This window comes from Puma concolor, chromosome E1, assembly GCF_028749965.1.
Source record: "Puma concolor isolate L17-30 chromosome E1, mPumCon1.1.hap2, whole genome shotgun sequence".
Classification (NCBI taxonomy): domain Eukaryota; kingdom Metazoa; phylum Chordata; class Mammalia; order Carnivora; family Felidae; genus Puma; species Puma concolor.
The window spans coordinates 37,004,608-37,142,080 of NC_141680.1; the positions used below are offsets into that span (position 1 = coordinate 37,004,608).

The window sequence follows — 137,473 nt, forward strand, 5'->3', positions numbered from 1 at the left end:
GCGTCGGGCTCTGTGCTGACAGCTCAAAGCCTGGAGCCTGTTTCAGATTCTGTGTCTCCCTCTCTCTGACCCTCCCTTGTTCATGCTCTGTCTCTCCCTGTCTCAAAAATAAATAAAACGTTAAAAAAAAAAAAAAAAAGACCCGCACGGAGATGCCAACGTGGACGCCCAATTTTGGCCACACCTGCTCACACATGTGCACACACCTCCATACATGTTCAGATGCACATGCAGGCAACAACAGGAGACTTACCAAGTTCCTACTTTGTGCCAGGAGCTGTTCTAAATGCATAAAGCACTCACAGAACTCATTTAATCGTTAACACTCTGAGGTTGCTATGTTTTCTCCAGTTTACAGATAAAGAAAGTTGCTAAAATCCCTTAACTGGCAAGTGGCAGGTTGGGAACAAAGACAGTCTGGCTTCAGAGCCCCTGTTCTGCCTGGCTCCACAGAGAGTGGGGGAGCCCCAGGGTCCCCTGTGCTCAGGAGACTCACTCAGACATACAAATTGAGCTTTCTGAGGAAATTAGGCTTAGGGAGGGAAAATGACTAACCCCAGGTCACCCAGCAAATGCACGAAGCTATGATTCAGTTCAGACCTTTTGAACCACAGCCTAGTCTTTCCTCTAAAACCGGGTAAGTCACTTCCCTCTGCCTGTGTCTCAGTCCTTCTCACTCCCCTGGGAAGCGGTCAACCAAGGGCCAATAAAGCCCCCCCCCCCCCCCCCCCCCCCGCAGCAGCACCGACATCCTGGATTTATGTTATGTGAGAACACACACGCCTTTCCCAGCAGCTTCCTATCTGCTGAAGCCCCTGGCAGAGGAGGACAAATGAACGGGAGTGATTGGGGCGGGGACCACTGGCTCCCCACAAAATGGTTGAAGGGCAGGGTCTAGGTCGGCCTCTGCTCAGATGACTGTGGCCACAGAAACACAACGTTCACAGGCTGAGTCTCAAGGCCCCAGGGCTGGGAAGAGAAGTCAGCCTTGGCGCCCAGCCCAGGCCTGAGCCCAGGGCACTGAGGGCTTGGGACTTATCACAGATCTCCCTGCCTTCATCACCCGTGACACCTGGTGTTTAAAACTGGCCAGCCTCGAGGAACAGTCTCAGGGGGCCCTCATCAGATCTGGGGCTAGGTGGAAAATGGGGAGGGGCTCTCTCAGAAGGGTCAAGGGCAGATGATCTCTCCCTGTAGAAGCCCCCAGCCTTTTGATCAGGAACCCGGAAAGGCATCTCCTTCCCCACATACCCTACTTTCTGTGTTCCAGCTACTTCTGTTTATCTTCTCAGAGCAGAGACACCGAGTGACTTTCCCAAGGTCACACAGCTAGCAAGTGGAAGAGCCCCGATTTGATCTCTGACAGCCTAGCTCCTGGGTCAACTTTGGGAACCGCCTCACCCTCTCTTCCAGTGCAAGGTGAAGAAGGAACTTCCATTTATAAACATTTTTTTGTAATGTTTATTTATTTATTTTTAAAAAAAATTTTTTTTTCAACGTTTTATTTTATTTTATTTTTGGGACAGAGAGAGACAGAGCATGAACGGGGGAGGGGCAGAGAGAGAGGGAGACACAGAATCGGAAACAGGCTCCAGGCTCTGAGCCATCAGCCCAGAGCCTGACGCGGGGCTCGAACTCCCGGACCGCGAGATCGTGACCTGGCTGAAGTCGGACGCTTAACCGACTGCGCCACCCAGGCGCCCCAAATGTTTATTTATTTTTGAGGGGGGGGGGCAGAGGCAGAGAGTGGGAGACACAGACAACGAAGCAGGCTCCAGGCTCTGAGCTGTCAGCACAGAGCCCGACGTGGGGCTCGAGCTCATGAACTGCGAGATCATGACCTGAGCCGAACTTCCACTTAAAGACCACCAGACAACTTGGCCATCAAGGCCTTCTCCACACAGGACTACAGAAAGAATGATTAAATTACCATGGGGTGTGCGGTGCTGATCCAAAGGAGAGAGGTGAGGATTCACGGTGACAGGATGGAAATTAGGTTTAAATCTTTCCATTTGGATGGTAACCCTTCCAAAAGTACCCTCACTGCAGGGGGGATTACTGCTCCAGACAGGCAGGGAGGGGGATGGAAGAGATTACACCCCATTCCCCACCCGTCTAGCCTAATCTCACAGGCCAGCCGGCTTGGTGCCTGACCCCAGGGAAGGAGTGATGGTAAAGCATTTACTGCTCCTTAAAAGCTTCTTCGGGAATTCTGGCTGGGGGGTGTCGCTGAGCTAACCAGGAGCCCATGAAATAATAATCCCGCTCATTAGCCTCAGACTTCCAAGCTCTGGGCTGACTCCACCCTCCTACATCCCAAAGCACTTAAAAGGGTTTCACCCTTGGAAGTCTTAGGACGAGGGAGATCCAAGCACCTCGGTAATCCAGTTTGCCCCCATGCTGCTGCTGCTGGAGGTGTTGGGGGTCCCAGGGTCACTGGTCCTGACTGCTGGTTCTCAGCTCCTCCTCCCACCCTTAGAAGCCAACTTCCCCACCTGGCCAGAAGCGTGGGCCCAGACCCCTTGGGCTGGGACCAGTTAAGATGACTCACCAAAGGGTGTGGGAGATTCTGGGCAGAACACCCAGGGGCCTGCGCCCTCCTCCAGTCCACACAAGAGTTTCTGGGGACACTGTCCAAACTTCCATCCCTCAGCTAGGTGAGATTTCTGTCTCACCCAACTTCTACAGAGGGGTCGGGGGACCTTCGAGGGGAGGCAGGATTCCAGCTCCAGACTGGAACTTGGAAACCCAAGTCCCAAAGCTTGTTCTTTAAAGTCCCAAAGCTTGTTCTTTAAAGAGGTCTTCTAAAAAGGGCTAGGAGGGAGGGGAGATTGAGGATGGTTTCTTCAGCCTGTCCCATCCCAAAGTGTAAAATTGCCGGCGGCGGGGGGGCGGGGGCAGGGGAGGGGGAGGAGGGGGGGGAAAGGGCAGAAAGCAACCCCGGGCAGCTGGGCAAAGGAGGCAGGTGTCACTGGAAAGCCTGAGGTCTGGGTTCATTTCCGGTTCCTGCTTGGAGCCCAAATCTTCCCTCTCCCTTAGCCTCTGGATCCAGTCCTGTGGTTCCTGGCCCCTCCCTGTCCCAATATTCAGGATTCCCAGGCAGCTTCCCACACCCCATCCCCCATGCTCCTTTGCACGTGTTAACCGGCTTATATCCCCGCAAAACCCACACACACCCCTACAGTGGAGGGGTGGGAGGATCCCCTACAACAGCCCTTCTAGGCGAGCTGGAGAGAGAGTGGGAGATTGGGAAGAAGAGGAAGAGGATGGAAGAGAAGAGGGCGGGGGAGGAGGCAGAGACCGCAGGAAGGCCTTAGATGCAGGAAGGCAGCTGGGAGTGGGGGGGAGGCTTTGTGCCTGAGTCGTTCCCTGGGTCCTAGGGTCCACACTGTTCAGCATTTTCTGGGATCTGTGGAGTGAGGCAGCGCATCTGGACCTGTCATGGTCTATTGGGTGGACATTTACTCCCAGCCCTGGCAGCTGGGGATGGGTAGAGGGCAACCCAGGCTCCTTGTTGTATATGTGGGGTTGGGGAGAGAATCAGAACAACTTTCTGGGTTGCCGGGACAGGGGATGTGCAGATCACTACCATATTTCTCCCTGCCTCCCTAACACACACTTGCACACAGTGGCCAGGATCCTTTAGATCAGAGATCCAAGCTAGACCTCTCACTGCTGAAACTTTGGCCCCAGGCCTCCAGAATTCCTCCTCCCAAACTCCTTCTTGTTTGAGAGGCAAGAGTGCCCTAGCAGGGGCTTGAAGACAGGGATTCCGCCCCCTCTCTTGCAGCCTGGGTGCTGGGCAGGCTGACACCCCTTTCAGACTTCCAAAGGGCAAAGGCCAGCTTTGGGCTCCCACCTGGGCCATGAGGACCATTTCCTTTCTCCTTTCCTCTTCCACCACAAAGCCAGCAACACTGGACCCAGCTTTCACACCTGAGAGAGCGCAAACGGTTCTAACACGAGAATTTGTGAAAATGCAGATTCCTGCGCCGGCCTCTGAGATTCTGTTTCACAAAGTTTGGAGGAGGGCCTAGAAATCTGAATTAAAAAAAAAAAAAATTAAGTGCCCATAGATTTTGATGCTGATGGTCTTGAACCCTACTGGGGAACTCCAAGGACCATGAAGGATCCTTTGCCCCGCCCCACTAATCTCCCCTCACGTTTGGAATGGAGAGGGGACCGCACAGAGACCACTGGGGCTGGATTGCCTCCCCGCACCCAATATTTGTTGGGGGTGTGCTTCTGAGCGTCGGGATAAGCCGCAGGCAGGGGTTGGGATGGAAGGGCCGAAGAGGACAGGCCGGGAACTGGGGTCAGCGTCAGGCGGTCGGCGAGGGACCGGCAGGGGAGGGGATACGTTCGGGAGGAGGGGAAGGGGAGGGCTCACAGACTCCGGCCCCGGAAATCCGATCCCTTTAGGACCCAGAGGTGCCAGTCCCCCAGCGGCGGCGGCGAGAAGGGCAGCCGCTCGGTCTCGGGCAGCCGCCGCTCGGGCAGAGCCAGAGAAAGACCGAGGCTCGGGGCGCGGGGGGGAGGGAGGGAGGGAGGGTGGCGCGGCGGCGGAGCGGCCCGGGCCGGCCGAGCAGCCATGGGCGCCGGGGTGCCGGGCCCCCCGAGAGCCGAGGCCCCCGGCCGGGGTGGGGGACGCCCGGGCTGCCAGCCCCCGCTGACACCCGCCTCGGACGATGTGAGCCGGCGCCTCCGCCGCTGCTTCGCGGGCAGGGCGCGCGGTCCCACCGGCCCCGGCCGCCGCTTTTCTAATTTGGGTGGGGGCGACCGTAGCAGGCCGCTCTCTCGGGCTTTGAAAGAGGGGCTGGCTGTCTGTGGCAGCTGGGTTGGGGGAGGCGACCCACACAGGGCGCTCGGAGATTTTTTTTTTTTCCTTTTTTTTTTTTTTTTTTCTTCAAGCGGGGTTAACTGTTTTTGGCAGCTTGGTTTGGGGGGAGCCTAAAAAAGGCCTTCCGGGGTTTCTTTTCTCGGGGGGGAGGGGGGCGGTGGTCCCGACTTGGCCAGCCGCCTGTTGGAGGGGGGGGAGCGGGAAGCGAGGGGATGCGCCCCCGTCTCCCCCCACCATGATGAAGACGGAGCCGCGGGGGCCCGGGGGTCCCCTCCGGAGCGCCTCCCCGCACCGCAGCGCCTACGAGGCGGGCATCCAGGCGCTGAAGCCGCCGGACGCGCCCGGGCCCGACGAGGCACCCCAAGGCGGCCCACCACAAGAAATATGGCTCCAACGTCCACCGCATCAAAAGTATGTTCCTGCAGATGGGCACGACGGCGGGGCCGCCGGGCGAGGCGGGCGGCGGCGCGGGCCCCACCGAGGCCCCGCGGGCGCCCGAGCGCGGCGTGCGCCCTGTCGCTGCCGCGGGCCAGCAGCCTGAACGAGAACGTGGACCACAGCGCCCTGCTCAAGCTGGGCACCAGCGTGTCGGAGCGCGTGAGCCGCTTCGACTCCAAGCCCGCGCCCTCGGCGCAGCCCGCGCCGCCGCCGCACCCGCCGTCCCGGCTGCAGGAGACGCGGAAGCTGTTCGAACGGAGCGTCCCGGCGGCCGCGGGCGGCGACAAGGAGGCCGTGGCGCGGCGGCTGCTGAGGCAGGAGCGCGCCGGCCTGCAGGACCGGAAGCTGGACGTCGTGGTGCGCTTCAACGGCAGCACCGAGGCGCTGGACAAGCTGGACGCCGACGCCGTGTCGCCGACGGTCAGCCAGCTCAGCGCCGTTTTCGAGAAGGCCGACTCGAGGACCGGCCTCCACCGTGGGCCCGGGCTCCCCCAGGGCCGCGGCCGCCGGGGTTCCCCAGGTCAACTCGAAGCTGGTCAGTAAGCGGTCCCGGGTGTTCCAGCAGCCGCCGCCGCCGCCGCCGCCCGCCCCGTCGGGGGATGCACCGGCCGAGAAGGAACGCGGCCCTGGAGGGCAGCAGCCTCCGCAGCACCGAGTGGCCCCTGCCCGGCCGCCCCCCCAAGCCCCGGGAGGTGCGCAAGATTAAGCCCGTGGAGGTGGAGGAGAGCGGGGAGTCGGAGGCCGAGGCGGCGCCCGGGGAGGTGATTCAGGCGGAGGTGACGGTCCACGCGGCCCTGGAGAATGGCAGCACCTTGGCAACCACAGCCAGCCCCGCGCCCGAGGAGCAGAAGAAGGCCCAGGCGGCCCCGGAGGAGGCCACGGCGACCGTGGCTGCGCCTGAAAGAGGGGTGGGCAACGGCCGGGCCCCGGACGTGGCCCCCGAGGAGGCGGATGAGTCCAAGAAGGAGGACTTCTCGGAGGCAGACTTGGTGGACGTGAGCGCCTACAGTGGGCTGGGGGAGGACTCTGGGGGCAGTGCCCTGGAGGAGGACGACGAAGAAGACGAGGAGGATGGGGAGCCCCCTTACGAGCCCGAGTCGGGGTGCGTGGAGATCCCGGGCCTCTCGGAAGAAGAGGACCCGGCCCCGAGCCGGAAGATCCATTTCAGCACGGCGCCCATCCAAGTAAGTGAGCCCCCCTCCCGCCCCCGCGCCGCCCCTGCCACGTGCACGCCGTCGCCCCCGCCTCGCCAAGCCGGGTTTGGCAGGCTGAGTCAGCCCCTGCCACCCAGCCCCCTTCCCAGAAGTTACCACCCTGAGGGGGGCGTGGGGGAGTTCCAGCTGTTTGTCAGAGGGGCACGATTTTCAGGCCTGAGACAGGGCGGCCTGCCCCGACCTGCCCTCGGGTTCCTCTGCCTGCTACCTCGCCCAGGCTCCGCCGCACCCGCATCCTGGGACACCTGCTTTCCCTTCCTCTCTCCCAGACGCGCTTCCTCCGGAGGCTGCCTGAGGCTGGGACTTGGGTGGTGGGGAGGTGTGCGTCTGTGTGTGTGTCCTCAGGAGACCCTCCCCACATCGGTCCTTACTCCACTCTGGGCGGGAGAGGTGGGGGGAGCTTAGAAACACTCCCCCACCCCCACTTTTCCCCTATAGAGGAGGGAGGAGCCAAGAACTTCCTAAAACGAAGGTGTAGGGGACCGCAGCCCTTCATCCTGTCTGTAGCCCCCACCCCAAGTTTGCAGAAGTGAAAGAGGGAAGCAGGTCTATGAGGGTGAGCTGGGCCGGGCCCATGTGACTGGGGGTGGGGGAAAGGCCTGGCGCTGGGGCCCTGTTTCCTGGGGTCGGTGCTGGGCCATCTGGGGAGGTGGAGGTGTTGGGTTCCACAGGGAGCAGGCACCTTGCCTGGCCCATGAGGGGGCTGGGCCTTGGACTGGGCACGAAGAGAGGGGGTGGGGCTGGGAAAGCCCCCAGGATGCCTGGCAGCTGCCCACATGCCTTTGCTCTTGGCTGCTCAGTAGGACAGACTCTCATGGCCTTGGCAAACTCCCAGTGCTCTTGCCACATTCTCTGGGTGCCCTAAAAGAGGGATGGGGGCTGCCCTTTTTGGGGGTCTCAGTCCCCCCCCCCCCCCACTTCCCCACCATCGCTCTTGGTGATTGGTTTGTGGCTTGTGCCAGTGCCCTGAGCTCCTCAGAACAGTGCTGACGGGGTCTGGGTAGGGGGACATCCCTGGGAAGAATTAAGAGTCCCAGGTCACCACCCCCTCTTCCTGCCAGCCTCCAATCTTGGCTAGCACATCCAGTCTAGATGGCCCTTTCTCACCACCCCAGGCTCAGCTGTGCCCAGCACCAGGTCTGCTGCAGGGGGGTGTCCGGGGCCCTGGACTCTCCTAGGCCTGGACCCTGCCTTTACCCCTCCCCTGCCAAACCCTCATCTGTTTGTTTGAAGTTTCCATAACTGCTCTTGGACACTGAAGCTGCCCAGGTTTCCTCCCACCCCTCCTATCGACGGCTGCCCCTCTCCCACCTCCCCGCTCCCACCCCAGCGGAGGCCTGAAAGGTGCCACTCCAGCCACGCCATCCCTCCCCCATCTGGGGCTGCGACCTTACGTGTCCTTTCCCAGCCCTCCCCCTCCTGAGGGCGACAGGATCCTGGATGGTCTGGAAGGAAGATTATGGTGTTTCTTGGGACCCGAGGAGGAGGTGGGGACCACGGAGGGAGTCAGGACCCTCCCATCCCCAACCAGTTCTCTGAGTGGCCTGATCCCTTCAGAGGTGGAGTTTGGTTTTTCAGTCCTGGGCCTCTGACTGTCTATATTTGACACCTTACCCTGATTTTTGGGTAAAAAATAGCGCATGATTTGGAGCAGTGTTTCCCGACTCCCTGGTGACCGTCGCTCGCAGGAGTGTGGGAGCCAGTGGTCTGTGGTGCCGCCGTGGTATGTGTGACTTTTGACCTTGCTGGGGATTTCCTCCTCCCCACCCTGGGCAGTGGGTCCCTGTTTTTCCCCTTTCCCTGCCCCCATTCTGCATTGACACTGATTGGAGGGTCTTGTGTCCTACCGATGACCCGGTTGTTGCCTCTACGGAGGCTTCTGCTGAGGACAGAGAGCCCGATTCCACATGGTCAGTTGGGGGCGGGGGACTGGGCCTTCTGATAGGCTCGGCACATCGTGGTGGGCAATGTGAGGGGTGGCCTGGGGCCTGGGGTGAGGGTCAAGGGACTCGTGCAAAAGTGGGCCAAAGCCGATTTGCGAGGCCCGGGGGCATGAGTGCAACGGGGACGAAGTCACAGGTGACCCACCTGCCAGGGCCCACCGGGTGGAGTCTCATCCTGCCCGGCCACTGGCCAACCCGAGTGACCTTAGCGGCAGACCTGGCATCTTATTCTGTCTGCAGACTGGGTGGCCCCTCCCTCCAGGGGGCTTGGAGGCCAGCGGCCAGATGTCAGGGGGCCACTGCACAACTGACGATGAGCTTTAAGGGCCTAAGCTCGAGTTTCTCTGATGCAGCGAAATCGAGGGGAGTGAGTTAAGTGACCACATAGGCCCCTCCCAGCTGCACTTCTAATCCTATGAAACCCCACCGTGGGAGCGAGGCTCCGGTGGGGAGTGGAGGATGACACCGAGCGAGCCCGAACAAAGGCTGGGACACAAGTCTACTGCCCGCCAGGGTGCCCCTGGGCCTGCTCCTGGAGGAGAGAGGGCCCCGGCAGGGGCCTCGGGGGACACGGTGCTCCACTCCAGCCGCTCAGGCCTCAGGCCCAGCCGTCGGATAGAGCTGCTCCCACCCTTCCTCGCCCCCGCTTAGCTCCAAGTGGTGCCAACCTGTCGCTGCAGGCAACGAAGCATGAACGCGTCATGGTACCCCAAATGGTGCTCATTAACCTCCCACTGGGGGTACCCCCGCCTGGACCCAGAATTAGGCACTCCCACAGAGCCCCTGCCCTAGCTTCTCTGTTCTCTGGGGGAGGGTCGGAATTCTCCTTCTCACAGAGAGCCACAGGAAGGAGACAGCAGAGGGTACAGGGGCCGACAAGGTAGGGCTGGCCTTGGGGCCTCCCTGTAGGCTGGGCTCACTGTGGACCACATCAGAGAGGCTGCTGCCTGCCCGGGCTCCTTGCTGTCACCAGAGCCCCGAGCCTCTGGCCTGGGCCTCCTAGTGCACTGGGGATAAGGGGCACGCCTCCAGAGCTGCTTCTCTGGAGGGAAACTGAGGCCTGGCCATGCAGGCGAGGCCACATGGGCCTGGCGTTCTTCCCCCCACCCTTCCCACCTCCCGTCACCTGAGGGGCACCTCAAGTAGAGTGCTGCCCTTTCTCCATGGGGCTGGGGTGATCCTGCCTGCCTCCCTCCCCCACCCCAGCCTCAACTTCAAGTTCAGGTCAGCTGGGGCCTGGGGTCCTGGGTGCCTCTCTGTCCCATTCTCTCCTCCTCCCTCCCCTCTCCCTGCGTCTCACACCCGCTCCCCCCTCTCTCCCCATCTGGCAGCCTCCCGGATCTTCTCCATTCTTACTCCCCTCCTCCGCTTCCCCTCTGCTCCTGCTCAGCCTGTTCTTTCGACTCTCCCGGACTCTCCTGCCGGCCGTCTGTGTCTGCCCTTGTCTGGCTCTCTGGGTCCTCCTGTGTCTCTTTCTGCCCCAGTCTGTTGGTCTGCCTCTGACCTGGACACCTGGCCTCCTGAGTCTGACGGTTTCTCCAGGGTTGCCCTTCCTTTCCTTCCACAGCAGCCATGCTCATGCCCAGCTGGGGCTGCAGGAGAGAGGGACGGTGTGGATGGGGCGACGACGTCCCTTTGTCTCTCACCCCGTGGACTCAAGCGCTAGCAGGCCCTTCCCTCCGAGCTGGGGTCATCTTGGGGCTGGGGGAGGCCTGGAGCAGGCCAACGGGTGGCCTCAGCCGGCCCTGGCGGCCTCTCCGCACCAGCTCTGCCCTTGCCCTCTGACGAGCGGCCCCTCTGCAGGTGTTCAGTACCTACTCCAACGAGGACTACGACCGGCGCAACGAGGACGTGGATCCCATGGCCGCCTCCGCTGAGTACGAGCTAGAGAAGCGGGTAGAGAGGCTGGAGCTGTTCCCTGTGGAGCTGGAGAAGGGTGAGACACGGCTGCGGAGTGGGGGTGGGGGGGTCTCTCCTCTGGCGCCAGCTCTGCCCTGGGCCCTGGCGTGGGGTGGGGGTGGGGGGGCCTCCTCGGGGACTTTGGTGTCGCCCCTGCCAGCGCCCCCAGCCACACGGACTCCATTGCGGCCGGAGCTCCCGCCACCGACCCTGTCCTGCCCCACTCTGTGCTCACTCAGCCCAGCTGCCAGGTCCCCGGGGGGGGCACTGGGGGCTGGGCTCTGGGTTCTGTGTGGGCCTCGCGCTGAAGGGAGGCCAGCACTGATGGGACACTCCCAGCCAACTGTGTCCTCACAGGCTGTCATGGGTGCCGGGCAGGGATGGGAGGGGCCGCCGTAACAGCATGTAGACTCAGGTCAGTGGGGTCCCCGAAGAAGGAATGCTTGCATTGAGCTCTGAAGGTGGAGGTGGGGGGGGGCGGTGGGTGGAACTCAGGAGAGCTTGCGGGAAAGAGAAAAGAGAGACTCGGCTAGATTTTGATCACGAGGGCAAGGGGGGTATGTGGGGCCTCGTAGACCACGTGGAGGACGGGTGGTCCCCGTGGATGGACCGGGAAACCGTGGCAGGGCATGGGAAAGGTATTTTAGAAAGACCACCGCAGGCTGTGCTGTGGGGAGAAGGGTCGTAAGTGGATGGGGAGAGACCACAGTGGTGTGGACCAGACGATGGCTGTGTGGGAAGTGAGTGAACTGGAGAGATCCTTGCGAGGCAGAATCTGCAGGATCTGGAGGTTATTTGGCTCGGGCTGAGGCCGTGAGGGGGGAGGGAGGAATCCAGGTGACTCCCAGGCCCCAGGAGGGAGTGGCAGACGGGAAGAGCCTGTTTGTGGGGGAAGATAAGAGTTTGGATGTCAGAGGCCCGTGAGACAGGAGGGGGGGCAGCTGCGGAGAGCAAAGCGGGAAATCCCCAGTCATTGAGGCTGTGAGTATGGGTGAGTCTGTGTAGAGGAGACCAACACCATCGTGGCCACCCCCACGCCATCCCATCCCTCTGCACCCCTCATCTGCGTGCAGAATTGTCTCTGGCCAACCCCCCCGGGCCACCCTCGGCCTGCCCTGCTGCCCAGTGGTTCTTGGGGGTGGAGAGCACAGAGCAGGAGTGACCCACGAGCCTCCTGGTTGGCTTGACAAAGAGAGGGGAGAGAACGGTGTCCCTTCCCCAGTTGCGGACATCCCCTGAGTGCGGGGCCTGCTGCTCGAGGTCGGGCCGTGCCCTGGGGTGAGGTTGGAGATTGGGGTGGGGGGGGACGTCTCTCTCTCTCTGTCCCCCTGCAAGCCCTGGCTGGAACGCCTCACCCCACCCCCACCTCCCAACACCAGCCTCTCACGACTTTTTGCTCCACAGACTCTGAGGGCCTGGGCATCAGCATCATCGGTATGGGGGCCGGGGCGGACATGGGCCTGGAGAAGCTGGGCATCTTCGTGAAGACCGTGACCGAGGGTGGTGCAGCCCATCGGGACGGCAGGTACCGCCTCCCCCTCCCCCACTGGCTGCCAGCCGCGGGGCGGGCCACTGTTTGTGTGGGGCTCAGGTATTCCTGGAGCCTTACTGTGCTAGCTGCTGGTCCAGGGGGTACAGCGCCGAACACAGCTGATGGGACCCCTGCCCTCAAGGCACTTACATTCTTTGGAGGGGGGCTGCACGGAGGCATCGTACGTCCTGGCTTTCGGTGTGTGTTGGGCTGCGGTAGGGAGAGCACAGGCGTGGAGATTGTGTTCCTGGCGGAGACCTCTGAGCTTTTTGATTTTCACTTAGCAAATACCGAGTCTCTGGCTCTGCGGGCGGGGCTGGAGCCAGCCCTGGGGAGTCAGCGATGAGGGCCTTGCCCTCAAGAAGCATGTGGTATGTTGAGGCAGACGGGCATCCAAGTGGACGCACAGAAACCACGGGAAAAGTAGCACAGGGGTGCCACGAAGGCATCAAAAGGAGGACTTGTTCTCTCTGGCTCGCAGGGAAGGCTTCCTGGAGGAAGTGACGTTGGAGCTGAGACCTGAAGGATGAGCAGGAGTTAGCCAGGCTGAGGGAGTAGAATGTGCAGCAGGTTCCAGGAAGGGGACTGAAAGCAGGCGGGTGTGGCGGGAGCATAGCAAGCAAGGGGGATCCAGGTGCGTGGTGTGGCTAGAAAGACTGGTGGGCCGTGCCTGGAGGGGAGACGCTCCTTGTGTGGGTGCGTGTGCATGTATGCGCACGGGTGCTCTGCTTGGCGTCTGAGGCTGGAGGGGTCAGAAGGTTCAGGGAGGGCCTCCTGGAGCCCCAGGCAGCCCAGTGACCCCACTGTGGGCCCCTCCACTGTGTGTGTGTATCGCAGGGGGGAAGTGGGACGGGCTTTAGGGCGTCCCTGGGGTTGTCAGAAGTTGGAGGTTGATAATCAGGGGTGCCTTGTGGTGGTACCTCCCAACCCAGACCCCCTCAGTGTGACAGAGGTGAATGGGTGTCCCTGTGAGGGCCGGGTGACTTGGGGTCGTGTTGCTGGAGCTTGGGTTGCCTCATTCAGGGTGCTGCTGCCTGCTGTGGCCCTGGGGGCTCGGGGGGCAGACAAAAGGAAGGTGACGGCCTCCGCCCTTTCCCTTACCCCCTCATTTGAATTTCCAGAGCCTTCCCTGTGGTCCTCCGTTGGTGGTGTGGGAAGTGTGTGCCCATGTTGAGTGTGGCCACACGTGGGGCATGCGGGGGTGAGCTCTTCACAATAGGCCATTTCCTCCATTTCCGCATAGGAGGCCGGGGAGAAGGCCTGGAGCTTGCAGGGAGGTGGGAGTGGAGGAAGGAGGTGGCCAAGGGTCCCGCCAGTCCCTTCGTCCCCCTCGGCAGGCTGGGCCGGAGACCCCCGTCTCTCTCCTTGTCCCGAGAAGCAGGGCCCCTCGTGCCACACCGAGAACGTGGTGGGGGCTGTGTCCCCGTATGAGGGTGCCGTGAGCCTACGGGCCAGCACATGAGCACTGCAGTTTGCTCCGCTACATGGGTCTCGGGCATTTAGGAGCCACTCGGCAGACCCGGGTCTGTAGACGTGGACTTAGAAGCGGACCGTGTGTCACCTTTGCTTCGGGCCCCCGCCGGCGTCCGTGGTGGTAATGAACTCTAGATGCTCTATACCTGCTCTGTCGGGTGTGACGGAGGAGGGACAGGGGTGTGATTGTCGCAGGACGTGTGCCTGCCACCACTCCTGGTCCTGCGTGCCCGTGTCTGCTTTGCCTGCCCGGGTCTCCCTGCCCGCTGGTGAGTCTGGGCGATACGGGATGCTCTGGCCTCATGCGTTTTATGCAAGTAGACAAAGTACCAGGGCCCAGCGGGGACTGAGCCTCGAGTTTCGGATGGGAGGGGGACCACCTCTACCTCAGCTCCGGTTCCCCGGTGACCCCCGCTGACCAGTGTGGCCTCTCCCAGGATCCAAGTGAATGATCTCCTTGTGGAGGTGGATGGCACGAGTCTGGTGGGAGTGACCCAGAGCTTTGCAGCCTCCGTGCTCCGGAACACCAAGGGTCGAGTGCGGTAAGGGCCCGGAGCAGGGGGGTGCTGGGTGGGAGGGGTGGGAGCGGACGGGAGGTTTGGCCCTCATCCCGGCACTCAGCCCACCTGGCCGTACCCAGGTAAGGTTCTGGGCAGCCCGCCTTATTTTTTTTTTTTTTTAATTAAAGTTTATTTTTATTTATTTTGAGAGCGAGAGAGCAAGCGGGGGAGGGACAGAGAGAAAGAATCCCAAGCAGGCTCTGCCCTGTCCGTGCAGAGCCCGACGTAGGGCTCGAACTCACGGACCCTGAGATCGTGACCTGAGCCGACTCCAAGAGTCAGATGATTAACCGACCGACCGAACCACTGGGCGGCTCACCACACAGAGGAGCTTTCATGGCCTCCCTCCCCAAAGGAATTGCTGTGCCCGTATCCCTACCCTACGTCTGCCGTCCTCTCCCAAGCCCCTGAGTACTGCTGGCCACCAGCACAGGCTTCAAGGCCCATGGCCCGCTGCACCTCCAAACTGGCCTCTTGGACTTATTCTTCCCCTGCGTGTCCGTGACTAACTCACCAAAGAACCAAGATGTGCAGGGAGAATGCCATCCAAATTGGAGTCTCCCCCACCGGGCACCTACCCCATCCTTCTCTCTCACCCACTGTGTAATCCTGGCCGACTCTCCTCCCCGGGCCTGTCGGTGAAGGGAGCTGGGCTAGGAGCTCCTTACGTCCCTCTCTGGCATAACATTCGGGGACCACTCCCTGCCCCCTCCAAGAGGGGCACTGCCCCCAGGAAAGGGTGGTGGACAGAAACAGGATGTGGGTGGCCACGGAGAGGAGGGGCTGGTGCCTGGAAGTTCCACTACTTCCTCTCCATCCCAATCTCCACTCACCATCGTCCCGCCCCTTCCTGAAGCTGGGGGCTTGGAGCTCACACAAGGCACACCCCCACAGCCCCAGGGCAGGGGAGTGGGGAAGCCGGCTGCTGGGATGGGTCAGGGCCCCGGTTTCTCCCCCGGTGGTGGAGGAAGAGCCCCCTGCCCAGGCGGCTTCTGAACTCCTGTCCCCTGCAGCCCAGCAGGGGGTTTGGCTGACATCACCCCTCCCCCAAAACTGGCCGCGAGGGTTAGCGGGCCTTCTGCCTCTCTGGGGAAGGAAACCCAAGAAGGGCCCCCAGCTCCCCCATTCATTATTAACACTCCACGGCCTCTGGACTCAACCCTCTCATTTCACCTCCCTTGGGAGGGTCCGGGGGGGGCGGAGGTGGTGCCCCAGCGGGGAGGATGGTGGCATCACCCAGTCGAAGACAGAGGCGAAGGCATGACGCTAGTGCCCCTGCAGATTTATGATTGGCCGGGAGCGGCCAGGCGAGCAGAGTGAGGTGGCCCAGCTAATTCAGCAGACCCTGGAACAGGAGCGATGGCAGCGGGAGATGATGGAGCAGAGATACGCCCAGTACGGGGAGGACGACGAGGAGGTAGGGACTGCTGGCCCGGCCGGTGGCATCATCGCCCCCTGGTGGCTGGATGGAGCATTACAACCATCCTCTGACCCTGCTTTCCCAGGCCTTGTGAAGAAGGCGGGCGCACACCAGTCCCTATCCTATCCTGGGGGAGTCCCCAGACTGAGGGAGGACATGCAGACCCTTCCTTCAAAGAACACTTAGTCTTCTGGAAGGGGTCACACTTTCTGTCTTCAGAGACCCTTCCTGCTCCTACAAGGAAAACACAGTTCCTTCAAAGAGTCCCTACTCTGAGGGGAAGGCATACATAGCCTCTACCCTCAGGGGACCTAATCTAAGGAAGGAGATGGGGCTCCAGACCTCAGGGGACCCGTGGAGTGAAGGGAAAAGCACAGGCTGTTTCTTCAGGGGTCCCAGTCTTACAGGGGAACTACCTGGGCCTTCAGGGGACTCCCCAGGCTGCCGGGGGCAGACGCAAACCACACCCACTGGCGTAGCCCCAGTCTGATGGGGGAGGCATGAACCACACCCCTGGGTAGCCCCCCAGTCTGACTTGGGCAGACCGTTGCCAGTCTAAGCCCCGCTCATCAGGGCTGAGGGAGGCCGGGGTGGACAGGATGTGCAGTCGTCTCTCTCCCTTCTCAGACAGGAGAATATGCCACCGATGAGGATGAGGAGCTCAGCCCCACGTTCCCAGGGGGCGAGATGGCCATCGAGGTGTTCGAGCTGGCGGAAAACGAGGACGCCTTGTCCCCCGTGGACATGGAGCCCGAGAAGCTGGTGCACAAGTTTAAGGAGGTGGGAAGAGGAGGGGAGGGGCGGTCCCTGGGCTGGTGGCGGGCAAAGGCAGGCCATTATCCCTCTCAACAGCACGGCCAACTCCAGCCGGAGCTGAGCGTCTGCCTCTCTGCCCCCACAGCTCCAGATCAAGCACGCTGTGACTGAGGCAGAGATCCAGCAACTAAAAAGGAAGGTAAGAGCATGGCAGGGGGAGTGGGGTCACTCACCGAGATCTCTAGGGACGCCCACTCAGTGTGGACATCGAGACACTGGACTCGGGCTTCACGTGACCGTATACGCAGGTGCGTCAGCCTGCATAGGTACACCCTCGGCATCCGTCTGCCGAGACACAGAGGCACGACCCTCCCTCGGGAAGAGGGTCACAGGACGCGTGCATTCTCGCACAGGGGCTGATGTTGGAGGCTGGCAAGCCAATTAGAGGCCCTGGTGGTGTCCTTGGGGGCGTGGTGACCAGGGCTGCCCAGAGTGCCGGCAGAGGGTATGGATCGGAAGGACGGGTTGGAGCCGCATCTCTGAGGTGGAGATGATGGGCCACACCCCATGCAGAGCATGAAAGCGAGTCAAAGGTCTGTTCGTGCTTTCAATCTGTAAAAGCCTATAAGGCACCTTCTAAGTGCCCAGCACTCTTCCGGTCCCCGTGGTGCGCAGAAGCAGATTTGATGCCGTCCCTGGTGCACAGTGACGTCTGTGTCCTTACCAACTGACACGGGGCTCTGTAGGAGAAGAGTACAGGGATGCCGAGCACCTAGAGCAGGGGAACCTGATCCAGCCCGAGTGTGTGTGGGGGGGGGGTGGGTGCGGGGGGCAGAGCTGTTGGAGGGAATCACAGGAGACTTCTCTGGGGAAGTGACACACTGAGCAGAGAGCCAACGAGTAAGCTAGGGGGAGATAATGGGGCAAGAGGGAGAGGAGGTGGGGGGGAGGCATTCTAGGCAGAGGGAACGGCACGGGCAAGGGCCTTGTGGCACGAGGGAACGTGGCAAGTCTGAGGATCTCCAAGAAGGCCCATGCGGCTGGGGTACAGACAGCAGGTGGCGTTTGCCACCAGCAAGGCTGGAGGGGGAGGCAGGGGCTTGAGGCTGAGCACTGGCGTGGCAGTGAGACCGCGGAAAGGAGGACTAGATTTGTGCGGGTGGGGTGACCGTGAGAAGCGGGAGACAAGGTGGCAGAGGAGCGGGGATTGTTCAGGAAGCCACTGAAGCAGGGACTGGTCAGCAGGGCCAGAGCTGCGGAGGGGACACAGGGCGATGGCGACCCTCACCGGCCCTGCTCTTTTACACCTACCCTCTTCCTGTGGCCCTGTGAGCTTGGCAAGGCAGGAAGCAGTCCCATTTCACAGATGGGAGGCCGGAGGCTTAAGACAGAAGTTGCCTATCCGCAGGTCACAGAGCTGGTCAGTGACTGACCCGGGCCTCTGGCCCGCGAGGCGCGTGCACGGCGCAGGGGCCCTGGTTGGGGGCTCTGAGGCTGAGCTCCCGCCTCTCCCCACTCCAGGCTCTGGTTCTCAGGCTCGGCCAAGGAGAGTTAGTACTTGGGGGGCAGCGGGCTTCACACCTGCAGGCGTCCTCCAGAGACTGGCCCTGGGGCCAGGATGGGGGCACTCCTCGGCTGCCTCTGGCCCGCACCAATCCATGGCTGCTCCTTCCTCAGCTACAGAGCCTGGAGCAGGAGAAGGGGCGGTGGCGGGTGGAGAAGGCCCAGCTGGAGCAGAGCGTGGAGGAGAACAAGGAGCGCATGGAGAAGCTGGAGGGCTACTGGGGGGAGGCCCAGAGCCTGTGCCAGGCTGTGGACGAGCACCTGCGGGAGACCCAGGCCCAGTACCAGGCCCTGGAGCGCAAGTACAGCAAGGCCAAACGCCTCATCAAAGACTACCAGCAGAAGTACGCGGCCGGGGCACTAGGAGCAGGGGGTGGGGGTGGGGGGCGGGTCCTGGCCCAGGGTGGACTGAGAGAGGCCTCTGGTGGTAGAACCTCCCCACCGCCACCTGAGTAGAGAGGCAAAGAGCACAGAAGTTGGAGGGCGCCCTGGTGAGGGTGCCTGAGCCCAGGATGACTGGCCACCGGGGCCAGCACAGGCCCCAGAAGCTTTGGAAAGACCTGGGGCCTCCCCACCTAAGAACGGGGGGGGGGGGAGAGAGAGAGAGAGAGAGAGCTGCTCAGGTGGGGCTAAGGACAGGGCTGAGGGCCCTGAGACTCCTTGGATGGCAGTCAGACCACACACCCTCACCCATGGGCTGCCCCCCTGCTGACCCCTAGGGAGATCGAGTTCCTGAAAAAGGAGACCGCACAGCGCCGGGTTCTGGAAGAGTCAGAGCTGGCTAGGAAGGAGGAAATGGACAAGCTCCTGGACAAGGTAGGCCCAGGGGTGCGCTGGGGGAGGGGACAGCAGGTAGACCCCTCCTCTCAGGCTCCCTGTGGATCCTGGAGGGAGACAGAGAGAGTCGTGTTGCTGGCTTGGGGTCCTGCCACCACCAGGGTGGGCAGAGGGGCAGGGCCTGTGCCTGGTCTCAGGCCTGACCCCTCTCCCTTTTGTTTGCCAGATCTCAGAACTGGAAGGGAACCTGCAATCACTGAGGAATTCCAACTCTACTTAACAGGAATCACTCCTTGATGGGACAATAATTAATCCCCTCCCATTGTCCTCCCTCCCCTGTCCTCAATACTTCACCCCGCCCCCTACCAGCCTGGGGACAGGTGCCCCGACTCCCCCACCCTCCGCCCCACCTCCCCCAGCTTCAGGGACCAGAGGGCCTGGGCAGACAGAGGTGGCTGGAAGAACGGCCTCTCGCTCGCCCTGCGGGGCTGAGGCACGGAGGCCCAGGGATGCCGAGGGTTTGGCCTGGGTGGTGGATGGACACAAGGACCTGCAGACCATACTGCCAGACTTTACAACCTCCAGCCTTTGTCTCTGGACTGGAATGGGGCTGGGGGCTCTCCCAGCATCTCACCACCTGGAGGCTGCTCCCTGCCCACGGGGCTCCTATGTGGCCCCTGGGCCTCTTGACTTGAGATTCTACCTTCTTGGCCCCTTTCCCCATCCCCCATCATTGTGCTGTCTCTGTTGCATTCTGACCCTCCTGCTGGGAGGGGTTGCCTCCACGCCTCCTCCTCCCATCCTGGTCCCTCATCCCAGGAGGGACAGAGTCCACCCTGGAGCCTGGAGGCTGGGACTGGCCCTGCACTGATTTCTCATGCATCCTTCGGGAAAAGGGGAGAGTCCAGGACACCTGGTCCCCAGCTCCCCCTTCCCTGGGGCAGCAGCCCTCAATTTTTCCTTGTGCCTCCCGACCCCCAGGTGCCAAATAGCCATAACCTCCTCCTGGAACTGTTCTGTGGCCTCTCTGGGCTCCTGGCCGAGCCTGGGAATACCAGGGAGGAGAGGTCAGCTTAGGGGGCCTGGCTGCAGCTTAGGCAAGGCGAACATTTCCCACCCACCCACCGGAGAGCCAGGCCCTGCCCTGCCCAGGGCCACACCTGGAAGCCTTGTACTAACATCGCAAATTCCGCCTCGCTCCACCCACGCCCACAGTTTTCCAATGTTTTGACCGGAGGGCAAAATTTTACTACTACTCATCTTTTTGGAGACCAGGGCTGCCCTGCTGGCAGCCTGCTTTCTAAGTGAAATCCACTCCGTTTCCCCACTCTAACCCCAAATTGGGGATTGGACCAAGGGAGGTGAGACCCGCCCCCACCCCCACCCCCAGGTCCCCTCCTCTTTTCAGGATCCACCTCTCATTCTGCCTCTTCCTCATGCCCCTGCCCCAGACTGGATTTTTGTTCATTTTTTAAAAACAGACAACCCCCATCACATCCGTTTGGGCTTCTCGACCCCTGTAAATAGACCACGCCATCGATCAGTATTTCTCGCCCCCCACCCCCACCCCTTGCCCCCAAGACGTGCCCCTACCCCCTGAAAGAGCTGGCTGTCTCAGTGCCCAGACCTACGCACTTCTCCTTCGCCCCGGCAGATGGAGTGGGCGGGGCCGCGGGGCGCTTCCGGTTTCTCCAACCGGCACCGCCCCCGCCCCGCCCCCCCCGCAGGACTGCGTCTCTGTATATAATATATATATGTATGTATTGTTCCCGGTTTTGTACGGACCATGCCCTCTGTCAAGTCGCCCCCATAAAAGCAGCCCCCAGAGCCTCGCTGACTGGTATCTTGTTTCGTGGGGGAGGGACAGGGTTGTCGGTCTGTGCCCCGTGGTCCCCTCCTACCCGTGCTGCCTCTGACCGTGAGGCTCCTTCTACAGAGATCCCATATATTCCCGCTTCCAGCAAATTCCTTGTCACCATTTCCTCCATCAGCACCCATACATTTTTGCCCATTTCTCCTGGTCAGGCCTGGGCTTTCCAGAGAGTTCCTTAGGCCTATTGCATTTCCTCTTTTTAGGAGCCTTCTGAGTTCAGAGAATGGGTTAGATATGATATGGTCAGGCGAGGCGCAGGTCCCTCCCCTGAGAAGTCTAACCTGCTGGGGATACCCAGTCTCTACTCTCACAAGGCACCTTACCTGAGGTACCTGAAGGATCAAGGGTTTCCTAGAGGTGGGAGGGGACACGGCAGAGCAGTTTTGTCCCCCGGGTGCTAGAAAATTTAAGTCGTTCTAGCCCCCAGCTCTGTGCCAGCATGTCTGATTGCTATAGAATGGGTCTGGCAGTCCAGATACCAGGGTTCCAGGACGAGATTTGGTGAAGTCCCAGAGAGTGGAGAGAGCAGGGGGGAGTAGGGCCAAGGCTGGGGCAGTCCCCAACACCAGCCTTAGCCTTCCTGTGGGCGCTGGTGCGTGTATATGTGAGAGAACAGAAGCACGAGGCACTTGTGCTCAGTGGCCTGGCCCCCAAGGGGATTCTCATGTTCCCCTTTGCCTGAAGGAATGAAGTCCCAACATCAGGGCCCTTTAAGGTCACTTTGATGGGTCCCTGACAACACCCAAGATGACTGACCTCTACCAGAACCCCTGGTGGCAGTCAGCACCTGAGGCAGGCACTCCCTTGCGGAGGGTTTTGTCACACAAGTCTCATGTCAAGCCAAATTCTGGCTTCCCACTCCTTCCTCTCAAAAATCCTAGTTCTACACTTCAGGACCATAGAGCACCCATCCAGCCTGCCACCCACCTGGAGGGTACTTAGAAACCTAGGGATGGTGACCATGCCTCTCAAGTCGTCTTCTCCAGGTGGATCATCCTTGAAGGATCCTTAGAATACTTCTGGGAAGAAAGATCCAGGTGCCCAACCAAATCCCAAGATCAGAGACCACCAGACCACAAGGCCACAGGTCATGGCTCCAGAGATAGAGGTCACTGAGGCCCTGCTCAGGGAACCTAGCCAAGAAATCCCAAGAAGTGAAGTGGCCGGACCAACACGGGTGGGAAGGCAGACATGGGGTTGTGACACCTTCTGCTGGTCTGACTGGGGCTACGTGTATATGGTGGGCTGCCGGTGCCCCCATCTGTCCTGTGCATTGTGTGAGGGTCCTGCACACTGCATGTTCCAAAAGGTGGGCCAAGTGGTTCCCCATGTCTAAGCCTTGAGTGTGTCGTATGGCTGGGGGTGTTATGTGTGGCTTTGCTTTGAGTCTCCCAGCCCTAAGGTGTGACATGACCATGACGTCTGTCCATGTTTGGGGCTATGTCAAGTGGCTATGGGCAGGCCTATGTGAGGCTTGTTACCACGGCCCTGCTCTATCGCCTGCTTGAGCCGGATGCCACAACCCCAGCACTTGCCATAGTAGAGGGAAATCAAACGAAGGGCGTTTTCTGAACTCCCAGAAGCTTAGGCATCACTAGAAACAGGGCTCCTTCCAGGTCCTATGGCCTAGCAGACACCCTCTCCCACACGACCCGCACCCCTCAACACTGGTGTTCCACACCCATGATGTCCCCACTCCCTACAGGGCCTATGTCATCAGCCCCTTGCTCCACCCTATCACCCAGACCTCACCAGATGCCTGCAAATCGTGTCCTCTTGAAAGATCCCAGACTCCGCCCTGTAGGGTGTCACCCAGAGTCCCCGGCCCCCTCCTCCGCTCCCCACAGTCTAGCCAGCACTCCATGTCTGCCAGCAGATTCCAAAGACAGACCCAGAGATCCCTAAAATGCCCACAGATTTCCTAGGACAACTTCAGCCTTAAGGCTTATTAATTCTGTCCTCACCCACAACCCTCGGGCTCAACATGCCATTTCCCACAGCCCCTCAGAGACCTGTGACTACAGATACTCCAGCCGGCCATTGGAGAACTCTATCCCTACAGGCTGCACAGTTCCCCCTTGAGCTCCGGACCCCCTATTTGCTCTGGAAGAAGCCACTTTCATTCTTCAAAGTCTCTGTTTCCCCCCCTCTTAAAACGGGGGTAATAGAAACAACTACCTCATGGGTTTATTGCAAGGGTGACATTAACTATCAGGGAAAAACGTGCTTAGTACAGCGCCCGGCTCCTACGCCATCACAGTATGGTAGCTAGTTGTTGACTATTACACTATTCCCCCCAACCCCCGCCCCCCGGGGCTGGCCTGCCACCAACTCCAGCTCACTGCTCCAAGTGTGATCTCATCCCTGCCCCCACCCCCGACTCCAGGACTCCAACCTCAAGCCAGGCCTCCTTCTCCTTCAGTGGCCAGTGGTCCCCCAAATCTGGCCAATTGCTTTCATTCTCTATCCCGAACAGTTCTCAGCTTGACCTGTGATCTTCAGGCCTCCTGCCCTGCCCTCTCGGCCTCACCAGGGCTCTCCCTGCCTCCAGCTGGCTTCTCCAATCCACTCTGCACAGGGGAACCAAAGAGTGCTTCCTAAAAGGCAAATCTGAGCCCCTCATTCCTCTGCTACTGCCCCCCCCCCATGGCTCCCCGTTTAAACTGCAAGCACTCCCTCTGCACCTTTGCAGCCTCACTCCTCTTCCTTTTTTAGCCTGCCACCCCCTAGCCCCACTAGCACTCCTACCCTGTGCTGCCCGGCAGGGGTAGCCAACACAACACCTCCACCTGGAAGCCTGCTGGATCGCCACCACCTCCACCCTCACCCACCCCCAGGCCTGGCCTGCGTCCTCCAGTGCGCACTCGTGGCGCTGAAGTGTCCTCTATGAACCGAGGCTCACGGCACCCGGGCTCGTCTGTCCCCCTGACAACGCCGCGAGCCCCGACGGGCCGGGGCCCTGGTGGTTCCGTTCCCCTCGGTGCCCTCAGGCCTTGGCGCCCAAAGTTGCTCGGTGGACGTCGGTTGAATGGATGAATCGGGAGCCCTCACAGACCTCGCCGAGGAGGCGGAAGCCCCGTGGGTCTAGAGGCGGGGCCGCTCTCCCACACGCCCCCCCCTCCCCGCCGGACTTCCGAGGCCCCACGAGTAGCTGCAACTCGGAATCCCCTCGCCCGACCACCGCGCGGGGCCTCCGCCTCCCTCCCGTCCTGCCGCCTCCGCCCCCTCTCGCTCCCTCCCTCCCTCCCTCCCTCCTGCTCTTTGTCTCCGGGCGCCCGCCTCCCCGCCACGCGCCCCCCGCACCGCCCCTTCCCGGGAGACCCCCGCGGACCCCAGCGGACGCGACGCGACGCGTGTCGGCCTGCCCGGCTGGGGGCCTGCATCCGGCGGGGCCCGGCGGGCGGCGGGGCGGGGAGGTGGTTCCCTCCGTCCCTCCCTTCTCTCTCTCTCTCTCTCTCTCTCTCTCTCTCTCTCTCTCTCACTCACACACACACACACACACACGCACACACACACACTCGCGCGCACACACGCGCACACGCATACACGCGCGCGCGCACGGAGCATCCTCCCGTCAGGGCTCTGGTCCAGCCCCGCCCGCGCCTCCCGCTCCCCGCAAACCCTCTCCTCGTCTCCCGCTCCCCCCATCGCCTCCGGCTCCGGGACTCTCCGCGCCCGCCCCTCTCCCGGGATGGAGCGGCTCGAGCCCGCCCGCAGCCCCCCGCGGCCGGGGTGACGGTCCCCCGCCCCTCCCCGCCTGGCCCGCGCCCGGAGGACCATGGGCCCGAGGGGCTCCCGCGGCGCCGGACGCTGAAGATGACTGATGCTGGAGGTGAGGACCCCGACGCGGACCGGGAAGCAGAGCGGGGGTCACTGGGGATCGCGGCGGGACCCCGAGTGGGGTCGGATAGAGCCTTTTTTCCCCAGCCCTGGGGGGCCGCGCAGAGCTGGGGTGCTGGGGCTGTCGGGGGGGAGGGGGCGGAGATGGGATTTGCGTCCCTAATCCTCTCCCTCCCGGAGAAATTAATTTTAAAAAACTGGTGGGGGGGGGGGGGGGAAGGGGGAGAGGGCTTAACTCCTTCCTGCTCGGCGCGGAGTGGGACGGCTGGACCGGAGAGAAACTAGCCGCCCGGCCCCGACCGGGAGTGCGGTAGGTGCCCTGGCCTCCGCGGTGCTGGGAGCGCGCTCCGACTCGCCCGCCGCCCGCCGCCGCAGCCGGGGCCTAGGGGAGGGGGCGCCGCTTTCTCCGGCTCCCCATTGCCCGCACCCCCACCTCCAACCTCCCCTCCCGGCCTTTCCTTCCCAGCCGTTCCCAGTCGCACTTCTGTCTTAGTCTCTTTCTCCTCTTCCCGGGCCCCTTTCCCGCTGGGGCCCGCCCCTCTCCCGACAGCCACCCCTTGGGTCTCTCCTTGCAGCCCTTCCTGGGGCCTCACTCCCGGCCCAGGGAGCCCGTCTCCACCACTGCTTCCCCGGCCCCACTCCTCTCTTCCCAGCTCTTTCTTCCTCCGCTCTGCAGCTCTGTGGACTGACTCTCCATCAACCTGTCTGCCCCTGTTCCTACTTCCCACTTCCCTCCTGGGCTCCTGCCCCTTTCTCTTTCTCCTTCCCGGGCTCCCAGAAAGCCTCCCTTACTCCCAGAGAAGAGTCAAAGGTCATGGGTGCTGCTCCCCTGGGAACTGGAAGCTTTGGGAAGAAGGAGTGGCCTGTGCCCCGTTTCATTTCCACCTTGTGGCAGTTGCTGGTTGAAATTGCGCATGAGTGTGTGTGTGTGTGTGTGTGTGTGTGTGTGTGTGTGTAGGAGTGTGAAGGGGGGGGTGGTTTTCCAAAGCTCAGTTCTGGTGAGAGGGGTCTGGTGACCTCTTGGATGGCCTGCTTCCCAGAGTTCCCCACGGGTCGCCCCATACACACCCCAGGGAGTTAGTTGTTGAGGGGAGGGAAGGAAAGCCGTTTGTGCTGAATCAGGATGGACGAGGCACAGGGTGAACTGGAAGGCCCGGCCTACCCCAGAGGGTGCCTGAAAGAGGGCTCCATCCCCAAGAGGGTCTCCACCCAGGCCTGGGACTTGGAGTGCAGAACACGGGGCATCTCCATTCTCAGCTCGTCTAAGAGAGGAGGCACCGCTGCTGACCTCAGAGAGCCTCCATGCTGATGGGAGAGGCAGTTCTTCTCTTCAGAGAGTCCCTAATCGGATGGGGAATACCCTCCCCTCTCCTCAGGGAGCTCCCATCTGATGCAGGGGAGCCATGACCTATTTAGGGAATCAGTGAAGTATGAAAAATCCCCCATTTCCCAGTGGTTGGGGAAGGGCGGATTTAGAAATTATGTGGACAAATGGGAGGAAGGAGGGCTGTCTAAGACAGCTTTCTGAAGGAGGGGTCGGCCAGGTCTTGGGCAGATGAGGCTTTGTGATTGAATGAGGGAATTGTGCTCATTCTTAGGGGCAGCCTTGCTTCCAAGACGGCCCTTCAGGCAGGAAGAGAGGTTCTAGAATTTCTTTGCTATTGGCACCCAGAGGTCAAGAATGGCACGAGAGTTCTTGGAGGACCCCTTCTCATACCTCACTTCCTGCTTTCGGCCCCCAGCAGGGGAGCTAGGGGTGGAGGTGGTTTAGAAGTTTCTCCCATCCTAGACAGTGTGGACCAGCTCCCCTTCCACGACGTCTCTCCCTTCTCCCAGCAGGGGCCTTTCCTCAGTCGCACCCTCCCAAACTGCAAATCGTCACCCAGGATGGGGCTGAGGAGCAGGAGACAGGTTGAGGCTGAATTCTGCCTCTTATCCCCTGCATCTGAGTTTTCCCGTGTGTACAGTGGGGATACTAAGAATCTCAAGCCTGGACAGCTCCCAGCGAGATGGTGTCTATGTAGTAACAGAAGAGGCAAGTTGGAAAAGACTCCAGCAAGCATGAGGCCAAGCTTCCCCATAGCTGTCAAATGCATTTCTAGCCCAGTGCCCTGCACTGCTCACGGGACCTGAGTGTTAGCAGTAACTGGAGAGCGTTTTCCAGCCCTGCAGTGTGCCCCTGCCCCTGAGCGTCCTCTCTCTCTCACCCTGTCTGGTATTCCCCTTCCCCTCTAACACCCAGGCCTTGGTTTAGGGCTGCTGCTATCCTACGTCTGCTCAGGAGCCTGCCCACATAGTTTCAGATGCATTGTACATCCTGCTTCCCCACCTGCCTCCCTTCTTGCTTCCCCCACCCCCCACAAAGCAAAACAAAACCAAACCCCTACCCATCACGCTTCCTCCCGGAGCATACTTGATGTATCACAGAGACTTGGCTGTCCACTGTTCTGCTGTGAGTACTCCCCATACCCTTCTGCATCTGTGAGTCTGTCTGGAACTGTGAGAACTGTGAGTTTGTCAAGAACAGTGGCCCTGCTGATGGTGCCAGCTTCCTGAACAGCTCATGTTCAGGAAGGCAGGTGGTGAGCACACCAGGGGTGGGCGACGGGGGGTGAAGTAGGACTGGGTGATAGATGGGAAGACGGATGGGTGGATAGTATGAACTAATGGATGCAGAGATGAACTGATGGATGCAGAGATAGTATGAGCAAATGGATGCAGGGATGGATGGATGGATGGATGGATGGACGGTGGATGGGTGAATGAATGAGTGGATGGATGGTGGATGGGTGAGTGAATGGATGGATGGTGGATGGGCGAATGAATGGATGGATGGTGGATGGGCGAATGAATGGATGGATGGATGGTGGATTGTCAAATGAATGGATGGATGGATGGTGGATGGTCAAATGAATGGTTGGATGGTGGATGGGCGAATGAATGGATGCTTGGTGGATGGGTGAATGGATGGATGGTGGATGGGTGAATGAATGAGTGGATGGATGGTGGATGGGTGAGTGAATGGATGGATGGTGGATGGGCGAATGAATGGATGGATGGTGGATGGGCGAATGAATGGATGGATGGTGCATGGGTGGATGGATGGATGGATGGATGGATGGGTGAGTGAATGGTTGGATGGTGGATGGATGAATGAATGGTTGGATAGTGGATAGGTGAGTGAACGGTTGGATGGATGGGCAAGTAGATAGATGGCTATGTAGGTGGGCAGGTGGATGGATGGATAGATGGATGGATGGATGGAAGAACCTGGGTTCTGCTCCTGATTTTGCCATTGGCTTGTCACGTGACCTTAAATTAACAGTGACCTTAACAGTCACTCTCCCCTCTGTTTCTTTATTTGTAAAACGAGAGGATTAGATTTAATAATCCCCAAGATTTCTCCCAGATTTGATGTTGGACAATTTATGATGATCAAAAGTTTTTAGGGAATGGTGATGATAGAAAGGCCCAACACAGTGAAGGGGGGCAGTTCAGTGAGCCGTGTGAAGGCACACAGCAAATCAGCTTGGCCACAAACCATAGGACTCAGCCTGTGTCTACACCCCGGATTTGCTCCTGCCCCTATCCACTCTTCTATTTCTGCCTCCTGCCCTAGCTCACAGTCCAAAGTATGGTTCAGGCGACTTCTTTTCCAAGGAGCTGGAGGAAGAGTTCTAAGGGAAGGTGAGGGGCCATAAGACCAGGAGCAGGTAGCCAGCGGCAGCTCCCTGGTCTCCACCAACCTGAACCTCTTATCCATGGTCATTTTTTTTTCTCTCTCTCTCTCTCTCTCCCATCCGATCCTCCCCAGCTTCCTTGAGTCATGGCTTCTTCAAAGCTACGAGAACCTGCGGACGAGGTTTTTGGTAAGTTCTGTTTGCTCTAACTCTATCCAAGGCCATCGGCATTGGGGGGATTCCCTCTGGGACTTCAGTGTGTGTCAGTGTGTGTGTGTGCGCGCGCGCGTGCGCGCGCTCTGTGGCCTTTCAACCTGGGTCTTTGTCATTACTATCTATGCCAATTACAACAACAATAAGGGTCTTCATTTATCAAGTACTGTCTCATGCCAGGTACTAGGCTAACACCCCAGTCTCCCATGCGCTATATCATTTACTCCCCACAGTCATGCTAAGAGGTGTGCCCTTTGTCCAGACAAGGTGCCGAGAGCACAGAGTGCTGCAGTGACTTGCTTTAAAGATCACACGGCAGGTTAGTGGCAGAGCTGAGACTAGAACTCCAGACCGCCTGACTCCCTGCTCTCCGTGTCCCCGTGTCCCCAGCACAGGTGATGCACGTTACCTCCACATCGCATAGTGAGGGACCTTAGCCTGCAGGATGTGCGTGGAAATCAAATGCATAGGGCACAGAGCCTCTGTACCCCCAGGCTGGCCCCCTCTTTACACACTGGGGTGCATGCGCGCACTTGCTCCTTCCATCATTTACCCCCTGCAGTCTTTCTATTGTGTGATATGGGGAGAGACCACCCTGACAGGGCCGAGTTCCCAGCATGCACTGGGGTGGAGAGGCTGTTTCCTAGCTGGATTTGGTGGAGGAGTCGGGGAGCAGGGAAGGTGAAGGAACATGGAGGGAGAGGTGGAGACAGAAGCGGTTGCCTGAAGCCGATGGCAGGTGTGGAGCCCAGGACACTCACATTTGTGTGCACAAGCCTCAAGGGGCTCCCAGCTTCTCCTCCCCTGCCTTCTCATCTCTACCTGCCCTCCCCTCCTCTCCCCGCCCTCTCCTGCTCACCCGGTTCTCCCCTGTGTGGCCACATGCCCTGGCAATGCCAGGAACTCCTGCCTCCTGGTTCCTGGGAAACTGCTTTCCTGGCCTCCCTGGGGCCCGTGGAATGAAGGGTTTGCCTCCTGGACTCCTCCAGCCTCCAGCTGCCTCTGGGCCTCAGACTCTTGGGACTCACCATCTGCACCCAGGCCTGGCCTGACAGAAGTGAGCGCCCCCTTACCTCGGCTTCTGGGCCTCCCAACACCCCCTAACCCCAACTCTGCCTCTTTTCCGGCTCCCAGACCTGCTGAGGTAGCTGGCCGCCTTCCCTGCTTCCTGATTCGAAAGGCAATTAAATATTCATGACTCCCCAGTGCCCAGGGCTGGGCTAACTCCCTGCTGGGGAGAGAAAGAGAGAGACAGAGAGACAGATACAGAGATGGAGGGAAGCCAGGGAGCCAGGTAGAACAGAGACCAGAGGAGAGACAGGCCCCACCTTGTCTCAAAAACACTTAAGCCCCCCTAGAAGTTCCTTTGCTCCCTCGACCCTCCGACCCTCCGAGGTAAGCTGCCTACAGTCCTGAGGTGGCCCAGAGTCAGGAGCAAAGGGCCCTTCTCCCTGGGCCGGGGCGGCTGGGCACCAGCTGTCCAGGCGTCCCAGAACGGCAAGAACACTAGTCTGGGAGCCAGGAGGCCTGGATGTTGTCCTGAACTCCCCCTGCACCTTTGGCCAAACCTTGCCTGTCTGAGCGTCAGTTTCCCCACCTATAAAATGAGAGGTTGGACTCACAAGGTGCTCCCATCTCCGCCTCAGGGGAGGTAGAGCGGGCTGAGTACTTACACACTGAGCCTCCGGAGCCAGCCTGCCTGTAACCTTGGCCCCTCTCTTCGGCAGCCGTGGGCCTTCAGGCAAATTAAGGCTGCCCTGGGGATTCCCGGAGTCTCTTCCTCCTAGGGTTGTGGGGAGTTTAAATGAGCTAGTGATCGGAAAGCACTTAGAACGGGTGCCTGGCACAGCGAGAGCCCCGTGAGTGGTAGCCATTCTTATTCTGTGGTTCAGTCCTTGCTGCTCGCAGATAACGCTTGGAGAGTCTGTGTCAGGGATCAGGGGGCAGAGGGCTCCCTCTGGAAAACCCCAGAAGCGAAGCAGGGGCAGCTAAGGAACTAGAGGCACAGCGTCAAGGCTGGGGTCCCAAATAGCAGTCCTCTGACAGGACCTCTCCCCTCGCCAAGCCTCCTCCACTGCATCTGGACAACTGTGACCGTTCCCGTGGGTCCACCCTCCCCGGTGTCCGGGCCGGTCCCCTCTCCTTGCGGCCTCCACTGGCCCACACCATCCCTTCTCCTTGGAAAGTTCTTCCCTGTTCTCTCTACCACCTTAGCTCTTCACTGTCTCCCAGACCTCAGCCCGTCTACCGAACCTATAGCTCCCAGCCCCTGCCTTCGTCCCTTCCGCAAATACCACTGGGCCCCTATCATGTGCCAGGCTCTGTTCCAGGCCCCAGGGAGACAGCACCGAACAAGCCAGACAAGGTCACTGCCCTCGAGGAGCTTGCGTTCTAGTGCGGGGGCAAGCGGGGGACCCGCACGGAAGCACCCACACGACGAGACAAGAAATGTGTCACGGTGGGGAGCGCTCCGCAGAGGACTTAAGTGCGGAGCGTGCACGTCACCACCTTCGCGTGTCTTGAGCCCGTCTCTGCCCGGCTCTGCGCTGGTCCCCAAAGGGTAACTTAGCTTCAGTACTGACTGACCACCTCCTCTCTGCCGGGCCCCGCGCCAGCTCTCACGGAACACGGCGGACGGCGCAGGGCTCGACCCTCTGCCGCGTGCGGACTGGCACGGGACAGTCACTTCCGACCAGACCCTAGGGCCAGGCCTGCAGAGGGGCAGCGGTCCTGCGGGGCCGGCGGAATGATGGATTTGAGTTGGCAGCCGGACAAAGGAGGGGTGGGGCAGAGGAGGGCTGCGGGAGCGGCCCAGGCAGAGGCAGGTGGAGACAGGGACCCAGGTGTGGCCGGCAGGTTAGTACCGCTCCCCCCAACGCCACCCGCAGCTCGTGCTCTCTGAGCCCTTAGCCGCGGGCATTCTGGCACAGCTTTGTATAGTGATCTGATTTAACGCTCACACAACCCTGCGGGGAACATACTCCTGCCATGACCCCGTCTTGCTGACGCGGAAGCCAGTATCCAAATGTAAGTGACTTGTCCAGAGTCACCCAGCAAATGGCACAACTGATTTCAGCCCCGGCCAGCCGGCTCTTAACCATGGTCCCTATAAGAGCCTGCTGTGCAGAGGAAATGTGGGAAACACAGAAAGGGGGAGCTGGGACCCCTCCGGCCTTGCCTGGAGGGCTGAGGGGCATGGGCTTTATGTTGTTGGCTTTGGAACCCTCCCCCCTCCCCCGCCCCGCCCTGGGTTTCAAAAGCAAGCAATTATGGGACACAGTGAGAAACGCGCTTTAGAAAGTTTCTTCTGGCTCGTGACAAGTGGGGAGGGAGGCGGACCGTTGGCAGGGAGCTCAGGATGGAAGGACGCTGAGGCCGTGCTCAGCTGGCTGGGTCTTCGGGGAAGTGGCTGGTGAAGGCCTGAGCTCAGGCGGTTCAGTCCCAAGGGAGCGAAGAGGCTGGGTTGCAGAGGTGTGAAGAAGGCAGATGGAGGGGCGCCTGGGTGGCGCAGTCGGTTAAGCGTCCGACTTCAGCCAGGTCACGATCTCGCGGTCCGTGAGTTCGAGCCCCGCGTCAGGCTCTGGGCTGATGGCTTGGAGCCTGGAGCCTGTTTCCGATTCTGTGTCTCCCTCTCTCTCTGCCCCTCCCCCGTTAATGCTCTGTCTCTCTCTGTCCCAAAAATAAATAAACGTTGAAAAAAAAATTAAAAAAAAAAAAAGAAGGCAGATGGACAGAACCACGGCTTTTCCATTAGAATGATATTTACCAAGACCCTCCTATGTGCCAGCATCCATCCTGAGTCAGAGCAGTGAACAAAATAGAGGAACGTCAGCCCTCACGGAGCTGGCATTCTAATGACTGGAGAGACCATAAACTAAGCAAAATACACAGCATGCCAGAGAATGATACATGATATAGGGAAAAACAGAGATTTGGGTTCTGGGGCGGGGGGAGGGAATTATAAGTTGAGTGGTCAGTCAAGTCCTCGGTGACAGAAAACATTTAAAGCAAAGACCTGAAGGAGGTGAAGGAGAGAACCACGCAGAAACCCGTGGCGAGAGCCTTGCAGGAAAGGGAAAGAGGAAGTGCAAAGGCCCTGAGGTGCAGGCGAGGCTTGTGTGAGGAAGAGCCAGGAGGCTGGGATGGCCAGGAGTGGAGGGAGCACGAGGGGGAGAAGGAGAAGCTCAGAGAGGTAAGGGGGAGCACGGAGTGAGTCTGGAAAAGCCACTGGGACGACTTGGCGCTTACTCTGTGCGAGGTGGAAGTCCCCAGAGGGCTCTGAGCAGAGCAGTGACAAGGGCTGACATGTTCTATCAGGATCACTCTGGCCACCGCTGTGTTGAAAATAGACCGTAAATGGGAAAGGGAGGACAAGGGAAGATCAGCTTGGAGGCTTTTGCGATAATTGAGGCAGGAGGTGATAGTGACCTAGACCAGGGAGGCTGTGTGTCCCCCTCTCCTCCCTGCCTTCCCATCCTCTCCCTGCCTCACCTCTTCCCCCTTCTTCCTCTGCTGTCCCTCCCCTTCTTCTCCGTGTGTATGCCAGGCTCCACTCCTATTCCCCTGGATTATTTTGAACCTAATCCAAAACATTGCATCGTTTCACCATAAATATTTCAGTGTGTCTGGAGGTATGTCGAAAGTGGAGCTAACAGCCGAGGGCAAAGGGTAGCTTGGGGCTGAGTTGGGGGGCTGGGTGGATGACGGGGCCTTCTGCTGAGCCGAGGAGCAAAGGGGAAGCCGGTGTGAGGCAAGGCGGTGGGTTCATTTGGGTGGATTCCTTGAGGAGCCTGGGTGCCTTGGACGTGGCAAGTCCCCTGGCCGGCGCCGAGGCGCCCCGGGCTTCGGGGGTGAACCAGGAGGTGGTAGTTAAGTCAGGCCAGCAACTGGGGTGGCTTAGGGGGTGTCTGCAGACAGGACAAAGAGGAGCAGGGAAGGCAAGGCAGGCATGAGTGATGGGATGGGGGACCCTGAGATTGTGGGGGGGCGGGGGGGGAAGAAAAGGTCTTAACCCATCCTGAGGTCTGGGAAGGACATCTTTTGCCCGGAGACCCCAGTGCCGAGCCTGGAGATGCTGCGGAGCAGGGGCTTCGTTCCCAGGTGCAACAGATGAGAAGGAAAACGAGGAGCAGTTGGGATTTTGCATGATCTGCTGGGTTTGCCTCGTCTTCCTCCACGTCTTCATCCGGGACCCAGCCCGGCACCGCCGCCCCCAGGATGGCGGAGACAGGCCTCCCGGGGCCTGGGTTTCCCCCCTGACGCCACTGCTATGTTCCGGCTCAGCTGCGAGCCTTCTCGGCAGTGCTGTGTCTGAGCGCCAACCCCAGGCGTGGCCCAGCGAGCCCGTCTCTGGAGCCAGACGAGTCAGGCTCGGATCCCGGACCACTGCCAGCTGGTGGCTGCCCTCAAGAACTGGACCTCCCTGAGCCTCAGTTTGCAAGCCTGTACGACGCGCGTAATAGTTGTCCCTCGCTCACTGGGGTGTTTTGAGCGGACGGGGCGAGGTGTGAACCTTCTGGCACGTCGTTGGGGCTTCTTCAAGGGGAGCTGTTATTACCGTGATCTGTCCGGCCTCATCCCCAGCCCTCCTCTCCACAGAGCGACCCCGCAAGTGCCCCGGAGGTGGTCCCGCCGTGCGGAGAGCAGGTTGCCAAACCTCCTGTCTTGTAAACTCCCACCCAGACCTTAGACCAGCTTTGGTGCTTCCTCCCCTGACCCATCCAGACAGGACCCTCCTGTCCTCCTCGGTGTCCGTGAGCGTTTGCCCCACACGGCCGCATTCAGGTGCTGACGCGTCTGGCTTGCCCGGCGACCGTCCGGGACCCTGTTCTCCGTCTCATTCGTACTCCCGGGGCCCGGCACTCACAAACATTGGTTGAATGTCTGGGGTGTGAGTGCAGGCGGCTGCCTGAGGTGGGTGGGCCTCTGGGCTTGCTGTCCTCACGTGTCTGGTCTGTGTACCCCCCGACCTGGTTCACAGACCTGGACTTGGCCGTGCCAGAGACCGTCAGACTGGACAGCAGTTTACATAAGGCCCGAGCCCAGCTACTGGCCAAGGGCCGGAGACACCGACCTTCCCGCTCCAGGCTTCGGGACAGTGCCAGCTCTGCAGAGGACGGCGAAGGCTCCGATGGGCCCGGAGGCAAGGTCGGGGCAGCCCACCCAATCACACGTACCCTACCCACCCCCCTCTGGCCCGCCCCGCCCCTTTCCAGGGAAACCCCACTCCAGATTTCTGACGGTAGTAGCACCAACATTCACATCTGGCTCACGTCAAATTTTACGCAAGGTGTGATCATTCCCATCATGCGTGTGAGGGACCTGAGGCTCTGAGAGGTTCAGTCACAAATGCACGCAGTTAGGAAGTGAGGAGGGCGGGATTCAACCCCAGCCTGCATGACCGAAGCCCCCCCCCCCCGCCTCCCCCCGCCCATCTCCCACATCTCACGGCCCAGCCAGCCCCTTCAGGGGGCCCCCTCGCAGTTTGCGGGGTGAAACCAATTCCCAGCCCCTCGGGGAAGAGGCGGGGAGGGTTGGCAGTGAGCGGCTGCCCCCTCCCCCAGGTGACGGACGGCTGCGGGAGCCCCCTGCACCGGCTGCGCTCGCCTCTGCACTCGGGCCCGGGGTCCCCGGCGGGGGGCTCTTTCTGCCTGGAGCCTCCGGGGTTGCGGCGCAGCCTGGACGAAGACGAGCCGCCGCCCTCGCCGCTCACACGCTACCGGCCCCTGCACAACGCCACCTCGCACGAGGGCCTGGCCGCCGCCTCCTGCTCGCCGCCGCGCTCGGCGCCCTCCTCGGACAGCTCGCCCAGCTTCGTGCGCCGCCACCCGCGCGCGGAGCCGCACAGCGAAGGTGAGCGGTGGCCGGTGGCGGCGCCCCCTGCTGGCGGGCTCCGGGACTGCAGCGGGCGGACCAAGCAGGGTCGTGCACCTTGGCGACGGGGGGAGGGGGGGGAGGGGGGGCGTGGGAGGACACATCACGGCTCACGCATTCGCTTCCTGTGTACCAGACTCTGTTGCGCACTGGGGACACACAGGTGGGGAAACAGATGCAGCCTTTTCCCTCGCGAGGCTTGCAGTTTGGGGGAGAGGCCATCTGATAATTCCTTATAGGTTAAGGGGGAAGCGATCAAATCATCTCTCAACTAAACGTGCGGGTTACAAGCTGTAATCAGCGCTATGGGAGAAACGTGAGCGGTGGCGGGGGCGACACCGAGCAGGGCGAAAGGACCCAGCGGGGAGCATCCTGTAAGGCTTCTCTGAGGGCGTGACATGGGAGCCAAGATCGGAAGGCTGGTTAGAAGTTGGTCAGGATAAACTGAACCCTGACTAGCAGCGGCCCCTACGCGTCCGTGGGTTGCATAAGGCTTTTTGCACATATTCCTTGAAACAGGCAGGTGTCATCACGGGTCCCGTGAAATAGGTGTTATTGTAGATCAGGTGTGATCATCCCCCTGTCTGAGATGAAGGCAGCTCAGCGAGGTAGGGCGATTTGTCCTCAGTCGCACAGCTAGCGAAGGGCACCGGAGCCAAGTTACCTGATCCTAAGTCAGAAGGGTTTCCATCACCTCACCCTGGCAGCTCAAGGAGGCGGGTAAGCCACCCCACAGGCAATGTCCTTCCCTCTCCTCTCCAAAAGATGACAGCCGGGACGCCAGCCCCCCTGAGCCTGCCAGCCCCACCATCGGCCTGGATAAGAAGACTCGCCGCAAGTTCTTGGACCTGGGGTGAGTGGAGAACGGGCCAGCAGCAAAGGCTTGGGGCTGTGGGGTACAGGGTAGCACGGCGGGCCGCTCTGCCCCACTCCCCGCCTGCCCTCCCCACAGGGTCACCTTACGCAGAGCATCCACTAGCAAGAGCCGGAAGGACAAGAGCAGCAACCGCTTGTCCATGGGCAGCAGGTGAGTGGTGCCCACAGCCCCTCTGGCCACGGTTTCCGCCCGTCGTTCTCTGTGGGCCCGGCCCTCGGCTCGGTGCCCCCACCCATGCAGGGTGCTCTCTCCGCAGGGAGTCAGTGGAGGGGTCCGGCAGGTCAGGGGGCTCCCCGTTCCTGCCCTTTTCCTGGTTCACAGACAGCGGCAAGGGCTCGGCATCCTCTGGCAACACCACCTCCCCCGCCTGCTCCCCTAAACACGAGGGCTTCAGCCCGAAGAAGTCAGCTTCTCAGGTGAGCCCGTGGCCTTCCTGCCCTCGTGCGGGCCCCAGACTCAGGTGACACGAGGGCACGCTTCACCCTGGCTCGGGCTGGGATCCAGGCCTTCCTCGAGTCCATTTGTCTACCCACGGAGCCATCCGGTGACTCATTAGTTCGTCCGTTCTCGTTCTCTGAGTTCATTCATTCACTTGTTCGCTCACTCGCGCTGAGTCGTTCCTTCGTCGTTTCATTTACTGAATTCAACGCGTCAGTGAACACTGGGCTTCCCCTGGTGTATCCCCACCCCCCGCCCCAGCCTGAGGCCTCCTCCCCTCGGGCTAAGTCTCCTGCCTGGCTCGGCTCTAGCCCCACGTCCTGTCTTAGGAGCCAGCCGGGCTACCCGTGTGGTGGGGTGAGGCCTGGAGGCGACAGAGATGAGTGGGGCCCGGACTAGCCAGTGCTTAGGAAGCTCGCCGCCCTCTGGGAGAAGTGACACTGGGGGACAGAAGCAACAGTCTCTGCTTATGCTCATGCTCGTGCCACCCTCCATGCTTGCAAGGCTTCAAGTGCATGCTTTTGGTTTGCTGTCCCAAAGCGCAGGCACGCTGCCCCGGTCGAATAGATGAAAGAATAAGACGAAGAGAGAAGGACTTACCGCGTGGGTTGCTTGCCAGGCTCCAAGCCTGTTCCTTGGCTGTGCCTTATGTGCTCCCGGGGCAGAGGAGATCAGAAAGCTGGGAATTCGGGGGAGAAAGAGTTCCTTCGGACCCGGCGCTTCTTTGTTGCCTCTTTCCCTCCACGGACTCCTTGCATCTCTTCCTTCCCTTGTGCTGAGCCCTGGGATGACATAGTGAACAGACAGCCCAGGGCCTCAGAGAGCTTGTGGTCTCTACTCAGGCACTTAGCAGCCAGGGTGCCGGAGGCTGTGGTGGGGAGGCACAAAGGGGGACCCCTGACCTAGCCTGGGGGAATCCTGGTTGGCTGCCTGTAAGAAGTGACACCTCCTCCATTCCTGCTAACTATTCTGCCTCAGTTCTAGCCCCACGTGCTCCCAGAAGCCTTACGTCCTGATGCCTCCCGTGAGTCACCGTGTCATATGTGCCTGCCCAGCTCCTGGTTCATGCCTAGGAGGCACTGGTGCCCCGTCCCCAGATTCAGCTCCACGCAGACAGGGGGCAGGGGGTTGGGAGCGTGGGGTGGGGGTGGGGGACTCCCTTGGGCTTGTGGGTGAGCTGTCTTCAGCACGCACCCCCCCTGTCTAGGAATCCACCCTGAGTGATGACTCCACACCCCCCAGCAGCAGCCCCAAGATCCCCAGTGGTCCCCGGCAGGAGACCAAGTGTTCCTACCCCTACCACACGCTGTCCCAATCTTCGGATGAGGTGAGTAAGCCCTGACCTCGGAGCGTCGGGTGTTCGGGCCACAGGCCGGGTCACCCCTCCTCACTGTCCTTGGTCTCCACCCCAGTTCCTGGACGAACCTCTCCCCACTGTCCACCACTGGACCAGTCAGCAGGTGGGCCAGTGGCTGCACAGCCTCAACCTGGAGCAGTATGCCGCTGAGTTCGCCGCGCGGCAGGTGGATGGGCCCCAGCTCCTGCAGCTGGATGGAAGCAAACTGAAGGTGGGTCAGAGGAGAAGAGCCGTGATCCAGCGGGAGCCCGAGGCAACCTTCCGGGATCGGGATCCCCTCACCCTGACCTTTCCTTGCACTTCCTTCGAGGCCATTCCCTGACCTCTGACCTCTGGGCAAGGTCCATGGCCTGATCTCTGGACTCTAGCATGGGTCCCCAGTCTGCCTCGAAACTCAAGCGCAGGTCTTCAGTTTGACCTTCAAGCTCCAGCCCCAGTCTCCAGGTTGACCTTGACCTCCACGACTATCGTTATCACCTGACTCTTGATTCCGAGTCTCCTGGTGTCCTAAGAAACCAGGCCTCTCCCTGATCACCTTGACTGATTCTCAGTCTTGGAAGGTGCTGGTAGTCAGGGGAGGTCAGGGGGCGCACCTCGGATCTTTGTGCTGGGAGGTTTCTGGCCTGTTCCCCACCCTCTGTTACACTGCTTGGGGAAGGGGTGGTGAGGAGAGTCCCCAGGGAGTCTGAGTGGGGGGGGGGCCTCGGCTACTTACTAGCTGTGTGACCTTGGGCACATCACCTGCTCTCTGTGGGCCCCAGGGGTGCTGGGGTCGTGCCACGGCTGAAATCCAGAGTGGCGGAACGGGGGCTGAGGATTGCCAGGGGTGGGGGCAGGGGCTAAGGGTCTGGAGAGATCCTCCACGGCATCTTTTCCAAAGGCTCCCCTTCCGAATTCTTGCCCTGCGGGGTCTGGTCCACAGGCAAGTCTGGGGGGTGGAAGAGAGCTTACGCCTGGGGCACAGAGAACCTGGGGCTCGGGTTGGCCAGGGCTCCGGGCGGTTCTGGGGCTCGTTCCCTCACCCTTGAATTCCTCCCCCAGAGCCTGGGGCTCAGCAACTCGCATGACCGGGCGCTAGTGAAGCGGAAGGTGAAGGAGCTGGCAGCGGCCGCTGAGAAGGAGCGCAAGGCCCAGGAGAAGGCCGCACGGCAGCGCGAGAAACTCCGGCGCAGGGAGCAGGAGGCCAAGAAAAGCTAGGGGAGGGCGAGGGGCAGGCACCGGCACCCAGGCGCTGGCGGCCGCCGGGCTCGGTGGGCACAGGCCTCAGCGAGAAGGCGGGGCCTGGGCGCCAAGCTTGGGCTGGCCTGGCCCCACACTCTCAGGGGGGGTACGTGCCCTCTCCCACCCTGTCACTCGGTCTGGACCCAGATCCCCCAGAAAGGGAGACCCCAGGAGAGGGCCCGGTGATAAATCCAATTTTAAGGACGTTTGGCACGGAGTCCCTAGGGGAGCTGGCAGGTTATGGGCAGAGGGCAGAGAGGCCAGGGCTGAACAGGTCTGGGAGCCCTGAGGCACCTGGGTCAAGTCTGACCCTCTGCCCTCAGGCCACGGCGGTGCTGGCCGGCAGTGAGCTGGGACACCTGCCTGGCCTGCCTGCCTGCCTTCTAGAGGCCCTGAGATGGGGCCAGGGTCCCAGGGCTGAGGGAGGTAGGAAGCACCTCAGCAGGAGTGGGTGGATAGAGCTCTCCGAGGTGGCGGTGTGCTGGGAGAGCTCCGTGCTCCCCAGGGAGGCCGGGAGGTGCTGCAGCAAGTTGCACTCAGGGTAGACTCCCGGTCTACACTCCTGAACGGGAGCGCGGAGAAAGCGGCATGGTCATCCCACGCGATCTTTGCAAGGACCTTAGGGGCAGGAAGGGAGGATGAAAACCTCCCCTTCCCCTTCCCTGTCCTGTGGGTCCCAGTGGTGAGATGACAGCCATACAGATCTGTCCCTCTGGGGCCCATTCAAGGCCTGGTCTTTGACCTGCTCTCTAACACAGGGCACACGTCTGTTGCTCCCTCAGAGGACACCTGAGACCTCTCTGGGGACAGAGCAAACTTGGGAGCTGGGGGGGGGGGACAGGATACCCCCAACCAGTGCCTAGGTGGTACTGAACAGGTGAACCCTCACGCTAGCTGGGTAGAGAGGCACCATCTAGGAGTCCCCCCGCAATCTCTTGGAAGGGTTCGTCAACTCTCCCCCATCTGCTCTGGTTCCTGTCTGGGCCTCAGTGGGTTCCAGAAATCGGCAGGCAGTGCAGGCTCTGGGTCGCTGGGCCACAAGGAAGGGTGGGGCCAGCCCCCTGGGTAGGGGCGGGATCTATTCCTGCGGCCCAGGGATGACCTCTATCTGTTCTTGGAAGGAGGGGGCTTTCAGACGGTCCCCTGTCCTCAGCAGCACTGGCCGGCAGCTGGCCCAGCTTCTGGAGGATTGGCCAGTTATCAGTGGGGCTGGGGGGGGGGGCTCTGATTACAAGTCCCCCTCCACCTCCCCCTGCCTGGAGTGGCGGACAGGACCCAATGCATGCCAACACCCCTCATTCCTGCTCAGGGGCTCAGGCTTCAAGGCCACCCCTGCTATGGCCAGGGTCCTGTCCGTGGGACTCAGCCCTTTGCTCCTCTCTGCTGTCTGTGCTGGGAGAGGGGCTTCAGAGGAAACTGAGGTACGGGGGCACTGGCACCATCTGCGCCTGTTGGAGGGGCTGGTGGGGAGGTGGAAGGCACCCAGGCCTTTGAAGCTATCAGGAGCTATGTGGGTGCCCACCTGCATGTGAAGGGGGGGGTGGTACTCAATTTATTTCAATAAACACTTATGATGTGCCAGTGACCTTTGTCTGCCCCAGGTGGGAAGCTGGGCTGGGTTGCGAGGCTGCGCTGGGCCCTGAGGGTGGTAGGGTGTCAGCAGGTGCTGTACTGTCGGGCGTTCTGAACGGATGGCTTTGCCTGGTGCTGTGCTCGTGGTAGACACTGAGTCATGCCCTGGGCTGGGTGTCCTGGGCGCGTCATACGGTAGTCACAGGGACCGCAGTCTGCGTGTGTTGTTTATGCATGTGGATCTCCTTCCCCCCTGCCCAGGAAAGCAGCCAGGACACGGTCTCATTCAATCTCCTCTTTACTGTGGATGTCACGGTCATCATCACAGCCACTAGGAGGAACACACAACTTTAACCCCCTGTGTGCTAAGGGGAAGGGTGGGGGCTTTCAGGGCTATAAAACTAGCTATGCACATAGAGCATTCTAGGGAGAAAGCCACCCCAAGCACCTGCGTGTCCAGGCACAGTGGGAGGTGGGGTCTGGAGCTCAGGTGGAACCGTGTGGGTGTGGGGCCAGCAGGTGGGTGTGTGCATGTGAGGACATGCCAGGGGAGGGCTTGGGAGGTGCCTGAGGGGCTCTGAGAAACTTGGCTGAGGGCAGCTGATCTCTGGGGCCTCCCAGGGTCTCCCACTTTAAGGGTGAGCCCTCGGTGAGAACTCCTGCCTCCTAACCTTGACCTTCAAAGCTCCGGGTGGAGGGAGGCGCTGTCGGACCAGGTCCCCAGCCAGGGGCCCAAGGGTGCAACCCCCTTTCTCCACCCGGGGACGCCCGGCTCCTTCCTAATGCTGACACTGGACGAGGGCCAGGGTGCCTGCACGGGCTGGGGGAGGAGGAGAAGGCAAGCAGGGTGTCCACTTGGAAGGTCAGGGCCGTGGAGGGCAGTGAGGAAGACCCAGGACCCCTGGCAGCAAAGTGGCAGCCCTCGTCTCAGAAGGAGGACGGCCATGGAAACATAGCTCTGGGACACCCCATCAGGATGGAGACGGTCCCCTGTCCTCAGGCATCGCCCACCGAGCCTGAATACCAGGGAGACTACTTAGGGGTCTCCGTGGAGACAGAGATTGGCACTTAGGGGCCCCCCACGGACTGGTCACCATGATTTCCACAGAGACAGAAGCTGGTCATCAGGGGGAGCCTCCCCCCCCACCTGGGGGGGGGCTGGGGAGGGTCACCGTGGTGGCCAGTCCCAGAGACAGCAGTCCATCCTCTCAGGTGCAGCGGAGCGAGGCGGCCCCTAGCTGACACGGTAGGTGGACGTGTTCTTGGGCTCCGTGCTGGGCACACACCAGTCGCCCGCCTCCTGGATGGTCTGGTAGTGACGCCAGGCTGACTTGTTGTAGACGGGCAGGCGTTCCACGGAGTCCGTGGACAGGGCCTAGAGAGCACTAGGGTCAGCTCGTCCCGCTTCCCAGCGCCTCACCCACTCCTCAGGAGATCGCCCTTTCCCCCCGGGTGGGTTGTGGTGGCCTCTGAACATGACCATGTCTGAGTCAGCCCAGCCAGGTGCCAGACACTGGCTGAGACAACTGACCCTGGCCCACAAAGACCCACGAGAGGACCTGTCCCTTCTGTGCCTTGCTCCTGCCCATCCAGGGAGGCTGCTCACTGAAAGGGTCAGGGAGGCAGAGGGAGGGTAGGCTGTGACCTTGAACAGGGTCACGGACGCTGGGCCTCAGTCTCTTCCTGAGCTGAATGAAAGTTCTCTATGGTACACCCCTTCCTCCTGGGTATAAGAAGTCAAAGGCCCCCAGAACAGGGGTCTTGGTCATAGACCGTGGACTTCCTTAAATTGCCTGCCGGGTTGGGAATGCCTGGGGGTTGGGGAACTATAGCTTTGCTCTGATTCTCGGTCTGGAATGGGGAGAGGACTGGGGGGATGGAGAAGAAACCCAACAGCAGGCCGACACGCCAGGAAACCCCCACAGGCCGGGCCCTGCAGTCTCGGAGCCTCACCTTGAGGTAGATGACAGCATCGGTCCCAAAGCCCTCCATGGAGAAGAGCTGCAGGTCTCCCTGGAAGTACTTGGCATAGAGGCGGGAAATGGGGAGCCCGTACCCGAAGCCAGCCTACAAGGGGGCAGCAAGGGAGCGTGATGTGGAGGCTGGTGCTGGGCCTCCTGGAGTTGCAGGGACCCAATGTGCCGAGTTGGGGTTAGGGCCAGGGGATTCCCAGGATCCCCCAGGGGTGAGGGAAATGGGTCTGGTGGAGCCAGAAAGGCTGAGCCGTCTCAGCTGGGGTTGGTAGGAAGCAGGGGAGGCAGAGGAGCTTGGCCCTGGGAGCCAGTGGGTCTGGACAGGTCCAGGGGCTCCCGTTCCCACACCTCCTGCTCTGCTGGGAAGGCAGGGAGGTGCTGGAGAGTGAACAAAGCAGAGGGAGAGGCAGTAACTTCGTGGGGCCCTAGTGTGAGAGGGAGAGTTGAGGAAAGGTGACAGACAGATACCTGCAGGTCAGGTCAGAAGGCAGCCACAGGCTGGGGGGGGGGGGGAGTGGGAGAGGTGCCCTCCCCTGCCCCCCAACCCCCCAGACTGGGAAAGGTGACTGACACCACACACAGCCATACAAGAACAAAGACCACGGGAATCGAGGAGGCAAGTGATGGGGACAGTGACTGTTTGAAGAGGTGAAAAGACAGGCATCCTTTAGGAGGTGGGGGCGGGGGGGACTGGAGAGAAGCCGTCTCACCAGCGGGGTCCCTCCAGTGCCTGGCTGGGGGGTGGGGGCTGTGGAATACATGTAGCTGAAGAGTCGCTCGATCTTCCTCAGGGGGACTCCCCCACCCCGGTCACTCATCTGAGGGAGACGGATATGTCGTCAGTGCTCACGCCACCCACACCCTGACACCCCTGACCCTCTCTTGGTCGTCCCCATCCCCAGGGTCTTCTCTGAGCCCATCTCATGGTGGGAGGGAAGTTCCCACCCCGCTGTCCTCCGGCCCCAAACCAAGAGCCACATACTTTGATGGACAGATCTTCCTCACCCAAGGCCACCATGACCTTGATAGGTGGGAGGACAAGGCTGGACTCGTGGCTTTCCACAGTTGCGCGCATGGCATTCTGTGAAGGGAAAGGGGGAAGTGATGAGTGGGAGCGGCCTGGCCCAGCCACCCCCAACCCCACAGAGGGAGGGCCATCCCCCGCCCCCTTACCTTGAAGAGTTCAAAAAGCATGTGGTAGAGGTGGGAAGGGACATAGACCATGTGAATTGGCTGTTTGGAGTTGGAGGCTGCGGGGAAAGTCAAGACCAAGGATCAGAAAACTGTCGAGAGGTCACCATTCTGCATTCATTCACTCAGCACCTAGGACCCAGCACTCAACCACCCATCTATCGTCCAACCATCTGCTGGGCCACCCATCGGGCAATTGTTCATCCAGCTGTCCATTCGTTCGGCGTCCGTTCAACCATCTATCTATTCATATGGTATCTATCCGTTATAAAATGTCTGTCCATCCATCTGTTCATCCATCCATCCAACCACTGATGTTTAATGGTCAACATTTATGCATTCCTCCAACTACCCATCCAGTGTCCATTCAACCATCCAACTGTCCCTCAACTATGCATCTATTCAAACATCTATCCTTCTCAGTTATCCGTGCATTCGGAGGGTACAGACCCATCCTGCCCTTGATCCCCTGTTTATCGAGCCACCCATCCATTCAAGAAGTATCTATCCATCCCATATCCAGCCTCCTAGCATTCACCCGGACACCAGAATCCCTGGGAGTTTTTTTTTTTTTTTTAATGTTTATTTATTTTTGAGAGAGAGACAGAGCACAAGTGGGGGAGGGGCAGAGAGAGAGGGAGGCACAGAATCCGAAGCAGGCTCCAGGCTCCGAGCTGTCAGCACAGAGCCCGACGCGGGGCTCGAACCCACAAACCACGAGATCATGACCTGGGCCCAAGTTGGATGCTTAACTGACTGAGCCACCCAGCGGCGCCCCCTGGAGAGATTTTTTTAATCCAGTGCGGGGAGGGGAGAGGTGCTACACATGACTCTTAGAACAGCACTCTGCCCCTCAAGAATCGCTCTGGCCTGGAGAGTTTCTTGGTGTCTTTTCCAGGTACCTGGCACAGAGCTTTGTAGCAGGAGCTCAAAAAGTGTGCGGTGGATTACGGAATGAAGGAATCTCAGGCCCTGCGCTGGGCAGTGGGGCATAAAGTTGAATAAAACTCAGCCCTACCATCTTGGAAATTCAAGTCTGGACAAACACACAACTGACTTTCACATTGGGTGTGGTACCCAGAGCTATGTGCCAGGCCCTGAACTTGACCCCAGGGATACTGAAGTAAAGTAGCCTGTCTCTGCCCTTCTATCTTTGTCCCCAAGGAACTCAAACAGAGGTAGGTGGGTGCCTAACTATGTTTTCTAGGAGGTGCAGGAAGGCTTTTCCGAGGACCTGAACTTGAACTGGGCCTTAAGGATGTGGGCAGCATGACTTCCAGGCATGAAATACCTACCTAGGTTTCTGGAACCCAGGTAGGGGATGGCTAAGGAGCAGGTGGGGGAGGGGAAGGGTATAGAAACTTCCAGATCCCTGATTGCCCTTTCTCCTATGCCCCTGATTCATCAGCAGGTCCTGGCCTCTCTATTTCTTTTTATCAAATCTACCCTCTTTTTTTCGTCTCTGCTGCCTTGCCCTCCCATGGATTCCTGCAGTGACCTCCTAACTGGTCTTCCTGAGGTCTCACCCACCCTCTGCAACCTCTAAATATCGTTGCAACGTAAGTCAGACCCTGGCATCGCTGTGTTTCAAATCCTCCGATGGGCTTCCCGCTGCACACAAAATCCCAGCTCCTGTCTGTGGCCATGGGCCCTGCGTGCCCCAGTCTCTGTCTCCAACCCCTTCCCGTCCATCTCACTGGTCCTGCTGGTCCCTGACCACCCCATCCAAAGTAGGACCCTTGCAGCCCCCTTCTTGTATCCCCTCTTGCCTTCCTCTTTTGGTAATAGACACCCCCTCCCCCAAAGTTTTAACGGGCACGTGGCTGCCCAGCTAGACTGAATTCCCAGGCTCCCTGGCAGCCGGGCATGGCCAGGTGACTTAGGGGAGTGACTGTCCACCCCCTGAGCCCTGCCTTCTACAGCTTCTTCCCCTTCTCCAGCTGGAACTGAGACCTCAGGGTGGGTGGCCAGCTCTGACTGCTCTGCCCCAGGGGCTGGAGAGGGGGAAGCCTCTCTTTTAATTAAGCCACTGTTGTCTGGATTCTGGAAGGGCAGCCAAATTGATACCCTATTAAATACACTGCTCCTCGCCACCGCTGTCGCGTGACCTCATCTTGCTTCCTCCCCATCATTTGTCACCATCTGAAATTAGCTTGTTTATTATTTGTTCACTGGCTAACACCCAGCACCAAGAACGTAGCCTCCACGAGAACAGAGTGCCTCGCCTGGCGTGTTTACTGCCTAATAAATGCTTAATATAAATTAGTAATGATACTGCTAATAATAAGTCAATACTAGCTCTGCTTCTGCCCCATCCAGTGCTTTTCCTTTTTCTCCCCCTGCCCCCAGGTCTTTTCCTGACTCTTCCATATCACCTTCTACTCCGGAGCCCTTAGACAAACACACACACACACACACACACACACACACACACACACACACACACACGGCCTTGTTCACTCACTATTGATCTCTTGGATCTCCAAGTCAGGGGAGGCCATGTAGTACTTGTCACACAGGAGCTTGGCCATATCATAGGCATCTGAGAGAAGAGAGGGGCCATTTAGGGAATGGGGTGGTCCCGGCAGGCAGCCGGCCCTCTTGGCACTGGCTTGGGCGGTGGGGGGGGGGGGGGCATCGCTAACATTACACCCAAGGGGACGAGGCCCCCACCCGCCGAGGAATGGCTCAGCCTCGGGCCAGGTGGCCTGAAGGGGGTCTCTGGGGCTCCTCCGTGTGGGTCAGCACGGCGGGCACGGCTTACCCTTCACCACCTCGGAGACGTTGCAGTTGGGGTCGATGCTGCCAATGTGTTTGGGGTGGGCCGGGTTGGTGCTGCCGTCAAAAATCAGGGCTGTAGGCAGGAAGGAAGGGTGCTGTCCGTGGGGCTCCCCTCCTGCCCCCAGGGCTCTCTGACTCCACCCCTATGCTTAACACCTCTCCCCCCCCACCTCCTCCCCGTCTGGACTGTTTGCAGACCTGAAGTCTGCTCAGAGAGCCTCCTCCCCCACACAGCCCACATTACATTTCTTCCTCCTTCTGCTAAACCACTTACAAAAATGATTTTCCCCGTCCTGCATCAGAAATAATCTGAGCATGAGGAACTCATTTGATTTTCAACTGGTTACAATCTCTCAACAATCACAGTGAATACTTTGGGACTGGGGGACTCGGAACAGCAAACTGTTGCCGAAAGTACTAGAGGGTTTCGACGAATACCACACGGGACAGTGTGTAGGGAGGGAACATGATTTTGCATCCTACAAACACGGAGAACAACACGCCTCGTTGCCGCCGTGTTCCTTCTCCGCCGTGGAGCCAGGATCCCTCTTTCGGGTCCTGAGCCACCTCCCCCAGCCCCTGCTCACTGTGCTGGTTGATGAGCATGCGGATGGAGATGCGGCTGAGGTAGAAGCGGTCCAGAAAGTACTGGATGTTCTGGTTGGAGACCGGGTCGTCGCCGTAGGTGTCCTTGTACTCCAGCACACCCTGCGCCATGGTGGGCACCACGTCGTTGTGGCGGTTCCGGATGGTGATCAGGGCATCGGTGAACCTGTAGGGCACGGCGGCTGTCGGCCCCCCGCCCTGTCCCAATTCTGGGCCCCCTCGGGCTCCTCCCCACCTCTGACGTCCTCTCCCCGAGTCTTCCTTCACTCGACCCTTCCCAACCTGACGGACACACGGTGCCTTCCCCACTGCTTCCCAAGCCTGCCCTGAATCTCCCACCGCCTGTCTGACAGCTGGGAACTCCTCACGGGCAGGGGCTCAGATCCCCCAATCAGACTCAGGGACACCGAGGCCAGGGGCCAACTCCCCCCTCAGACTAGATAGCCTTGAGGACAGAGGTCATTTCTTCCATCCTCCTGGCATTTCTGCATCTGGGCTGTGACCCCGAGCCCCCTCGCCTGCACCTGCCCTCCTGCCCCCGGTGGAGGCCCTCACTCACTGGCTCAGGGTACGATGGTCCTCGGGGTCTTTGTCCAGGAACTCCATGATGTCCAGGAGACTTTGGACATACCTGTGTGCAGTGGGGGAGGGGGGACATGGCCTCAGCTCCAGGCCAGGCCCGGCCCCCCTTCCCACCTGACAGCTGGCCCCATGCCTGCCCCGCCCCTACGGTGGGCGGCACCCGGACGGCACTGGTCGACAGGCCGCACCACACTTTTTCCCAATGCGTTTCATCTGTATGCAGATCTCCCTGACAACACAGTAAGTTATGCAAGAACATCTCTCATTTGCTGGTCCCCCATATAGCACCTTTGCTTTGGGATCTAAGAATGGCAGTCTCAGGAGGGCACTGGACATCATCCCAACCCCGGGGCCTCATGGATTACGGACCAAGATTCTGCAGTGAGAGGAGGCTGGAGCAAGTCACTTAACCTCCCTGAGCGCCCTTCACGGAAACCGACTGTAACATCTGACCTGTCGGGTTGCTGTTTCATCCCACGAGGCACGGCTGGCCAGCCCGGGGCATGTCGGAGCCCAGGCTCAGTGAGGATTATAGCCTAACACTCTGGGCTGGGCACAGGAGCCGTGCAGTCTGCCCAGGGGAGTGGATTTTGAAGGGCAGGTGGGAAGGACACAGGAGTGGGGCAGGCAGGCCCGGCCCTGGCCATGGGTGGGCTGGAGCCCCCAGCGAGTCAGGAAAGCTCACTCCACTCCAAAGGCCCGACAGGGGTACGTGGCCACCTGCTGCTCCCAACCGCAGGCCTCGTTGGGAGGCCAGTTTCCTCAGGATCTACAAAAGAGCTAGGTAACCGGGGGAGTGTTAGGAAGTCCTGAACTCGGGGCAGCAGGGGACCGGCCGGTAAAAGGGAGTCAGGCCCACCCGTGGCAGCAGAGGGTATCAACCCAGAGCCTGTGTCAACCTAGAGCCCCTGTGAGCCGGGACCCCCGCTGTGCCCCGGCTGACATGCCCAGTCCACAGGCTGTTCTCCTGGGGAAGGCCACCAAGCGGAGCCTCTCTCCGGGAGAAACACTTCTAGCCAGCAGGAAGGGGCTGCCTGGGGCAGAGGGCTGTGGGGCCCAACAGTCTCTAGGAGAGGCCCCTCCGCAGCAGGAGCGTTCCTTTGTACACAGTGCTTTGACCTTGACAGGTATGACGAGCAGGAATTAGCCCCGTTTCACAGGTTCCTCAACTGAGGCCTGAAGCAGCCGTACAGCTGGGAGGTGGTGTAAGAGAAGACTCAAGCCTCCGGCACTCTTGCCACCCCGTAGTGCCGTCTGCTCAAAACGCTCACCTCCGTGTCCCCGCGGGTCCCTCTGTGCAGAATACCCTTCCCCCTTCACCTACCAACCGCTGTCTTCCCTCTCTTGCTTCAGACAGCGGAGGAGAGAGTGGGAGAGCTGGCTTGGGGGCTGGCTCCACTGAGTCGCCGTCCCGGCTTTCCCGCTTCGTGGCTGTGTTGCCTGTGTAAGTCGTGCAGCCTCTCTGGGCCCGAGTTTCCGCCTCAGGAAAACGGAGGGTCTTGTACCTACTGCTATTGCTACCTTTCAGTGAGGGTGGAACGTGACCATTGGCACAGTGCCTAGCACACAGTGAGCACTCTCTAGATGTGCGTCCTTGTCACGAGTGGAGGTTTAAATGTCGCGCTGGGCTTCAAATCTGTCTGACTCCAAGTCTGCACCGTGCGGCCAGCTGCCCGCCACCTACACTGGTCCTCACAGTGCTGGGGCCAATGTGATGGTGGCCGGCATTTCCAGGGGGCCAGGCTCGGACAGGGCCTGCTCCCCTACGTTAGCCTCCGCGTTAACCAGGGAGCTAGGTGCTCCTGCTGCACCCATTCCACAGATGAGGGGGCTACCGTGCAGAGCAGGGCCTCTCTCTCTCTCTCTCTCTCTCTCTCTTTCTCTCTCTCGCAGGCTGTGTGCCGCCAGATCCCTGTTCCGCCCCCTCACCGCCATGCCCAGGATAAGCTTCACGCTCAGGATTCTGGGAGGGCGGGATCTGGGGAGAACACCTGCAAGGGTGCAAGGCTGGGGTAGGTAGAAGAGAGGAGGGGGAGGAAACCAGCTGGGGAGTGGAGCCCAGAAGCCCTGGGTTAGAACCCCTGCCGGCCTGCCTCGCAGGGCCTTTCCTTCCGGGGAGTAGTCCTCCCAGGTGGACTCTCAGGAGGGGAGAGGAGAGGATGGGAAGGATTTTCCCAGAGGACCCCGGCCCCCGCCTGAAGCCTTGCAAGGTCTGCTGCGCCGGATGTCACGATCGGATCCTAAAGGGAGAGGCACCGGGGAAGGAGTGAGGCTCGCTGGCTCCCGCGCTGCCCCCCACTCCGAGGGCCGGAGAAAGAACTGGGCTCAGACCCGGGAGGCCCGAAAGCGGTGGTGCAATGACAGGCATTCCACTTCACTTCTAAGTTTATCCGCCCCCCCAAACCCATGGCCGGACAGAGCAGGCCCAGCCGGTAGCGGGGGCCCGACACAGCTGCCCTAGGGAAGGCCTGGGCCTGCCGACCTCAGCAAATCAGGCCCCGGGGCGCCTGCCTTCTGGGGCCTTCTAGCCTGCCCAGAGCCCTGGATTTGGGAGGCGGGGGAGGAGTGGGGGTGGCGGAACATGTGGCGAGGTGGAGGGGGTGAGTGCACACCATGCAGTAACGTCCACAGCCGCTGGGAATAAGAAGTGTGAATGAGGCCGTGGCCATTTGAGGAGGGGGAGGTGACAGACCTGTCCTGCATCGTCCAGATGGAAGCTGCTCTGTGGAGGGGTGCTGGGTGCAGTCCCTGAGCCAGGCAGACTCGGGTCCTGGGGCTACAGAAGCCGCTGAGCCGCTCAGGTCCCCGGCTATAAAGTGGGGTTCACGGCAATAGCACTCTGAGGTTCTCAGTCTCAACTCTGATCTTGGAAGGAGCGGGTGAGGGGGTCGGTGACGATTTGGCCCCAGCCCCAGCCCCATGCCTGGGGTACGGCGGGCCCTGGGTTCTCAAGGGCCGTGGTTCCTGTAGGGTTGGGGTGCGGGGTCTAGACCTCACTGACGGGCAAGGGAGGTTCATGAGAAGGTGCTGGCCATACGGCCCCCGGCCCCTTTCCCTGCCACCCCTTGGTGGCAGGAGATTCTTAACCTCACTTAACCCCCTACCTTCTGGAAGCACACGCCTACCAGCGCCACGCCCTCCTCCTTGGGCTGGCTTTCTCTCCTGCTCCGTGCTCAGCATCCCTAGGCGGCACACGTTCCGATAAGGGGAGCCCTACTGTCTGTGGAGGACTCGCTTCGTGAGTGTGGAAACCTCTGATCCACGTCGCTGCCCACTCCCCCCCCGCCAAACACAGCACTCTTCCCCTCCCCTTATGAACGCAGCCACCAGGTCACAAGGCCGCCGCTGGAGTCCCGGCTCTCTCACCAGCAGCCTGAGTGATCTCACACCTGTGTCTTCACCTCTCTGAACCTCAGCCTGCTCATCTATGAAATGGGGATAAAAACAAGGCCTCCTACCTCGGGCGGTCGGGAGCGCTAAGTGCGGGAATACACGGACATGCCTAGTTCCTGATGCACAGCAGGCCCTCCGGGTCTGTTTGCTTTGGTCATTGCCATCGCTATTATTACCACATTGTCTAAGAGAACCTCGGCCACAGTCACAGATCTTTGGCCTGGAGGGACTGCCGCCCCGGAGCTCAGGGCATCTAATGGTGGCATATGCCCTTAGAAACAGGATGGATCCCCATTTTACGGGGGAGGAAGCCAAGGCTCAGGGAGGCCAGAGGCTTGCCAAGGATGAAGGGTCCAGCAAGCAGCAAAGCCAAGCCTCAAAGTCAAGTGTGCTGACACCGACACCAACGACCAGGGCTTTCTACTCTCTTCCAGTCGCTTCCAAAACAGGCGCCCTCTGCACCAGGTCTGTCTGGTTGAAACAATTTATCAGGTTTATTTAAAACCAGGAATGCTCAGCTTGTCCACATTGACCCTCCACCCTTGCCTAGACTCTCTCGGCAGCTGAGAAACTCGCTAGCTATCGCCACATCTTAGCACCACTGCCTCTGATCGCATTTGCACAGGCCTCTCCCATTTCCCAAGGGATGGCATTTCCTCCCTACCCATCAGACTCTGAGGAGAGTGGCCCTCCTGCCAGGCTCCTTGGTATGTTGTCCCCCTGCTGTCGTGCGAACCCTGCCCACCTCCACCTCTGCGTCCAAGCTCCTGGAGGAGGTATGCACTCTCTCACAGGCAGCCACCTCGTCCCCATCGGAAAGTCCTTCCTCCCCTCACACTTCAGCTTCTCTTGCTGCGGCCGATGCCCGTTCTCTGGAAAAGAAACCTCAGCAGGCTTCTCTTCAGTGCACCAGGACACTCACTCTAGCAGTCCCGTTGCCTGCTCTCCTGTGAGTTAAATCATCCACCGGGAGGGGTTCTCTCTTGTCTAACTCCGCTCCCACCTTCTGTTGCTGGACGCCACTTCCAAGCTTTCGGGGAAGAAAAGCCAGGCCAAGCCCACCCATGTGCAATTCATTTTCAGGAATGGCCTGTGCAGGAGCCTGGGGGCGTCACGGGCAGTTCAGCAGCTCCCTGCTCCCCTACACCCTGACAGACATCCTCCGGCTCTCCTAGGAACACGGCGTCCCGGGAGGGGCCCGAGAGGGCCTGTCTTGGAGTCAGGGACCTGCTGGAGAGGCAGTCAGCCAGTCAGCCGGGCAGAGCCGGAGGAGGAGCGGGGGACCAGATGGCACCTTCTGTCTCCTCCCTGCGACTTCCACACGCCCCATGGTGGGAAATACTGGCTGGCTCAGATGTCCTGCACCTCAGAGGGACAGGGCCCAGCAAGGGGTGACCTGGTGGGGCTATAGGAAGACCAGTTTCCGCCCTCACCCCCCCCCCCTTCACAGCTTGTATCCAAAGCACTATAGGCACAGAGTGAGGTCTCAGAGGCCTGCCTCTACACCTTGGCACTGGCAGTTCCAAGGCCTGGAATGCCCTTCCGTTCCTTCTAGTTCAAGGCTCACGGAGGCACCCTATAAGGCCCAGGGATGTATTGCCTCCGCTATGCGTCCATTTCAACTTCCCCACAACTTTCTGCTTCTTTTTCTAAACGTTTGTTAATTTTGAGAGAGAGAGAGAGAGCATGTGCATGCGAGGGAGAGGGGCAGAAAGAGAGAGGGAAAGCGAGAATCCCAAGTAGGCTCTGTGCCACCAGCGCAGAGGCGTGTGCGGGGCCGAAACCCCTGAACCGAGATCATGACCTGAGCCGAAATCAAGAGTCGCCCAATACACTGAGCCGCCCAGGCAGGTGCCCCTTCCCCACAACTTTCTGACTCAGTGTGCACCTTCTATGTGCCTGGCCTTGTGCACAAAACGCTTTCCTTACTGCGTCTCATTAAATTGGAGAAAGTCCTGCGTGTGCCTATCCACACGTAGCAAAAATGCTGGAAAGGCCCCAATAAAACCTTATGAAACGCTACCAGTGTTTGGTTACGGGGTGGAGGGTAGTGGCTGGCATTCTCTTCTAGCTGCTTTTCCGTGTTTTCCAAATGTCAAAGTGGGCATGTTATACTTCTACAATGAGGAGAAAAACCTAACCGATGTTACTTTTGAATAGTATTTTGGTTCTTGGGGGGCGCCTGGATGGCTCAGTCGGTTGAGCGTCCGACTTCGGCTCAGGTCATGATCTCACGGTGCGGGAGTTCGAGCCCCGCGTCCGGCTCTGTGCTGACAGCTCGGAGCCTGGAGCCTGCTCCGGATTCTGTGCCTCCCTCTCTCTCCCCCTTCTCTCTGTCTCTCAAAAATGAACCAACGTTAAAAAAATTTTTTAATATTTTGGTTCTGAAGTAAAAGTAACTCTTCTTCAGCAGCTCATTGCTCCCACCACTGCCTATGGAGCTCTTAACTTACCCACTCTGCTCCCTACCAGATCGCAGGCTCCCTGAGGGCAGTTGCTGCTGCTGTTTCCCGTACCCAGCATGGCCCTGGGCTCACAGCAGGTGTGGACCCATGCTCCTGAATCCAACAGGGATCCACAGCCACATCACACCATTGCCAGAAGAGCCAGCAAAGGGCTTCTGCACAGGTACCACCAAAGACCAACAATGATTAGCCACTTTCGTGCCCCTTACAAACTCCTGTTTGTTCTTCACGTGACTGGCCGTTGATTGATGCCATCCAGTTACTTAACCTGGGACAGAGTTCTAGAGTGAGCTTTGCTGAGGATTTCCCTCTGCTACTGCTACGACTTTTGGGCCTTGCCCCTCCAAAGTTCTTGGGGGTAGGTACTAGGCCTGGGTCTGAGTATTTCCCAGCATCCAAAACAGTCTGACTTGTAGCTTGGATTACATAATTTGAAAATTCGTTTCTTTCTGTTTCCCTGGCCCTACAATGTTGCCCCAGATAAACATTACCCGGTAGGTGCTGGCTTTTCAGAACCAGGGCCAGTGGCGAATGGCGACATGAGCTTGGTTTGAGTTTTGGCTGCAGAAAATGATTTCCCAGGGGGATCCTGGGTTTCCAGAGGAAGGAGAGTGGCTAAGTATAGGGATGGCCCACAGGCGTGGAGGCTAGGAGCTTTATCTTGGCCTCGCATTCCACTTGACCTTGGGCAACTCTCTAGCCTCTTGGAGCCTCTGTGCTTCCCCACCGTCCCCACCTCCCTCAAGGCTGCTGGAAGCACAAAGACTCCATCTCTGAGCCCAGGGGCATCTGGCAGCAGCATGGGCAGTGGAGTGGGAGTGGCCAGGGGTCTCACCAGCTCTGGACCAGCTGTACCGAGGGCGTGCTCAGCACCCGGTCGGGAAGCAGGTTAATCTCTTTCATGATGTTGGCCAGGCGCACGGGCAGCTCCTGCCTCAGGAAGGTGAATGACGTTTTCTCACAGGCATTGCTGGACCCTAGAGGGAGAGAGAGAGAGGGGAGCCCACCCAGCTGCAAACCACTGGAGCCACTGATCATCTCAGGCTCAGGTGGAAAAAAATCCTTCATTTCCTGAGAGTGCAGAGAAGCGACCAGGGGCACAAAGCAAAGCAGCTCTCCTAAGCCCCTGCACTGCTCTCACCTCCATACCACCCCTCCGAACCCTCTTCAAGCTTGCGTCCTCTCCCCAGCCCCCACTGACCCCTGCTTGCCTTCTACCACAGGGGACAGGGCCACTCCCAGGCACTCTTGGAGCCACCTCTGGCCTAAGCGACCTCACTTTGTGTCTTTCTGTCTCTCTTAGCAGAAGCTCCAACTGCAGAGTAGAGGGGGTGGGGTGGGGCTGATCCAGGTGGGCAGAGAAGCCCGGGAAAACCACCCTTTCCCGGGGCTGGAAATGGCCGAGGGGAGCTAACACTGGCCCATCGCAGCTGCAGGGGCCCAGCGTCATTGTGGGCCCAGTCCGTCCTCACCTAGGCTGGTCTTGATGACCACTGTAGAGTTGCTCCTGCATTAATGCCTGCCTGTGGGGCAAACAGGGCCCAGGCTTGGGAACCCAAATACTTGATCCTTGGTCTGGCTTCAAGATGAAGACCAAGTGATAGACTAAGGCCATGGCCTAGGGTCAGAAGACCTAGATTCGAGTCTAAGTTCTGCTCCCAACTCTGCCACCAAGGGCATGTCACCGTCCTTCTGAAGATCTGTTTCCCCCACTGCACTACAAGTGGACCCAACCCTACTATGAGCCCCACCTAGCCCATTTCTATAACTGGGGTCCAGTTTGGACCGGACAACTGCTGGTGGCTGGGAATGGGCCCAGGAGGCTTTCCTACACGGAGACAGCTCGAACAGGGCAGGGGGACAGGCAGACAAGTCCTGGGGAACAGGGGCCCTGTGTCCTGGCTGCCACCTCCCCACGCCTCCCATCGGTGACGCAGCTGTAACTCGAGCCAGGCACTGTCTCTTCAACTCTTGAGAGACCTGGGCATCCCCTCCTAATCCCCAGCTGGCACCACGGAAATACATGTAGACAGACAGGGCCCACACAATGCCTGTTTCAGTCGCCACACTGGCACAGCTTTGCTTCTGCTCCAGAGGCACCCCCAGCGCGCTGCTGGTGGGTGATCCTGGCCCAGAAACCTAGGGACAGCCAAGGTTGCAAGCCTCCTGACTCCACCTCATGGTGCCCCAGGCCTTGGCCCGGTTGGGGACAGGGAGCCAGGCCCAAACAGATTTGCTCTTCAAGTGTCCTTGCCCACTGGGACAGCTGGGGGCCAGCTCCTTCAGCGGGTAGAGGCATAGGGACCAGCGACCTCCCTCCTGTTGACACTTTCTGAAAGAGCCTGGGCCCCACCTGACCCCAGGGTGCCCAGCCCAGCCCAGGTCTTCTTCCAGATGGTTGCACCTCCCAATCCTGCCTTGTTACTGCCACCAACATCCCCGCCCTATTTCCTCTCCAACTCCTACCCTTTGAGCCACTAGGGCAACCATCGTTAACCCTTTCTGTCTGGATATATGCCACTCCCTTCCTGCCCTAACATCATCGCCTCATTGCCCCTTACTCCAAGACCTCTCGCAAAGCCCAACAAGACACCTGAACCCCTCCTTGTCAGTGCTCCCACTTCCCATTAACGACCTAGTCCAGAGCTCTTCCCCAGGGCACCTTAACCCTTTCAGGGCCAGTCCCGGCCCCCTCCCTTTAACCCTTTCCTGCCTGGTACCCTTCCAAGCAACCCTTCGCTGTCACGCAGGGCCTTTCTTCTCCGCATTGATCCTTCATGACCAGGGCCTCTTCGCTTACCGCCCCCCGGCGCCCCGCGGGCCCCCGCGGCCAGCCGCCCCCCGCGCACTCCGTACCGAAGTCCAGAAACTGCTTCATGGACAGCGGGGACGGGGAGAACTTGCTGAAGTGTTCGATGTACTTGGGCGCCCCTGCCAGGGACGCATTTTTCAGCAGCGCGCGGACCCAGCGCATGGTGGCGGCGGCGGCGGCGGCTGCGGCGGCAGCGGCCGCTGCTCGGGCTCGGGCTCCAGTCCCTCCGCGGTCAGCGCTGGCTCTAGCGGCGGCCCAGCCCGGCCCAGGGACTGGGGCCCGCGGTCTCCTCCCCGCCCCGGTCCCGGCAGTCCTCCAAGCCCCGGCCAATCGGCTCGTCGAGGTGCTCTGACGTCGCCAATGGCCGCTCACAAACAACCCCGGCAGAGCCAATCGCCTCTTGCCCCGGCACGTGGCTTCCCCTGGACCCGCCCCCTTAACCCGTCCACGCCCGGCGAGGCCCGTTGTTTTCTTGGGTAGCACCGAGGGCCCGCCCCCCGAGCGTTCGTTCCGCCCTTTCCTCCTCCGGGCCAAGCCCCGCTTAACCCCTGCCTCCCCAGAGGTCCGTTATTCCTCCTTTCCACTTCCTTTCCCGCGCTCTCCCCGAATCTCCTTCGCTCGCCTTCCCTGAAATTATCCGGATAGTTTTCAACGAATCCCTTCCCTCCCAAAGGGACCTGTTTCACCCGCCCGGACCCGCATTTGCGCTCCCCGAGGGGGACGGTCTGGTGGGTTCCCAGTCCGGATGACAGTGATTTAGACTGGAAATGTTTGCAAACTTCGGGATCAAGATGCAAGCCCATGCTCACCCCTCATACAGATTTGCCCCCACCCGCTTCCACACAGATCCAAGCGGCTCGGGAAAAGGCGACACCCAGAGTCAAAACCCTAACGACTGGCGGCGGCGGAGGCAGCCGCTAGCATCGGCGCTATGAGTGCAGTTTACAAAACACTTATTTTATTATTCTCTACTCATTTGACTTGAGAAAGCGACCATCTTCGCCCTGGGCTTCCTTAGAGAAAGGTCCTGGCAGGTGATCTGTGCTGAGGATTGGGGAGCCCTCCCTTCCCCAGTAGCCCGGAGCTCTCATAAGAACTTGGCGCCCCCTCTCGTGGTGGTACGTCCTGACCCCGCCTTGCCCCTTTGATGTTTTCACTCTTTCACTGTTCAGTTCTTGGGCCCCACTGACCAAGTGCCCAATAGGCTCTGGGCTTTGTGCTGGGAACAGGAAACACAGAAAGAATAAAGACGTAGTCTTTCCCCTTGATCGGTTCATTTCTCAGTTTGGGAGGTAGCTGCTTAAGTAAGTAGTTGCTGTATAACAATGTATTACAGTCACCACCGAGCTATGTGGAAGGCTTCACAATGGCAGGGACTCTTAGCTGAACGAATAATAATAACCTATGTGCCGGGCACTGTTTGCATGCGTTATTTTATTTAATTCTCCAGATGGCTCGATTGTGCTGTTATTGTCCCCATTATATAAATGAGGAAACTGAGGCTCTGGGATCATTCTCAAATGCAAATCTGAACTTGTTTTCTGTTGTTGTTTTTGTTTGTTTTTTTAGTTTTATTTATTGAAGACACCTCTGCACCCAACACGGGGCTCAAACTCACTGCCCGGAGATCAAGAGTCCCATGCTCTTCCAACTGAGCTGGCCATGGACTTGTTACCTCCCTTGCTCACGGCCTTTCAGTGGCACTCCACTTCTTACTGGTGCCTTTCCTGCTGCTGCATGATGTGCTTTGGCTTAACTCTCCAGGTTCATCTCTCCATATTCCCCTGCTTAACTCCCAGCCATAATCATCTACTGCCTTGAACCAGCCTCCAATCTCCAAGACGTTACAAAGGCTGTCTCTTCTGCCGAGATCATTCTTTTTTCTCACCACCTGCTCCTTCTTCAAGTCTCTGTGACCCTACCAGGCTGGGTTATGGGTTCCCTCCAAGGGCTCCTTGGACCTCCCAACCTTAGCACAATCGTCGGCTGACTCCTCTGTCTCCCCCACTAGACTTGAAGATTCAGGAGGGCAGGGATGTCTGTGTCTGTGTAATTCACTGCTCGATCTCCAGCCCCAGGTATAGCACCTGGCACACAGAAGGGAAAAGAATGTGAAAATAGAATTGGGGTCACCACGGAGACATGCCACAGAGGCACCAGGGAGGAACAACGAAACATCCTTCCAGCTGGCAATTACGTCATTGATGATGTTGGTGAGTGCAGTCCTCAAGATGCCAGGAAGAGTATGTGGCATACTACATGTAAAAAGCCCGGCTCTGGGGGCGCCTGGGTGGCTCAGTCGGTTAAGCGTCCGACTTCGGCTCAGGTCACGATCTCGCGGTCCGTGAGTTCGAGCCCCGCGTCGGGCTCTGGGCTGACAGCTCGGAGCCTGGAGCCTGTTTCAGATTCTGTGTCTCCTCTCTCTCTGACCCTCCCCCGTTCATGCTCTGTCTCTCTCTGTCTCAAAAATAAATAAACATTAAAAAAAAACTTAAAAAAAAAAAAAAAAAGCCCGGCCCTGGGCCTGGCACATAGTAAATAATCAGTAAATAGCAGCTATTACTATTATTGTCAAAATTTAAGTAATAATGAGAAGGCTGTAAGCCCTGAGGCTAGGTGTAGGAGAGAGATTTCCCGTGATCCTCTCGTTAGTGCTGGACTTCTGAAATTTTTTTTTAACGTTTATTTATTTTTGAGACAGAGAGAGACAGAGCATGAACGGGGGAGGGTCAGAGAGAGAGGGAGACACAGAATCTGAAACAGGCTCCAGGCTCCGAGCTGTCAGCCCAGAGCCCGACGCGGGGCTCGAACTCACGGACTGCGAGATCATGACCTGAGCCGAAGTCGGACGCTTAACCGACTGAGCCACCCAGGCGCCCCAAGTGCTGGACTTCTGTAATGTGGCCTCTGTGCTTAGGTCTGCAAAGCTTGCTGCAGGGTGATAACGGGAGTGGCATGGTGTGGTCAAGCTAGGTTTAGGTGATGCTGAGGTAACCTCCACCCACACCATGCCCAGATTTCCCACTATATATACAATGCAGGTTGGTGGGGGGTGGGGAGGGGGGGGCTCTCAATCCAGGCTTCTACAGCAGCAGCAGCAGCAGCCGCAGCAGCAGCAGCAGAGGAGGGAAAGCCCGGGAGGGCCTCGCCCAGCAATTAACTCTCTCAGCCCAGAATCGATCCGCTTCCCTTCTGCTCACAACTCACTGGCCAATATTAGTCACATGACCTCATCCAACCCGGAAGGCCCAGGAAGTGCCATCCAGCCATGTGCCCAAAGGGGGAGAATCACCTTATGGGTCCTTCTAGTGACACAAAAGCCGAGACCCTCTTGGGGAACAGTTTGGAGGTGCTACAACTCCAAGGATCTCCAGAAGCTTGACATGATCGAGGACCCTTTTATATAAAGTGGGTATTGCCGCCTCTCTACCATGATGTTTCTTTCATAAAAGTGTAGCACCAGTCCTGAAAATGACTACTTACACTGTGGTGTGTGTGTGTGTGGGTGTGTGTGTGTGTGTGAGAGAGAGAGAGAGAGAGAGACAGAGAGAGACAGAGACAGAGACAGAGAAAGACTGTGTTCTCATCCAAGCATAAACAGTCTGTCATACACACACACACATACACACACACATATATGAGACTGGGGGCTGAGCCTGTGAAGGTGGCCAGAGGAAAGCGTAGATCCCTAGACCCCACCTTTTTTCATAAGTAGAAAGTGTCTGCAAAAGACAGGAGTGAGCCGGACTGAGCTCTGCAGCTGGACTTTGCCACCCCACGCGTGGTGTTACTCCAGACTGAGCGAATAACCCAGGTTTTGAAAAATGAACTGGAGGTTCCGATTATTATTCGTTCTGAGAGCTTTGGGTAGTGGCTGGGGTTTTCCTGGAGGAAGTGGAGCTTCCACTGTCAATCATCCCGGAAAGGGGCAATCCCAGCCCAGAAAGTGAGGGGCAGTCAGTGAGGCAGGCTGGGAGACACCCAGGCAGACATCAGCAGGGGGTCCTGGGAGAAAAGCCTGGGTTTGTGGGCTCTCAGAGCGGCTGAATAGAGGATCTGCCTCTAGGCTTCACTGAGTAGTAATTTTCAGCCTCTGGGGAAATCTTCCAAAGGCCATAGCTTTGAGGACGATTGACGGAAGGACCCAAACCACAATTCAGGACAAAGAAGTCATGGGGAAAGCTCCGTCCTCCCAGTCCTCCCAGGCTCGTATGGAAAGGGGGCCTTAGGGAGAGCTTGGCCCAATAATGTGGGCCAAGGGGGCTCAGTACCGAAGCAGCCCTGGAGCAGTGACCACAAGACTAGGACTGTAGGTACCCCTGCCCAGAGTCTGCGCAATAGATACTAGGACCTTTCCGTCTTTCCAGTCTTGGGTCCCTGGTTCGCCCTCTGATCTACTCAACATGGTGCCTAGGGGTGGGGGTTTGGGTGCAATTGCAGAAAAGCAGGTTCTTACTGAACCCAGCCACTGGATGAAGGTTCTTGGCTCTCCGCCCTTGCACTCAGCCTCCCTGCACCAGTATCCAGGACTACCTGTTTCTATACAGCAGAGTAGCTTTCTGCCTCTTCCGGACCCTGCACATCACCACCTCTCCCTCCCTCCTCCCTCCCCAGGGCCAGCACACTGTGCACCAAGAAGCCATTTGGGATTCTATCCAGTCTACTCAGGTCCCCTCCCTGACTTTAGGTTCTGGATCTCAGTTATATGTCCACGACCATCCCTTAGACCAGCACATCACTGAGAGCAGGGGCTGGTATGTCCCCCTCCCCACCTCTAAGATCCCTCCCCGCACCTGGCTTTGTCCGCCCAGGGGTCAGCTAGATGACATCATTATCCAACAGACCGAACTGGGGTTGGTACAGGGTGGGGGTGAATGGAGGCCGATGCAGTGCATAAAAACTGGGAGCTGTTTATTGGTCGCCTGAGAAGCCTATATACAAAGAAGGCACAAGGAGGGGGAGGGAGCCTCCCGCTACAGTACCATGGAAGGGGACAGGGACTGGAAAAGTGAACCGCCAAGCGGCAGGGGTCAGGAGAGGTTCCCTGGAACCGGCCTCAACTTCTAGACTGGGCCTCAGGACCTACCCTCGGGGGAGGAGGCAGAGCTAGGTTGGCTCTGAGAAAGCCAAGGACAGCCAAGAACTCTCCTTCTAGGTCCCCTCCCCACGGTCAGTGAGGGCAGAAGAGGTTCTGCCCAGGGGGCAGGGCCAGGGCTCCCTCCCTGTTCTACATTCAAGTGTCGCTCCCTCTGTGATCTTGCGTGTGTTGCGGGGGGGGGGGGGGGGGGGGGGGAGATGGTCTCTCCAGGCCTTCAGAGGCCTGCGCGGTAGTGGTGGGTAAGAAGTGGTATCTCCTCTCTACGTCCAACATCTCCTTGGCCCAGGACTGGTCCCCTCCTCTGCTGAGCGTTCCACTGAGTTCCCAGGGCAGTCCCGCCGCCACCTGTCGAGCTGGCCGGCGGCTTTTGCCCATCTTTGTTCCTCCAGACTGCTCTCCTCGCCAGTGCGGGCCGTGGCCGAGGAGAGAGGCTTCACAGAGGTCCGTGAAGGAAAGCCATCTCGGGGGCCTTCCTTCTAGCTCACTCTGCTCTTGGGTCTGAGCACGCCCAGTCCTGCAAACGCCACGGTGGGCAACCTGAGGCAGGCCCCCGCGCCCTCTGGCATGGGTGCCGGGAGCTGGGGGCCCGGCGCGCCGTTCCTTGTCAGTAGTTTTAGACTTAATAGCAGAGTCAATCCAGTGACTATGGCTCAAGATGGGTCCAGTGTGCATGGGGGAGGTGTCACCACAGCGGGGGCATTTTCCTCCTGGCTCTGGTGGAGGCCCTTTGGCTTGGTTTTGGCACAGGCAGAGGCAGGGCCACGCATGTCCACGCGCCAGCCGTGGGGCACAAGCCCAGGCCACAAGCAGGGGGCCCCGCGTGTGTCCAGGGCCCAGGGCTGCGGTGAGCACTGCAGGGCCCGCGACCCCGGCCCTCCTGCGGGGAGCCCGTGGCCGGATAGCCCACGCGCGTGCTCGAAGAGGGGCGCGTGCCTGAGTCTGCTGCTGCCAGCCAAAGGCAGTGGCCCCTGTGGACCGTCCGGGGCATAACTTATGATAAATAGAAGGGGGCACCAGGGGGAGCAGGGGTGGGATCAGGGAGGACATCAGTAGTATCGGTCCCGACTCTGCCAGCTGGTGACCCAGTGCTTCTTGGTAGGCACGGTGCTCCCTGGAGGCGGATAGCGCTCCTCCTCCCGGATCCGCACCGCGTGGTACTTGGGCATGATCCGGTAATAGCGGGTCCGCTTAAAGAAGTCGCACTGCATTGGGGTGGGGGGTGGAGAAGAGGAAGGGTATCAGCGATCCAGCAATCCGGGCCGCAGGAAGTTGTGCCCAGCCGCTTCCTCCCCCCACCCAGAGGCCCTCAAAGCCGGGACCCCCGACCCAAACACATGCCATCTCCCTGCACCGCGACAGGGAGGGCGAGGTTGCCCACCCCACGCCCCAGAGGAAGGAGGAGCTGAGGAGGGCAGAGAGGAGAAGGGAGGCAGATGGAGACAGAGGCGGGGCACTGAGATTGTTGATGAGAGGGCCAGGATGGGTGGTGGTCTCCCCTGACCATGCCGTTGGGGTGGGGGTGGGGCCAGTTTGTCGCCTAGGGGTGGGGGGGGTGCTCCAAGGAGGAAAAGTACTAGTTCCCAGGAGAAGGACTCTACTAGTCCCGTCCTTCTCAGGAGGTGTAGACTCACTCCGGAAGTTTGCTGTGTGGCCTAGAGATGGGGCCTCGCCTTGGCCTTGCTCCTTTTCCAAGAAAGCTTTCCCAGAAAGCCAAGGGGCACGGGGAGCATTTTACGGCCCCCTCTTGGGACCCCAAGTCTTCAGGGGAGGCAACGAGAAGACACGTTGAGCTCTCCCAGGGAGTGGAGGGAGACCAGTGGCCTGCTTTTAGGGGTGGCGCTGGGGACAGAGTGAAGTGCAGAGAGTGCCCATGGGGAGGAGGAGCGGATAGGACAGAGTCAGAGGCCCCGGCCAGCTGCGAGGCTCAGGGAAGAGGGCCCGGAGGCCGCGTTACCCGGGTGGGCCGGGGGGCGGGGGACTGCCCCCCTCAGTAGTCGTCGGTCAGCCTCTCTGTCTCTGACGGCTGGCTCTTCATTTCCGCCTTCTGCCTCTTAGCTTCATACAGGGCGCGAGTGCGGGCTCGCTTGAAGAAGCCGCACTGCGGAGGGGAGGAGGTGGGGATGGGCCATCAGGGGGAGCTGGGGGGGTCCTTGCCAGCAGCACTCATGGGCGGGGGCTTAGGGCTGCGGAGCCCGGATGCTAGGCCCCCGGCCCCAGCCCCAGCTTGGTGGTGTGGCCGGAAGCCAGAGCTTCCTGGCTTCTCCTTTCCAGCTTGCAGGTCCCCCCCCATTAGCCAGGCAGGAATATCCTGGTGAGTGAGGTCAGGATGGGACAGGGGGTGCGACTGGCAGCTGGGGAGAAAGGTGGGGATGACATGGGGGAAGGGTGGGGGAGACGTGAGGAATGGGGTGAAGGGAGGGCTGGCGAGGGTCTGCTGGCGGGAGGTCCCAGAGTGGAAGTCCCAGTGGTGGTCTGGGGTCCTCACCTTCCAGAGCAAGAGGATGATCAGCCCCAGAAGCAGCAGCCCGGCACTCACGGCCACAAGCACCAGCCATAGCTCGATCTCCGCTGGCAGGTCCTCCACCAGCTCAGAGTCAATGTCCACGGAGAACTGGCGAGCGAGCGTGGGAAGAGGCTCAGCCCCGTGTCTGCCCCCTGGGGCCCCATGCTGGGCCCAGGACCCTGCTGTTTGACCTGCTACCAGCAGGGGGCACTCCGGGACCAGAGAAAGCCCCTGCCCGCCCACTGACGGGGGCAGAGGCCTCCATTCTCTCTGGTTTTCCCTAGGTGCTTGCTAGTTTCCCTAGGTCCTTGCTGCCGGGACCTAGGCAGCAAGGACCAGCGTCAGATCTGGGAGGCAGCCTGGAATCTGGGTTTGTAACCTACCCATCCCGGCTTGAGCCCCAGCCCCATCCTGGATGAGCTGTGTGTGTGGCCTTGGACAAGTAATTCCTCCCCTTGGAATGTACATTTCATGCTCTCTAATAGGGAGATCATCATGCCTACCTCACAGGACGGCAGAGCGGCCAAGAGCATGGGTTCTGGAACTAGACTACCTGGGTTCAAGTCCCACGTGTGCTATTCCTTAGCTGCGTGACCTTGGGAGAGTTACTTAACCTCTCTCTGTAAAATGGAGACTCTGAGAATGATACCTACTTCAAAAGTTACTGGGAAAGATTAAATGTGTTTGCCGGATACATAACAAGCACTCCACAAATATTTACAAAAAAATAAAGAATGCAGAGCTTATAGCACCATATTTCTTCCCCTACAATGTGTATGTATATTATAATATAAAATTATATTACATATATTACAACATGTTATATAATCATACATTATATTATATACAATGTAAAGTATATATTATAAAATATATTATACAATATTGTTATAATTATATATAACATTATATATAATATGATATATAATACATAACATTGTAATATAATATACCATACATAGTATATAAATGTTATATATGGTATTATAAAATTATATTACATAATGTATATATATTTTTATACATTTATATTTATATTACATTACTTATTTATATATATAATGTATATATACTTAAATAGAGAAAATTTTTTTCTGACTACGACTATATATCATTCTTTCTTTTTTTTTTTTCAATATATTTCTTGGGGCACCTGAGTGGCTCAGTCGGTTAAGGGTCTGACTTTGGCTCAGGTCATGATATTGCAATTGGTGGGTTCGAGTCCCGCATCACGCTCTGTGCTGACAGCTCAGAGCCTGGAGCGGGCCTCCGATTCTGTGTCTCCCTCTCTCTCTGCCCCTCCCCTGCTTGAGCTCTGTCTCTGTCTCTCAAAAATGAATAAACGTTAAAAAAAAATAAAATAAGTATTTCTTTAAATGTTTCTTTATTTTTGAGAGAAAGAGAGAAAAAGAGACAGAGTGCAGGCGGCAGAGGGACAGAGAGAGAGAGAGAGAGGCAGAATCGGAAGCAGGCTCCAGGCTCCAGCTGTCAGCACAGAGCCCAACGCGGCTCGAACCCAGGAACCATGAGATTATGACCTGAGCTGAAGTTGGACGCTTAACCGACTGAGCCACCCAGGCACCCATCATCTGTATTTAAACAAAAATAATCAAAATAATTTCTAAAGAAATAATCATGGGGCAACTTATGGCAGTTACGCGTCGACTTCGGCTCAGGTCATGATCTCACAGTTAAGGGGTTCGAAACCCGTGTCAGGCTCTGTGCTGACAGCTGGAACCTGGAGCCTGCTTCAGACTCTATGTCTCCCTCTCTCTCTGCCCCTCCCTCGCTTGCACTCTCTCTGTCTCTGTCTCTGTCTCTCAAAAATAAATAAACATTAAAAAAACTTAAATACAGGGGCGCCTGGGTGGCTCAGTCGGTTAAGCGGCCGACTTCAGCTCAGGTCACGATCTCGCGGTCCGTGAGTTCAAGCCCCGCGTTGGGCTCTGGGCTGATGGCTCAGAGCCTGGAGCCTGCTTCCGATTCTGCATCTCCCTCTCTCTCTGCCCCTCCCCCATTCATGCTCTGTCTCTCTCTGTCTCAAAAATAAATACAACGTTAAAAAAAATTAAAAAAAAAAAACTTAAATACAGATGATATAAAGAAAACGTAAGGTTCCCAGTAATCTTACTTCCTAGAAATAACTCTCCTCAACATTTCAGTGAACCTCTTTCCGTATTTTTTAATACATATGTTGAACATACACACTTTTTTCTCCCACAGAAATGGGGTCTCTGTGTGCTGCACACTCTTCTGCGACCTGCTTCCTCTTTCGGTTTTATTATCATCATTTTGTGATGTCAATTAATAATGATCAACCTCATCTCTTCTGAGGACTGCATAGTCATTCTAGAAAATGCACCACAATTTATTGAACCAACATCCTAGCGAAAGACATGCAGACTGTTTCCAATTTCATGCCATCATAAACAACGCTTTAAAATATCCTCGTATATTTACATTCGCCTATTCATCCTGTTAGCTCTTTAAGACGTAGTATCATGTGCTGCCTCGAGAGAAGTGTGCATTTTACACTCTAATAGATATTGACAAATGCATTTCCAAAAAGAATCCATCAATTTATACCCTGACCAAGAGCATTTCCTTCTACCTCGTCAGCACGGACAGCGTTATTCTTTTTAATCTTTTCCAATCTGATAGGAAGAAAAAAAAATCTTGCTGCTCTTACTTTTATGTCCTCACTATTGAGGTGACTATTTCTAGTTCACCCTGTACACTGTCCATTTATCTTTATGCTGCCCTATTTACCTTTACATATTAAAAATTGGGCGCCTGGGCGGCTCAGTCGGTTAAGCGTCCGACTTCCGCTCAGGTCATGGTCTCACGGTTTGTGAGTTCCAGCCCCGCGTTGGGCTCTGTGCTGACAGCTCAGAGCCTGGAGCCTGCTTCGGATTCTGTGTCTCCCCCTCTCTCTGCCCTCCCTCTGCTCACGTTCTGCCTTTCTCTCTCTAAAATAAATAAAAACATTAAAAAAAAATTTTAAATACATCTATACCAACACTTCACCATATGTGCTATAAACATTTTTAAAAGCAACCTATCGGGGCGCCTGGGTGGCTCAGTCGGTTGAGCGACCGACTTCGGCTCAGGTCATGATCTCGCGGTCCGTGAGTTCGAGCCCCGCGTCGGGCTCTCTGCTGACAGCTCGGAGCCTGGAGCCTGTTTCAGATTCTGTGTCTCCCTCTCTCTCTGACCCTCCCCCGTTCATGCTGTCTCTCCCTGTCTCAAAAATAAATAAACATCAAAAAAAAATTTTTTTTAAATAAAAATAAAAGCAATCTATCATTCGCCCTTTTAGTTTTTTTATCATCAAATTTTTTTAAAACTTCACATGGTCTAACTTGTCAAATACTTCCTTTGCTACTTCCGGGTATAGTAAAATGACTCCCTCCCCCCATAACTAAAGATTACTGTTACATTGTTTTCTGAGTTTTCTTCTGGCATATTAAGTTTTATTTCCTATATTTAAATATCTACTCTAACTCAACTGTATAGTTGGTTATCATGTGAGGTAAGGGTTTGTCTTTACTTCCCAAATGGGTTCTCCCAACCCAGCTTAATAACCTAACTTCTTCCGCTGCTTAAAAGTGCCGTCTGCGTAATAACATAAATTTCTGTTCTGTTCCATCGGTCTTTCTGGCCCTTCCCCCACTACCTTAATTTATTTTAGGAAATACACCATAATATATTTAGCCAACCCTCCCTTCAGCTCCCGAGTGTATGTCCTCCACCAAATCCTTTTCACAACAAATTGTTAACAATTTTGCCTTTTTTTTTTTTTTCGCCTCCCTGATGTAGCTCGGAACCAAGCTGGAGAACTTTGTTCTCAAGTCTCCACGGGGATGGCAGGTCTCCCCAGAGAAGCTGTGCAGGTCCAGTAAGCTCAGGCAAGGGTTCTCAACCCTGGTTGTGCATTAGAATCCCCGAGGGGCCTTTTACACATAGCCAAACGGGGTCCCCACCCCTACAGACTCCGATTTCATTGCTTAGGGGTGCAGTCCAGACCCCAGGGGCCCTCCAGAGGATTCCCAGGTGCTGCCACGACTCAGAACCACACAGCTGAAGAGAAGACGCGCTGTGCTCCCCTGCCCCGACCAGGTACCCCTGCTTTCCAAAACGCTCACTCACCCACACGGTCTTGTTCTCCATGCTGATGGCCGGGATGCTGGTTCGGAGGAACAGGGTAGCCCAGCTGCTTACCCTGACCCTGTCAAAGTCTCTGTAATCCTGGAAGCAGGAGGAGGGGGAGGGATGCATTAAAAGAAGCAGCTGAAGCCCCTCTGAGCCTCCCTCTTGACCCCAAGCACCCCCCCCCCCCCGACCAGGGTACCCTCCCCCGACACAGCATCTTTAAGAGGCACCCAAGGGACCTGAGAGCCAGGCGTCTCCACACAAATGCACATCACCCATTCATTTCTTTTTTTTTTTTTTTTAATTTTTTAAAGGTTTTTTTTTATTTAGTTTTGAGAGGCAGAGAGAGACAGAGCACAAGCAGGGGAAGAACGGGAGACACAGAATCCGAAGCAGGCTCCAGGCTCTGAGCTGTCAGCACAAGCCTGACACGGGGCTCGAACCCACAGACTGTGCGCTGAAGTCAGACGCTTAACTGACTCAGCCACCCAGGCGCCCCTCACCCATTCATTTCTGCCTCAGGTCCTATGCCGGATGCTGCAGACAGCAAAGACAAGGAAGGTCACAGTCCAGGTCAGGTCTCTGGGCTAAATCTGGCCCGTCACTTGCTTTTGTAAATAAAATATTTTTGAGACACAGCCATGCCCATCCGTTTAGATATTGTTTATGGCAGCTTGTGCTACAATGGCAGAATTGAATAGTTACCACAGAAACCGTCTGCCCCACAAAAGCTGAAAAGATTCATAATCTAGTCGTTTACAGAAAAATATGGTCTAGGTGGCCTGAGGAGGCCGGTACAGGAGTAACTGTAACCTAGAGTAGAACGTGACCAGTGGCATGTGCAGCTTCTGAGAAAGTTCTGTGGGTAGGGGGTGTCTGGGTGGCTCAGTCGGTTACCGATTTCGGCTCGGGTCACGATCTCACGGCTTGTGAGTTGGAGCCCTGACTCAGGTTCTGTGCTGACAGCGCAGAGCCTGCTTGGGATTTCTGTCCCCGCCCCCCCACCCCTCCCCCACGCTCTCTCGCTCTCAAAATAAATAAACATAAAAGAAAAAAAAAGTTCTGTGGGTGTCCAGGGAGAGCATTTGCAGCTGGAAAAGTCAGAGAAGACCTCACTGGTGGTGAAGCATCTGGGGAGAGCCTGAGGGCCGAAGAGGAGTTTTCATGCAGCGACAACAGAGGGGGAAGGACCAGCACAGCAAAGGCGTGGACGTGGGAAAGCAACACACACACACACCAAACAGAATGACGGACACACGAGAGAAGGTCGTTTTGGCTGGAGACGGACATTAGGTCATGTCCACACGCAGACACATGAACTAACGCTGACAGGCATACAGTGACAGGTGTCCCATTCGCCGCATGTTAAATACGATGCTGTCACTGACACACGCACGCACGCACAGGCACGCATGTGCACCTAAGGCCTTGCTGGGACCCTGGCCTCACCCTCTCCCTGATGCTCTCCCCACCCTGGCAGGGGGCAGTGACCTCCAGATCCAGGCACTGACCTCGATGAAGGTGCTGTTCCACACTCGTGCCTGCACTGTCACATTGGTGATGACGGGGCTATCGGGAATGAGGCACTCCAGCCACACACAGCGGGTGCGGTCACTGCCACAGCTCTGAGGTGGGCAGGGAATACAGGACATGAGACGGTCTGGGCCTCCACATGAAGTCCGATCCCTTTGTATACAAATGGAGCCCAACACCCAACACCCCCTTCTCAGCCCCTCCCACACTGAGCCTTTGTTCACGCCAGCACCTGCCACCTGGGACACCACCCCTTACGTCCCCCCAGCTAGTCCTCAACGTGCTTCCCAGGCCTGTTCCTCTCTCCCTTCCAGCAGAGGGCGCCCCACACCACCTACATCTCCCTGCCCGACCGCCCCCCCTCCCCCTTGCCATTCATCCTGTCTCTCCCCATTCTCCAGTCCTCATGTCCAAGGCTTTAAGCCGCTATGTCACCCTCAACAGGATGGGGCTCTCAGGAATACGGCCAGTGTCTCTTCCTTTGGCCCGCTGAATTGGCGGCAAGGAGAGTAGGATAACCACTGAGGCAGGAGATGAGTCTCCTCCCTCTGACTAGGGGCTCCTCAAGCCACAGGGTCACATCACCTCATCAGACTGGGGGCTCCTGGTGACTAGCACCCATCAGCCTTGCTTCAGTGCCCCCTCGTGCCCACATAGGCTGTGATGGATGGGGATGGTCCCTTCCAACGTTGCCCCGGCCACTCACCAGTTGGGTCTCAGACTTGGCTTTCTTGGCAGCAGCCAGAGTGACTGGCGGGGGACCCTGGCCTCCCCCTGGGTCCAGCTGTCGTCGCCTGCGCTGTGGAGATGGCGGCCTGTCCCCAGGTACCTGAAGAGGGAAGAAGGGGTCGGCTAGGAGAAAGGGGTGGGAGCAGAGTAGGGGGGAGGGAAGGGGGAGAGGTAGGCTCCTAAAGGGGTATAAGGAGAGGGAGGGCAAGACGCAGGCCTTCCTCCCTGCAGCATGCAAATGAGGTGCAATGCAAATGAGATGTAAATGAAAGATCCCCGAGAGAGATGGTGTCCTTACCGAGAGAGTGAGATTCAGAGGGTTGACAAGGTCTCCAGGTGGTTGGCAGGGCCAGGACCCATTGCCGTGGACGGTGATCTCTGTAGGGTACAGCAGCCACTTGCCATTGATGACTTCGTAGGGCCACTCCAGCCCTAGGACCAGGGTCCCCAGGGCTGCCAGCCCTTCCCCCATTGGGCCCACCTGTGGGCACAAGGGGTGTCATGGCCACCGCCTCCTGGAAGACCACCTCCATCTCACCCATCCCAACCCTCACACCCTCAGACCCCAGACCCATCCCCCCCCAACACACTTCCCAGCAGTCCCCGCCCAGGGCCCCAGTGGCCCCCTTACCTGGAACTCATACTTGAGGGGGCTTCCCACATCCTCCACAGTTTTCATGCCAGACTCGCCCATCACTGTTCCCCCAAAGAAGCTTTGTAGCCGGTGACTCACCCTAAGGGTAAGAAAGACGCTGGAGTGAGGGGGTGGGAGGGGCCCTGGCAGAGGGGCTGGGCACCGAGGAAGGTAAACCACAGCTCCTCCAACATCAGACAGACCTGAGAAAAATCCCTGCTTTGCATTTACTAGCTGTCTGCTAGTTATGCCTCAAGCGAGTGACTTATGCTCTCAGAACCTCAGTTTCCTCATCTGTGAAATGGAGTTAATAACACTTGCTATATCACGGGGCTGTTGTGGGAAGTCAGTGAGCTGATGTATATAAAATTCCTAGCACAATGAGCTCTCATGAAATGGTAGGGCCACACCAACACCTTAGCCCCAGGGTTACTGATTCCTCCACTGCTACCTGCCTTGCAAGGAGACTGATAATAATAATAATAATAATAATAATAATAATAATAATAGCGATTGTTGTTGTTAAAGGAAGGGATGACCCAGGGGAAGTAGAGGCCTGAGGACACCAGGTCGGGAGAGGTGTGTCCGAGGAGCTTGGGCGCCACATTCAGGACACAGAAGCCCCAGCCCAGGCACAGCAGGCTGGGGCAGGCGTGGTACCCACATGCTGAGTGAGGCCTGGAGCGTGTAGTCCACCAGCAGGGTCAGGGTCATGGGCCACAGGTTGTCCTGGTGACTTGACCTGGGGAGGGAACGCAGGGGGTAGGGGAGATGTGTCAGCTGAGGCTGGGGCAGGAGGAGGCCCCAGGGCGCCCCACTCCTGACACAGACTGGTCTAAAGGTCACTCACGTGGAGAGCTGTAGCTGCGCCTGGAGTTCCCTCGTGTGCAGAGTCACTCCGATGACCTCGAACGTGATGAGCAGCTCCATCTGCCATGAGGGCCGGGAAGGCAAAGAGGGGCACTTGGGGCCGGGCAGGAGCAATGCCACGGGGGACAGAGGGACTGAACCCCACCCTAGGGAGTTGGGTCTCTGGCCGCCTCCCCCGCCCCGTTGTGAGCAAGGGGTCTCCACCTGGCCACCTGTGTCCACTCTTCCGCCTTGCTAGCCTCATCCTGCTTCCCTTTCCCCTTCTTCTCTGCCAATGACATCTCCGATGCTTTCAAGCTACAAGACTTTCAGCAAGATACTGTACTTTCTAAGCCTGTATTTTCTTTCTGTAAAACAGTATCTACCTCCTCAGAAGGTTGTGAGAATTACAGCATAAAAAAAGTGCCAAGTGTTGGACTCAGGGCCTGGCACATAGTAGGTGCTCAGCAAAATCCAGTTTCCTCACCTCCACCTGCTCTAGCTTTGTGTGTAGCTCCCTAGTGGCCCCGTTTTTCTTAGTCTCTGGGTCTCTCCTCTTGCCCCTGTATCTCCCTGTGTCCTACCCTGGCTCTGCTTCAAGGAGGCCTGGGAAGCAGACAGGCAGAAGCAAGGTTAAGGTGCTCATCAGAGTAGCCTGGGACCCACAGGGCTGGGAAGGTCTGGCCAGCACTCACCCTCTGGTTCCGTTTGAAGGGGTTCCCCAGCTCACAGACGATGGTCTCATTGGCCTGGCACGTCCCAGCCTGAGGAAAGAGGACAAATCAGGTCAGCCCCTTCCCTGTGACACTGGGTCTGATGCCGGAGAGGCTTGAGCACCGGGTTCCCCTAGCATTAGGGACGCTGCAAGCACCTGAGGAAGCCCAGCCCAGAGGAAGGAGGGTGGACACACGACAAATAAGAACACATGTAAACGACATGCATATAAGCATGCAAATGCTCGGCGGAGCCCCAGTTGGGCTCTTTGCTCCGCGGAGGGCACTCACGGGGCGCACTGAAGACAGCAGCAGAGCGGGAGGCACCTCCAGGGTGAGTAGCGCCTCGTGGGCATCTTCCCCAGCCCGCTCCCTGCTCGGGGTGTTGGTCACGTTGATGCTCAAGTGTAGTTTCCGGACGTCTCTGCTGTAGTGCAGCCTGAGGCGGGAAGGAGACCAGGGTGAGCCCAGAGCCCCGCCCCAGGCCAACTAGGCCCCGCCCCCCAGGCCCGCTGGTGAGGAAAGCCCCTTCTCGGGACAGCAAGGCCCGGCCCTCTAGCCTCCGCCGGAGAAGAAAGCCCCTTTCCTGGCCGGTGAAGGCCAGCCTGAGCACCCCCAAGGTCAATTAAAGCCCCGCCTTTCCCTGAGGCCCCTCCCCTCAGATCTTCCGGGGTCCCTCTGATTTCTGACCTAAAGGGCCCCGCCCCTCATCTTCAGTTACCCAATGAAGCCCCGCCCCGCCCTTGGCCGTTCAGCGCGGCCTGGACCGCACCTGCTCAGAGGCTGCCCCAGCTCTGACACGAAGGCCGCCTGCATCTGCAAGTTGCTGTCGCATATGTTGTCCTGGCCGCACTCCTTCTGGAAGTGAACCTGGAGAAGGCCGGAGGCGTAAGGGCCCACCACCCATACCGCTCTCGCTCCACAGCCCTCCCGGGCCCCGCCCTTCCGACCCTGGCCCCACCCACCTCGGTGTGGTTCTCCAGGGCCTGTGCCTGGTTTAGGACCGGGTACGCGTCCAGGGACCGCAGCCCCAGCCGGGGGCGCTCAGGCATCCGTAAAGGTAAAGAGTAGTTCATGGAAATGATGATGGGACGGAGTTTGTCGCGGACGTTGTCCTGGGGAAGGCGGGTGGGTTGAGTCCAGGGCTGCACTCCCCTTCCCCGCCCCCCTCCCCCCCCCCCCCCCGGGGTTGAACCCTCACACCACACTGAACCCTCAAGGGGAAACTGAGGCCCCTCCGCACTGAAAAACCCCGATGGGACTCCTCCTCCCCAGAGATGGGGGGGGGGGGAGTTGTTGAGCCTCCCTTCATCCCCGAGGTCCCCAGGTTGAGCTCTGTTTTGTTTTTTTATGTTTATTTATTTTTGAGAGACAGAGTGTGAGTAGGGGAGGGGCAGAGAGAGAGAGAGAAGGACACAGAATCTGAAGAGGCTCCAGGCTCTGAGCTGTCAGCACAGAGCCCCCACGCCGGGCTCGAACTCACAAGCCCTGAGCCGAAGTCGGACGCTTAAGCTTAACCGACTGAGCCACCCAGGCGCCCCCGTGCTCTTTTTCAACCACGATATCCTAGAGAAGGGCTGAGCTGGTCCCCCGCTCACAGGCCTCTTTTTCTCCCAGACACAAACTAAGCCAAGAGTCTCACACCCCTCACTTTTCTCAGGGGCGATGAGCCCTTTGGCGCCCATGCTCCCTCCGAGGGTCTCTCTATCACATGCTGCTCCGTGTACCCCCCCGCAGACCAATGGCCTTCCAGGCCACCCTCCCCCTCCTCTGCCTCTGGGGAGATTCCAATCCCTCCCCCCTGACCTGGTGGGACTCTAGCCACCTCCTGCAGAGATCCTGGATCGGTGTCCCACCCCTCGCCCCTCCCTCACCATCAGGAGCAGTTCCAGCTTCTGGCAACGCATGTCTGGCATGGAGAAGAAGCCATGGAAGACCGCTGACTGGCTGCGTGCAAAGCGAAGCCTAGGCGGCCGGCGGTCCCGGTCGGCCTCCAGGGTGTAGGCCAGGGCTGGAGGTGGATGGGGTGGTTAGCAAGCGGCCAGGTAACCACGCTCCTCCCCGCCCCGCACCCCCACACTCACTGATGTTTCTCCTGTAGTTGGGGTTCCCGGCACTCTGGTTGTAAGCAAAGCACAGCTCCACCTGCACGCTGTTGGGAGGCGGGAGACACATAGGAGGGCCTGCTCACAGCGGGACCCAGTTATCCAGGCCCTGGCTCTCACCCCTGTACTGGGCAAGGGGAAACCAGGGCCCTTAGAAGAAAAGGCAGGGACAAAACTGGGGAGTCCACACAGCTGGTTTGGGGTGTCCCTGGTTTCTTCCCTCCCCACTCCCATTAAAGCCATAGAACACAGGGTTAGAGGTCACCGGTTGGGAAACTGAGGCCCTGAGAGCAGAAAGAGTTGTCTGAAGTCACCCGTTGGTTGGTGCCCTGCCCAGTCTTGTATAGGACCTGCTGTCCAGATCTCTTTCTCCCACTCACCCCTGCTCTCTGCTCTGTGGCCCTTTGCCTTCTGATCCAGGCCTCATTCACGCACAGACCCCGGGGTCATCACCACTGTTATTACTGTCACCATCTTAGCAACTAACACGTTCTGAGCACGTAGGGTGTACAAGGTGCCGTGTGAAGGGCTTTGTGTACGTTATCTCATTGAATTATCACAACAATCCTGCAAGTTGGTTATTATTGTTAACTTTGTTTTATAGGCAACGACTCTGAGACTCAGGGGGATTAACAGTTTGCCCAAGGTGGCTCTCTGTCCTGTCCCCCTAAGTGTCTCCCTCTCCCCTCCTCCTCTAGGAACCCACTCCCCAGAACCCACCCCTGTATACCACTGCAGTGGGCATAGCTGGGATTTATTCAAACACTGCAGTCCAGAGCTCCCACTCCAAACCCATGCTCGACTACCTCCCCCCACCCGCCCTGACCAAAGTGGGTAATTTGCCTATTACCTCCTGCAGAGAAGTCGGCTTTTTAATGAGGTTGGATAGGAGGGGCAATGCTAACCCCAAGAACCAACCCTCTAACGGTGGGATATCAGGAGTTGCCAGGGGAGGGGTCTGGGAGCCAGGGTCCTTCCTGGCGTGCTCATATATAGAGAAGTGGGTGGACAGAGCAGGGGCTGAGAGTCTTACCAGGAGGTAGCTGTGCAGAGCGCAGGGTCCAGCACGGATGGCCTGGCTACCAAGGTCTTGTGGAGGATGTTGATGACCGGTCGCGCCCTGCAGGGAAAACACACAGACACCAGTGCCTCCTGCCTGCCCCCTGTCAGGCCAGGCCTGGGGCTCATGTTTGCATGGACCCGGTGCCCAGAGATGGTGGACAGAGGTGGGGCTCCACGCAGACAGGGCTGGAGGAGAGAAAGGCCCCCATCTACCATTGCCCTGGCTTACCGCAGCAGTACAACGTGGTCTGACAGGCTCCCCACTAGGAGGTCCGGGTAGAAGTTCTCATCCACGTCCATCCGTCCACTCAGTGAGTAGCCAAAGGTGGCCAAGCCAGGCAGTCCCAGCTCCTCCCCAGGGATCACCTGGGGGCAGGGGGAAGCGGTGGGGACAGGCTCAGGGTGAGCTCTGGGGAGTGGGGCAGAAGGGGAAGAGGGAGAAGGTGTCTGCGGGGAAGGAAGGCAAGCCCCCTTTGTCCCTGTCCATCCATACCTGCTGCGGCTCTCTGAGGAGCCCCCTGGAGCTGCTGTGATAGATGTACACTTTGCCCAAGCCCTCGAATGGGGCTCCCACAGCAACGTCTGGGGAAGAGAGGCAGGACGGTTGACTCTGGGTACTGTGGGCCCCCTGTCCCTCCAGCCTTGCGCTCCAAGGCCACAGGGGCCAGCATGAAACTGACCTCACCCTGCCAGGCGGTGCTTCAGAACATCAGGGAACAGAGCTCGATGGCTGGGGATTAAAACGGGGACCATCGTGAGCCCAGTTGCTTCCTTTTAAAGTAGGTCTAGGAGAGGCAAATGACTTACCTAAAGCCATACCGCAAGTTAACGCCAACGGGCAGACCTAAACTCCAGATTCCTGAGGAAGCAGACTCAGAAAACCCCAAATCACACAACTAATGAGTAGAAAAGAGGACAGTTTGAGTCCCTGTCTGTCTACCACTGGGGGCTGGAATTTTAATCACACGATAACTTTTCTTGTTAAGATTCGTTAGACTTCAGACTTTTAAAATTCTAACCGGTATTGGGGCGCCTGGGTGGCTCAGGCAGTTGAGCGACCGACTTTGGCTTAGGTCATGATCTCACGGTTTGTGAGTTCCAGCCCCGCGTCAGGCTCTGTGCTGATGGCTCAGAGCCTGGAGCCTGCTTCTGATGCTGTGTCTCCCTCTCTCTCTGCCCCTCCCCCACTCATGCTCTGTCTCTGCCCCTCCCCCACTCATGCTCTGTCTCTATCTCAGAAATAAACATTAAAAAAAATTTTTTTAATTCTAACCGGTATTTCCACAAATAAGCCCCGAATGTTTTATGATCTTCTTAAATTTTACTACACTCTTTCTAGTTTGCCGTTTTTGATCTGACGAGGCCTAGGTAACCAGAAAGCGAAGCTTGTTAGAAAAGTATGTAAAGGAAAAGTAAGTAGGTCCTGAGTAGAAACCAGACAACTCTTCTATCAGTAAATGCTTAGGCTTTGCTAACCGAACTTTCTAGCACCTATTTTGGCTCTTTAGAGGCTCCTCTGCCTTCCTTTCAGTTCTCAGGTATGTTCTGGGAAATCAAGGTTGTCAGAAAAAGTGGTTTCCAGATAAGCCGGGTGCTCTCATGGCAACCAGGCTCTTCCTTAATCTGTCCCCTTTCCTTGACACCCCAGGTCTAATTGGTCCCCAAGTCCTGTAGAGCACTGGACACCCTCTATATCTGGGCTCCCATTTTGTCCCAGCCCTTAACACCCCACATTTGATATAATACGTTCTTGGGGCACTTGGGTGGCTCAGTCGGCTAAGCATCTGACTTTCGCTCAGGTCATGATCTCACGGTTTGTGGGTTCGAGCCCCGCGTCAAGCTCTGTGCTGACAGCTCAGAGCCTGGAGCCTGCTTCGGAATTCTGTGTCTCCTTCTCCCTCTGCCCCACCCCCGCCCCAACCCCTTGCACTCTGTCTCTCTGTCTCTCTCAAACATAAACATAAAAAATATTTTAAAAAAAGAATACATTCTTGATCTTAATACCCCAGCCTTGCTCTCCCCCAATCATTCCATATCACCCTCCAGAATCATCTTTCAAGGTAGCAAGCTATCAGATCACATCCCTGCCCCAAAACCTTCTCTGGACACCCCTCCGCCATTACCCACACGTAAAGCCCCAGTTCCTCTGCCCGGCTTTCACAGCGTCTACCCCGTCTCCACAAGGCCATTCCGGTCTCATCTCTGACGTGAACACCCCACATCCGCTCAATTTGGGCAGATGAGGGCAGGTACCCCATGCTCATGTTCTGCCCCTTCTGTTCCCCTCCAGTGTGCACACTCAGCCCAGACTCCGATGCCCAGTGGTACATCCACTCCTCCAGGAGGTCCACCGAGCTTGCCTCTGGTGGCTCCCTCCGCACAGCCTCTCTCTATGACTGCTGTGAGCTCCCTGGCCCTGGGCCCCAGTCTCCTCTTCAGGCCCTGCCAAGGCTGGTATGCGGCTGGCACTCAGTCAGTGGGTGTGCTGGGGCAGGAGTGCTGGCTCATACCCTGGAATCCGTCCTGGTTGATGTCACCAATGCTGGCCACAGAGAAGCCAAAGGCAGAGCGACTGGGGCCGTGAAGAAGGAGGGAGGGGTGGGCAGGGAAGGAGGTGCCTGCCTGGTTCATGAAGACATAGACGGCACCCCCCACCTCTTCTTTCCGCTCAAAGTAGTATGGGGCGCCCACCAGGAGGTCCTGCCACCTGCACAGGAGAGAAGGAGGGGAAATGGGAGTGTGGGGTCAGCCTCCAATATACAACAGAACTCTTGTTTAGCAGGTCCAATTGTGCCAGAACACACGGCTATACAAATGGCATTTCTGGTCACGTGAAGGACATGGGAAGGCCAACACGACCCTTTAAGAGGAACCGTGTGTCCTGGAGAAGCCATGGAGCCGCAGATCACACCCAAACAACCCACATCCACTAGAACCATAAACTGACAAACGCAGACGCAGGTGTCGTGCAATTGACATGTAAATACCCGGAATCGCCTAGTGTCTAATTGCAAATCAACGCGCAAATTTGACTTGCAAATCCCTGTAAACAGCATGCAAACAAATGAACAACCGCAACCCTCCATTACTCTGCCCTGTGGCTTGCACAAGCCTGCCCCCCTCACCATTCCCCCTGGCCCCCGAGAATGTCCCTGGATTCTCACCCATCATTGTTCAGGTCTGCCAGGGCAATGGCGCTCCCAAAATAGGCGCCCACCTGCGTGCCCTCCAGCACCTGCCTCCGCCGTAGGTCTCCACCTGCCTCCTGGCTCAGCAAGAAGACAGCGCCCATATGTCGGTGCCGTGGGGCACCCGTCACAATCGTCATGTCCGTGGGGTGCAGGATGGCACTGCCCACCTGTACTGTGTACCCTGGGACGAGGGGAGGGTGGTCAATCAAGGCTCAGTACACTTTGTCCCCTTCCACTCTGGACCCAGCCCCCCCAAATCCCCCAGATATCTTCTATTCCTCTATCCCAAGTTGGGAAAGAAAGTGGACCGTGGACACCCAGCCTCCAATCCCGCCCGCACACTGGACTGTGACTTCCGTGAAGGTAGAGACCTTGCATCTCGGGTGCTCAGAAGAGGCCCGGCATATAGGTGGTGCTCAACGGGCGTGTGCTAGTTGAACTCAATGGCCCTCCTCACACCTGCACTGTGGCCTCGCTGTCGTACCAGGCACTGAAGGTGAGAGGCCAGCAGGCTAGGAACTGAGCCCCCTTCTTCCTCTACCACCCAATGAGCCACCACAGCAGGACTCACCAATATAGAGGTTTCCTTGGTCCTCTGGCTCCTTGTAACTATATTCGGATAAATCCCAGTCCTTCCGCTGAATCATGTAGCTGTTTCCTTCACAAGAATTTCCGGGAGGGGGAGGAGAGGAGTTTAGATCACCACTGTCTTCATCCTCCCTATCGAGGTCCCCCTGCCACCCCTACCCCAATAAGGACAATAATAACCCCTTCTATTTGTGAGCACTTTGCCATTGGCAAAACCCGTCCCCGTGGGGCGCCTGGGTGGCGCAGTCGGTTAAGCATCCGACTTCAGCCAGGTCACGATCTCGCGGTCCGTGAGTTCGAGCCCCGCGTCGGGCTCTGGGCTGATGGCTCAGAGCCTGGAGCCTGTTTCCGATTCTGTGTCTCCCTCTCTCTCTGCCCCTCCCCCGTTCATGCTCTGTCTCTCTCTGTCCCAAAAATAAATAAACATTGAAAAAAAAAAATTAAAAAAAAAAAAAAAACCCGTCCCCTTTATTTTAATAATTCTGTGAAGTAGAATGATGATGCCCGTTTTACAGATGAGAAAAACAAGGCTCGGGGATGGGAAGCAGTTGCAAGAGACACAGCTAGAATCTGGTCATCCAGGCTCCTGGATACTAGATGACTCTTCCCTCACTCTAGACCCCGAGGCCAGACGCCAGGCTATTATCTCCTGGTTCTGCCCCCAAACTCAGGCTGCCTACCTGTCCCCTGCTCCATGGGTCTGCGGCTGGAGAGTAGCCACTGCCCTGCTGAGGTTCTAAAGGACCAGGGGGCAGGGGAGGCAGGACCAGAGGACTGAGCAGAGGCCTCAGTCTCAGGTGTGTCGAGCTACAACCATGCCCTGGGCTACCTGTTGGTCAAGAGGAAGGCCTCTCTCTGCCGGTTGATTCTACAATAACGATGCAGTAAGGACAGAAGGCTCACTGTGGCTACAATACGTGTGGTGGACACAGGTAGATGCGGAAGGGACGGGAGCCCTCAGACACCTGAGCGGCAGTGTGGGGCACAGCAGTTACAAGCACGGCTCTTGGTACAAAGAAATACTCTACAGGCCCCCAAAAGATTGCCCTGTAGGTACCGATGTGAAAAAATGCCCATAGCTTGTTGACAAGTGGAAAAGAGAAGTAGCAGAACAGCATGTTTAGTTGTGATTCTGTTTGCGTGTGTGTTTTAAAAAGATATCTTAGGGGCGCCTGGGTGGCTCGGTCGGTTAAGCGGCTGACTTCGGCTCAGGTCATGATCTTGCAGTCCGTGAGTTCGAGCCCCGCGTCGGGCTCTGTGCTGACCGCTCAGAGCCTGGAGCCTGTTTCAGATTCTGTGTCTCCCTCTCTCTCTGACCCTCCCCCATTCGTGCTCTGTCTCTCTCGGTCTCAAAAATAAATAAACGTTAAAAAAAAAAGTTAAAAAAAAAAAAAGATATCTTTAAAAAGACATCTGCATATCCTGGGGGCGCCTGGGTGGCTCAGGCGGTTAAGCATCCGACTCTTGGTTGTGGCTGTTTGGGCTCAGGTCATGATCCCACGGTTGTGAGATCGAGCCCCACGTCGGGCTCTGTGCTGTCAGGCGGATTCTTGGGATTCTCTCTCTCCTGTGTCTCTGTCCCTGCCCCTGTTCACACGCGCACGCGCAGTCTCTCAAAATAAACAAACAAACATTAAAATATTTTAAAAAAAGAGAGAGAGAGAGATCTATATATCCTAAAATAAATCGGCGGTTCCGTGAGACACTTAGTAATCTGCACAGGGAAACACGACGAGGGAAGTGGGTGGGAGAGGAGGGGCACTTAAACTCTTTGTTTTACCAAATCCTTCCGCCCCAGTCAGCAGTCGTACCAGGAGCGTGTTTTATGGTTTTAATAAGGTTTCAAATTCTTGAAGTGGAGTCAGATGGACCCATGCTCCAGTCCAGGTTTCGTAACTTACTGTTGGCCTTGGGCAATTTACTTTACTTCTCGGAGGCTCAGCTTTCCATGAAATGGGTATAATGATACCTGCCTCATAAGAGTATTTTAGGATTGCTTAACATAATACGTGTAAAGCCTCCGGCACATAGTAGGCGCTTTAAAATAGTAGAGGCTGGGGCGCCTGGGTGGCGCAGTCGGTTAAGCGTCCGACTTCAGCCAGGTCACGATCTCGCGGTCCGTGAGTTCGAGCCCCGCGTCGGGCTCTGGGCTGATGGCTCAGAGCCTGGAGCCTGTTTCCGATTCTGTGTCTCCCTCTCTCTCTGCCCCTCGCCCGTTCATGCTCTGTCTCTCTCTGTCCCAAAAATAAATAAACGTTGAAAAAAAAAAATTAAAAAAAAAAATAGTAGAGGTGCTGGCGATTGCCGATATGGGCAGAGAGATCTCTTCTGCCCTCTGGTGGGGAGGGTCTGGGCTGGCTGTCCTGGGTGGGGGTGGGGGGGGCTGGCTGGGAGTGGGTGCTCCTCCTTCCGTCCCCCTTGGTCCCCACCTTTCCAGTTATAGGCACCCGGAGCGCCGAAGTACACAGTGTTCTGGGTGAAGCCACCGCTGGTGCCCAGCTGGCACATGCCCGTCTCCAGGTAGTCCGTGTTGCTGTTACACATCTCATTGTGGTACGTCTGCCAGTCATCAGTGGGGTCCAGCTGGAGGTCATTGCCCCGCACATAGCACTTGCCCACCATGCGTCGCTGGTCCTCGGACCCTGACCACAGCACCTGGGTGTAGCGGTGGGCACAGACCTGGGGACACACCCCCCCACAACACACACAGCCTGAGCCCGTAGCAGGGACCGAAGACCCGCTGTCTCCTTGGCCCTGTGCACCTCTGGCTTTGCTAGGGAGGACTTGGAAGAGATCTCCTGGCTTGTTTTTCTTCCCACAGTGACACCTGGACCTGCGTCTCCTTTCCGGGATTTGGAAATCTGCTCTGAAGGTTGGGAACACGTTTTGGAAGGCCGGGAGGTCCTGGGCAGGAGAGTGGCTTACAGATCTTGGCAAAAGGAAAAGGGGAAAGGATGAGGGGATGTGGGATCCAGGCTCTCGGGTCCCAGACAGAAGCAGAGAATACTCCAACCAAGGCTGTCAGGCTCCTGCGTCTGAGCTCCTCAGTACTGGGCTAGACTGCTCTGCCCCTGTCATACCCTCTCCCAGCACACTAGAGGGGCTCAACAAAGAGTTGTGGGGCAAATCGATGAGAACAAGGTGTTTGTAAAACAGCCAGGGGTCAGGTGAAATCCAGAACTAGGCCTGGGTCTCGTGTGCTTGCTTTCTGTGTCTCCTTCCAGCCATGGGCCTGAGTCACTGCTAAGCCTCCGGTGCCAGCAAACTGCGCGGCACACAGTAGGTGCTCACTAAACATTTGTGGCATGAACAGACGGGTCAGCAGACAATTGTCGAAGGGCCCAGGATCTAGCACTGCCTTAAATGGAATCCTAGACCACACCATCCATAACACGGTTCTAAAACAGCGTCTCAGTTTTAAGCTCCGGCATTTGATGCAAACCCGGAGTTTAAAACAGTGTTCAAAGGTAACAGAGATTGCAACAGGGATGACTATGGGGGTGGCGACTGATTGGAAGGGGACACGCTCTCCGGAGTGATGTAAATATTTCTTTAATGGGTATCTGTTGACACAGGTGTTTAATGTGTCAAAACTCACTAAAAGGTAAAATCTGTACATTTCGCCGTCGGGTCTGTAAATTTCACATCAATTTTTATGAAAAAAGAACGGTCTATCTGGGATTCAGAAATTGAGACCCCCCCCCCCCCCAGGGGCCGACACTGAAGAATGCAGCCAGGAATTGGCAAGTGACAGCAGGGAGTGGCCCCCAAACCCCAGCCGGGTGAGCTGGGGTCAGCAGGGCTGTGCCTCTTCCGCCAGCAGCCTGTCAGGAAGGAGCGGGCCCAGGCCGCACTGCCCCAGGCCTTCTCTGCCCTTTCCTCCTCACAGTTCCCTCAGCTCGTTCCCACGAAGGGTGAGCACCCCGGGGGGAGGGGTGGCGGTGGGGATGGGGGGAGAGGAAGTGGGTGATTCAGACAGGACCCAAGCCATGCCAGGCCCTAGGCGCATGCCAGCACCCCTCCCCCCACCCCACTGCCACATAAGAGTAGGATCGAAGGGCCACTCAGGCCCCTGGAGACATACAGGCATAGAAATGGACATCTGCAAGGTCCCAGCTCAGTTACCCAAGACCCCTCCCCTGCCCTCTGCTTCCCTCCCCAGCTGCTGGGAAATGAAGGAGAGGGCTGGGGTGGGGGGAGCTGACAGTGAGTACCCACTTACCAGGACTCTGCCCGCAGGGCCCTGGCTGGCCACAGTCACCCCGAGCCACATGTCCTCAATAATGTGATGATCAGGGTCACCTGTCGGCATGGGAGGGATCATGAGCCGGGGCACTCATCCTCCCCGTGCCTGGAGCCTCTGAGGGTCGGGGTTGGTCTTTCTGGACCTCTACTCCTACAGACAGCATCCCCCCCCCCCCGTGCCCCTCCCCCAGCCCGCCATTAATCTCAGCTTCACAAATCCCATGTGGTCCCACTCTCCTCTAAGAGCTCCCTCCTCCCAGCTGGACAAGAAGAGACTAGAAACTGCCCAAGTAAGCCTGATAGCTCCTCCACATCATTCTCTCTGTGCTACCCCCCTCCACCAGACCCCTGACCCAGTGCTGATCCCCAGCGCCTTCCCCTCACTTTTCTCAGAGATGTTCATCCGCACACAGTCATTCTTGTAGGCAGTGAGCGGGCACAGGTACACAGCACCGGTCCGGTTGGTATAGCCATCAGGCACTGCGAGGTCCCGGGGAGCACCAGCCAGGAGCCTGCGGGGCAAGGAGGTTGGTGAACCCGAGTTCAGACTCCCCAAGGCCTGCTTCAAACAACTCCCTGTTCACCATGTTTCCAGAGCGTCTGCTGGGTCCCAGGTGCCAGGCTGTGTGCCAGGATCTGGGGTCAGGAGATGAATGGATGCTGGCCCCGGCCCTCCAGGAGTGGCCAGTGCAGGGGAGGCCGGCAAGAAAACAGACATCTGAAGTAAGTGCCTCAGGAGACGAAAGCGGGGAGCAAATCTGCCCAGATCCAGTGTGGGGAGCAGTCAGGGAGGCACACAGAAGGGGGAGCCCGGCCTGTGCTGATGACGATGAGGAGTCACCAGGAAGAAAGGGAGGGAGGGCAGGCACTTCAGGCAAAGGTGTGACATGTGCAAAGGCCAGGAAGTATGAGCAAGCAGGGTGACTCAGGATCCGCAAGGCCCCTAGTACAGCGGGGGGCAGGGGGCGGGGTGGGGCCACACAGGAGGGCAGGGTGGAAAGGGCAGCCACAGAAGGATTTTTCTAAACAAGGGAGTGACAGCAGCAGATCTGGGTTTGGGGAGGAATGTTTGGCATCTGAGTGACACGGTCGGATCTGGCTTCTGGAAGGAATGCTTTGGCTTCTGAGGCGAAGGTAGACTGGAAGAAAGTCTGGAGGAATCCTGGCACAGGTCAACTTCCGGGGGGCCAGAGGGGAAACCGTGTGAGGGGTGGGGTGGGCTGCTGGAGGCCTGGGTCCTTCCCCTCTAAAGTATATGAGGACTTCGGTCCAGGGGCTGGCAACAAAGAATAGGAGGTAACGAGTGAATGCAGCGAGTGTCCCCTAAACCACAGCCAGGTGAGCCGAGGTCAGCAGGGCCCTGAAGTGACTTGGGTGATACCTACTCTCTCCCCACACGGCACCACCACCACCTTGAGACAGGCATACAAGGTGCGGAGGGCTGGGTACCTGACACTTTGGACAATGGGGCCGCAGGGCAGAGTTCTTGGCAGTGGGCACCAGCGTGGGGATGGGCGAGGACAATCACGTTGCCCCCAGCCTGCCTAGAACCCGTCTTTGGGGATGCTAACCGCAAGTTCCTCCAAGGGTGCTTAGGGCCCTGGCCACCCATCCCGTCCCAGAGAGGTGGCTATTGGAGAGGAAGGCAGATCAGCCTGGAAGCAGGATCTCAGAAGACGGTCCTTAGCCCACCAGCATCAGAAATCTCTGGCATGTTTGTTAAAACCGCAAAGCCCTCAGCCGACCACAGACTGTCCGAATTGCATCTGGGGGTGGGGCCCTGGAACCTGCATATCTAACATGGGCACCTCAGTTTGAGAAGACAGCTCTACGTCCCCCTTGCTCTTGGGGCATCATCTCCCGGCAGCCTCTGGACATTCGGCCAGGCCCGCCTCCCAGACCCTGATGGACGCAGCCTTCTGGGTGACGGGTACCTCCTAGGTACCCCTCCATCTGGCCCCGGCAACACTATCACCCTGAGGCTTCCGGCTCAGAACTTGGGCTCTGGGCTTCCTGCCAGAGTCTGGAGGTGCACAGCAACGGCCCCACCTGCAGCTCCTTCCTGGGACCTGTAAGCAAGGGCTGCGAGGAGGGGGCAGGGCAGGGCCCGGGCATGCCGGGACCTGGGGTGCCTCCGCCCACTGATGTCAGGAATGCGCTGCCTGGGGGTGCTGGCAAGGGGGCGGGACTTCTGCCTGCACCTCACTCCTCGGGCTCAGACCTCACCCTGGGAAGTGTGGCTGGGGGCGGGGGTGCGGCTTCTTTAAGCAGAGCAGTGCTAGGAGGTGCGGGCAGGAAGGCTGGCAGGGCACCAGGGTGGCAGCCAGACCCGGTTAGTCATCCACTGTCTGGGCCGGAGAGGGTGCCCGGTGAGTCCGCTGCCTGACCACCCATGGACATCTGCCCCCAGCGCAACTGACAGGTGAGAGACAGAAGCAAAAGCCGGTGGGAAAGGAACATTCCAGCCAGCCTGTGGGGAAAAAAAACCTGATGGCCTGCTCGCGGGGTTTGTTCCGCCTTGTGCGGCAATTTCTTTTCCCTCTCTGAGCTGTGAGTGCCTCATCTGTAAAATGGGGACAGCAGCTGTCCCACCAACCCTGGAGGGGGGACAAAGGGGTTCATTCTTCAAGAGGGCTTTCTGACTATGAAGTCATGGCCAACGTGAGCACCGTCCGTCTGACTCCTTGTGGCATCAGGGACTGGCCTTAACTTACTCCCAGGTGTCCCCCCTCCACCCAAGCACCCAGGAATCTTTGCCCCACCGGGTTTAGGGGACCTGGAACCAAGGGCAAATAGCAGACTAGTTCGGTTTAGAGGGAGCAGAGGTCGGGACCCAAGTGGCACTTCCACGGGGGTGGAATCACTAAGGTGGGGGTGGGGCATTCTAGCACCGTCACTCAGGTTTGGCTGGAGGTAGAGGCTGAGGGATGGCTACCGTGACCTTGAAGGGGTAGGTAGGTCCAGGCCTCGGTGGACGAGGAGTCCCTGGGGAGCCCCGGTTGCAGTCCAGGGTGCGAAATGCAGTGGCGGTGTTGCTGGCCCCCCGCTGAGCCCTGACCAAGTTGTTGGGGTGGGGGGGGTGGTGAGGTGGCTGAGGAGCCGGGTGACTGTGACCTCCTAGCTTTGCTCATCTCAGAGGGCATGGGCGGAGGGGCCCCTCCTCTTAGCCCCCTGGGGTACCGAGCAGGCAGAGCCAGGCACGAATGGCAACTAGATTGAAAGAAATCCCTTTGCCATCTATACCTATTCAGCCCTCACCCTGCACCAGCCTTGTGCCCACTGATGGGCAGTGGGGCAGGGCTGGTGCCCTAATTCCAGCCCCACATCCTAGGCCCCTCCTTTCCCAGAGATTCCACAGGGAGCCCCCCCCACCCCAAACCCTTTCGAGTATTTTTAGCTCCTACTTGGCCTGCTCGGAGGCCCTTTAAGGCCCTCTGGCTCCCAGCCCGGGATCCAGTGGGTCTATAGCCAGAGGACTGGGAGTTGGATGGGGGAAGGCTTGTGCTGAAGGTCAGGTCCAGCTTCCTCTAGCCACAGCCAGGTGTGGGAGAGATCTTACCGGCACGTAAACTGAAGTGTGAAATACCATGCAAATGAGCACCTCTGCTACCTGCTTTTGGGTCTGGTCCAGATCAGTGAGTCCAAAAGCTGACCCCTCCCAGACCACCCCCGAGCCCACCCTCTCTGGGCAGCAGTCAGAAGAGAAGGGAAGCTAGAGGGATGCTTTACCTAGCTCTGGGAGCACAGAAGAAAGGAGGGAGATCGGACAGCCCCTCTCCTGGAGCCGGGCTGGGGCCCTCTGGGAACTAGGGGGATGGATGAAATGACCTCTCAAGGGCTTTCAAAGAGCTGCCTCCTCAGCCTCTCCTTTGGCTCCAGCCAGACAGCCCCCTCCTGGCCTCTGGGGAGTCCCTCGAGCTCCAAGTCCCATCAAAGCACTTCCTCACCCCCATCCCATCACTCTTCCCGGAGCGGTTCAAAGCTAATGCAACAGCCAAGCAGAAAGCAGCAGAATGGGAGGAGACTGGGGAATGGGATCCAGGAGCAGTTAAGGCACCAGGCTGGCCCCCTGGGGGGCCCTGGGGTGGGCTGATGCTCAGAGAGACCGCCTGTAAGATTCAACTTCCCAGGCCCCTGGCTTCGGGGGGCGCTGGGGTGACTCAAGTGGGAAGCTTTCAGTTACCTTGGAGGAACCAGAGGGGCCAGCCCTCAGACCACAGGCCCGGTGCCTTACTCCTCAGGCCGGAAAGCGGGTCGTGCAGGGCACCCCCTCCCCTTTGAGTCCCGCAGGGTGCGGGTGGGGGCAGCTCCCAGACGCAGGATCCCAGCTCTGCGCCCATCCTGCTGCCCGAATTAGCCATCTCCCCAGAGGCTGCTCCTGTGGCAGCTGAACTGTGGCCCTCTCCGTCCTCCCCCTACGTCTGCCTTACGCTGCCCCCTCTCCCTTCTGGTGACTCAGCCCAAGAACCAGAGCAATAAGCTGGAGGCAGCGAGACAATGAGAGAGGACAGGAGAAAGAGGCCTTGGCCCCAAACAAGGAGTCTTTCTCATTTCATCGCCCTCTTGCTGGCTCCTTAGTATTTTTTCCGTGTTTGATTCCTTAGGGCGTTCTTCGTGCCATCTAACCTCAGTCCCCTGCACTGCGTCAGACATCCCCTTCCTCCTTTATTTAGCTCTGGCCAAATCCCTTCCACTTCTTTTTCTACCAGATCAGCCTTCCCCTGCCTCCTGCCCAATTTTAAACCTCCTTGGCCTGGACTGGTCACTGGAGAGAGCCAGAGGAAGAGGGTACCACGCGTGCAGGAATTCTCCCGCAGCCGCGGCTGCTCTGTCCATTTCCTCTGGCACGAGGCTTGGAAGCTGCCAGGCGTCTGCCCTGCCCCGGGACACATGTTTTAGGAGAGCACAACAGGCAAGCCTGGTTCCTACCTACCTACCTCAGATATGACCTCATTTGCCGGGAGCCACAACCACCTCCGCTGCCCCAGGCTCCTCACTTCCAGGCAAGGGCAAAGGGGAGAGAGAGCCCCAGAGGTATCTTCCATAGCCCACAAGGTCAGGCCAGACCAGGACAACTGGATTCCCAGGAGGGAAGTACAGAGCAGGTGCAGGGGGCTGGGGGCAGGGGCCATCTCCCAGAGGAATAGTCCCTCTGCTTCCCCCGGGCTTCTCATGCGTCTCGCCAAGAAGCCCAAAGTCCTTAGTCCTTAGCCCTGCTCCACACCCCTCACTTCCAGAGACTGGGAAGCTGGGTTGGAGAGAGCTCTGATGTTGCAGACGGGGAAATCCGGTCCAGAGATAAAGGTGAACAAAGAGGTCCACACCTGGGTTTTTAACCGCTTCTGGAATAAGGCCTTCTTTGAGAATATGATGAAAACCACACTCCTCCCCTCCTTCTGCCCCCAGAACGATACACAGACACACGATATTTTCAGGGGCCCCTGCATCTCCCAGAAACCTTCTAGGAACCCCAGGCCAAGAGTTTTTTCACGACCATGAAATCTCTCCCCTTTCTGAGGGGCTTTGCGGCTAACAGAATATAAGACTTGACTTGCCGGTTCCCCTCAAGCAGCTGTTCGCATCTGGCTCCACAGCTGGCCGCAGCTAAACCCAGCTGGCCCAGCTGGCTCTCCCCAAGGGCCAAGGGGCAGAATTCAGCGAGAGGAGGAGAGATGAGCCAAGAGACAGAGCCACCCCCGGGAAAGACAGGACATCCGAGAGACTGGCCCAGAACTCTATCTAGAACTACCTGCCTCTCCAAGGTGCAGTCGTTTTAGAACCTTCTGGGCTCCTGGCACGCCTAATGCCATCTCCAGCTGCCCAGGAAGAAAAGTAGAGGTCCTCTGCTCAGCCATCTTGGTCAGTGAGGGCCCGGCTCTGGCACGAGAGCCCTAAACTGCTCCTCGGAGACGTAGGCATACACACAGCACAGAGATATACACACTATCTCACAAAAGCCGAACTAGAAATCATGTTGTTCTCCCCCTGACATGCAGAGAAATTAAGACTCAGATATTAGTGACAGATCCAAGACTGGAAACTGGCAGTGGGACTCTGGCACCTTTTCTCTCTCCTCCATGCCAAGTTGCCTCTTATTGGCCAACAGAAGCAGGAAGGAGCCTATAGATCCAGGTCCAACCCCTCTTTGGGGAAAACTGGCCCAGAGAAGGGAAATATCTTGCCGAAGGCCACATGGGGGTGGGGGTGGGGTGGGGGGTGGGGTTTACAGAATCCATTATTTACTCCAGCTTTTCATTATTTAATCTTGCCTTCCTGATCTTCTCTTTACACTATGCTGCCTTATATCATGCAGATTCAGGATTGAAAAATCCGAAAATCTTTTTTGGGGCTGGGGCGGAAAGAGCACCAATATAGAAACTTGTGCCGATGGTCACTTAGGGTCTCCAAAAGACGAAGGGCAGCCCGAAGTTGCTGGCGCTGTGCTGGGAAGGGTGTGGTGGACTGGGCCCCTGCAGAAGCGACATGGAGGCCAAGGAGGTAGGTAGACTGGGCTGGGGCTGGGCCAGCAGGGGCAGAGGCTGAGGCCGGGGCAGAGTTTGGACTTTGGATATTCCAAGCTTCCTCAAGTTTCTGCAGGCCCCAGCCAACGTTGGGAAAGGCTTCAATAACACCCTGTATGTGCCTATGTCCTCTCGCTCAGCTGGAGTTGGACACCAGGTGGGGGTAGATGTCTGGCAGGTCCCCCAGCCCAAAGAGGTTGGGGGGGGGGCCTGCCCACCTGTCATAACTCCTTCCCTCCTGGGGTGGCCTCGCCTGCCCCAGCTGCCTTTCTCTCCCAAATGCCAACCCCAGCACCGGAGCCCATGGCAGAGAACCCTCTGAAACCTGCACACGCCCCTCTAGACGCGAGTGTGCACCATGGCAGGGGGGATGGGGGGAGGAAACACAAACAGCTGGATGCAATCTCCTTCTCTCCTCTCCCCTGTGGCTAGCTGTTCCCCCTCCTTCTCCTTACAGCTGTTGGGGAAGGCGACCAGAAGAGAAAAACACTCTTTCCCTCTTCAAACCAAAACAAACACACTCAGGGTTGAAGATTCAACATGAATCTGTGGAATGCAGGGAAGATGTCTGGTGGGAGGGCGTCCCTGCTGGGGGTGGCTTGGGGAGCAGGAGACCAAGCAGGAGGTGGGACAGCTCCCTCGACTTCCCCATCCTCAAGGGGTCAGAGGGAGCTCCTGGACAGCTCCAAACGCCCACACTGGCCCATCACTTCACCCAGCAACTGCCCAGCAGCTGAGGAGGCCCTCCAGTCCGGCTCTGCAGAGGGAGGGTGTGGCTGGCATGGCCGGCCGACTAAAATGCGAGGTGTAAAGGCCTGGGAGGGCTTAAATACATACGCCCACGGGTTCTTCCCAGGAACGGGGGAAGAGGGATCCACTAGGTGTTTATTTTCCCCAGGTCCCAGCCCTGGAGAGAAATACTCGGTACATGAGGTCCTCGGTTTACAGAATGGGAGGGTGCCCAGGAAACGGGGATCCCACTTCTAATCAAGAGAGGTGTGAAGAGCCCAGGGGCTGAGTTTAGGCAGGTTCTGGCCCGGTCAGCACTTGCCAGCGATTACCGACCCCATCCCCTACCCAACCCCTCCACTTCCCGCCAGACCTTGGCAACAGAAGGGCTGCCCAGGTCCCCGCCCCCTTAATCCCGACTCCCTAGAGCCGGCGGCGGCCCCGCGGGCCTGGAAGCCCGTCTGCGACTCGGCTAAGGATCCGCGCACCCTGCGCACACACTCCCTCCCACCCCACCCCCGTCAGCCTCACTTACAGGTAGCGCTGCTGCCGCTCCGTCTGCCGATGGAGGGCGACCGAGTAGCCGAAGAGGCTGCCCGGGTTCCTGGCCTCCTTCACCACCAGGAATCGGGTGTCCAGGTTGAAGGCGGAGGCGACACGGCCCCCGGCGGCCACCATCAAGGCGAGCGCGCAGAGCATCGGGCGCGGGACGCAGGCGGCGCGGCGGGGGCCGGGGCCCATGGCTGCGAGCGGGAGCGGGGGCCGGGGCGACAGCGCGTGAGGGTGCGGAGCTGGGAGTGAGGACCTGTTCACCTGCTGCCCGCGCCACCGCAGAACAGTCGCGCGGGCCGCGTCGCTGAGCGCCGCAGCGCCGCGCTAAGTTTCTGGCCCCCGGCCCCGGTCAGTCTCACGTCCTCTCAGGGTCTGCGCTCTCAGATTCCTCTCCGAGGTTCGCGGGTCGGTTCTCCCGCCCGCCCGGCCGCCGGGTCACCGCCCCCCCCACCCCCCACCGCCCCGGGCACCCTGCCCCCAGCTGGTCCTGGCCGCGCCCCCTTGGCCGCACTGTGGCCCTCGATCCCGGCTCGGCGGCGGCTCTGGGCACGCAGACCGGTGGACCGCAAGGAAGACCGGAGGGAGGGGTTCCCTCCGCGCGCGCCCCGCCCCCCCACGCCCAAGCCCGCACCTCCCCACCTTGCGCGCCCAGCCGGGGCTCCGCTTTCCTTCCGGGGAAAGAGAAAAGGTCCCGGCTCCGCCACCGCCTCTTAAAGGGGCAGCATCGCCCCTCCCTCCTCATCCTCCCTCACCAGGCTCCGCCTTCAGCCCCAAACACCTGTCGGGAGCCCCCAAAGGCTTGGATTTCCCATCCCCGCCCCATGCTTCTCCCAAGAAGCGTCACCCCCCACCCCCACCCCCACGCCGGAGTAAGATGGATTGGACGGGCGGGGCCGGGGGTGGGATTTGTCCGGCCGCTTTGCTCCGGTTGCTACCGCTGCTGGAAAGGCAGTTCCAGGCGCGGCCACCTCTGCGGGCCCGGCTGGAGAGCCCCGGCGTTGGCGTATCTGGGAACCGACGTCCGCGCGCCGCTGGCTGGAATGCGCCCGGCTCGCCTCCGCGGCGCTGTGAGTCCCCGAGAGGAGGCTGGAGGTCTCTGGGCGTTCTTCCTCGCACCCAGGCCCTTCGCTGTCCTTGTCGAGATTGATTTCTCTTGCCTACCCGCCCTCGCCCACCCTGATCCGGGCTGGGAGTGGTCCCTCAGCAAAGCCAGACGGATATTTAGCAGTGGTAATAACCAAGCATTGCTAGTTGTAGTAAGCCACAAGACAGCAGTTCCTCCAAAGGGCTGAGCCTTCTCGTCTCCCTTATAAGCTCGTCGGGGTGGAAATGAGTCCCTTCTCCTTAGAACGCACTGTGTGGCCAGGGAGCTGGGCCCAGACCGTACACGTTATCTCATCCACTCCTGCCTTCAGGGCCCAGCCCAGCAGAATCCCAAAGGTCTCCTTCTCCTACTCGGGCTCAGACGGAGTGTTTGGAGACTGGGCGGGGACGGAGCCCCCATAGGTGCGTGATGGGTGGTGCCAGGTGGAGGTTGGTGGGCGGGGCCCAAAGGTCTCGTTATCCTCAGAAGAATCTAACCGAAAGGGAACTTCAAGAGGTCACTATCTACTTTCTTGAATCTGACTCAGATTTCTCATATTGAAGCACAAAGACCCACTTCCGCTGAACATTCTTTTCTCCAGGCTGAAGGAACGTTCTTATTTTCGCCCAGAAATTCAGGCCTCAGCACTCGCTCTCTTGAAATTTGACTTAGAGGGCCTATCTCTGAGAGTTTATAATAGGAAGAAGAAAACTACTATGTAGCAAGTGCTCATGCAGCAGGAACTATGCTAAGTGCTTTACAAAGATTATTAAATTTTTTTTAACATTTATTTATTTTTGGGACAGAGAGAGACAGAGCATGAACGGGGGAGGGGCAGAGAGAGAGGGAGACACAGAATCGGAAGCAGGCTCCAAGCTCCGAGCCATCAGCCCAGAGCCCGACGCGGGGCTCGAACTCACGAACCGTGAGATCGTGACCTGAGCTGAAGTCGGATGCTTAACCGACTGAGCCACCCAGGTGCCCCTACAAAGATTATTAGATTAAAGTTTCGCAACAATCTTCGAAGATTATCTGTTTTAAGATGAGGCAACCGAGGCTCAGAGAGGTTAAGCAACTTGGTGAAGACCACACAGCTCGGATTTTAATCCTATATTATCTGGCCTCAGAGTCCTCCTTGACCACTTATGCTAATCATTAACATTTGTACAATACTTGGGGCAACTCTAGGTTTGGCGGGGCGGTGGGGGGGGTGGTGGTGGTGGAGCCTGAAGCCTGTACAATTTGGAGCCCTCTTTAAAGAGACGAATAAAGAGCTGGGAGTACAAAATTAGATTCAGAGGCTGGAAAGGGACTTGCACGTTATAGTTTATGAATCATTTCACGTGCAGACTTCTATTTCACCCTCCTGGCCTCTCTGTGAAGTCAGGATTATCATCCTCACTTGACTTATGAGGGAGTCTGGATGTCCAAGGTCACACAGCTCATTTGAGTCGGAGCTAGGACCGGAAGCCCCTGACCACACCTATGTCTTTAAGAGACGAGTCCCAGGCAGATGTTGGTCAGACAGCCAGATGCATCTAAATGAAAGCAGCTGAAGTAACAGCATTCTCTGTGATGTTCTGCGAGACGACATCCATCCCTGTCTGCCCTTAGGACAGCATCTGTTCCCGGGCTGTGACTCCCAGAGCCACCCAGCCTCTCCCCGTAGTCTGCCTTCCAGTCTAGCGCCCATAGGGCCATCTAAGGTCAAGGAACAAGAAGCTGACCGGGATGGAAGTTGACCAGTTACCTTGTTCCCCTTTGGGCTGGCTGCTGGGTCCTCCACTGCATTCCTGGAGGAGGGGAGACGTCCAGGGCCAGGAGAGCAGGGGCCAGGGTGGCTGCTTGGTGTGGGCAGGGGTCCCACCTGACACAGCTTTGAGCGTCCTGTGATGACAGATGGGCTCTATGCCAGGCATTATCTCTTTGGCCATCCCAAACAGGAATGACCAGCATGTCCGATCCCAGGGCTGGGAGCAGGAAAGGGAGGAGGGATGGTGTTTCCACTCTAGGGGAGTATCCTGAGGGAATGTGGGAGCCAGAGCAGGGCGCCTGGGAGGGGGGGAACTCCAGCTAAGGAATGTGGGGGAGTGTCAGATAGGTCTGGGGGAGACAGAGCAGGGATGGAGGGAGACGTGGACACTGGAAGGGTCTCTGGGCTAGAGAGATGCAGAAAGGGAAACCGTAAGTTCATGACAAAGTTCTGAAGTCCTCTGGTTCCAGTGATGTGTCATCCATGGCTTCGTCTCATTCGTCAGTTGACTTTATCATGTCAGCTCTGCTCTGTGGAGAAGGGGCCCTAGTAGCTACAAAGGTAGACAGAGAAAAACAGAGACACATGAATAACATGCCTCAGGAGGACCCAGAGTCCATTTTTTAAACTTTTTTTAATGTTTATTTATTTTTGAGATAGAGAGAGAGAGAGAGAGCAGGGAAGGGGCAGAGAGAGAATGGGAGACAGAGGATCGGAAGTAGGCTCTGTACTGACAAGCAGTGAGCCCGAGGCAGGGCTCACACTCACAAACAGTGAGATCATGACCTGAGTCAAAGTGGGATGCTTAATCCGACAGAGCCCCCCACCCCCAGGCGCCCCTTGGAGTCCTGTTTTTGATTGGCTGCTGACAGCTTGTAAGCACCCCCTCTCCCTCTTCCCCTTTGCCCCACACCTGGACAAGCTGATAATAAAACTGGGGGGCTGTGTTCCCTCCTTTGGCATCCGTGGAGGATTCGAACTCCGTCAGGCCTTCTCTGCTCAAACGCTCACTTTGATCTCACTCCCCCACCACAAGAAGGCAATCTCCTTTCCTTGCTCTCCCTGGCTGGTTCAGACCTTGCTCCACACGCCAGCCCTGCTCTCCCCCAGAGACCTCAATTATGTAAATAACAAACCTTTTCATGCCCTCTTGGCGTGTGTGTGGCGTCATCAGTCTTGAGATCAAGCAAAACCTTGGGTGGGGTCCGTCTGCCTCTGGGGGAGCCTGGCAACAAGCCAACTCTGGGTTGTGCTGTAAAGGCAGGGAGGCTTCTTGGAGGAGGAGTATCTGGACAAGGGAGAAGGGAAGGACTAGCAAGACGGGGGCCTCGGGACAGAAGAGGGCAGAAGAGCCGGGGCCTGGTTTGGGGTGAAATTTCCTCAGTCGCAACAATGACAACGTCAAGATTCTATAAAGGCGCCTCGGTTTATTTAGCGCTTGCTGGGTTTGCGCTAGCCTTCCTCTGGGTGACCACCCCTGACCCCATCTCGCTCGCCCAGAGCCCCAGGCTTGCTCAGTCCTCACAGGAAGGTCAGCACGCAGATGGGGTGTGCACAGGCAGCTGGGGAGAGAGGTGGAGCAGAACTGGGGTGCCGTGTGTGTGTTGAGTGCAGGCTCTTTTCGGCCTTCTCACCTTGGGCAAGTTACTTTCCTCCTCCGAGCCTCGATTTCCCCATCTGTGCAACGAAAGGGCTGGAGGAGATCTCTTGTTATTCCCTCGCCGGCATCCCGTGTGTCCTAAGGCTCCTAATATTTGTTGAACTAAGTGGATGAGATCTCTGCTATTGAATTAAGACTCAGGTCTCTATCTCTGATCTGAATTGGAAATGCAAATTACTGAGGAGGGAGGGAGGAGCCGTGAAGCATGAATGGGTTTATCAGATTTCCTTTCTCCTGTGACCTAGATACCGGCAGGCGCCTAGTCCCCGGCTCAGAATCTGTCAGCCTCAAACATTCATTGACAACCTACGATGGCCTGGCACAGAGCTGAGAACCTCCAGGGGTGTCAGAGACGAACCAGAACACCTTCCAGGGAGGCCTTCACCTTGACCCCATATTCGAGCATTCACCTTGACCCCACATTCAGAGAGCTCTCAAATGTAAACAGCCTAAGTCTGCACCACATTGTATTTTAGGACTTGGGGGGGGGGTGGACGGGCAATGGGGGTGCCACGAAGTCACTCTTGAATCTTCCAGGCCTTACGGTGACTTCCAGTCTGGGCTTGCAGTGTGATTATAGAAACCCGACGCACAGGTTTGTTGGAAAACAGTAGAGCTGAGGCCCAGAAGTCGCTCACTACGAGATAGTTGTGCTGCACTGTGGATTACACTTGTATTCCCAGCACCCGTGACGGTCACTCACACGCGGTAGTGCGTCTTCAGCCACCGTGTGTCCAGCTGAATTCAGTTGGCCACATGCTCCGTACGGCCCTAAATCAGAGAACACAGTAGAGGTGAGTGAGAGGCCAGCTCGGTCTCGTAAATATCCTCTTGCTCCCGTCCCCTCCCCCACCCTGGGATCCTGTTGGGACAAATGTCTTGGCTCAGTGGGTTGAAAAGGAAAGTCAGAATTCTGAGGCATGAATTGCTGTGCCCACTGACTCACTTCCTCCTCCCCACCCACTGCAGACCCAGCCGGGCCCTGAGTAACACAGGTTGCAGCCTTCTCCCTGCCCGTGCCCCTCATCCGAGCACTCCACCCCCCAGCCCTCGCTGCGGACCTCACCCGTGAGTGGAAGGGCAGTGACGCCAGCTGCCCCTGATCTGAAATGCGCTTGCAAGTTTTGGTGAGCTAGGGGGCAGGGGGTGGGGGTGGGGGACGGGAACAAATTCTGCTCTCAGGACCCCGAGCCTGATGTGCAAGGCAGAGCACCCCTCTGGAGTTTGACCTGGGAGGTACCAGAAATTCCCCTCCTCATAACGGGCGCTCTCCTTTCCTGCCAGGATCACAGAAATTCTCACCATGAGGCAACCTTCCTGTTGCCCTAAGGCCTTGTCTCCCGAACGTTCTTATTAAAAGGCAGGGAGCTCACCTGGCAGGGTAGCACGTGGGCTCCCTGGCAGGGATGGGGCAGGATGTTACAGCATCTCCCACAGAGCCCAGGGCCCTGGGTTATAAATGATTCAGGCAGCAGGAAGGTAGGGGGAGGGAGGGAAGAGGCCAGGGCTGGGACAGAGAATGATTTAATGGAGGGGGGTGGCAGGCAGGCCCCTGGCACTGTCCTTACTGGTTCCCAGTTAGCGTGATGGGCAGTGAAGAAGGGATTTCACTTTCCTGCAAAACAGTGCCCCCGAGTCTTGGGCTTTTCCCTCTGGAGGTCCCTTCCCTGCCTTGTCCTGGGCTCCTCTGATGGGAAGAAGAGTTGTAAGGGCTTGGGGGACGTCACGGCCACTCCTCGGTGGCAGAACTGCTCTGGGCAGCACTCCTGACCGTGGCTCGGAGGCGGAGTGCGGGCACAGCCCATCTGGACTGCCGAATGAGATGGAACTCAGGGGTACGGTGTGGGGGGTGGGGTGGGGGGAGACAACCAGATGCGCACGGGGACACGGGCCCAGCGAGGGGCCACGGGCGGGGCAGCCGAGCAGCAATCACAGAGGCTGCAAGGGACACGCTCAGGAAAGGCTTCGGCTTGCCGGCCTTGGAACTGAAGGCAACGGCTGGGTTCACTCACCCCTGGGAGTGAGCCGAGAGCCTTTGCGGCTTCAAAAGACCGATCGGGGCGGATGCAGGGATGGACCCGAGAAAGGACGAGGACCTGCCCTGCTGCAGAGATGTACATGGACGTGAGAGATACGTGGGTGAGGGCGGGGGCAGGAGCCGGTGGCGCGTCGGTGCAGGGGATGCGGGAGAGGTCAGTAGCCAGTAGCTGGCGAGTCCGCGGGACCTCGGGGGCCTCCTAGGTGGAGGTGTGTTCGGCAATCTGCCAGAGGCCCCGGGACAGGGGTGGAGGCACACAAGGCCAGAGTCCGGGAGGGCCCCCTAAAGTGGCGCGCGCCAAACCTTCCGGCAGAGGGAAGATCCTAGAGGCCTTTCCCCAGAAGCACTAGCCTCAGCTTGGATGTCAACCGGGCTCCTTGGGGTCAGGCTTGGCCCGCAGCAGGCTCCCCTGAGATAGTTCCCAGGGTCTCTCACCACCTGCACCCTGGACTCCAGGCCTCAGCCCTGTCCTTTCTTCCCTCTGGCCCCCTTCTTGTTCTAACTCTCTTGGTTACCACCCCAGAGGCCCCCGCTTCATTCATTCCCTGCCTACCCTCTTCTCTGCCCCCACAGACACGCTTAGACGTCCGAACAATGCACAGCTGTCCTTGCTGCCAGTGTGCCGGGCAGTGGAGCCCCTACCCCAACGCGCATCAGCCTCTGACTCACCTTTAGTCATCTCTGACCCTCATTTCTTTGCAAAGAGGAGACGGTCATGCCCAACTCTGGGAATAGTTGGGACATAACTGAGACCATACCTGAGGCGCACCTGGCATGGGACCACCCCCTATGCCCTTCCTTCTCTTCCCTTGGACAATCATTACCTGGCCCCAGGGCTTTACTACCCTGACCCTATTCAAAACTAACCTTAGACGACTCGCTGCTCAGCCCGGGGCTTGAGGTTCCTCCACGACCACCTGCTTCCCTTTGGTCCTTGCACCCCCCCACTCCCATCCTTTCCCCCTGGCTCCAGCCCGTGGGGGAGGGAGATCATCCCCCAAATCCGGCTCGCCCCTTTCTCGAGACCTTTGCCCGGAGTGCCTGAAAGCAACATGCCAGCATCTTCCTGCCCATCGACAGCTCCCCTTCCATCAAGGCCAATCGAGGCCCACTCCCAGCTCCCTGGGCCTCAACGGATGCTTTCTGCTCTGGCACAGCCCTGTTTTTCCCTCGGACAGAGCGCTCGCCATATTGGGCCATATGTCGCTTATTAGCTGGGGCGAAGTTGCTTAAGCTCTCTGTGACTCAGTCTCTCTGTCTGCACTGGAGCTAATAACGGCACTCTAACCCTAGAGTCGTTGCGGAGAGTAGATAAGAACGTGCACAGGGCCCGCCGCAGAGTAAATAGGCCAATAAATGTTATTTTTTTTTAATTGAGATGGTGGAGGGGGGGGTGACGACAGGGCTCCCAACAGCCCTGACTCTCAGAGAAGGCAAGCCCAGACCGCCCCCCTCTCTCTCCACCCTGCCCATACGACACTGCTCTGCTGGGAGTGGAGGTCAGTGATATGCCTCAGATTGAAGCTTCTCTGGTCCATCAAACAAATCGCAGTGCTCCTTTGTGGGTTCCCTTCGGCTCCATTCACTGCGGTGCGTGGACGTTTCTGTGCCTGGGAAATGGACCCCCAAGAGCTGGTGGAGTTATCAGCCCCCTGGGGAACCCCCATCACAGAGGAGCCTGGCTGACCTTCCCCGGGGCTCCGAGTGGGACTCCAACACAGAGATGGGGACCGATGGAGAGTGGGCATCCTGGAATTCTTCCTGGAGGAGGCAAATGGGGAGAGCTAGGCTGAGAAAAGGGGTGACAGGTTTCACGGGGAGTCTCATTGCACCAAGCTCTTTATGTAGATTGCGACCTTTATTTTTCAGGAGGAGCCTGTGAGGTCAGTCCTGTAATCTGCTTTTCCAGAAGGAAGCAAAGGCCCGGACTGACAAAGCGACATGCCCAAGGTCACACCATTCCAGAGGGGAGCAGGATTCTAGTCCTGATCTGCTGGGCTCTGAGGGGAGGGCCAGGCCGAGGATGGTGGGAGAATTGCAGACTCCGGCCAGCTGCCCCTGCATCCAGGGAGGCTGTGGGTGGGGTGGAAACAGCCACCAGAAGCCAGGGGCACGCGGCAAACAAGGGTGCCAGGAAATGAACCGGACCCAGGGTCCTTCCTCCCGGCCCGCCCTGTGCCCCTGGCCAACTGCCACCTCCCTTTGAGGCTTCTCCCTGCAAGAGAACAGAGAAAGCTGGGCCAGAGCCCAGGGATGGCCCTACACGGCGGGGAGAGGGGGGACCAGGAGGGTCTTGAAGCCCAGGAGGAGCCCTGCCAGGCCTAAGCGCCCCCTGTCCTGGGAAGAGAGATAGAGATCCCAGGGGTCTCATCCTGTTTGTCTCAGATGGAGCTCAGACTGGGGCCTCGCACAGAGAAGGCGCTCAATAAATGTGTGTCGAAAGGAGGTACAGCAGGTGTGCCGTCCAAACTGCGAGGCTGGAGGTGAAGAGGCCGGGTCCGGACACGGTTTCTGCCCCCGCCTCGTGACCCTGGACGAGTCTCAGAACGTCCCTATCCGTCAGATCAAGCTGTTATCCTGGAATGTGCACCATCGCTTGGGTCCCTTCCAGCTCTGACAGTGCAGTTCTATTCATTCTTTTACTCACTCGCTAATTTGTTGTCTCAGCGAAATACATCGTGGAGCCCGAGAAATATACTTTGGTACTAATGAGGCAGTGGGCAGAGTGGCGGCAATCGGCAAAGCTTGTGGGGGGATAGTGACGGGTCCCCCTCTTGAGCAGGGACTCTGGGGTCAGATGGCCTGGGTTCAGATTCTCCCTCCATGACCTGCTCACTGAGTAACCCTGGGCAAGTTACTTACTCACGTTGAACTTGGACTTCCTCATCTGTAAGATGGAGATGATAGGAGGATATACTTCATAGGGTTATTGTAAAAATTAAATGGGATAATACAAATAAGTTGCTTAGGGAAATAGTACACAGCAGGCGCCCAACAAGTCTTAGCTCTTCCCGTTCCTTAGAAGGCGCGCGAACTCCAGCAGACAAAGGGGGCTGCTGTGTGGGTGCAGGGGTAGGGGTGGGGGGAAGCATCAGAACAGCATGTGCTTAGATACAGAGGCCGGAAAATCCAGTACTGCCGAGGAGCACCAAGAGACCCGTCCAGACTAAGTGGGAAGAGGTAAGTTGGGCACAGATGGTGAGCGGCTTTGGTCAGGCTGAGAAACTTGGATCTGATCCTGTAGGTTGGCATTTCCCAACTGCTGCTCCCCAGAATTCCATGAGCCGTTACTGGATGTTTTATAAATATTTCAGGGCACCCGGGTGGCTCAGTCAATTAAGCGTCCGACTCGGGCTCAGGTCATGATCTCGTGGTATGCGAGTTCGAGCCCCGCAGTGGGCTCTGGGCTGACAGCCCAGAGCCTGGAACCTGCTTCGGATTCTGTGTCTCCCTCTCTTTCTCTGCCCCTCCTCCGCTCACATTCTCTCTCTCTCTCTCTCTCTCTCTCTCTCCCTCCCTCAAAAATAAATAAAATTTAAAAATTAAAAAATAGGGGCGCCTGGGTGGCGCAGTCGGTTAGGCGTCCGACTTCAACTCAGGTCACGATCTCGCGGTCTGTGAGTTCGAGCCCCGCGTCGGGCTCTGGGCTGACGGCTCAGAGCCTGGAGCCTGCTTTCGATTCTGTGTCTCCCTCTCTCTCTGCCCCTCCCCCATTCATGCTCTGTCTCTCTCTGTCTCAAAAATAAATAAACATTAAAAAAATAAAAATTACGGGGCGCCTGGGTGGCGCAGTCGGTTAAGCATCCGACTTCAGCCAGGTCACGATCTCACGGTCCGTGAGTTCGAGCCCCACGTCGGGCTCTGGGCTGATGGCTCAGAGCCTGGAGCCTGTTTCCAATTCTGTGTCTCCCTCTCTCTCTGCCCCTCGCCCGTTCATGCTGTCTCTCTCTGTCCCAAAAATAAAATAAAAACGTTGAAAAAAAGAAAAGAAAAAAAATAAAAATTAAAAAATATATATATAAATATTTAAGGGGTGGGGGATGGGGGAGAGGACAGGATGACTAGATGTCCACCTGCAAAAGAATAAAGCTGGACCCCTACTTCAGATCAGGTACAAAAATTAACTCAAAACGGATCAACGATCTAAATACAAGGGCTAAACCAAAAACTCTTAGGAGAAAGCAGAGGGGTAAATCTTCGTGATCTTGGATTTGGCAATGGATTCTCAGATGTGACCAAGGGAAGCAGCGAAAGAAAATATAGGCAAACCCAATGCCGTGGTCTCGATGTTTAGGCCCGTCCCCCTCCCCACCACATCTGTATGTGACAGTGCTGATCTCCAAGGTGGAGGTGGGGCCTTTGAGGGGTGATTAGGTCGGGAGGTCAGAGTTTCCGGATTGGGATCAGTGCCCTTATAAAAAGAAGCTCCCCAGAGCCCCCCAGCCTCATGTGAGGATACAGGGAAAAGTCTGCAACCCGAAGAGCATCCTCACCTGACTGTTGTTGTGCCCTGATCTTTGACTTCCAGCCTCCAGAATAAACGTCTGTTGTTTATAATCTACCCACTCTGTGGTATTTTGTCGCAGGAGCCTGAACGGACTAAGACACTGAACTTCATCACAATTTAAAACTTCTGTGCTTCAAAGGACCCCTTCACAAAAGCAAAAAGATAACCCATAGAATGGAATAAAATATTTCTAAATCATAAATCTGATAAGAGATTGGTTTCTAGAATATATAAAGAACTCTTACAACCCAATAAGAAAAAGGCAAGCTTAAAAATGGGCAAAGGATCGGGGCGCCTGGGTGGCTCATTGATTAAGTGGCCAACTCTTGATTACGACTCAAGTCATGATCTCAGTTTGTGAGTTCGAGCCTAGCATTGGGCTCCGTGCTGATGGTGCAGAGGCTGCTTGGGATTCTCTCACTCTCCCTCTCTCTCTCTGTGCATGGATGTTCTCTCTCCCTCTTTCTCTCTCTCTCTCAAAATAAATGAATAAACTTAAAAAAAAATTTTTAATGGGCAAAGGATCTGAATAGAAATTTTTCTAAACAAGACATACAGATGGCCAACAAGCCTATAAAAAGATGCTCAACATCACTAATCATTAGGGAAAAGCAAATCAAAACCACAGTGAGGGGCACCTGGGTGGCTCAGTCGTTTAAGCGTCTGACTTTGGCTCAGGCCATGATCTCACAGTTCATGAGATCGAGCCCCGTGTTGGGCTCTGCGCTGACAGCTCAGAGCCTGGAGACTGCTTCGGATTCTGTGTCTCCCTCTCTCTCTCTCTGCCCTCCCCCACTCGCATTCTGTCTGCCTCTCTCTCAAAAATAAATAGACACTTAAAAAAAAAAACCCACAATGAGATATCACTTTATACTCCCGAGGATGGCTTGAACCAAAAAGTCAAATAAATAAGTGTCGGTGAAGGCGCAGAGAATTCGGAGCCCTTGGGCATGGCTGGTGGGAATATTAAATGATGTGATTGCTTCAAAAAATAGTCTGGCATTTCCTCAAAGAGCTAAACATAGACTCACCATTTGACCCGGCAATTCCACTCCCTGGTATATACCCAGGAGAGATGAACACATATGTCTGCACAAAAGCTTGTACGCGACTATTCGTGGCAGCATTATTCGTAACAGCCCCAAAGTAAGACTCACCCAAATGTCCGCCAACTGATGAACAAACAAAATGGATCACATCCACACAGGGGACTATTATTTGGTCACAAAAAGGAATGAAGCGTTAATACACATTATAGTATGACTGAACCTTTATGATACACGAATTATATCTCAATAAATTGTAAAGAAAAAGAAAACACAGGCAGGGTGTGAATCTAACATCATATTCATTGGGGGAAATTCTGGGTCCGGGAGGGGATTGTTTATGTTTGTTTGTTGGTTTAGCTTTGGGAATTCTCTGAGCTAACACGCATTGATTGGCAAGCTTGGACCGCGTCTGAGTGTTGTGGCATTTCCCAAAATGATGGCCATAGTTTAACCACAGAACCATTTCCAGAGGAACGTCTCTTTGCTTTTCCCAAAACGCTTTTCACAGAACACAGTATGGCAAGTTTGGCCATAAGCAATGGGGAGCCATTGAAGGTTCAAGCAGGGGGGAGGGCCTGGCTAGAGCTGGGCTTAGAGGGAGAACAGGCTGCGGTGGGGGGGAGAAGGGAAGGAGGAAGGACAGCCTAGTGACCTGGGGCCAACGAAGTGGTTAAAACGCATCTGAATAGACTTTTCTGCAAAGAAGATACACAAAAGGCCAGATGAGTACTTAAGGAGATGTCATCAGGGAAATGCAAATCAAACCCACAATGAGATACCACTTCTCACCCGCTAAGTGTGCAGGCAGGGTGGCAGGGGTCTGAACGTGGCCTTCACTGTGAAAGGGGTGGGGAAAACCATCCTGCCTCACCTCTCTTTGGCTCCTGGAAGGGGTGCTTCCCTCCTCCCTGGGCTCCCCCACCCGAGCCCTAGGAATTCCCAGACCCTCCCTGACCCAGACAGGAGCTCCCCACCACGCTGGTGCTTCCGGAGAGGATGCTAGGGACTGTCATTCATCCCAGCTGTGCTTACGTCCCTTTTCCTGGAAGGGGGATGGGCACCAGCCTGGCAAGGCTGGAGGGGGTCCGGGGAAGGCACCAGATCTAGAGACACACAGGAGCCTGGCGGGCGGAGAAAAATAGTGGGTAGGAGCAAGTTGACCTGATCAGAGCCAGGCTGGAGCGGGAGTCTGTGTGGCCTCAGAACACATTATTTCCCACAGAGCCTCCCTCCCCCAGGCCGTGAGAAGCACACCCAGAGCTCAGGGCCGAGAGAACTTGGAGAACTTGGCCTTTAAGTCTTAAAAGCCTCAGTCATAATGGCTCATGTTTATTGTGTCCTTAGTCTCTAGCCCGTGCTAAGTGCCCCGCCTGCATGATCTCATCTGATCCTTAAAGCAATCCTATGAAGCAGGTAATATTATTACCTCCATTTTACAGATGAGGAAACTGAGCTCTAGGGCCCTGCGATGACTTGCCTGATATTACACAACGCGACAGTGGGCCAAGGCAGCCTCATGGAACGAAGTTAGATATCGAGCCATAGACACGGGAGCAAGGTTGGAAAAGTGCACGTGGAGGCCTTCTTCCCAGCCCTGACTCCAGCGCTCCGGTCCCCCAGCCCAGCCCAGAGCAGCCCTGCATCCACGGCCTCTCCTGAGGTCCTAGGAATTGGGACAGGGAGCACCCCTGAGACTCTTCAGCCATCCCCCTGCAGCAGGTAAATTCACAGCTGCCTGGTGTCGGAGTTGTCCAGAGATGTCCTTCAAAAGACAGAGGCCACGGGAGGGTGGAAAGGTCACAGGGAAGGTTGAGGGCTGTGTGTCCCCCTCCAGGCTCCCGCTCCCAGTGGGGCAGGGAAGGGGACCCCCCACGGAGTCTCAGGGCATCCTCCCAGCAGCACTCAGCCCTTCTAGCCAGGGTGACGGCCGGTAGACAGCTCTTCCAGAAAGAGACACGGTAGAGCAGGGCGAGGACCGAAGTTTATTCTCCAAAGGCCAGAACGGGACTCACTTCCATCCCAACACCAAGTCAAGGGCTCCCCGAAGGGCAGAAGCTAGATTTCAGAAAGAACACCCATCAGCAAAGGATTTTGGAGTCGAGAGAGTAAAGGCTTGGGGTTTCCCGGCTGGACCAGACTCTGGTGAGCGTAGAGGCGGGGGCGTGGCTGAAATGGTACCACCGTGGGTGATGAAGAAGATGGGGTTCCTGTCTGTGGCCAGACCCGCTCGAGGGCCTAGCAGATCCCTGATGCGGATCTGAGGCAGAGGGATGGACACCGTGGCCTCCCGCTCCCGTAAGCCTTCTGTGGCTGCAGGAAAAGAGTTGGCTGTGTGCGGAGGGGCGGGTACCGTTCACTCCCCAAATATTTACAGACAGTGTTCTTAGTGCTGGGCCGAGAGCCAAGGCTCTTGGGTCAGGCCCTGGCTGTGTCCATTACTCTTGTCTCCCTCGGGCAGGCAGACCCTGGACGCGGGGAGGGGAAGCCGGAGGAGGCAGGAGCCTGGCTCACCCTACGTGGGGGATGGGACCTGTAGAACAGTGAATATCGCCTACTGATCCCTCCCACAGCCCACCCTCCGGCGGGGATCTGGCTGCATCCCAGAAGGCTCAGGCCTGCTCTCAGAGGAGAGGCTGGGAAACTGGGGGCAGGAAGGGGGCCTCTCGGGCTCCTAGGATGGGGGGTGGGAGCTGTCTCTTTGGTCTCTCTGGCTCCCATCATCCATGCCCCCCCCCCAAGAGCGGGGGCTCCCCCAGGGCTAGGCTGGGTCAGATAAGCTGCTGCCTGCCTTACATCCTGGGCGGGAGGCAGCCCCAGGAGGCAGAGCTGACAGGAAAAAATAATCAAGGAGCTTGACAGGAGTTGGGGGGGGGGGAGAGCCGACAAGCCCCCACCTCCCAGAGTACACCGTAGCTAGCCCCTAGCTAGACACATACCCAGAACCACCCGCAGGGGTGGGGCGGCCCACGGAAAGTTAAGACGCGGGTTTGGCGCCGTGCGCAGGGGCCAGGAGCTCTGCCCACCAAGGCCCCTGCCCAAGCCCCTTCCGGAGGCTTCTCCCTCGCCCCCTCCTCTGGCTCCATCACCCTACTTCCGCCCCCTTGTCCCGTCTCTGTCTCCCTCCGTGTCTCTGTCCTCTGAACCCTCATTTCTCCTGTCTGCACAGACAGGCTGGGACAGGAACCCAGGGGCCTCCCACTGAAAAAGGCTCGGTGGGAGGAGTGGGGCGAGGCCAGGAGGGGTCGCGGATTCTCCGGGGGAGTTGAAGACCCAGACCCTCGGCCTTCTCTGTCCCTGCCTGCCACCAACCCCCCCCCCCCCCCCCCCGCCCACTCTGCCATGCCCGGGAGGTTTGGGACTGCAGCACCGGAATAAACAGCGTGTCTCCCTCGTGGTGTGCGTTAAGTAGCTAAATCTGAACTTCACCCAAGCTTCTCCTGACCAGGTAAACCCCTGGTCCCCTTTCCCACAAGGCCACGCTTTCCCCACAAACACCCCTGAAGACAGGGGGGGAGGCTTCCTACCTGCCCCCTGAGGAGCCCGCGTCTGCTCAGGTCAGTGCTGAGAGGGGCGTCAGCCTTCAGTCCTGACAGGCTCAGGTCCCGTGGGGGCCAGGACTCCCGTAAAGGACGGGCCCTCTGCCCCGCCACCGCCTCTCCTTCCCCAGTCCCCGGCTTCCCTGGCTGGGACCGGCCAGGGAAGTGGGCCGGTCATTCCACCCCTTTTGGGGGTTCCCGGCCAGGGCAGCCAGGGCAGGTCGGCCCTAGACTTGGGGTGTTCGGTGGGAAACGTGGCAGTCACAGGAAACCTGAGCACTCCTTCCCAGCTCTAAGGCCCTCTCTCCCCCCTCCCACCCCCCACAGCAACATCTGGAAGGCCCACCAGCCTCTCCCAAGCTCCAGGGACGCCTCCCTCAGGAAGTCTTCCAGGTGGAGCTGACCCTTCTCAGGCTGACTCACAAGGTGCTAGTGAGCGCCTCGCCTCCCCTGTGCGAAGCCCACACAGGACTCCTTGGGAGAGACCCGGAGGAGCCCCCACCCCTGCCGCTCAGTTGTCAGCCAGCTGCGTGGGGTACAGGCAGAGCAGGCACCCCGCTCTCGCTCGCTCGGGTTGGAGGGCTGGTGTGGTCTAGATTTGGGGAGGGTGGGGGGATAGGGATGAGACTAGGGAGAGCCTGATGAAGGCATCCAGGAAGGCTTGCTCTCTTCGGGGCTGCGCCCACCCCTCCCTCCCCCCTCACCCCCACACCGAACTGATTCCCCCCCTAACCACGGGGGCGGAGCGTGCTTTTGGCCCTCCTGCCTACTCACCTAGGGCTCTGCCTCTTCCCTACAGCTCCCCCCCCCCCCGCCCTGTCCCCCCTCTCCCAAGGCCGCCCACTCCCATGGCTTCCCAGCCGTGTGCCTTGGGCCTGTGATAGAGGCTCATCTGTGTACTCGAGGCAATAGGACGTTGTCTCCCGTGGTTTTGCTGCTGACCAACTGGGGCCGTGCTGGTGACAGCTCCGTGAAAGGTCCGGTCTTGCACCATGTGCCTCCAGACAGGCCAGACCTACAGGGAAACAGCATAAGCAAAGGATCCCTCCCTGCAAGAGGATCGGGATTTCCAAATTGTGCGAGGCAAACGGAACCACTGTCGTCCTTGTCCTCCACCAGCCCTGGGGAGTGGGGGGCAGAAGCCCCCTGTTCTTTAGTGTCGGCTTCCCCAGAGCCGGCCCCTGATTTGCAAGGCAGCCGGTCACTCGTTCCCCGCTCCCTAGGGCTTGCTGACTCTCCTTGGAGCCTGTGGCCTGCGTCTAACCCCTTGGCTCTTTGAAGGTCACAGTCCTTCCACCCAAAGACTTGGGAGGGAGGTGGGGGGGGTGTCTCTCCTTCAAGCCTCTGGATATCAGTGAGGTGATTCTTCTTGGCCTCCTCCAGCCATCTCCACATTGGGCCACTGACATTCTCCACGTGTCTGTGTCGTGTCTGGCTGAGAGGGGCTGACTTTCGGCAGCCCGGCAGCCCTGCACCAGCGCGGGAAGGGGTGAGGGGAGTCCGCGGAGCAGATGGCCCTACACCACATCTAATCTCCCCCTGCTCGCTTCACATGAAACCCCAGGGTGATCACCCGGGGTCTTGAGCTCTCCTGACTTCCAGACTCCGTCTTCCCCTCCCACTTGAAAAACCATACTGGGGTTTTAAGCTTTAGCCCTTACCCCAAGAGTCCCGGCTGCTCCCCTCTACCTCTGCTTTCTGCCTTTTGCCAAATTCTCCATGTCCTCTTTGCCCCTCACCTGTGGGATGTTGGCTCTGTGCTTTAATTCCTCCCTAAATACTGCTCACCGAGCAGTGAGTGGCGTGTCACTCCTCCTGAGAGGTAGGGGTGATGGAGGAGGAAGGTGGCCTGTTTCCATCCATCACCACCTACCTGACACTGCTCCAAGCACCCAGCCGCCTCTCCTCCCATGGCTGTTCTCCTTCTCACCCTGGTTGCCCAGCGCCTTGTGACCTTGGTTCTCTGTTCTCTGCTTTGTCTGTCTCTGGCTCCTCCCACTCCCACTGCCCAAGATTCATCTGTGTTGTCTCTTACAGTTGTATTTCGTTCCTTTGCATTGTGTAGTATGCTATCATATGAATAGACCATCCCTTATTGATCTAGTCTGTTGCTGATGGGCATCTGAGGCTTTCAGTTTGGGGCTGCTGACAATAGTGCCGTGGTGAAAATCCTTGTGTGTGTCTTTTGGAACATAATGTATGCTTTTCGTGTTGGACACATGCCCAGAGATGGAAATGCTGGGCCATAGGGGCTGAATATGTTCAGCTTTAACTGATCCTGTCATAAAATTTTCCAAAGTGATTCTGCCAATGGACACTCTTACCAGCTGGGTATGAAAGTGCTATGTGCTTCATATCCCTACCATATTTAGTTGGTCTTTTCATTTTAGCTTCTAGTAGCTTTTGCATTTTCCTAGTGACAAGATATTGAACACCTTCCCTTACGTTCACAGGCCATGTGGAAAGCCTTATTTGTGAAGTGCCTGTTCAAGTCTCTTGCCCATTTTCTATTGGACTGTCCATCTTTTTTGTATTGATCTGTAAGAGTTCTTTCTATATTATGGATGCCATCCCTATGTATTGCAAATATCTGCTCCAACTCTGTAGCTTTCTTTTTCCCTTTCCTAATGGTGACTTTTGATAAACTGAAGTTCTTTATTTTAATGGAGAATAATTTATCAAGTTTGTTCCATTATGGTTAGTGATTTTTGTGTCCTGTTTAAGGAAACTTTGCCTACCTCAAACTTATGAAGATATCTCAATGTTTCCTTCTAGTTGTTATACCTTTTTCTTTTTAGATTCATATTCTAGCTGAAATTTATTTCTGTGTGCGATGTGAGGTAGGGATCAAGATACCTTTTTTCTATGTGAACATCCAGTCAACCCAGCATCATTTATTGAGAAGACCATGCTTTTCTCTTTAGAGCAAAGCAGCAATATCTGTGTCAAAAATCAAGTGGGCATTTTTGTGTGGACCTGTTTCAGGGATCTTTATTTTGTTCTACTGGTCCTTCCTTGTACTAACACCATACTGTCTTAATATCTGGTGCTAGAAGTCCTCCAACTTTTCTCTTCTTCAAGAGTATCTTGGCTATCCTTGGTCTTTTGTATTTCCATATAAATTTTAGAGTCAACTTGTTGATACACACACACACACACACATTCCTGCTAGGTTTTGATTGGGATTGCATTGACTCTATAGATTGATTTGTGGAGAATTAATACCCTTACAATCTTCCAATTCATGAAAATGGTATACCCCTCTGTTAATGTAGATATTTTACAGTATTTCCCAATATGTTTTGTGGTTTTCTATGTGTTAAGTAATCATGTACTTTTTTGGTTAGATTTATTTCTCAATAAGAAATTGATATTTAAAAAAAAATTTTTTTTCAACGTTTATTTATTTTTGGGACAGAGAGAGACAGAGCATGAACGGGGGAGGGGCAGAGAGAGAGGGAGACACAGAATCGGAAACAGGCTCCAGGCTCTGAGCCATCAGCCCAGAGCCCGACGCGGGGCTCGAACTCACGGACCGCGAGATCGTGACCTGGCTGAAGTCGGACGCTTAACCGACTGCGCCACCCAGGCGCCCCAAGAAATTGATATTTTTAAGGTGTATAAATGATGTTGTGATTTTTTTTAAGTTTTTTTTTTTTTGAGAGAAAGAGTGAACAGGGGAAGGGGCAGAGGGAGAGAGAGAGAGAGAGAGAGAGAGAGAAAGAATCCCAAGCAGGCTCCACACTGTCAGTACAGAGCCTGACATGGGGCTTGACCCCATGAACTGTGAGATCATGACCTGAGCCTAAATCAAGAGTTGGATGCTTAACCAACTGAAACACCCAGGAGCCCCAATGATGTTGTCTGCTGGGGTTTTTTTTGTTTGTTTGTTAGATTGATTTTTATTTTAATATATTTTATTTTTTATTTTTAAATATAATTTATTGTCAAGTTAGCTAACATACAGTGTATACAGTGTGCTTTTGGTTTGGGAGATAGATTCGCATGATTCATCACTTACAAACAACACCCAGGGCTCATCCCAACAAGTGTCTTCTTTAGTGCCCATCACCCATTTCCCTCCCCACCCCATCAACCCTCAGTTTGTTCTCTGTATCTAAGAGTCTCTTATAGTTTGCCTCCCTCCCCCTCTGTTTGAAACCATTTTTTTCCCCTTCCCTTCCCCCATGGTCTTCTGTTAAGTTTCTCAAGTTCCACATACGAATGAAAATGATGTTGTCTTTTGAATTCCTTTTGCTAATTGTGCATTGATTGTATATTGAAAAGAATTTGGGAGTGCCTGGGTGGCTCAGTCGGTTAAGCATCCGACTTTGGCTCAAGTCATGATCTCATGGTTTGTGAGTTCAAGCCCCATGTCAGGCTCTGTGCTGACAGCTCGGAGCCGGGAGCCTGCTTCAGATTTTGTGTGTCCCTCTCTTGCTGTCCCTCCCTTGCTTGCGCTCTGTCTTGCTCGCTCTCTCAAAAATAAATTTTTTAAAAATTGGAAAACATTTGATTTCTTATACCAAACTTATATCCAGTGACCTTGCTAAATTCACTTATTTATTCAAATAGTCTGTACGTTTTTTGGATTTTCTCTGTATACCATTAAGTCATCTAAATAGTGGCCGTTTTATTTTTCCCTTACAATTCTCAGAACTTCTTTCCCTAGCCATAGTGTCCTGTCTGGGACTTCCAAGTGTAGTGCTGGACAGAAGTGGGGATAGTGAGATCCTTTTCAGTAGAAAGGCTTTCAACATTTTACCATGAAGTGTGACGGTGGCTGTGTGTGTTTGGAGATACTCTTCATAGTACTACTCTTTTGGATATTTTGCTGATAAGAGAATGGGCTAAGGGCTTGGGGTAGGGAACACTACCGAGGAGGGGAGTCCCTAGGGATAGCCTGCTCCTCACTCAAAAACCAAAAAGGAGTTGTCTCCAAAAGGGACACACCTCCATGATGACTCCTCTTCCCGTCCTCTATGGAAACTTCAGTCTAGTCTAGGTCTCTCACTGTTCCTCTTTGGCTTTAGAACATGAGACCACCAGTCTGGTCTTGTCATTTCTCAGGGAACCTAGAGCTCAGAGTAAGGCTTCATGGTAGGTTAGTGGTAGACCCAGAATTAGAACCCACGGTTGCCAGATCTTCGCCCCGTTTCAACCACCTCTGTGGTCAGGAGTTGGGAGGTGGCCAGAAGGTAGAGGCATGTGTGTGTGAGGGTTTTAGGAATTGGACAACTTTGTCCAAGTTAGACATGGTGACCAAGATGCAAGGGGCCTGGGAGGCACAGGGAGGGGTCCTGAGCCCTGGCTGGGGGAGGGGGGGGTGCGGGCAGGGGGCAGAAACTGGAGCAAACCAAGACCTGGGATATTGAAGTCAAGCAGCATTCTCCTCTTCTGGCCGCCCCCTCCCCCGCCCACAGGGAATGCCCGGAATGTGATGAGCTGCTAAGATTGGGACTCCCACTCCACCTGGCACGGGGGGGCGGGGTGCTTTGCCACCTCCAATTCTCCGAGGGGATTTTTCCGGGGATGGGGTGGGACATCAATGGACATGATCCTAATGGAGGAACTTCATGGAAGGTCTGAGGACACGGTGCCTCTCATGCAAGACCAGTGGGCCAGATGCCAAGGCCATGGGCATGGCCAGATGCTTTCCAGCTGAGCTGCACAGTGAGTCAGAAGGCACGGGGCCTGGGTTGAGGGAGGGGGTTCCCGGTTGCCAGGGAAGCAGGGCAGGAGGAGAGAGGAGAAGGAAATAAGGCAGAACAGTGGCTGGCACTCTTCCACAGGATGGGGTCCTATGGCTGATGGTTGAGGAAGCCATCTGGGGGCCCCGTCCAAAGAGCGACCCCAATAGGTGCTGCCCCATCCCTGCTGGGTCTGGTGTCCCCGTGCATAAGGAGCAGCCTGGGTCCTCATTGAAGCAGTTCCAGGGGGTCCTCTGATTCCATTCAGGGCAGTTACTCTCGGGCATGTTCTTAGCCTCCAGGCTTACCCCTGCCCACCCTGCCTTTTTGTGGCTCTGTGGGGTCTCCCTCTGAAGACCTCAAAACTTTTGCAAAGCTGCATCCACTCACCTCCACCGAGTGACTCAACCGCCATTTGTTCAAACCTACTAGGTGTCAGGCATTGTGTGGGTCCTGGAGCTTTGACAGTGAACAAGAGGTCCCTGCCCTCCTGTGGCGACACTTCAGATGGGGTTGGGGTAAATAGCCAAGACATGGGTGCTTCCGGCCCATGGGAGACAGGCACTGGTGTTAACACAGGCACTGGGAACCCCGGGGACAGGGGCGGGAGAGCGTGGCCCGGCAAGCAGGAGCAAGGGTGGAGGAAGGCAGAAGGGGTGCCGTGGCCCCAAGACCTGCAGGACTTGGTCCTGCTCCAGGTCCCTGCTTCCTGCGGGTGGACATTCCTGGACATTCTGGATGGACATGCCTGAGAAAAGCTATCAGAACAGAGCAAAGGGAAGGGAGGAACGGGGGAGGGGAGGGACTGGTGGTTTGAGGTTGGGCCTGGTTGCAAGAGGATCAGAGATGGAGAAAACCTCAGCCCTGGGGACCAGTGTGCGGCTGCACCTGAGACCTGTTGTGGGCGACCTGAGATCGGGGCGGGAGGCGATCCAAACCTTGCTCAGGGCCCGCTGCCCATTGGCTCTCGCTGAACGAGAACAGAAGGCAAGGGGCACCATTCCACAAGTCTGCAGTGGGAACAGTTCCAAGCACCAGGCCTGTCCCACAGACACCTGGTCACCACTGTGGACCCTTATCTGGGCGTTTGACCTGCTGCTGCGTAGGGAGGAGGTAGGCCACGGGCCTAGAACCCAGACTTAGTCTTGGCCACTTGCTTCCTCCCCACACTTAGCACAATGCCTGCTGGCATTGTAGGAGGAGTCCAAAGTGCTTGGGGAATACAAATCATAAATGAATAAATGATGGATAAATAAACAAATCTGTCAACCAATTTGAGTCCCCAGCTGCCAGAGTCCTCAGCATTTAGGAATGGGCAGGCCCGCCACCTGGTGGTGATTGAGCTAACTGCAGCCCATGGTCAGTGCCCAGCGCCCCTCTCCAAAGGGCAGAAAGAACCCCGGATTGTAACAATCATGACTGATCCAGGGGCCGCCTTGTCCCTCCTCCTGCCTCCAGGCCACACCACCTTGTGTTCCGGCACACTTGGGCAGTTTCTCATCTTTAAAACCTCCAAGGAAAGAGATTCCTCCCTAACCTCTTCTCCTTGGAAAATCCGACCTACGGTCTGACTTTCATGTTTTTCTCCTTTCCCTCTTGTCCTCAAGGCGGAAAAAGTATCAGAGGGCTCCCCCTACCCCTCACCCAGGCTGAAAGATCAGCCTGAGAGCGCCCGCCTGATTTTGTAAGTTACAGTGTTATTTACATATCATCTGTGGTTGCTTTCTTTATCGGAGGCCACGCTACCTGCAAAAGCTAAAATAGTCTCTATCCGGCCCTTTTCAAAGTTTGCCAACCTTTGTTGTAGCTGCCCTGCTGACTCGCTCACTTAACAATTGATGAGCACCTACTATATTCCAGCCCCGGGGTGACCTCTGGCCAGGGTCACAGAGATAAAGGACATCGCGCCTGCTCCCTTGTCACTCGCCGTCTCTAGGGAGAAATGAGTAAGCAAAGCGACCACCTGTCAACCGCAGAGGCTTTACCACAGGAAGCCAAATTGCCCTCAAGTACAAGAGCGGTCGCACAATTAAATGCACCGCTGAAAAGGGGGCTGGATGAATACGGGTGTTAGAAGGCAGGGAAGAGCAAAAACATGGGGGCTGAGTCCTCATGGAGAACTTCTTCTTGGAGATAAGCTGGTCTCCCAGGACAAGGAGAAGTGGACACCAAGAAAGGCTTGGGGCAGGGCGGGAGCTGCAGAGTTGAAGGCTTCAAGCTGCAGGCTTGAAGGTGAAAGTGACAGGAAACACCAAGGAACAGCCTGAGGCAGGCCTGGTACAGGATGCCTGCTGTATCATCAAGGAGGGGTGCTGACGCCCGCCAGTGGGATGAGGAGAGCGGGGGCACCGAGAGGTATCTGGGAGGGAGAATCAATAACACTTGGGGATGGACGGATGGAGGCAGGTGAGAGCGAAGTAAATCGAATGACGGGGGGTCGCTGAGAAAGGGAGCAGTGGAGGAGAATCTTTAGCGTTTAGGGATGAAGACAGCAAGTTCAATTTCCAGTATAGTTTGAGCTGCCTGTGGAACGTTCAAGTTAGAGCATCTGGAAGACCACGGGATGCCCGGCTCTGGACTCAGGGGGAAGATCTGTACCAGAGCTGTGGTTGAAAGTCATAGGAGTGGAAGAGAGTGTGCAAGGAACGTGTGAACTGAGGACAGAGGCAAGAACAGAATCCCAGGGCATCTCTCAGGTGCCTGGCCGAGCGCAAGGTGCAGGGGACGGAGCAGGAATCAGTCATGGCCCCTGTCCCCGAGAAACTCGCTGTCCGACCAGTAAGAGAGACACAGCAACAGATCATCTCAATATAATATGGTAAGTGATAAAATGGATGCATGTTTGTGTGGCTCCAGGGAGCTGGCCCCAAACGACTTAGCGGAAAGCACTTTGGCTGGCCGCCGACAGAGTAATGGATGGTTGAGGACGCTTTCGCCGGCACAGCATCTATTCCCTCTTCTGGGAAGAGTCCCAGGCTTCCCTTCGGGGAACCACTTCTCCACTCTCAATTTGTTTTTGAGGGAACTGGCTCCTTCCAGCCTCCCTCCCACTCCGGGGTGAGCTGATAACCCAGGCTCCGCCGCTTCCTTTGGACACAGTGAGTGGTTTGGGGACAGGCGTGTGAACTAAGGGCACCCACTGAGACTCAATCCCAGGACTGTGTCTGGGGAAGCGCTTTCCTGGCTAAGATCGTTAGGTGACGATAATGTAAGCACAGGCTGGGGAGGGGAGGGGGGGGCAGCCACATGGAAAGCAGACAGATAGATAAGTAGACATGGTGACATCCTTTGACGTCTGTGAAGCTCTGGGCCCCGGCTTTCAGAAGTCCCTTACCCACAATGACCAGCTTTTTATTTTTATTTTATTTTATTTTATTTTATTTTATTTTATTTTATTTTTTATTTTTATTATTATTATTTTTTTATGTTTATTTATTTTTGAGAGAGACAGAGACAGAATGCAAGTGGGTTAGGGGCAGAGAGAGAGGGAGATACAGAATCCGAAGCAGGCTCCAGGCTCCGAGCTGTCAGCACAGAGCCCGACGCGGGGCTTGAACTCACAAACCGTGAGATCGTGACCCGAGCCGAAGCCGGACGCTCAACCGACTGAGCCACCCAGGCGCCCCAATGACCAGCTTTGTAGAGAGCCAATCTTGTTAGAGGGACACAGCCATAACAGACAAAAAATTAAAACTCAATAATACCATTTGTAACCTAAGCATGTTTTATGACTTTAACATAAAAGCATGAAAGTAGTTATTTACTCAAAATTGTGTGATTCTTTTATTATTTTCTTTCCTTGTCCATAAATGCTGTTATTTAAACAAAACAACAGGACTACTTGAAAGAGGTAATTAGTACTGGTTGATAACAGGGCCAATTAAGGAATACGTGTAAGAAAAATACAACAATATTCTTAGGTCATCTCTTTTTCGTCTGATGTAGGAAAATTTATTTTAACTCTTCAGAACTCTTTGCTGGACGTTTAAATTCTGTGAGCTATAGGATTGTATATTCTGTTTTTATTTATTTTTTTTTTTTAAGTTTTTTTTTTTTTTCAACGTTTATTTATTTTTGGGACAGAGAGAGACAGAGCATGAACGGGGGAGGGGCAGAAAGAGAGGGAGACACAGAATCGGAAACAGGCTCCAGGCTCTGAGCCATCAGCCCAGAGCCCGACGCGGGGCTCGAACTCACGGACCGCGAGATCGTGACCTGGCTGAAGTCGGACGCTTAACCGACTGCGCCACCCAGGCGCCCCTGTTTTTATTTTTTAAGTTTATTCATTTATGTATTTAAGAATCTCTACACCCGGGGCGCCTGGGTGGGTCAGTCGGTTAAGCTTCCGACTTCGGCTCGGGTCACGGTCTCGCGGTTTGTGAATTCGAGCCCCGCGTCGGGCTCTGTGCTGACAGCTCAGAGCCCGGAGCCTGCTTTGGATTCTGCGTCTCCCTCTCTGTCTGCCCCTCCCCTGCTCACACCCTGTCACTTTCTGTCTCAAAAATAAATAAAACGTTAAAAGAGAGAGAGAGAGAGAGAGAGAGAGAGAGAGAGAGAGAGAATATCTACACCCAACGTGGGGCTTGAACTCACAACCCCAAGATCAAGAGCTACATGCTCTTCCGACTGAGCCAGCCAGGTGTCCCTGATTGTGTATTCTTAAGATACATAAATGTAAGACGGCAAAAAGAAAAAGATATCTATAATAGGACAAATTGAGGCGATATTGCTCGTATTAAGTGATAATAATAACAATAATAAAGCAATGGCATGTTTCTGTCTGACCCGTGACATGGTAGCATGATGTGAGTCTTGTTTTTCTATTCCAATAATACTTCTCTGAACTGCCTGTAGCCTTTATTTAGGAGAGCTTCATCTTCTTTTAGGCAGCGCCGAAACTTCAGAGAGTCACGTGTCAAGTTCACTCGGCCCCACAGCTCTGTTCCCTGTGTCGGTCCATTGTGACGGCATCCAATTAAATCTCCCCTCAACAAAACCCGTGGGCACGGAATGCTTAGGATTTCACTTCCTTGCCACGGCAGGTTTTTAGACCTCTGGGAATCCATCCCAGCTCCTCAAAAATGTCCCTTGCTTTGTATCTTACAGGCTTGTTTTGGTAGACCAATTGTTCATCAGTTGGTCCTTCGCGTCTACGGATTTATCACACAAACCAGCCATGTCTAAAACGTCCATCGTGTTTAAATACTCAGCTGCCAGCAGAAGGTTGACTTCCTTCTCGGGAAAGATGGTTTTAAGGCACAGAGGTGATCCAGACTGTGAAATCCAAGTTGGATTCTGTGATGGTTAATTTCATGTCGGCCGAAATGGGTCATGGGGTGCCCAGGTGTTTGGTTAAACATTATTCTGGTGTGTTCCTGAGGATGTTTCTGAATGAGATTAATGTGTGAATCAGTAGACTAAGTAATGCAGACCACCCTCCCCATTGTGGTGGTTTTGGGGGGGGGGGTGGATATCCAATCTGTTGAAGTCCTACATGGAATAAAAGGCCGAGTAAGGGAGAAGACATTCTCTTCTAACTGTCTTCATGCTGGGACACCAGTCTTTGCCTGCCTTCACACTGGAACTTATATCAGCTGTGCTCCCGAGTCTCAGGCCTCGGAACTCAGGCTGGAGCTGTACTACCGGCTCTCATGGGTTTTCAGCCTACTAACCGCAGATCTCGGGACTCCAACCTTCATAACCACATGAACCAATTCCTTGTAATAGATGATAGATGAGAGAGAGACAGGTTAGCTCGCTAGCTAGATATCTCGCATTGGTTCTATTCTCCGGAGAACACAGACTAACGCAGATTTCCAATAAGTTACAATTTTTATTTTAAAAAAATTTTAAGAAAGTCTTGGGGCACCTGCGTGGCTCAGTCAGGTCAGTGTCTGGCTCTTGATTTCAGCCCAGGTCATGATCTTATGGTGTGTGGGTTCAAGCCCTGTGTGGGGCTCTGTGCTGACAGCGTGAAGCCTGCTTGGGATTCTCTCTCTCCCTCTCTCTCTCTGCCCCTTCCCCCCCCAAAAATAAGTAAACTTTTTTTTTTTAATTAAGAAAGTCTTGTTTAACTTGACTGCCCTTTTCTGGTGACTCCCCCCCCCCTTTTTTTTTAAGTCTGAAGCAGTCTTATTTCCTAAATATGAGTCTTTTTCCTCCCTGTGTGAGCTTTTCTCACAACCTACACATGATGCTGAACAACTCAAATGCAGTCAGTTTATTCTTCTCTTGGCTCCCTGTGACCTCTCCAAAGATCACCAAACAGTTTTGGAGAAATAGCATATAAATTTCTGTTTATTGTTATCCCTTTCTCCATTTTTATCTGTCATCTACGTCCAAATTAGAGGAGGACATTCCTCTTCTCTCACCCTTTAAAAAAGACTTTACAGGGGTGCCTGGCTGGTTCAGTCAGTGAAGCATGCAACTCTTAATCTCAGGGTTGTGAATTCAAGCCCCCCCCCCGCCTTCCCCGCACTGGACGTGGAGTCTACTTTAAAAAAATTACTTTAAGGGTCAACATTCTAACATCTCTGCCATGAACAGCAATACTGATAGTCATCTTGTAGGTAGGCATGTGTCTAAGGAGTATCTCCTTCCATGTGTATAAAGTCAGTAATCTCATTAAATGCTTCTGCACATTTTGAGGAAACTGAAACATGGCTAAAAATGTTATGAAAGCTTCAGCATCCCAAGTAAGTACATCATTCCCCTTTCAGCAGCATCGTGCACAGGATTCACTGCACACAGCCTCAGTGACCACACATGACAAGGAATATAGTCCTTGCAAAAATAGTTTGGAAAAGTCACTAAACAAATGGATGAACGCACTGTATCCCACAGCAAGCAAAAGCAACAACCCTGGATAGGAAGAAAAATCTGATTCCCAGACGTACCACATTATAAAATTCAAAATACCTAGTTTCAACAATAAAATTACAAGGCCTATAAAGAAACAGAAAATATGGCCCATTCACAGGAAAACAGAAAGGAAGCATAGATACTGGACTTACTGAAACAAACAAACAAACAAACAAACAAAGACATTGGACTTGCTAGACAAAGACTTCAACTGTTTTTAAAATATGCCCAAAGAGGGGGTGCCTGGGTGGGTCAGTTAGTTAAGTGTCCAACTTCGGCTCAGGTCTTGATCTCACTGCTCGTGGGTTCGAGCCCCACGTCAGGCTCTGTGCTGACAGCTCAGAGCCTGGAGCCTGCTCTTGATTCTGTGTCTCCCTCTCTTTTCTTCCCCTCCCCCACTCACACTCTCTCTCTGTCTCTGTCTCTGTCTCTGTCTCTCTCTCTCTCTCTCTAAAATGAAGAAACATTTAAAAAAATTTAAAAAATACATTCCCAAAGAGCTAAAGAAAAGCATGGACAAATAACAAAAGGAAACCAAGGGAATGGTGTCTGAACAAATAGAGAATATCAATGAGATAGAAGTTATCAAATGAAACCAAATAGAAATTCTGGAGCTTGAAAGTACAGTACCTGCAACGAAAAATTCATTAGAGGGGTTCAACAGTACATTTGAACAAGAAGAAGAATCGGTGATGGAAAGTCGATTGAAATCGTCCCGCCTAATGGACAGAAAGAAAAAAAGAAAAAGGACAGAGCCTAGGAGAACTGTGGGACACTATCAAGTTCACCAACACATGCACTGTGGGAGTCCCAGACGGAGAAGGGGTGCAGAAAGAGTATGTGAAGAAACAATGGCCAACTTTGATGAAAGGCATGAATCTACACCTCCAAGAATCTCAAAGTGTTCCAAGTAGGATAAGTTTGAAAAATCCACACCGACACACATTCCAGTAAAAAAGAAGTCAAACTGTGCCACTCTTCTGTTCTGATGCACCGCATCTCACTTTGAGTAGAAGTCAAAGTCCTTACGATATCCTGCGAGGCCCTACGTGATCCCCCCATATCCATCACGTCCCCTCTTTGTCTTCGTCTTCTGGTACTCTTGCTCACTCTCTCTCCAACCCTACTGGCCTCCTTGCGGTTCTTCAAACCCATAATTCAAACTCAACCACTAATGAAGGTGTGTTGAAGTCTCCAACTCTAAGAGCGGATTTGTCTTTTTCCTCTTGTAGTTCAATTGCTTTTTGCCTCGCATGTTTTGACACTCACGTTGGGTGCATATACATCAAAGATTGTCATGCTTTCTTGGAGAATAAACCCGTTTATCATGTGATGCCCCTCTTCATCCCTGATTATTTTCCCCACTCTGAAGTTTGCTTTGTCTGAAACCAGTATAGCTCCTCCAGCTTTCTTTTTTCTTTTTCTTTTTCTTTTCCTTTTTTTTTTTTTCCTAGTGAGCTCTATGGCCAATGTGGGGCTCAAACTCATGACCCTGAGATCAAGAGTCGCATGCTCCACCAACAGAGCCAGCCAGGTGCCCCGCCCCACTCCAGCTTTCTTTTGATTAGTGTTAGCATGGAATATTTTTCTTGATTCCTTGACATTTAATCGACTGTATCTTTATATTTGAAGTGGGTTTCTTATAAACAACACGTGGCTGGGTTGGGTTTTGTTTTGTTTTTTATCCACCCTGTCAGTCTTTTCATTGATGTACTGATATCATTCACATTTAAATGATTGTTGACAGCGTTGGATTAATACCTTCCATATCAGTGGCTGTTTTCTGTTTATTGCACTTATTCTCTGTTTCTTTGTTTTTGAAATCTGTCCCCACTTTTTCTACCTTCTCTGGCTTTAGTTGAGCGTTCTAGATTGTTCCATTTTCTCTCCTCCCTTAGCATACCAATTATACTTCTTTTAAAAGTATTTTAGGGGTTGGGGTGCCTGGCTGGCTCGGCCAGTGGAACGTGTGACTCTTGACCTCAGGATCATAAGTTCGATCTCCACGTTGGGAGTAGAGATCACTTCAAAAAATACTAAAATTAAATTAAAAATTTTTTTAATATTTTGGGGCGCCTGGGTGGCTCAGTTGGTTGAGTAACCAGCTTCAGCTCAGGTCATGATCTCATGGTTCGTGAGTCTGAGCTCCACATCAGGCTCCCTGCTAACAGCGTGGAGCCCACTTTGGATCCTCTGTCCCCACTGTCTCTCTGCCTCTGTCCCTCCCCCTCTGGTGCTCTCTCGCTCTCTCTCTCTCTCTCTCAAAAAGAAATAAAACATTAAGAAAATAAAAAAATAAAATTAAAAAAGATTTTAGGGGTGCCTGGGTCGCTTAGTCGGTTAAGTGTCTGACTTCAGCCCAGGTCATGATCTCACAGTTCATGAGTTCAAGCCCCGCATCGGGCTCTGTGCTGACAGCTCGGAGCCTGGAGGCTGCTTGGGTTTCTGTGTCTCCCTCTTTCTCTGCCCCTCCCCTGCTCATGCTCTGTCTCTCTTTCTCTAAAAAGTGATAAATAAAACATTAAAAAATATTTTAGGGGCTCCCGGGTGGCTCAGTCAGTTAAGTGTCTGACTCTTGATCTCAGGGTTGTGAGTTCAAGCCCCATATTGGGCTCCATGCTGAGTGTGGAACCTACTTTTAAAAATATTTTTACAGGCACCTGGCTGGCTCAGTAGGAAGAGCGTGTGTGACTCTTGATCTTGGGGTCATGAGTTCAAGCCCCACATGGGGTGTAGAGATTACTTAAATAAATGAAAAAGCCTTAAAAAAATGTTTTTAGTAGCATCCCTAGAGTTTGTGACACACACTTAGCCTGATCGAGATCCATTTTCAAATAATACGATTCTCCTTCGTGGCTAGTACTTTTAAGAGAATATTCCCTTATTTCTTCCTCCTGTCCCTTATCACTTTGATGTAACTCACTTCACTTATCCATAAGCTATAATTACCCAATATATTTTTGCTATGATTATATGAACATTTTTCTCTTAGATAAATTAAGAATAAGCAAAATAGGGGTGCCTGGGTGGCGCAGTCGGTTAAGCGTCCAACTTCAGCCAGGTCACGATCTTGCGGTCCGTGGGTTCGAGCCCCGCGTCAGGCTCTGGGCTGACGGCTCAGAGCCTGGAGCCTGTTTCCGATTCTGTGTCTCCCTCTCTCTCTGCCCCTCCCCCGTTCATGCTCTGTCTCTCTCTGTCCCAAAAATAAATAAACGTTGAAAAAAAAATTAAAAAAAAAAAAGAATAAGCAAAATAAAATATTTTATTTTCATTCATTCCTTCTCTTAAGCTCTTCCTTTCTTTATGTGGAACTTGAGCTTTTGGCCTTTACCATTTTCCTTCTTTCCGAAAAACTTCTTTTACCATTTCCTCCAAGGCAAGTCTGCTGGCAACAAATTCCCTCAGCTTTTGTTTGACTGAGAAAGTATTCATTTATGCTCACCTTTGAAGGATATTTTCACTAGATGCAGTATTCTATCTTGGTTTTTTTTTCTTTCAACACTAAAGCTGTCACTCTCCTCTGTTCTTGCTTGCGTGGTTTCTGAGACATCCAATATAATTTGATGTCTTTTTTTAACTTTATTTTTCATTTCATTTATTTTGTTTAAAGTAAGCTGTATACCCAACATGGGGCTTGAACTCATGACCTGGAGATCAAGAGTTGCATGCTCGACTGACTCAGCCAGCTAGGCACCCCCCATAATTCATATAAATTCTTCTTTTTTTTAATTTTTTTTTTCCAAACGTTTTTTATTTATTTTTGGGACAGAGAGAGACAGAGCATGAACGGGGGAGGGGCAGAGAGAGAGGGAGACACAGAATCAGAAACAGGCTCCAGGCTCTGAGCCATCAGCCCAGAGCCCGACGCGGGGCTCGAACTCACAGACGGTGAGATCGTGACCTGGCTGAAGTCGGACGCTTAACCGACTGTGCCACCCAGGCGCCCCTAAATTCTTCTATAAATAAGGCGGTGCTTTGCCTTCCGGCTTCGTTCGAGATTTTCTCTTCTTTGGTTTTCTGCAGCTTGAACAAATTCCAACCTCCTGCACCCTGACCCCAAGAGTGCTCCCTCCGTGACGCCCTTGTGGCCTCCTTCGTATCTCGTGGGGATCTCCAGCCTGGACTTCTCTTCCACTTCTCCACCAATCACCCGACTCTTCACTTCCTCCCTTGCTCAACTTGGACTCCCCTACAAACCACTTGAACTGCCACTTTTCTAATGGATGCTTCTCCCTTGCGCGGCCAACAGACCTCCATCCTGGTCAACCCAACTGTCTGCTCATAGCCTGTCACGAAGTCCAGCGGAGAGCAGGCCACCACCTGGGATGGTCCCCACCATGCACCCTGGGGTCTCTACAACGTCATAGACCCCCTCCACAGAGAGGGCTGTGGCAGCCCAAAGTTCTTCCTTTCCCTGGTCAGTCCTGTCCCTGGTCCCCATGGCAGAAGCTACACGTAAGCCTTGCTCACGTTTCTGCACTTTCTTTAAGCCTCTGGTCCCATCACCTCCCCTGGCCTCAGCTATTAACTTCACACCTACCTTGCACACACACCCATACAGGAGCTCCCAAATACCTCGAGTCATTCTTTTTACTCCGAAATGTTTCAAACACCCAGAAAAGTACAAAGAATGGCGTAACAAGTACCCATGTGTCCTGTACCCAACGCTATCAGATTTACTTCTGTATTGGGCGCCTGGGTGGCTCAGTCGGTTAGGTGTCCGACTTCGGCACAGGTCATGATCTCACGGTTTGTGGGTTCGAGCCCCGCGTCGGGCTCTGTGCTGACAGCTCAGAGCCTGGAGCCTGCCTCGGATTCTGTGTCTCCCTCTCTCTCTGCCCCTCCTCCATTCTCGCTTTGTCCCACTCTGCCTCTTTTTTTTTTTTTTTTTTTTTTAATTTATTTTTGGGACAGAGAGAGAGAGAGCATGAACGGGGGAGGGGCAGAGAGAGAGGGAGACACAGAATCAGAAACAGGCTCCAGGCTCTGAGCCATCAGCCCAGAGCCTGACGCGGGGCTCGAACTCACGGACCGCGAGATCGTGACCTGGCTGAAGTCGGACGCTTAACCGACTGCGCCACCCAGGCGCCCCCCACTCTGCCTCTCAAAAACAAATAAATGTAAAAAAATTTTTTGTTTTAAATGTACTTCTGAGGGGCACCTGGCTGGCTCAGTCAGTAGAGCATCTGACTCTTGATCTTGGGGTCTTGAGTTTGAACCCCACGATGGGTGTAGCTATTACTCAACATTTTTTTTTTAATTTACTTCTGACTCCAAACCTGCAAGCGTACCTCCACCCCATAGGGGTTAAAAGTCAGACTGCCTCGGGGAGCCTGGGCGGCTCAGTCGGTTGAGTGTCTGACTCTTGATTTCAGCTCAGGTCATGATCTCTCGCAGTTTATGAGTTCGAGCCCCATGTCAGGCTCCATGCTGACAGCACGGAGCCTGCTTGGGATTCTCTATCTCCCTCTCTCTGCCCCTCCCCTGTTTGTGCTCTCTCTCTCTCTCTCTCACACACACAATAAATAAATAAACATTTTTAAAATGTTTTTTTAAAAAATCAGACTGCCTGAGCTCAAATCTCGAATGCGCCACTTACTTAGCTCCTCTGTGCCTCCGTTTCCCCCTCTGTTAAGAGGTAGACATGAGAGTGCCCACCTCAGAGCAGTGGGATAGTAAATGAACTCATGTGTAGACTGTTTTGAACAGCGCCTGGCACCCAGTGAGTGTTCCATGAAAGCCAGCCCTTATCATTTCATCTCCCCTCTTGACTCAACACAAGGGAGAATCTGCTGTGAGGCTAACCCCTTGGGTGGGGTTCCAGATCCTTCCCCTCCCACCTACTCAGGGATAGACGTCTTGATTAACCTGTCTCTACTGGCTGTCATAAATTGACATCTAAACAAGCTTGCTTCCATTTAACACACACATACACACACACACACACACACACACACACACACACACACCCTTCCAGCTTCCCCTCCACTGAACCTGCTCTCCCTGATATCACTGACTGCTCCCTTGAAATGTCATCCAAAGGGCACATCTCAGTCCTTATCCTGCCTGGACCGTATGTCCACAGCAGGATTTGACCTTGCTGACCGGCCACTCCCCCTTCTCCCGAAACACTCTCTCAGCACTCCGCAGCACACACTCAGGACCACTTCCCTCTGCGCTGCCTCCCACCCATCTGGCCACTCTCTCACAGGGGCCACCCAGAACCCTCCTTGGCTCTCTTCTCTCCCTCCCTTCCTGGACCATCGCACCTGCGCCCGTGGCTTCGCTTACCACAGGATGCCCCAAACCCTCAATGTGTGTCTCCAGTCCAGCTTCTTTATTGACTTTTCAGATCCATGAAGGCAACTGCCTGCTGGACAGCTCCTCGTAGATGCCTCAAAGACGCTCAAACTCAACATGGTCAGAACTGAGCTAAGGGCCCAAGGGCTTGGGAGAATGATTTGGCAGTATCTTCTGAAGCCAGACAGACGTCCTTATGGCCCACAATTCCACTCTTAGGGACCCAACAGCAGTGCGCACATGTGTGCACCGAAAGACATGTACGAGAATGTTCACAGTGCTACTCATGATAGCCCCCAACTGGAAACCACCCAAACGCCCATCAACAGGAGAACAGATAAATAAATGGTGGCATGTTCACATGACAGAAACCTGCATAAGACAGTGAAAATGAATGATCTACAAATATATCCAGTAACATCAAACCCACACAAACATAATGTTGAACAAAACAAGCCAGACATAAAAGAGTATATATACACTGTTTACTTCCATTTATTTAAAAACAAAAAATAGGGGTGCCTGGGTGGTTGGGCGTCGGTTGGACGTCCGACTTCGGCTCAGGTCATGATCTCGCAGGCCGGTGAGTTCGAGCCCCGCGTCGGGCTCTGGGCTGACAGCTCAGAGCCTGGAGCCTGTTTCGGATTCTGTGTCTTCCTGTCTCTCTGACCCTCCCCCGTTCATGCTCTGTCTCTCCCTGTCTCAAAAATAAATAAGCATTAAAAAAATATATATATGGGGCACCTGGGTGGCTTAGTCTGACTCTTGGTATCTCACGGTTGTGAGTTTGAGCCCCGCATCGGGCTCTGCAGTGAACATGGAGCCTGCTTGGGATTCTTTCTCTCTCCCTCTCTCTGCCCCCCTCTCCCTCTTGCTCTCTCTTTCTCTCCCTCTGTCTCTCAAAATAAATAAATAAACATTCAAAACAGTAAAAAATACGCAACACTGACCAGTAGCACTAGAAGCTAAGACTGTTTACCCTTGGGGAGTAGTGACCAGAAGGGAGCACGAAGGGGCTTTTGAGGGCTGGGACCGTCGCTTCTCGCCCTGGGTGCCAGTCACACAGCTGTGCTTGGTTTCCACAAATTCGTCGATTGTGATTGGTGCACTTTTCTGCATGAAAGTTTTAAAAAGAGGGGCGCCTGGGTGGCTCAGTCGTTTGGGCGTCGGACTTCGGCTGAGGTCATGATCTCGCGATTTGTGAGTTCGAGCCCCGCGTCGGGCTCTGTGCCGACAGCTCAGAGCCTGGAGCCTGCTTCGGATCCTGTGTCTCCCTCTCTCTCTGTGCCCCTCCCCTGCTCATGCTCTGTCTCCATCTCTCAAAAATGAATAAACGTTAAAAAAATTTTTTTTTAAGTTTTAAAAAGCAAAACAAAACCAGAAGCACCCTCTTCTTCATCAAGCAGCCCATGGTTCTCTCTCTCTCTCTCTCTCTCAGAGAATGGTCTTCTCTTTCCACTTAGTTACCCAAGTCAGAAGCCTGGGGCTTATTCCCCCACTGTCTCTCAAATGGATCTGCTTTTCTCCACCCTCATTGCCACCTCCTTCACCTGGACCCAACTGCCTTGTCTCTTGGACTCCTTCAGGAGCCTCCTCACAGTCCCCCCAGCCTCCAATCTTGCCCTTCTGACTCATCCTTACGTAGCAGCCAGAGGGATCCTTCTAGAACCAAAATCCAATCATGGCTCTCCCCTGATTAAAATCTTTCAGTGGTTCCCTGTAGCCACTAAATGAAGCCCACTCTTCTGCTCTGGGGTTCTAAGGGCTCTGTGTCCTCCGGCTCTCCTCCAGCTTCGCCTTTAACCAACCCTCCCCAACGCCATGCCCCAGGCTGGCCCATGAGCCTTTGCGCAGACAGACTTTCCCCTGAACTCTCCCCCTTCCCCGTATCCCTGCTTCTCCCAGCTGAGTCTCACACATGCTTCAGGTCTCAGTTCAGAGACCTCCCTGCCTCCATGTCACAGCAGTCCCTGCTACCCCTGTCCCATTATGTGTCATATGGTAGTGAAACTGGCTGCTTCTGTGTCCACTTCTCCTGCTGGACTTTGGGCTTCTGTTCCATGGAGGGAGCATTGTGTCTGTCTTGCTCAGCGCTCCATCCCCGGCACCAAGTACAATGGAGGCTCAGGAAGGATTTATTGGGTGGATGAAGAATTCCAGAAGACCTCCAGGTTGCGAAGTTCTGGATGCCTGGGATGTATCTCCAAGGCAGCTGGTGAGAAGGTGAAGGAGAGTTCCCCCTCGAGTGACAAGAATCTGGGAATACGAAGGGGCCTCAGAGGCCATCTAATAATCTACTGTAAAAAAAATTTTTTTTTAACATTTATTCAGACAGAGAGAGATAGAGCACAAGTGGAGGAGGGGCAGAGAGAGAGAGAGAGACATAGAATCTAAAGCAGCTCCAGGCTCTGAGCTGTCAGCACAAAGCCCAATGCAGGGCTCGAACTCGCAAACCAGGCGCCCCTCCACTTTTTTATTTACAAACGAGAAACCTGAGGGAAGGAGCCACAGGCTGGTCAAGGATGGGTGGGTGGGGAGAGAGGCACCCGCTGCGGGGTAAGGCAAGGTGATGATGAAGAGTGACTATTTAATGCTGATAGGGCTCCTAAGACCAGTAAAGAGAACATTCCTTCTGGGTCTGAAGGTGGGGGCTTTGCACGTGGCCCCCTGAGCAGGTCTCCCCAGGGGAGCCGGACTCTGGCCTCCTTACATTGACCACTAGATGGCGTCAGCTCCCCAGGCAAAAGAGAGAGCAAGGGCTGGGCTCCGGCTTCCCGAGTTCCTCCCCTCAGACCCCGCACCCTGGACGCCCAGTGGCTGTGCCATGCCCAGAGAGCACGACACCGGGCTCCAGGAGACAGCCTGCTTCAACAGTATGCCTTTTCTCGTGCCCAGGGAGAGGATGGACGATGGAGTCTGACCTGTATATTGGTCAACCCTGCTCCTCCGTCCTGCCAGCCTCCCAGAGGCCCCTAAAAGGCTGCATCATCCCGGGGAGCAGGACTCCGCCCGGCGGCCACCTGCTCATCTCATCGGCCCAGATGAGGTGCAGCAGGTGGCAACTGGTCCCACTGCATCCTCTGGCCACCTTACCACCCTGAGCCTGCCAGCGGATGGCCCTCTCAGGGAAGCTACTTTTGCTCTTATCCTCGAGCCGGGGGTAGCTTCATCCGGGTGCCCGCCCCGTGCCTCCCCTCTTCCTAACCCTGCGCGCACACTCAGCCAAGATGCTCAGCCCCTCTCCAGTACCAGAGGGTCTCCGTTACTCATTCAACAAACATCAACTGAGCGCTGAAGTGGTGTGTGTCAGGGCTGCTGTAGGTATCTGGAAGGTGGTAGTGAGCTGGGAGATACAGTCCCTGGCGGCTCGGAGCGCACACTGCAATGGAGGACCAGATGCCAATCGCACGCTCCCAACTATTGTTTAATGGCTCACCTCAGTCTTTCATGCTGCAGCTTTTGTCCATTTCTTTCAGACCTTCAGAGCAGAATGGAGCGTAGAAACCATGCTACTGTCATCCGCCACCACCACCACCCTGTCGTGCCTCCAGGGTTCCAGACTCCCAGTCCAGTGCTCACTCGCGGAGCCCAGGAGCCGCAGGCTGGGGTGGCGACCAGGAGGGAACGGGAGTGACTCACCTGGGCCCTCTTTCTCGGTTGTGAATGAATGAATGAATGAATGAACCCCCGAGAAAGGGCTTGCCAGAGGCTGTCCCCTTTCTGTGGGGAGCAGGGGGCTCCAAAGCAGGCCCTGCCCGCCTCCCCCTCTCGCATTGTGGGAGGGGAGCCGGCCGGCCCAGTGCCCTCGCTGCCCCCAACGCCTCGGGCTTTCTAGGCGCCCTCTTGGCAACAGAACAGAGGGCATCCCGAGCGGGTGGCAACTCGCCCCGCCACGGGCTCGGAGCGGCGGGCGATAGGCGCTGGGGGGACGCGGAGATAGACGGGCAGATAGCGCTCCCCTCGCCCGGCCCCCGCCCCCACCTTTCCCACGCTGCGGCCTCCCCGGAGCGATTCGGACCTGGCGGACACTCCTGCCCCTCCGCCCGGGGACGGGGGCCTTTTGCCTCCGCCAGCTGCAGCTCTTAAGTCCCGGGGATTTGCCTGGCATCCTGTCCGCAGGGTCTGACTTTGGAAGGGGCCACAGAGCCCCCTGCATCCTTCCCTGCGGGACGTTAGGAGTCTAGGTAGGAAGCCCCTCCCCCGGACTGGCGAGACTTGGGGAGGCTGCAGAGCCCAGAAATGACCACAAGGTGGCGCGCTGGCACTGCGCGTCCTGAGTCGCTTTAGCACCGCCGGGCAGACTGATGGGACATGAGAATTGACGAGGCTGCCCTGTGTGAAGGTCGTATGCGGCCGGGAACTGAGAGTTGGAGGAGCTCCCCCTCCTCCCCCCCCCCCCAAAGAAAGGCGGAGAGCAGCATTGGGGGTGGCGTGGAGAAATGCTGTAGGCGTTGGGAACAACCTGGACGACTTTGCGGGCCAGACGGGACTTAGGAGCCGCCGGTCCGCAGGAAGGGGAGCCTCTTTTCCAGGGCCTTCTTGGAGGGACAGGACTCAATGGAGCATCATGGGTCGACTGAGAAGGTGCTAAGAGTTTTATACACATCGGCATACAATGACACATTCACACGGAGACACCCCCCTCCCGTGACCCTCCACTCACACTGCTTATACCCTCGCGGTGGCGGGTTCACACACACACACACACACACACACACACACACGCACACGGGCCTGCTCTCATGTGCATCGCTGTATACTGCAGAACACGTGTAACCCTCACACCACATACCCCAACTACACCCGTCCCATATACCTCATCTCTAAAAATGCCCACATTCCCCCAGTGTTGTCCCCAGTGCACAGATTCTGACCCCAAACTTACTAAAGCACAGAGAGCCAGCCTCTTATCTCACCCAACCTCATGGGGACCCCAGATCCTCTGCTCCCTCTAGCAAGCCTGGGCCATTTCTGAAGCTGCACCACGGGCAGGTTATGCACCTCCAACCGCTGCCTAAGCCCCTAAATCCACACACCCCTGCCCCCGCCCCCAAAACAAGACCCTCTCTGGGCCCCATTAGGACTTTCACAGGCCCGAGGCACTTTTCCCTGATGGGCCCCTTCCTCTATAAAGACATTCAAGATTACGTTTTATGATTGCACTGCTGTAAATATATTAATCTCATACACTGAAACATTTTCCTCAACCTAAAATGTCTTCCCCTTTTCTTCTGATTTTAAAAGAAATTAAAATATTTTCCAGAACCCTGGGGCCTTCCCACGCTGGGCACATTTGTCTGCCTGTCATTTGCACAGAGTACACACACACACACCACCTTGGACCACCTCCCCCCACCCCCCACCGCGAACACCCAATAGGCAAATTCCCCTGCCTCCCCATCGCACCTGAGCCCACCTCCCAGCCGCAGCCAGGGAGACAGACAGACTGACAAATCCTGGGGGCCCGGCAGAGACACTCTTCCCCCCAACTCCTTCCTTCAGAGACGCTGGGAGTTATCTGGACTGGGGGCGGGAGCCACAGGAGGGGGAACAAGGGGTGTGTGTGTGTGTGTGTGTGTGTGTTTGGGTAACAACAAAGAATGGGGGGGAGAGAGGAGAGAAAGAGAACGAAAGAGCGCAAGAGCATGTTTTGCCTCGAAGGCAAGACTTGCAGCCAATCAGAGCGCTGGAGCCTCCCTCCGAGACTCCACTATTGAGTCTATAACCGGCTGGCCGGGCGGAGCTGGCAGCATTTGACTGTGGCTTGGGACGCGACGAGAGGCGCGCAGCGACCGCCCGAAGGCCTGCCATGGTCTAGGCGCCCCTCGACCTCCCCTCCCCCGAGACCCTGCGGGCCCTCCCCTCGGCTCCCCAACGCACACCCCTGCCTCGTCTCCTGCGCCTCCTCCGCGCCCCTGCCGGCTTCGGCTCGGCGGCCCAGGCCAGCCCCAGGACTCGCGGCGCCCGCCAGGATGAGTGGCTCCTTCGATCGCAAGCTCAGCAGCATCCTCACCGACATCTCCAGCTCGCTAAGCTGCCATGCAGGCTCCAAGGACTCGCCCACCCTGCCCGAGTCCTCTGTCACTGATCTGGGCTACTACAGCGCTCCCCAGCACGACTACTACTCGGGCCAGCCCTACGGCCAGACCGTGAACCCCTACACCTACCACCACCAGTTCAATCTCAACGGGCTTGCGGGCACGGGCGCTTACTCGCCCAAGTCGGAATATACTTATGGAGCCTCCTACCGGCAATACGGGGCGTACCGGGAGCAGCCACTGCCCGCCCAGGATCCAGGTGAGACCTTGGAGGGTTCCCCCAGGGAGAGAAAGGCGGGGAAGTGAAGCCCACATCTAGGGAAACGTCGAGGGTTTAAAAAAAAAAAAAAGTGCTGTATAAAGTTAGACAAGGTGGGCTAGAAGACCCCCAGAGGGGACAGATGACCCTCCAGTCCCGAAGCTGTGCACCGCGGTCTCAGGGAGGATGGGGCCAGTTAGGGGAGGAAGGGGAAGAGCGTGGGGTGTCAGGGGACCTCCGAATCGGGTGCTTTTGCAAGCACTTCAGCTTTTCCATCGGATTCCGAAGGCTTGGGGGTAGGCAGCGGGGACTCGAAGCTCCAGGGGCCGTCTGGATATGGGCCGGGAGAGGGGGAATGTAAGGGGGACATGGAGAGAGTGGAGAGAGACACACACACACACACACACACACACACACACCCCAGAAAGCAGAGCCTGAGAAATGGGAAAGCGGAAAAAGAGAAAGGTGGAGAAACAGCAGAAGAGAAACGTGGAGTGACAAAGTGAGGGAAAGGAGCAGAGGAAGGGACAAGAAAAAAAAAAAAAAAAAGGAAGGAAGGAAGGAAGGAACAGAGAATCCGTACTATGCTTGCCACTTTTCTGAGAATCTAAAATTATTCTTAAATTTAAAAAGTTAAAAAAAAAAAAGCGGGGGGGGGGGGAGAGGAAGAACGGAGGGAAAGAGCCAGAGAGGTGACCGAGGGCAAGGTGGGGGCGAGAAGGAGGCGGCCAGCAGGCGGGTGGCGAGCCGGGAAGGCGTCGGAGCGAAGCCGCGGCCCGTCCTCGCCCGGGTGGCCGGCGCCGGGGACCGCGCTCCGGGGGCCGGGCGCGGAGCTGCGAGCTGGGAGCGCGCGTCGTGGGCGGCCGCCGGCTCCGGCTCCGCTCCGGCTCCGGCTCCGGCTCGGTCGCCGCCTGTCGGGGCGCGGGCGGCGGAGCGCGCGCGGCCGGGAAACCCGGAGCGCGTCGGGGGGCGCGGGGGCGCGGGGGCGCGCAGGCCCAGGCTGAGCCGCCCCCCGCCCGGTGCGTTGCCCGCAGTGTCCGTGAAGGAGGAGCCGGAAGCCGAGGTGCGCATGGTGAACGGGAAGCCCAAGAAGGTCCGCAAGCCCCGCACCATCTACTCCAGCTACCAGCTGGCCGCCCTGCAGCGCCGCTTCCAGAAGGCCCAGTATCTGGCGCTGCCCGAACGCGCGGAGCTGGCCGCGCAGCTGGGCCTCACGCAGACACAGGTCAGTGTCGGGCGAGCAAGGACGGGGGGAAGGGGGGGAGGGGGGTGCTCGGTGGGGCTCCGCGCAGGACCCCGGGGATGGGGGTGGGTAGGCGCCGCTGAACCTGGCTGGCCTTTGAAATCCCCTGCAGGCCCTCGAAGCCCTGGCCTGTAGATGGAAGGCCACCCCTCCCCCATGCCAAGTCTCAGCTGCTGTCGGAAGTCTCTGCATTAAAACGTGTACAGGCGTGCATATTTGTGAACCTGTGCAACCGTGTGTGTCTGCCACCGGGAGAAGTTTCCTCCCCTTGCTCCAGACTCCCCAGCTCCCACGCAGTGCCTGTCACTCACTTAATAGGAGTCCCTTTCGTGTCTTCCCCCACCCCCAGGCCAGGCATGTGTGTGTAGCAGTGGACGTATATGTGTATATGCATGAATATTTGCACATGTGCTAACGGGTCTGGGTGCGCGGGGGGAGTGGTCGCATAAGGAGGGGGCAGTGTGTTTACAGATGGAGGGACACGTGTACATGACTGTGCACACTGGTGAGTGCACGTACAAAAATGTGCACTTGTCTCAAAACACCCCATTCATGTTCGGCATCTAAATGCTTCACCCCTTCCTCTGCCCCAAAGCCAGGAAGGGAGGTTCCCCACCAAGGGGGGATAGGAACGCAAAGGTGAGCTCCACCCCTACCCCCAGCCTGATCCTAAAGCCCCCAGCAGCCTGTGGCTGCTCAGGGGCGGAGTGGCTGGTGGATGCCTGGCTCCCTACAGGTGTTGACAGGCGGGCCTGGGTTACTGCGGGCGGCTGGCTGCGTGGGGCCCTGTCCATTGGGAATCTGGGTCACCCAGTGAGGAGCTGATTCATTGTTTGTATCAGTCACGGGGTGGGGAGCAGCAGGGGGAGGGGGAGATACCCCAAGGGAAATTTAGAGAATCATGGCTCACCTGCTCCTGAATCCCCAGGTCACCCCCATTAGCCAGCCCCCGAGGGCTCGTCCACGCCTGAGTGTGTGAACGCGGGCGCTCGTGTTCACGGGGCGTTTATCTGGGTGCATCTGTGCGGGCGCGTGTGTGTGTGTGTGTGTGTGTGTGTGTGTGTGTGTATCTTTGTAATCTGGTGTCTGAGTGTGAAGCTGTGAGTGGGTACATTCCTGCACATGGAAATGCTTATGTGGGTGTGGGTTTGTCTCTGGGTACCTGTGTGCCTCTGCTTATGGGTTTCTCATGTGAACAAAATGCCACCAACTGCCCATCGTAACTTATCTGAGCCTCCTGGTGACCCTAGGAAGTAAGGGCTGTCATCCCCATGTTGCAGATGGGGAAGGCAAGAATCAGAAAGGTCCAGGGATTTGCCCAAGGTCACACACTTAATAGGTGGTGGAGAGGAATTTGGACCCATGTGCAGGATGTTCCTAACTGCAGTCCCCACCCCCCCACCGCCGCCCCCCCCCACCCTGACCGATCGAAAAAAGGTACTGGGCCAGGGAGTCAGGACACCTAGGTTTTGCTAGGGTCTTGTGTAAGGTGGGGTGCTGGACTTGCCTTTTCTAGGCTGGGGCCCTTTGGGGTTTTCACTAAGCGTTCTGAGAGGCTAACCAGCTCCCCCTCTTTTTTTTTTTTTTTTTTTTTTTTGCCATTCCCCTCCCATGCAGGTGAAGATTTGGTTCCAGAACCGCCGCTCCAAATTCAAGAAGCTGTATAAGAACGGGGAGGTGCCCCTGGAGCATAGTCCCAACAATAGTGATTCCATGGCCTGCAACTCACCCCCATCACCTGCCCTCTGGGACACCTCCTCCCACTCCACTCCAGCCCCTGCCCGAAGCCAGCTGCCCCCGCCGCTCCCCTACAGTGCCTCCCCAAGCTATCTGGACGACCCCACCAACTCCTGGTACCACGCACAGAACCTGAGTGGACCCCACTTACAGCAGCAGCCGTCTCAGCCGGCCGCCCTGCATCACGCCTCCCCCGGGCCCCCGCCCAACCCTGGGGCTGTGTACTGAGCACCCCACCTGACCTGAACCTCCCACGAAGGACCCGGGACCAGGCAGAAGGCGCCTCTGTCCTAGCCGACACTCAGGAATCATCGAGGAGCACAGGGGAAAGGGCACCCCTTTCCCCCTTCCCTTGCCCCTTCCTCCAGAGATCCAAGAGCTTCCAGATGAAATTTGCATGGACCAAGGATGTCCCCTGAACCTCCCTCCCCCTTGCCTAGACACCGGGGTACCCCTCCAGACGTTGGGGCGCTCCACTCCAGCTGGGACAGCCATTCCCCTTCTGCTCCGGGAGCCTGGATTGGCTTTTCATGGCCCGTCACCTTCCAGCTTCTAAAACTTAGTGCTCATTCCGCAGACTGGAGAACTCGGGGACCGGGGACACTGTGCAGCATTTGCAGGTCAGGCCTGGGCTGGGGCACCAGGCACCATGGATCCCGGGACCTGCTAGGCCTGGTTCCTCCTAAGTCACTAAGCCACCTGTGGCTCCCCACTTCCTGAGCAATCCCTTCTGCCAAAAAGACATTGGACATGGTGACCAGGACTCAGGGTGGGGATGTCAACCCCCAGCCCGCACTTCTAGCCCTCGCTTCAGATTTGAGGGTTAAACCAAAGAAACCCCCCCAAGTGAGGGTATCTTTTAATATTTGTGGCTTTAGAGGGAAGAGCCCAAGGAGCCGTCTCTCTCCTCTCTCCCCCTCTGGTCAGAGAGGGGTGGTGGGTCTCAGGTGTCTTTCCTAAGGACCCACTTCTTCCGTGTACAGGACTTTGCACAACTTTGGTTTTAAAAGCTGTTGAAAACTAGGAAAACAAAGGGCATTGTTAACAGATAGGACCAATCTCCCCTGCATGGGCACCTCTGCCCTGCCCCACCCCCACCCACCTCTTCCTCTCCTCCAGTAAGTTGGCAGTTTGGGCGCCAAGCCCCAAATCTCCAAGGAAACCTACCAGGCAAGACAGACCCCCCGAAACATCCCCTTTCCGGTGGCTTTGGAAGCAGATTGCTCCCGCAGATGGAGAACGGTGTGTGAGGCGCGCGGAGAGAGAGGGCAGGGTTACGGCTCCGCGCCTTTAGGGGTGAGGGGGTGGCTGTCTGGAGGGCTGGTAGCACTACCCCTCCTTGGCCCAGACGTCCCCCCCAGAGCTAACCTTCCTCCACCCTGATGTGGTCAAACGTCGAAGAAAAGGGGAGGTGGAGGACTGTAGCTATATATACAGTATGTATTTTTTTTTTTTTTTTTTAAGAACAACAGAGAGAAGCAGCCTCCTCCCTACTGTGGTTTCCTATTTATGTGGCCCTTGCCTCCTGGACGTACCTGCCTGTGCGTTGTGAGCAGAGAGAAACAGGGATGTGGGCTCCGGCTGGATTGGGGTTTGGTGGGAGGTACAGGAGCAAGGAGACACTTGGTAGGTCTCAGAGTCCCACCCTAGGGGGACGGGAACGAAGCCAACACCCACTCCCTCCCAGCCTTCTCCCTTCTGCTTTCTTACTGGACCCATCTTTATATATAACGTTAATAAAAAAGAAGAAACTAACCGCTGAGCTCTTTGAACTGGAGGCTGGAGGCAGACAGCTCTTGGGGAGGGTCTGGGAGTTGGGGAAGTTGGCGCAGAGAAGCCTGTGAGCCTCTAGGAGCTCCTGGGGGAGTCAGAGCCCTGAGGACCCACTGCCGGGACTCTGGGCTCAGGAGCTGGGCTGGGCCTGGCCCCTGGTGGCAGGTGTTCCTGACCCTGTGGCGGCCCCCAACTTGGCCGGTCTGGGTGGGTGGGAGGCTCCCAGCTGTGGTCTCCCTGACTCCACTCTGCTTGGCGGCTTGGCGTTCCCTGCCAGCCAGCTGCCTTCCACCACTGCTGCTGCCGCCGGGTCACCTCGGGGCTGCTCTTTGATCTTGGGCTCACACGCAGACATGCTTGCACACGCGTGTAACCCCCCTGACTCCGCGCCCAGGCGCTCCCCGGTCCCTGGTTCTCTGGTCTGTCCCTTCCAGCTTGGGGTGAGGGTGGGGCCTGGGGCAGGGGGGACACCGCTGCTCGCTCGCTCGCTCCCGGAGCTGGCAGGGACCCCGGGCCACGGGGATCCGAGCTGGGTGACGGAAGCGAACAGACGAAGGGGGTCCTGTGTTTACCTTCTCAG

The 137,473-nt window shown here is 56.7% G+C and overlaps 5 protein-coding genes and 1 long non-coding RNA gene across 11 annotated transcripts; 4 read left to right on the forward strand and 2 right to left on the reverse strand.

The window, feature by feature from the left end:
* Positions 1-4,544: 4,544 nt before the first annotated feature.
* PPP1R9B (protein phosphatase 1 regulatory subunit 9B) lies at positions 4,545-20,241 on the forward strand. Its single transcript, XM_086687022.1, is given in 14 exon segments — positions 4,545-5,198; positions 5,200-5,352; positions 5,354-5,767; positions 5,769-5,951; positions 5,953-6,462; positions 10,239-10,371; positions 11,739-11,859; positions 13,776-13,880; positions 15,180-15,315; positions 15,946-16,098; positions 16,220-16,273; positions 17,752-17,981; positions 18,357-18,453; positions 18,641-20,241. Coding segments are annotated over 14 exon segments (2,466 nt in total). The 5' UTR covers positions 4,545-5,075; the 3' UTR covers positions 18,695-20,241.
* Positions 20,242-23,626: 3,385 nt separating this feature from the next.
* Positions 23,627-40,371, forward strand: SAMD14 (sterile alpha motif domain containing 14). The gene is made up of 10 exons (XM_086687023.1): positions 23,627-24,119; positions 27,942-27,996; positions 34,001-34,167; positions 34,584-34,872; positions 35,659-35,746; positions 35,846-35,920; positions 36,027-36,186; positions 37,416-37,535; positions 37,621-37,776; positions 38,607-40,371. Exons 2-10 carry the CDS (start codon positions 27,954-27,956, stop codon positions 38,760-38,762), a joined length of 1,254 nt encoding a protein of 417 aa, XP_086543149.1. The 5' UTR covers positions 23,627-24,119; positions 27,942-27,953; the 3' UTR covers positions 38,763-40,371.
* Positions 40,372-40,638: 267 nt separating this feature from the next.
* On the reverse strand, positions 40,639-56,430 carry PDK2 (pyruvate dehydrogenase kinase 2). The gene is made up of 11 exons (XM_025915555.2): positions 56,206-56,430; positions 54,185-54,326; positions 47,469-47,540; positions 46,891-47,075; positions 46,287-46,376; positions 45,987-46,064; positions 43,505-43,581; positions 43,314-43,412; positions 43,042-43,149; positions 42,312-42,425; positions 40,639-41,733 (listed from the first exon to the last, which is right to left on the reverse strand). The coding sequence occupies exons 1-11, from the start codon at positions 56,321-56,323 to the stop codon at positions 41,593-41,595; spliced, it is 1,224 nt and encodes a 407-aa protein (XP_025771340.1). The 5' UTR covers positions 56,324-56,430; the 3' UTR covers positions 40,639-41,592.
* Positions 56,431-61,055: 4,625 nt separating this feature from the next.
* Positions 61,056-92,173, reverse strand: ITGA3 (integrin subunit alpha 3). 3 transcript variants are annotated; one of them, XM_086687025.1, is made up of 27 exons: positions 92,005-92,171; positions 91,349-91,556; positions 83,948-84,075; positions 83,541-83,620; positions 81,748-81,997; positions 79,302-79,388; positions 78,704-78,911; positions 78,050-78,246; positions 76,033-76,121; positions 75,769-75,905; positions 75,511-75,597; positions 74,457-74,524; positions 74,247-74,383; positions 73,338-73,487; positions 73,145-73,242; positions 72,664-72,811; positions 72,355-72,423; positions 71,661-71,740; positions 71,475-71,552; positions 70,808-70,910; positions 70,475-70,657; positions 70,154-70,276; positions 69,426-69,539; positions 67,912-68,010; positions 63,745-63,870; positions 63,214-63,357; positions 62,322-62,461 (listed from the first exon to the last, which is right to left on the reverse strand). In XM_086687025.1, exons 1-26 carry the CDS (start codon positions 92,105-92,107, stop codon positions 63,247-63,249), a joined length of 3,261 nt encoding a protein of 1,086 aa, XP_086543151.1. In that variant the 5' UTR covers positions 92,108-92,171; the 3' UTR covers positions 62,322-62,461; positions 63,214-63,246. The 3 variants fall into 3 exon arrangements, with proteins under 3 accessions (XP_086543150.1, XP_086543151.1, XP_086543152.1); XM_086687024.1 differs by lacking the exon at positions 63,214-63,357 and having other exon boundaries at positions 61,056-62,461; positions 92,005-92,173; XM_086687026.1 differs by lacking the exon at positions 92,005-92,171.
* LOC147574279 (uncharacterized) lies at positions 85,817-101,410 on the forward strand. Of its 4 annotated transcripts, XR_015244081.1 has the most exons (6): positions 92,131-92,432; positions 96,108-96,302; positions 96,400-96,656; positions 96,832-96,989; positions 98,474-99,490; positions 99,770-101,410. It is a non-coding gene; the product is annotated as an uncharacterized LOC147574279 (long non-coding RNA). The 4 variants fall into 4 exon arrangements; XR_015244079.1 differs by lacking the exon at positions 92,131-92,432 and adding an exon at positions 85,817-85,985 and having other exon boundaries at positions 98,474-101,410; XR_015244080.1 differs by having other exon boundaries at positions 92,224-92,595; positions 98,474-101,410.
* A 30,140-nt stretch (positions 101,411-131,550) lies between these two features.
* Positions 131,551-136,875, forward strand: DLX3 (distal-less homeobox 3). The gene is made up of 3 exons (XM_086687028.1): positions 131,551-132,140; positions 133,175-133,365; positions 135,001-136,875. The coding sequence occupies exons 1-3, from the start codon at positions 131,816-131,818 to the stop codon at positions 135,346-135,348; spliced, it is 864 nt and encodes a 287-aa protein (XP_086543154.1). The 5' UTR covers positions 131,551-131,815; the 3' UTR covers positions 135,349-136,875.
* Positions 136,876-137,473: the final 598 nt, after the last annotated feature.

What these genes read in the sequence shown, in the direction of transcription:
- ITGA3 (XM_086687024.1), bottom strand. Translation starts at nt 92,107, where the DNA reads ATGAGGAGGGAGGGGCGATGCTGCCCCTTTAAGAGGCGGTGGCGGAGC. An exon ending in CCCTGGAGAACCACACCGAG is followed by an intron (nt 73,243 to 73,337) that starts GTGGGTGGGGCC and finishes GGCCTTCTCCAG; the next exon opens with GTTCACTTCCAGAAGGAGTG. An exon ending in CTCTGAATCTCACTCTCTCG is followed by an intron (nt 70,277 to 70,474) that starts GTAAGGACACCA and finishes TTCCCTCTTCAG; the next exon opens with GTACCTGGGGACAGGCCGCC.
- PDK2 (XM_025915555.2), bottom strand. Translation starts at nt 56,323, where the DNA reads ATGCGCTGGGTCCGCGCGCTGCTGAAAAATGCGTCCCTGGCAGGGGCG. An exon ending in CATGCTCATCAACCAGCACA is followed by an intron (nt 46,377 to 46,890) that starts GTGAGCAGGGGC and finishes TCCTGCCTACAG; the next exon opens with CCCTGATTTTTGACGGCAGC. An exon ending in CGTCTCCGAGGTGGTGAAGG is followed by an intron (nt 46,065 to 46,286) that starts GTAAGCCGTGCC and finishes CTCTTCTCTCAG; the next exon opens with ATGCCTATGATATGGCCAAG.
- SAMD14 (XM_086687023.1), top strand. Translation starts at nt 27,954, where the DNA reads ATGGCTTCTTCAAAGCTACGAGAACCTGCGGACGAGGTTTTTG. An exon ending in ACCTGCGGACGAGGTTTTTG is followed by an intron (nt 27,997 to 34,000) that starts GTAAGTTCTGTT and finishes CCTGGTTCACAG; the next exon opens with ACCTGGACTTGGCCGTGCCA. An exon ending in TGTCCCAATCTTCGGATGAG is followed by an intron (nt 37,536 to 37,620) that starts GTGAGTAAGCCC and finishes TCTCCACCCCAG; the next exon opens with TTCCTGGACGAACCTCTCCC.
- DLX3 (XM_086687028.1), top strand. Translation starts at nt 131,816, where the DNA reads ATGAGTGGCTCCTTCGATCGCAAGCTCAGCAGCATCCTCACCGACATC. An exon ending in ACTGCCCGCCCAGGATCCAG is followed by an intron (nt 132,141 to 133,174) that starts GTGAGACCTTGG and finishes CGTTGCCCGCAG; the next exon opens with TGTCCGTGAAGGAGGAGCCG. An exon ending in TGGGCCTCACGCAGACACAG is followed by an intron (nt 133,366 to 135,000) that starts GTCAGTGTCGGG and finishes CCTCCCATGCAG; the next exon opens with GTGAAGATTTGGTTCCAGAA.